Below are 121,896 nucleotides of genomic sequence, written 5' to 3' on the forward strand. Positions count from 1 at the left end.
TCTTTGCTTAACATGCTCCTGAGATTTTTATAGGTCCTGTGTGCAGTTTGTTTGTTGCTTTGAGCTGACTTGGAGCAGGCAGGACCACAGGGCAGGTGCCTCTCCCCTGCAGCCACAGTCCTCTGGCCACCTGGGGGCTGGAGGCACTGCCCATCACTATGGGAGGCACTTGACCTTTTGGCACTGAGTGCACTCTGCCTGTTCTTTAATGGAGAAATAAAAAGCACTTCTGCCTTTTCTGCATCCTTCTCCCTCTTGGGGGCCCAAATCAACTGATCTACAGCTTAAATACATTTTTACTTTTCCCAAGGAACTTCATTTTGGATTATATCCATGAGTCACTCCCTCCACTTCATTGCTCTGTGGGAAGATATTTGTTTTGTTCATTTATTTTAGATTTTTTTATTATAAACATTTTAAAATACATTCAATATTTGGAAAAGACAAGTATAATTAACCCCACATACCCATCATTCATTTTCAACTTTGCTGTTTTGTTTCATCTCTCCCCTCCACCTTTTCTTTTGTCCCCCTGAAGGCAGGGAGGTGGCACATTTTTACATAACATTGTTTTGTTTTCAGGCACTCATTTTAACAACAGGCTGTAGTCTCCATGGATCATCATGTATGAGTTATAGTACTAGCAAGGAAAAGTTCTTGCACCACTTCTTGTCCTTTTAACAACCCTCAAAGGTAAATCCCCTTTTAGTAGATGAGGACCTTGAGGTTCTGCCTTAATGTGTGGCTAGAACAAAGGCTACATGATGGTGTATTAGTTGGGAAACTCTGAAGGAAAAAGCAACAACATTGTTTTCTTCTTTCTACTCTCAGATCCCCACTCATCAGTCACTTTGGACAGCAGGTGTTAAGTCTCCCTACCAACAACCATTTCTTTGATGTAGGACACCAACTGGATGGCCTCTAGTTCAACCCAATATTGCTGCTCACTGCCTGGAGATAAAACCAGATCCTGAAGTTGGGCTCTGGGTCACGCAAGACTGCCCCCAGTTCAGATGCCCAGCTGCAAGTCCCAGGTTGTGGCCTATGCCTCTGACTATAGACCAGGGCTCCTATGGTCCTCCTGCATGTGCTCCATTAATTTGCTAGAGGAGCTTCCAGGGCCCAGAGAAACACTTGACTTCCACTTGCCCATTTATTGTAAAAGATAATACCAAGAATACAGATGAACAGCCAGATGACAGAGATGTGAAGAGGCACGAGAAAGGGGTGTGGACATTCTAGGCCCTCTTTGGGATGCCACCCTCCAGCACCTCTGTGTGTTCAACTACCTGGAGGCTCTCTGTCTTTTTGAGTGTTTAGGGAGCTTCCTAGGCATGATCAATTCCATCAACCAATTACAGCGGCCCTGGGTGATCACCTCAACTTTTCTCTCCTTTCCAGAGGCTGGGGGAGGGCACCCAATGTCCATCCCTCTATCCTGCCTCAGTCTTTCTGGATATAGCCCCCATCCTGCATTTATTTAGGGGCATCCTACCACTAGTTGTCTTGTTAGTAGACAAAAGACATTTATTACTTTGGAGATTCCAATGGTTTTAGGAGCTAAGAGCCAGGACCCCCTGGGGATGCCAAATATGTATTTTTTACTTCACAGTATCACAGATGCAGTTCTGGCTATATAACAAAAAGGTCTCAAATGTAGTACCCTGAGCACGTTAAATGTTTCTCTCCTGTAAAAGTTTGCCTAGGTCCAGATCGTGCCCAGGGAGACCATGTGGCTGGGTACGGACCCAGATCTCATCTCACATCACTCAGCCATTCTCAACATCATAGACCAAGATGGCTGCTCCAGGTTTTCTTGTCAGCTGGAGGTGGATAAGGGAATATTGGATGGTGTGCCCATTCCCTTGAAGGGCAGGATCCTTAGGTTGCATGCATAGTTTCTACTCACCAACCACTGTGATGGTGCATTTTATCACATGATCACACCTGTGAGGGAGACTGGGAAATGTAGTCCAGATTTGGGGTAGGCTGTGACCTAAAAAAAATTTAAAATTCAATTATTAAAGGGAAGGGAAAGAAAATGGATACTGGGTATTAGCAAGTAGTACTTTCATGATTGGGATAAAAGGGTTCTTTTCAAGTTCAGGATGTAGTTTTGAGTTCTTTATATTGGACTCAATTGTGGCCCATTTTAATAAACTCAGTGGTTTCTGGTTAAACTGGAGATAGACATTCCTTGATTTGGGACTTGAATCATTTTTTCCTTTGTCTCCATGAATATTTGCTTTGTGCTTTTTCTGTTCAGAATATTTATAACTATACTTTCCTTTTAGAATAAAATTTATTCTAATAGTAAATTTACATTATGTAAATTAAATTCTCTCACCCTCACTGAAGAGACTCCAGTTACATCGTAACAGCCCCTCCATTGATGGTTTTAGTTTAAGCTCTGCTCTTTCCTACTTTCATGGCCATGGACACATTTCCCTTCTCAAAGCCTCCTTTTCCTTTCTGCAAATAATTCCATCTACCTCATCTATGGTTGTAGAGGTCAACAGAGGATAAATGAAGGTTCTTGGCACACAGTGAACACTCAGTAAGTTTTATCTGTGTTCAGATATGTGTATAATCTCTCCCACTAACTCTATGCTTTTTAATTCCTATCATTTCTAAAAACAATAACTATAGCATTTTTTTAGCATTTTCACAGCTATCATTTAATTTGTGCTTTACAATACCTGTGAAACAGGTAGATGTGTTAGTAAGCTTCCCATCACTGTGACAGAATGCCTGAGAAAACAACTTAGAGGGGGGACGATTTATTTGGGCTCATGGTTTCAGAGGCTTCAGTCCATGGTCAGTTGGCTCCATTACTTTGGACCTGAAGTGAGGCAGAACATCATGGAAGGAGGGTGTATTGGGGGAAAGCTGCTCACCTCATGGCAGCTGGGAAGCACAGAAAGAGAGAAGGAGGGGACTGGAGACAAAAGTCCTCCTCCAAAGACCCACTCCTTCCATTTAGGTTCCACTTTTTACAGTTTCCACCACCTCCCAGCAGTCCCTTCAGCTAGGAATCCCTTAATGGATTAGAGCATTGATGAGATCCAGGCCCTCACAATCCAATCACTTCCCCAAACTTTCACCCCTGAAGATTGCTGCATTAGGGACCGAGCCTTCAACACAGGAGCCTTTGGGGGACACTTCATATCCAAACCATAATAGTAGAGCAGATAATACTATTCTTCTCATCTTCTAGATTAGTAAGTACAGTAGGGCCTCCCTTATCCAAGGAGGACATGTTCCAAGATCCCCGGAGGATGCCTGAAACCACATATAGTGCTAGACCCTATATAACTTTTCTTCCTATCCATACATATATGATACATATGTGAGAACTTTAATATATACATTAGTTAGGTGAGACATTAACAATAATAATAATAAATAGAATAATTATAACAACACTATAAGAAAAGCTATGAAGGAAAGACTTATGGTCTCTCAGAGTATCCAATCATATCCTACTCGTGCTTCTTTTATTGACAGTGGGTAACAAATTGGAAAGTGCAGATAAGGGGGGACACTGTGCACAGCTCAGAGATGGATTCAATTACTCAAGGTTGCAGCCTCTTCCCTCTTGCTGGGTCCTCCCCATGTGCACTATACCTGCTCCACTTGCTGTTACCTTAAACCAATCACAAAGCAGCCCACTCTCAAACCTCCCCTCAATTTCCCCATGACATCCAAGCTCTTCACAAGAGTTGCCAGCATGTGCTGTCTCCATGACCTCTTTCTAATTCTCATCAGCCTGCCCCATTTTATTTGTGCCTCTGCCTAATTGCTCCTGGATAAAGCCTGACTGGCCTCAAGCTCTCTGTTCCCTCTGACTCTTGCCCTCAACAATCTTATCCATTTCTGTGTTTCCAAATGCCATCCTCTAAGTTTGTCACCTGTGTAGGCTTCTCTGGTCTTGATGGTTCCCAGGTCAGGTGTGGGAGCAGGTCAGGAGAACCCTTTCACAGAAGTCCAGACAACAAGGAGGACCTGAGCCAGGGTGGGAATGATGGAATTAGAAAAAAATAAAAAAAAAAACAATGAATACAAAAGATGTTTGGAAAGATTCCCATGATGTGGAGACTACATGGCTTTTGGATTCCGAGGAAGTCACAGATTCTAACAGTGGGTACTTGGGAGACACTCAGGGATAGGACTGCAGGGGAAGCTAATGGGGCATGTCTGATGCAGGTTGTAGACCTGAGCCTGAAGCAAGAGAGGGACATCTAAACAGAAAGCCCAGTGGCTAGGGAATGTTTGCTCAGAATCCTTTTCCTTACACTTTCTCCGCCTAGTGATGCAGGCACCCTCCTCTCCCCACCAGGGCCTGCCACTTTGACAGCAGAGTGGATAGAAGGAAAAATGTTGCTTCTCCATGATGTAGGTCATTATCACATCTACAAGGAGCTATGGTAGTGTATTTTAGAGCATCGATATAAAATCATAGCATTCCTGACAGGTTGTCTAAAGAATAGGGGACAGGTGGAAATGTGTGACCTGTCACCTTCGAACCTTGTGGCTACACTGGACAGAACTAAGGAGACCTGAAGGCAGACCTGGTCATCTTGGGAGTTTCTCAAGATCTCTATATTTTAAAAAAACCCTATACTACTGTGCTTCTTGGAGCTAGGTTTGGAGTTAAAAAGAAGTTCTGAAGAATTGAACAACTACTGAAAGCAATCTGAAATCTCCCTGAATTAGGTCCAGTGGAGATGAAGTTGTAGTTAACCCACATGGCCACATAGGGGCAGCACGCACTTCATGAAGTGGTCCCATTGGCTTTGGTCTTAGTCCCACTGCACCATCTACCCTCCCACAGACTCTCAGAGCCTCACTCAGGGATCTAACTTTCTCAGCACCTGGCCTTCAACCCTCATTCCTGTATGCTAGGATGGGAGGGCCATCTACTTCTTGATGCCCTCTGGAGTCTCCGAGCCGTGTTGTCACTTACCACCTCAACGTCCCAGCACCTTCCTTCTTACTTTTGGCTTGTCCTATCCACCTGCCTTGTCTCTCCAAGTCCTAGTCATAGTCTCCAACCTGGCCAGCTTCTCACCACTGGAAGCCATAGCTTTATCTCTAAGACTGCAAGTGATTTCACAGAGTATGACAAATCTGTGAGCAGAATGACCAAGGAGAGGAATCCAGCAGCCTCACACGATGGGTTTTGAGTGCCATTATGGGGCACATTGTTCAGGCAACTGATATCTAGTTGATGCAGAGTAGCATCCAGGGAAAAGCCACTGATATGCCTTGAAAAAATGTTGACTTTCTGGTTTTGTTAACAATCAAGTCTGCCTTTTATTCTCAGAAAATGGGGAGAATTCAAGGCAATCATGTGGCATGAGTGCTTCTTTAGCACAGTGGTCTCATCCTGGACATGTTTGCAAAAAGCCACTTTTCCTTTTGCTTTTCTAGGAGGTCTGATCTACTTAGTTCAGGGAGGAAATGTCATTGAAGTAGCCATATATGCCTGGCTGTTACAGGTGGCTGAGCAGCATGACACAACTTCTGGAGTCATGGAGAAGGGACTCTGAAGAAGAACTCTGAGAATGTGGGTGACAATGAGTGCATGCCAGTATTTTGACCTTCTACAGAGACCAGTTCACCTCCTCCCAATCTGGAGAAAGTCTGGGATCTTTCCAGAGGAATGGAAGAAGTGTTGCACGTTGCCCTTGAATCCCTGCTTCAAATCCCACTGTCCTGAGTAACCAGGTGACCATACTCTTTCTTTAGTTATCCAAGTGAACTGATGTGGGGAGGGACCCAAGGAGAAAGCTGTCTGGCTTCTCTGACACTTTCACCTCCGGCCTCTGAGCCTGCTAGTCTCAGCTCAGGCACTTGGTCTTTAGCATTTAGGTAGGAACTGAATCAGTTTTGATAGCACCCTGTGTAGTATTCACCTGATGTCCTTCCTACAAGGGGGCTGAGCCTAGTGTGGATGCAGAGACTGGGACACAGGTGCTGAGAGCGTGACAGGTAACCCTCTTCCACTACAAAGCCAGCCAAACAAGTGTGGCCTCCAAAAGGCCACCAGAGGAGTGGGAGGAGGAGGGAGAGGAGGTAGGAACCGGGGGCTCCTGAGGAGCCCATTTGGGTCAGGGGGACGGCAGAGATGGCCCCAGGTCAGCCAGGCAGCTCAGGGAATTGGCGGCAGCGTCTATTTGAGAGTTTATGGTAAGAGGCTGGAGCAGGCACAGACTGCACATCCCACCCTTTAAGGAAGTGGGGAGGAAAGCAGCAGGGGTGTGGTTAACGACTGGGAGGAGGAGGGGGAAAACACCAACCTGTCAGCCCTCTTACTCAGCCACAGCCTCCAGAGCTGCCGCACCGTTCCTGTCGCAGACCCTGACTCACCTGAACCTGTGCAGCCCCCGACTCACCTGGCAGCGCCCTAGAAGCTGTTGTCAGAGTCCGCGCCTCGCTCTCGGTGAGCTTCCTCTCGCGATTCGGGAACCCCTGGCACAAGGGTTCCTGGCTTGACTGGGTGGAAGGGGCTAGAGCGGGCGGCAGTTCCGGCATCTGGGTACCTGGTACCAGGAACTAGGGGTTTCAGGAAAACGCGCGACTGACCCAGAAAGTGGGAGTCGCGGTGTTGTGCATGCCCTGAGCTCTCTGGCCTTCAACTGGGGGCCCAGAGGTTCTATTTTTGAGTCTCAAAGGTGTTTTCCCTTTTTGTGCTCTTGATATAGACAGGGGAGGCTGGGGCCACCGGCACGAAGGAACGGAAAACTTGTGCCTCTAAAAGTCAGAGTCAGAGCCATGAGCCAGTTGGTGGCTTGGGAATCCAACTTAAGCTCCTGCCTCCGACCTCAGCCCTTGCCCCGCCCTGCTCCATTCTCTAGGCCCTTCAGCACCCCCTGGGGTCACATTCTTCACCCACCCCATCCCACTCCACTCTTCCAGGTATTTCTTGTCTTCCTCCCAGTTTTCTGAACCCAGAGCTCTGACTGGAAGCAGGCTGGACACTGCAAGGGGGTCTCAAGCCTAACTCCTAACTCCGGATGTGTGTGCTTGGATCTTTCTGAAGCTGTCTTCCAAATACCCCTCAAGGGTTAAGCTCTGGGCTGCTTGCTCCTGCTGCCAGGCTGTGTGTGGGCAAAGCTTTGAGTGGGTGAATATGGAGCATATGGGTGATGTTCTGAAACCCACCAAACGCTGCCACTTGCCCTAACTCTGGGCCATATGACACAGAATGTCCCCACTCCCAAGGGGCAAGCTCAAACTGAGATCATTTAAGGAACCAAGTTGGGACCAAGGGGTGGCCTTAGCCAGCAGGACTTGGAAAACAGAGGCAGAAGAGGTTTAGGCAGACCTGCAGCTAGGCTGGCCTAATGAGGACATGAACAGCGTAAGGGGTGCCAGGAGTTTCCTCCATGTCTTAGCTGTTCTCTGCTCACCTGAAGGGCTGTTGCTGACCTAAGCACTGCTGAGGTTAGGAGGGCAGGGGAGAGCAGGATGCAGCAATGAAAAAGTGACTCAGGACAGAAGAGAGAAATGAAGCAGTCACTCAGAAGACCCAACTTTGGCAGGACACTCTGCATTCATTCATTCTCTTACTGGCTTCTCACCTGCAACCAGGTGCTGAAGCTAGGTACAGGAAGGCAAGGTGAGTCTGACATGTCCCTTGCTTGTCAGGACAGAGTGGGGAAGAGCAGGGCATGCCATGGGAAGGGGCAGAGTTCAATCAATCCAGTGCTTGGGTGGGAGAGCAGAGCCAGTCAGAGATGGCCAGAAAGGGTTCCTGGCACAAGTGGCTCTAAATCAGGACTGAAGGATCTATAGGAATTTGCCAGGAAAGAGGAAGAGGAGGAAGAAGACAGCACAGAGGAGGGAAGTGCAAATATCAGAAGCCAAAAGCAGCAAGTTAGAAGCAGCTTGACAAATGGTGGAACTGAAAGTAGCTTGGTTAGTTGGGAGCCTTGAGAGCGTAGGGGTGAGGGGAAGCTGTGAGGTAAATTGAGACAGCTCCTCAGAGCCTCTGAAGGCATGCTCAGGCTACTAAGGCAACTCTTGCTGGAGCAAAGCTTGGTACCTGGAGCCCAGCATGAGACTTCCCAGCATGCCTTCAACTCTGGGATGAAGGTGCCAGATTTAGCAAATAAAAACATGGGACACTCAGAATTTAATTTCAAATAAGCATATTTGAATATTTGTTTTCAGTATGTCAATTCAAAAATTTGGGACATACTTATACCCATACTTATGCTTATTCACCATTTTTTTGCAATTCAAATCTAACTGGGTGTCCCATGTCTGTCTGGCAATCTTTCTCTAAGTTGGAGTTCTTCTGGGAAGTCAAAACTGGGAACTGCCTTTCTGCCCTGAGACCGTTTCAGGATACATTTATCTTGTAACCAAATTCTCCCGGATTCCATTTTGGAGCTCCATCACTGAGTGACCTATGATGATAATGATGATAATGGTAGTGAAGAAATTCAGTTCCTTGGTCAGCTCATTTGTCTATAGAGCTGGAGGAGGGTGGTGCCTCAGAAAGAAACTGGGCTTCAGAGCCCTCTAGGGCTGGATTCAAATTCGTGAAAACCAGTTAACTTCTCTGAGCCTCAGCTCCTGCATATGGGGAGGATGGGTGATAGTGCACTATGGAAAAAGTGGTCCATATTAATTTTTATGACACATTCACAAAGGGTGACCAAAACAGCACCCACAAAGTGCTTGGAGCTCCCTGATTTTCATTCCCATCCATGAAGCCCTCAGATGTGTTTGGGGAATATGTGTGGGATTGTTCCTGATTGGGGGGATAGTCCCTGGGCAGGGAGGGGGCTGGTGTTATTTTCTCAGGGCTACCATACCCATATACATGGCCTGTTTCAAGAAGAGGAGATACCCAGGCTTGTCCTTGGAGGGTGGCAGGTAGGCCAAGTGGGTATGACTCAAAGCCCAGTTAGCTGAAGGGAACTGTGAATGAATTAAAGGAGAATCCACATCAGATGCCTAACAATGCCTGGTGCTGAAAAATTCTTCATAAAATGAGGCTTTGATTATTCATAGTTTTATAATGAGCTCCTTATTAGAAAAGTGGAACTCTGGGATGGAAGGAGGAAGGGTGCCTTGTAAACCAGGCTTTCACTTTAATAAGACCATTTGTAAGGACAAATTAGGGGCTTCCTGAAATTGATCCTGGAGGGTCTTAGAGTCTGTTAAGAGAAAGAGGAAATGGAAAGTGTGTCTACCTTGTGGGAACTGCTGGGTTATAAAGTGTCCCTCTTTCCAGTAGTAAATCTCCCTATCCCCCTGCCCAGTAATAAGTATTTTTGTCCCTAGTCCTTTAGAGCAGCATTTTCCAGGAGTGTTCAGAAAGAATCTATGCCATGAGATAGTTAGAGGTGCCCCATTGGCAAAACATTCAAATGAGGTGTGTCATTCATACTGGCATGGTCAAGGTTATGGTAAGTAATGCTGAGTAAAGTACGCATCACTGGTTTTATGCAAGCACTCATTGAATGCAGCCTAGAAACCTTGAAAATTTCTAAAGGATGTGGCATTAGGCATGTAGTGAGTGTGGATTGGGGCAAAGGGCAGGTGTCACACAGGACTTCTGAAGGTATTGTTCCTCCTCTACCCAGGACCTGCCTGTCTCATCCTGGAATTAGCTGTGTCCACCTTAGAAATCTTTGGGGAACAAGCTCTTGTGTGCAATGCTCCTGGCATCACCATCCTTACTTGAGAGACTCTGCCTGTGTTGTCCTAACCCTTCCCCTGCAGCTTATGCCCCTGTCCCTGATAACATTTTTTCCATATCCCTAAAGATGCTGATAAAGCTATATGGTGGTTCCCCCATGGACTCACGTGTAGGGTCTCTCAGATCTAGTTTTCCCCATGTGGGCCTGGCCTCCTGGATGAATGGTGGTTACACAGGGGAGATGGGAGCAGAGAAGCACAGGAGCAGAAGTCAGTTTTTTGAGGGTATGGTACTGAGCAGTCTGGTTTCATGACCATTCCTCGTAGAATGGACCAGTTGCAGGGCACAGGAGCGAGAGCAGGGGCACAGTCTCTACAAGCCTCATGTGTGCTTCCCTCCTAAGCAGGCCAGTGGTCAACAACCCAGGCTAGGAATCAGCATGGCTAGGTTCCAGGCCCAGCCCTGGGACTCTCTGTATTATGCTGGGCAGGTCGTTTAGCTGTAGTTTCCTCATCTATAAGATATCCCTATCTTATGGGGCTTTGGTAAAGCTGGGGTGAGATAGTATACACTGGGGGCACACACCAGAGATGACACTAGCATGACCCTAAGAAGATGGGACAGGCACTCCGCTGTTTCAGGATCACCCCAATAGTGCAAGATCAGGGGGACTATGGGAGTGGAAGAGGCAGGTCTTCAGGGGGCTGTGACATGTACCAATAAGTACAGACTATTATTTTAACATTTTGACACCCAGAGGGCCTATTCACAATTTAATTTCCTCAGCTGCACATGAAATATTGAGTCCAGTAACAGGCACATGGTGGGTGACAAGTGAATGTTAGCTATTCTGTTTTGGCTTGTAGCTGTATCTGAGCTTGTGGGAAGCACTTTATTTATTTATTTAGTTAGTTAGTTATTTAGTTCCTAAGGCTGTGGGCCACTTTCTTGGAGGCAAAGGCATCTTCCCTGGGAGCTGCCTAATGGGCACACATCAGACACTTAACAGTATTTACTCCTGCCCGTCCCCCTCCCAGTCCACTGCACCTTAGGAATAGCCAGGCCTAATTGACTCTTTAGCCAGCAAATACACTGTCCAGAGATGCCCATCAGGACCTGGAGCCCCAGTGATCATTGAAAGTATTCAGAGAGCTGACAGGAGAAAATGGTGACTGTCCTTTCTGGGCCTCTTCATACTGTGTGCAAAGCTCTGAGCTGGGTGAGGGGGTGGGTTGGGGGAGGGGACGGCTTTTGAGTCACTCTGCTGTTTCCCAAGGTATAATTATTACTCACGATGACAGTTTGATTAAGAGAGCAGACTCCAGGCTGCATATTCTGATGCACTTTTTACCTAGACACAATGGGCAGATGAAGAAATTGGCGTGGTTTTATTTTTAAGAGACTCTCCAGGTGGGCTGCAGGGATGGGCACTGCTCTAGGTTTTGGAGTCTTCTCCAGCTCTTACCTTTTCCCCATGTTAAGGACAGGATTGGAGCCAAAATCCACAGTCACTAACATCCATGGAAAGAAGAGGGTTCACTTTTTGCATCTTGGCTAGGGTCGCTAACATTTCCCTCCTCTCCAGTTGTCTCTTTCTTTAATGTTCTGAACCCCCACCCCTAGAATCTGGCAACAAGAAGATCACTCACTAACCACAGGACAGATCTCTCTCCACAATGGGCCAGCTCTTCCACCCAGGCTTAGGGCTCCCCATTTTCCATGCTCTATCTCTTGCAGAGGGTCTTCCACCTGACTCTCTGAGACTTCCCCAAGCTAGGGCAGTCCCTCTGGTACCCACAGGGTTCAGGAGGCTCCTCTCAGCCCCTCTGGGAATTGCACCCAGGGTGGTTTTGATCTTCAGGGGTTCCTGTCCCAGCTGTGTGGGAAAGGCCAGACTACAGTCCTGACCCCTTGAGGAGGTAGCACACTTGGTCCTGGTTTCTAGTTAATGTGCTTTGTTCTCCTGACACTTTCTCAGGCACCCAAAGCTCCTCTTTGTTCTGCAGGAGTGTGTAGCTCTAGAATCTTTCCATGGGGCCTCACCACCCACCACCCCAAGTGCCTGCTTCTTACAGTTTCCAAGAGAGCTGATTCTGCTGCACCTGCGCAGACATTCTTGGCAGCATCCGGTCTGTCCCCTTGCTGTGGCACAGGTGGTTGGTGCTGATGTACAGAGCTGTCAGTTGAGGCCTTTGCAAGGGACTCACCACAATTCCCGTTCCTGAGCCCCAGATTTCACTGAAGCCACAAGCGGGTCTTTCTTGGGAAGTGGAAGGAGGGTCCTGCTCACATCCTGGGCACTGGCTTCTTCTGCCAGTTTGTGACCTTGAGTGTCTCTACTCTTCTAAGCATCCCTTTCATGTTTGAAAATGAAGACTTTGTCCCACCTCTTTAATGGGGTCCTTGAGAGAAATACACTACTTGTGTGAGGATGCTCCCAAAAACTCAGGCTCAGGGAATTGAAAGAGTTTGGGGACAGAATGATGTGGGCCTGAGTCTTGACTGATTTTGCCAGGTAAAGGAACTGCTCTGAACTGTCCTTTCCTCTTGGAAACTCATTCTAGGCCTTCATTGAGTGTCCCTCCCCTGCACTCTCAGAGTTCCATCTTTTCATCCAAATTTGAAGGAGTCTGTCTGTCCTCACAGGTTTACAGTCTGGCATGGGAAGCACTGTGTGGAGGTGAAGTGAATAACTGGCAATATGTGAATTTGCAATCCATTACAGAGGCACAGGGTGCTATGAGATTAGACCACAGGAAGACTGGTTAAGAAATGTGACAGAGGCATTTGGAAAATCTCTGAAAGGACAGGAAGGATTCAGCTGTGGGAACTTGGGAGGGTGATGTAGTCAAAGAAGAGTGTAAATAAAAGCAGAGAGGTGGAAAGGCCTGGTCTCAGTGACTCATTTGGGGCAGAGCCCAGGGTGGCAAATGACAACAGAAAATAAGGGTGGAAGTGAGGTGGCCTGGATTTGGAAACGGAGGAGTGTGGGACACCATGGGATTTTATTGGGAAAGCAAAGCGGTGGAGAGCTATTGGAGCTGTTGCCTTGGGTGGAGGGGCCTCAGTCAGATTCAGGAAGTGGTGCGAAGTGGATTGGAGAGTGGATTGGAGCTTGCGCTTGCTGAATAAGGGACTTCGCAGTGGCTCAGGTCATGAGAGTGAATACATTGTGTGGTTTGGGTTGAACGTGGGGTCTGGATGGTTTCTGTGCATCAACTGGAAGCTTCTACTTTCTCAGAGCTGAAATTGGTTCTTTGACGACTTAGAAAACTATAGGCTTGTGGGAACATCAAGTAGTGTAGGCTCTATAGGTAATCTCCCAGTTCTCCTGAATTCTCTTTCTTCCATGTTCTCGATTCACACCTAAGTCCCTTTCCAGGGGCCTCACCTTGGAGATGCTGGGTGCTGATGACTCCCAGGTTCCGCCTCGCCCAGGCTCTCCACGGCCTCACTTGAGAAGCTCATCTTAAATGCTGTAGCTTGGAAATGAGACCTGTCTTTCTCTCTCCCCAAAGCATGTCCTCCTCCTGCAATCTGCCTTTCCCTCTGCAGTGCTTGTTTTCCCGCAGGCTGGGTTGGAAACTATGGCTGTCTCTCCCCTACCTCTCTGCCTTTGCTCTTCTCTGCTCATATCTTGCCCATCACTAAGTCCCACAGATTCTTTCTTCATGCCTCTCATTCCTTCCTTCCTTACTCAAGCTCAGGCCTTATTATCTCATGTTACTAAATAGTTCCTAAGGCCTTCTCTTCGGATCCCTTGAAAGTTCACCAGTGCCTCTAGTCAGATCTAGATTCCCTTAAATTTACCCTGACTTTAATATTCACTTCTAACCCAAAGTTCCTGTACTTTTCAAAGGAAGCCTTTCACCACAGCCAGCCTGCTGAGTTTACTGGTGACCATCAAACCTCTGCAGAGTCCTGGGTCCTGCCTGGAGCACCAGCCCTGTCTGGGTACCCCAGTCCCCAGTCCTGCATACTCATCCCTCAGGACTTGGTTGAAGGCCCACCCATTCAAACCTGAGCTCCACTGCAGCCTCCAGGCTTCTCTGTGTCCCCTGAACTCCCAACATGTATCAACTCAGCCTGCTGCTAAATTCCCCCAAGACAGGGAAACACTTTTCATGTTGTTCTCCTTCCTTCTGTCCTCAAATTGCCGGGCTAGGCAATTCCATTTCCCTGGGTCGAGAAGTAGGACCCCACCCCTGCTGCACACTCATGCCTGCTCACCTGCACAGACACCCGCAGCCTCTTCCTCATTCCCTGCACTGGGTGTCACAACAGCCAGTTGTGACATCCATATGGCAAGGATTGTATCCCAAGCCTCTTGAGTTCTCGCCCCAGGGACAGGATGCCCTCCAAACCCCTCTTGAAGGTGGAGACTTCCGGTAGCCCAGAGAAGAGTCATGGATCTGCCCCCAAGTCTCCCTATCTGTGAGGTCCTGCTGTCTCTTCTCTTTTGTCCTCTGGCTTTGAGCCCTTTTGGGCCCTGGTGAATGACAGGAGACAGGAATTGGGTGGGAGTAAAATTCTCCCCAACTGAGGGTGAAATTGCAGTGGGAAAACAGGAGAGAGATTCCTGGGGGTAGGGAAACAAGGTTTTAGTGACCTGGACTTTGACCTAGCAGTGTGCACAGACTTGCCATGGTCACTGGACTCTGAGCCCTCAGCTCCTCCATTCCAAAGAGGTGAAAACACTCCATGTACATTAACTTCCTTATCTATAGGGGAGGCTTCTATTGTCCTCAGTGTGACCGCTGAGCCCTCTACCTCCATCTTTACCTGACTCTCCTTCACCCATGTGCTGAACACTCAATCCCCACCCCCCACTGGGTTCTCACCCAGGACCCTTGGGGACATGAGTCAGAGATCTCTGGGTAAATGGCTGCTTCCTGGGCATCCTACCACAAGCTTCTGGATGGGTCACCTGAGAAAGCCTGAGTGAGCCTTAGGATTCTCATTTGTTTACATGAAAAGGGGGTTGAGGACTTTTTATCAAGAGGAAAGCTTTTTTCAAAGTAGATGGTAGGTGGAATCCCAGTATATAAACCAGGTGAGAATAGACCCATCCAGAGCTGAAGTGGGAGGGGAGATGCCCCAGCTCCTCTCTGTAGTGGCTCCTGGGGTCATCTTATGAGGTCTATGTTGAGGGGGGGTGTGTATACATTGTTAGGGGTTCCATTCATTATGGGGGGACTATAAATGTTGAAGTGGGGTTATATACATTGTTAGGAGTAGTATACATCATTGGAAGGTTGTATGTAATGTTTGGTGTGCTGTATGCATTGTTAAGAGATCGTATATTTCATTGGGGGTATACCATTATTGGAGGTTTGTATATATTGTTGGGAGACTGTATACATGAACCCTCTGAAAGTAAATACTTTTTACCTCGAGGCAAATGCAAAAGTTCATAGCTTTCATCTGACTCTCCAAGGAGCATGTGACCCATAAAGATTAGGAAAGCCTCTTATAAGATGTTATCAGCATTACAGGTCATTCATACCCATGGCCATAAACTTGGGCTCCTCTTTAATTCTAGCCTGAAAGCCCAGTGGACATCAGAACCACACTGTTCTGATGGCCATGATCGCCACCCCAGGATGCAGCCTGGTGCCAGACACATGGGCATCATTCAATGTATGCACATGCACCTGAGTGTTCTCCTCATAAGGAGGGCTTTTTTTAAAAAAGAAAAACATTAATTTGAAGACGTAAACTTTTTAGGATAATACTTTATATATTATTTTAGTGATGGACCTTTTAACTGACATACTATATAAAACAATACATTATCTTAAATATACTGCATTCCCCAATGCTCCCTGATATGGATGGCTTTGAACAGTTTGCCCATCTGTGATGCCAGCATCCATCTCAACACTAGGGTCTTCCTATATCAGCTCTTGGTTCTTCACATACCTCCATCCCCATAGTCTAGGGAGAATTGGCTATTTCTTATTAATCCAGAAGATGTTTATTTTTTAATAACAGCCTTTTTGAGAAATAATTCACATTCCACAAAATTTACCCTTTAAAAATGTACAATTCATTGGTTTTTCAGATTGTGCAATCATCACTATTACTAATTGCAAAATGTTTCATCACTCCTAAAGAAACTCTGTCCCATTAGCAGTCAGTCTCTCCAGCCGCTGGCAACACTAATCTACTTTCTAGTTTTATGGAAAAAGCTTTTCTGGTCATTCCATGTAAATTGCCTTTTGTGAATGGCTTCTTTTATGTAGCATGTCATAGTATTTATCAGCACCTCACTCTTTTTCATTGATGAATAATATTCCATTGTATGGATCTGCCACATTTTATTTACCTTTTCATTTACTGATGAACCTTTGTGTTGTTTCCTCTTTTTAACCATTATAAATAATACCTCTATGAACAATCATGTACAAGGTTTTTTGTTTTCATTTCTTTTAGTTATACACATAGTGGTGGAGTTGCTGGGTCACATAATAACTCTGTGCTTATCATTTTGAGTAATGACCTAACTATTTTCCACAGCATTTGCATTATCTTCTATCTCCACCAGCAGTGCATCGTGGGTCCAATTTCTCCACGTTTCTGCTGCGGCTTTTTGTTGTCTGTGATTTTTATTTTAGTCAAAAAGGGATCTTAGTGGGGATGAAGTGTATCCTACTATGATTTTCACTTGTGTTTCCCTGATCACTAATGATATTGAGTCTCTTTTTATGTGTTTGTATGTCTTTTTGGAAAGATGTCTATTACAATATTTTAGAAAGTTTTTATTTTTATCCCAATGCCCTCCAAAAAAGATGTTATTTATTTTTGATGCCCACAATCTAACCACTTATTGCATTGCTTTTACAAAATGCCTTTCTATAGGTTTGTTTATGACATATAGCATTGATTTTGATAAGTCACTGAATCTATATCATAGTAGTACCCCACCTGCTAGAAAAAAGTCAAACCATTCTATCAAATGACCTTTGTAAGCACCTCAAACTAGCAAAACTACTGAAGTGGTTCCAGGCTAATATTTGTCCCCAGTCTATTTTTGTTTAAAATAAGAAAGTTTAGAAAGCAACCCATAATATAAAGATCTGTAAGGATTTGACTATAGAATTCCTCATTTCTGACAGATAGTTAGGAAAGGAGAGGTTTACCTTATATTTTACCATATGTAACATTGAAACACAAATGGATGTTGGATAGAAGAATGTGGATGTGGATGGATGAAGGGATAGTGGGTAGATGGATGGATGGATGGTGGATGGATGGATGACACTCAGATGGATGATGGACAAGCAGACCAATGAATGAATAAACAAGAAAAGGGATGAGTGGAACAGCCATGGCAGTCTTTCCCTCTGTGGACTGGGGCTGTAGCTCAGTGGTAGAGCACTTGCCTAGCACAGGTGAGGCACTAGGTTCAATCCTAGCACCATCTAAAAATAAATAAATAAAATAAAGTTATAAAAAATGCTAAAAAAAGATTTTCTAATATCCACTTAGAAAACTGGCATTAGCCTTTAAATTACATTTCATAGAACTGTATATAAAAGAGTTTTAAAAACAGATTTGTGGTTACAGTTTAGAAGTAAGATGCATTTTCTGTTGCCTCATATATCTTGACTATGTTCCTTTAAAATGGGGGTACCTGAGGCTGCCCAGTTTCTGAATGTGGTCAAAACTCGGTGATCAAGTGATGTAGCTTCTGATTCTTTGTCACTGGAAAGGATCTTTGTGTCTGCGATTCACACAAGGATATTGGGTTTGCCTTATTCAGGTCCTGTCTACACTGAATCATCGCTCTTTCCCCAAGCACCTTTCCTTCTCTCGCCTCAGCATGGGACCGTCTGGTCATCTCAGGGACCAAACTCACCATGATTCACCACCAGTTTCCACAGAGAGATTCCCTTCCGTTCTTCCCAATTGGTCCTCCCCCAGAAGACATACGGGAGCTGGCAAAGGGAACTTGAAGTCTAGGGTGAGAGTGAGAGAAGCAAAGAGGAAGAATATCAGTTAAGAAGATAAGAAGGGAGCTGTGGCCAGACATGAAGAAGTGGCAGACATAGTCCCACTCTCCAGAGATGACTTTTAAAGGCTCAGACCCTGAGAGAGAAGAAGGGAAGACAATATTGCTCTCTGGGGAAAGCTTCACAGAAGCAACCTGAAGGGCAGGTTCCTGTGAAGTTGGTGCTGGGAGCCGTGGTGGGGGAGCAACTGCAAAGGGCAGCGTGGACAGGGCCAGGACCCCTTCCTGTTCCAGTGGGGTGCAGGGGTTGGAACTAGGGCTTCAGATCTGCATGGATCAGATGAGCATCCAGATCCTTTCCATAGGACTTTAGTCCACTTCTAGATAGAACTGAGTGTGTTCCAGTGGAGTGACAGCTAGTGCTTCCATGCTATGTCAGGAATGTCTGCCTGTCCTCCAGGTGGATGTTTCCCTGGATTTTTAACATCTGCAAGGAAAAAGCCCTTATTCTTCCCGAAAGTCATGCTTCCTTTTTCAGGGGTGTGGAGCTAGTGGCTTTGAAGCAGTGAGTCTGGAGACCACTGCATTCCAGTCAGCCCTCTGTTTAGGTGGGTTCCGCATCTGCCAGTTCATCCAACAGTGGATGTAACGGGGCCTATGATGTTCACATCTGTACAAAAGGTGTGCAGATTTGTTTTCTTGTCATTACTATTTTAACAATGCAGTGTAAGGACTATTTACCTAGCACAAACACTGTATTAGGTATTATAATATGCAGATGAGTTGAATGTACAGAAGGATGTATACAGGTATGCAAATATGGAAATACTGTGCCATTTTATATAAGACAGGGGACTTGTGCATCCATGGGGTTGTTATCTATGGTGTTGGGGGGGTCTCAGCACCAGTGTCCTGTGGACACCAATCATGACTGTATTTACTACAGATCAGGAGCTATGCTGAACACTGGGGATGCAGAGGGGAGCAGGAAATTACCCTCAAGATGAAATAGCCATGCACACAGTCATGTGAAAACCAATTGTGCTGCCAGATAGCGGTGAAAATGCCATGGAGCCACCAGGCCAGAGCTACCAGTGTCCCCAAGGCAAGGCTCAAAAGGCATCACAGATGAGGAAAGGTTGTGAAGAGTGGATAGAAGTGACCCAGACAGAAGAAGGTAGTGATGTGCTTTCTAGAATGAAAGCAAACATCCCACTGGAGATGCTGTGAACAGCCCAGGGGACTGGACCTAGCAGGATCATGGTGGGAATAATCCTGGTGGGATGCAGACAGGCCTTCTATCACAGTGGCTTGCCATTAACATTATTCTTCGGCATCAGGGAGCTGTGAGATATGTAGGATAGAATATGTAGTTGTATGAGTTTTCATGCAGAGGAGAGTCAGAGTTTTGTTTTGGAGAGGAGGACTCTGGCCCCAGATGAGTGCTTGTGTCAAGCACAGAGAAGCTCTAAGTGGAAGATCTGCAAAAAGGCATTCTGGGGTGTGGCCAAGAGCAGCAGGCAGGGCCGGGCCTGTGTACAGCCACAAGAAGTGCAAGCCCTCCAGGGGCATGATCAGGTCCACAGTGCCTGCTGCCTGCTGCCAGAGAGGCTGGTGATCAGGGCTGGTCCTTAGGAAAAGCCCACTTTCTGCTTTCTTCCCCTGTACTCCTGTTTGCAATAGGGACATAGAGAGAACAGCGGGCTTGGTCAGGTGAGCAAGATGAGACCTGCCTCCAGCAGGAGGCACGGAGGGTGAGACGTGCTTATTCCACAGGGTGGGGAACCCACAAAGAGGATACCTACATGGAAATCAAGGGGGTGGCCAGGCATGTGTTTTTGCCTGAGAATTGGAAGGACAATTGCATAGGAATGCTGGAGCAAGGAAGATGTCTAGGAAAAGGCTCTAGGGGAGGCTGAGGGCTTGGGCAAGGACAGAGGCTGGCATTCTGCCTCCTACTGCCCCCCTCCCAGAGCACTTGGCTGCTGCATCCAGTTGTGCCTGGCACATGTTTTCTTGAGATTAAAAATTATTTTTCACAAGTACACTCCTTGCTAAATGGAGTGGTGGGAAGGCAGGGGCCTTGCTTTGTGCCCTTTGCCTCCTAATCCAGAAAATGTAGAGATTCACAGCTTGCACTCAGGGAACATTCATCCAGATCTGAGGAAGTTTTAGGGAAAATACCTAAGGAAAAAGTACAAATGTGGAGATGGTTTCCAGTCCCTGTGGGAACAAAGGGGATCAGAGGGATTCAGATTCAAACAAGATGCACAAAGTCCCATCAGCTGGTGAGGAGAATGCAGGCACAAGGGAGCCCTGGCCCTGGGATGAGGCAACTCAGGTGGAGAATGTCCCAAGGGAAAGCATATGTGATGACCCAGGGGAGTAGGTGGCAGCGATGGCCACTTTACTGACCACACAGTGCCATAAGTTCCTCCAGTGTAGAATGGGGGTCATGCTTCTTCAAGATATCAGAATCACCTGGAGGATCTTTAAAACTCAAGTCCACAATTCCAGCTCCAGGGCTTCTGACAGCATGTGGAGGCTGGGGCATGAGAACTGCACTTCTGACAGGGTGGCAGGTGGCCTGGAGGTGACACGTTGAGAACCACCTGGGCACAGGCCCTGTAGGACAGCACCTCAAGTACCTTTCCACTTTCCTTCCTCAGGGGTGTACATGTGGGGCCCCTCTCCCTGGGGTGCTCTTCTCACATTCCTGTGCCTGTACATGGAAGGACTCAGATGGCCATTTCTCCCTCTCATTCAGGTTTGCTCCTAGAGTTCCAAAGATGGTTCTGACACCCATTCTGGTTGAAACACTCTGCCAACTGTCTGCCCGCGGTGCCCTGACCACCAGGGAAGCTGCCCTGGATAGCCTTTGTCCACAGTGTCATCTCAGTCAGGACCCCTCCCCTGGATTCCCACCTTCCCCCCTGAATGGGTTCCTGTCCCTGACTCTGCTGGGACTTTCCTTCTGCCTTACTGTACCCTGTATTATACGTATGACTTTCCCAGTTAGATGTGGAATCAGGGGGACAGGGTCAAAGGCCCCTGCCCCTCATGGGTCACAGTGGAGACTGTGTTCCACAAGAGTCAGCTGAACCATAGAGAGGAGCTGAAAGCAAACCAAAACCAGCCAAGAGCAATTTGCATTGGCCCTTGCTGGCCACCTTCTGGAGAGTGACCTACAGAGGCCTAGGTGATGGGGAAGAGGTGGCTATTGCAGAGCCCACCATGAGATGAGGTGGCCCAGAGCCAGAAGCGGTGGGCTCCTCAGTCTTAAAAATAATGCAATTACTAATCTTCTTAGGGAACTGCCACCCCCAGAGCTGTATTAGGAATGTTTTCCTCAGGCAAATAAATGTGCTGTCTTTGGTATCCAAGCCTGCCTCAGGAATTTCATTTTATGACTGATCCCTATTTTTTTAATTATTGGCTTTTTTTTCCCTACATTCCTGTACTTCTTACAGATCCTTTCCTTCCAGATCTCTCCATCAACACAGCCAAGCCTTCCCCTGCATTCCTTCAACTCTCACATGACTTCCAAACACAGTTGCTCTGCACCAGGCCTATCTTTATTTCTTGTTCCTTATTCCTCTCCAACAAAGCCACCATGTCACCCAGGTTCAATGGTTTCCCCTGACCTGAAGACCCCACATGAGTCCCAGAAATCTGAAAAATTACAGATGCATCTTTGGGACACCTGTCTAATAAAATGGCAGTGTCATCTTGGAGAGAATTCAATTCACATGACGTCCTTGAACTGGTTTCAGTTCAGTTTCTCCACAGAGGTGCTCTTGGAAACTGCCCTTCAACTTGTACCTAATTCATTAACCATTACCATTGTCCCCTGGTCTGGCCTTTCTCTTAAAACAAATCCCTCTGAGTACATGTCTCAGATTGAAGAAAGGACTCCTAGTCTTGGTTCTTGATCCTATCTTTCACTTTTCAGAAAAATGGCATGTGTGTCCCCTCAATTATTTGTGTGCCCGCTCTGCTATGTCCCCCCAGGCCTCCCTGCCACAGCACAAAGTTGAAGCTGATATTTTTGCTTTTTAAAATATGGATCAATAAGTCTTCCAGTTTGGGGTGGGGGACATTGGTTTGCACTTAAGCAGTTCTCCAGTCTATTAGGGAGGCAGGCCATAAGGCTGAGACAGGACTCAAGCTCAAGGTGTGACCCCTCTACTTCCCAACCATGTGACCCTAAGCACTTCTCAGCCTTTCTCAGCTCAGCTTTCCTACCTGCTAAATGCTCATGGTAATTGTGTTTTTCCTACAGCAATATTACAAAAATTAAAAGGAGATATTGGCATTCATAATGCATTATACAGAATAGGTACTCAATCCATCAGCTATTTTGTGTATTGGTGGCCACCACATCACTAGAGGACAGATGAAAGGTCAGTGGGGTGTGCCCCTTGCCTAGCTGACCACACCTGGTGCAAACCCCAGCTCCTCAGCTGGTGTCAGCCCCAGGGCCTCATAGGATCTCTGCTGGTCCTAGGGCACTCCCTGCTCACCATCTCTGTACTAATTGTTGTACCTCTTGTTTAGCCACATCACTCCAAGGTGCACAACTCAGCTCTTTCACCAGTGACCCAGGAAGTCGTAGACCAGACAGAACACTGATGATTTTGTGGGCTATGAAGGAGAAAAAGAGAGAGGAAAATGTGTGATGTGAAAGCATATAGCAGTCACCACTCTTCTGGCCTCCTCTCCTCCTGCCTTTCCTTTCTTTCACAGAGCAAGGCACTAATTACCCCCTCCTCCCATCCTGGCTCCTGGAGCCTCACCTTTTAGCTTTAATGGGGCAAATTTCTACACAAATACTTTTCTTCCTAGAGGGACTTCTGTCTCCATCTCCTCTTCATCTCTTACAAGTGTTTAAATAAAGATTCTGTGTCCTTGAGGCAGAGAAGCCCATGCTTACATCTGGGTGGACTTGAGAGGCAAGTGGAGGAGCTGCCCATCACTGGGATGGAGGCCTCTGTGGCCTGGAGAACAGCCACCATCTGGAACTGACATCCTGGACATTTTGGCAAAGTGAGCCAAAGTGGGGTGCAGATGGCTCCTGCTGTTTGTGAAGGGAAGGGCTGCTTTCCCCAAACTGCAGACCTGACATTCCGACTATGGGACTGGGTAACTTATTCATAAAGAATCGAAGCACTGACTTTATGGTGAATGACGAGATGAAGGAGAGGTAGGCTGGGAAACAAATGAGACCTCCAACAGGCCTGACACGTTCACGGGAGGGTGAGTCAAAGAAGAACTGCAGCAGGAGCTGCAGATACAACAGCTCTTCGGAACCCAGGGGCCCAGGCCCTGGAGTCCGCAGTGAGGGCTGCAGGCTGCATGGAGGAACTTAGGGATGCAGGAGATACGCCAGTCACTGGTTACAAAGTGACTGAGCCTGGCAGGATCCTCTGGTCCCCAGATGGTTTTCACCTCTCCTTCCTTTGCCGGAAGAGCTATCTCTTCTACCCAATCGTTCCTCATCCCCTCTTGCTTACTATTTCTTCATGTTCACCTTGAATTCCTCCCCAACTTTCCGCCATACCACATCTGTGAGGCTGCCTGGCCCCCCTCTTGCCTGGGTCAGATTTAGTGGCCACAGCAGGCACCCTCCTCCTTCAGTGTGTGAGTGAGCCTGCAGAAAGCTTTGCCTATCTTTAAATCCATTTTCAGCCCTGTCTAGTGATCTGGGCATTATCTGGCATGTAATCAGTTCTCCACATAGCTTTTAGAACTCCATTCAATACGTAATGAAGTGTGGTTCACTGTGATCCTGGCGTCGAGGACCTGATTCAGCTACATATCTGGTGCTCAAGGCCTTGGTGGGTGTTGGAAGCACTTCTCCACTTGTAGCTCCAGTGTTCCATTTGCAGATGGGAAAGAGCCCAAGAAAGAGGCTGTGTAGGTTCTCATGTTGAGTCTGTTCTCCTAGAATTCTTTGTTTTCTGCTCCATGCTGCCATAGTAGAAAGTAACATAGAGTCTCCTCTCGTCTCAGAGAAAGGGAGCATCACAAAGGACTGGAAATGTCCCCAATGAACAAAGCATTTGGGAGAAGAGGGTGGACTGCTCAAAGTCAGCTAGTGTGAACTCCTTCTTGGAGAGAGGTTTTATTTTCCTCCAGTGCCTGCTAGTTTTGTCCCATGTGTTCCATTATTGGATGCTTCTTACTGCTAGAAAGTTGTTCCTCTCACTGAACTGAAATCTCACATGCCCTGGTGCTAGACCTGCACTGTGCAATAGCCCAGGATGGTGGCTGCTCCTTAACACAGCCCTCAGAGATAAGAGGGCCACCTCCCACTCACTCTCTAACCTCGGCTTAACATAGAAAGTTGTTCCCATTTCTTTGCTTGCTGTAGTGGTCCAGATGCACTGCCTCTGTGGCCCTCCAGGGCTGGACAAATGATTTTGTTACCATCTTGAAAAGTCCTAGCCAGCGGTAGACATAACCACAAAAACAGAACCTCCCAGTTGGTGGTTTGCAGCCTCCTGCTGTTGTGAGCTCCTATCTTCTCCTCTATACATGAACTTTATGTTTTGCAATACTTTTTTTGCTAATTAAGTTTAATAAGTAACATGCATCTACAAATACCTTCATGTTTGAATTCCTCAGCCTGACATTTACAACCCCACAACTCCTCTGTGGTTCTCCATTCTCCCCACCTTGTTCCTCATCAGTCCTGTGTTAGTCAACTCAGGCTGCCATAGCAAAGCACCAGACCTGTGACTTCAACAGCAGACCTTTACTTTCTCCCAGTCCTGGAGGTTGGAAGTTCAAGGTCAAGTTGTCTGCAGGTCTGCTTTCTTGGAAGGCCACTTATCTTGGCTTGCAGATGGTTGTCTTCTCCTTGAATCTTTTCAGAGTCTCCCTCTGTGTGTGTGTGTGTGTCCTAATGCCCTCTTCTTCTAAAGTCACCAGTCAGATTGGACAAAGGACCACCCATATGAACTCATAGTATCCTAGTCATCTCTGTGAAGGCCCATCTTCAAATGAAGCTATATGCTGAGATCCTGGGGGTGGAACATATGAATTTTGTGGCTCATAATTCAGTCCAGAGCTCTATGTTCTACTTTCATCTAGTCATGCTGACCTCATCTCCTCTTTTCAGAGCACACCCTTTATTTCCATCTCTGTGCCTTTGTCTCTGCTACCCTCTTGTCTTCCCGGGATGCTCTTCCATTAATCTGTGATGCTAAGCATCATCCAGTCTGCTTAGATGCCTATGGAGATAGACAGACTATTTCTCCTGATGTATCCCATTCTGCTTGCTTCTAGAGACTCACATCAAAGCAAAGCTGTCTTGTTTCACAAACTGAAGGTGCTTTTCTATCCAATTTAGATAAAATGATCTCTAGATAAAATGAGATCTGAGTAGCATATAAAAAAAAAAATTCAAAGATCCCAGGAAGGTGAAATCTGATACCTGAAACCTGTCTATTGGAAGGTAATGCTCTTGGGGAGCAGATTTTTTTCTTTTGAATATTTTTCTAATTAGTTATACATGACAGTAGAATGCATTTTGACACATTGTACACAAATGGAGCACAAATTCTCAGTTCTCTGGCTGTACATGTTACAGAATTACAATAGTACTGTAATCATACATTATATAGGGTAATAATGTTGGTCTCATTCTACCATCCTTCCCATCCCCACAGCCCTACCCTTCTCCTCATTCCCCTCTGCACAATCCGAAGTTCCTTCATTCTTCCCCACCCACTCCCCTCCCCTTATGGATTAGCACCCACTTATCAGAGAAAATATTTGGCCTTTGGTTTGTTTGGATTTGCCTTATTTGGCTTAGCATGATAGTCTCCATCTCCATTCATTTACCTGCAAATACCATAATTTCATTCTTCTTTAGGGCTGGGTAATATTATGTTGTGTATATATACCACATTTTCTTTATCCATTCATCACTGAAGTTCAACTAGGTTGGTTCTATAGTTTAGCTATTGTGAATTGAGCTGCTCTAAACATTGATGTGGCTGTGTCACTGTAGTATGCTAATTTTAAGTCCTTCAGCTATAAACCAAGGAGTCGGATAGCTGCTCAAATGGTTGTTCCATTCCCAGTTTTCTGAGGAATCTCCATACTGCTTTCCAGAGTACATGTACCAATATGCAGTTCTTGGGGAGCAATTTTAAGCAAAATCTGGCCCTATTCCTATGCTGAAAATACTCAAATGGCTCTTCATTTGACCCTGATCATTCAGAAGTTCTGTGATCTCTACCTGTTTCCTCTGCAAGACAGAACACTCCTAAACAGCACTTGCCAAGACCTCTCAGTTGAAGCAAAATCAACAGAGCCTACTTTTTATATTTCAAAGTATAAATCTGTATTTTATTTTCAATTTTTATTTGTTCTAATTAGTTATAAATGACAGTAGAATGCATTTTGACACATCACACTTAAATGGAGTATAACTTCTCATTCTTCTGGTTGCACATGTTTAGAATCACACTGGTAGTGTAATCGTGTGTGTACACAGGGTAATAATGTCTGCCTACTTTTCTTACCACTTCACTTTCTAGCTCTTCCCCAGCCTGTGCACTCCAACATGCACACCTCCTAGAACTTCAGCCTTGTGCATCATCTCAATGCTGTTTCCTAGTAATAATATGCTTAGCAACCAGTAAGGAAAGTGTGATCACACCTCCCAGCATTGTACTTGGAGCACTGCAGACAATACAAACAGTTTCCTGGTTTCTCTCTGCAGCTAGAGGAAGGTAACTGTCAGAGGTGACCAGCATTATGCTCCAGAGATAGTGCTCATCATCTGGGGGCCTGAATTGATTGCTGTTTGGCTTTTACTTGGCATTGGGTAATATCTTTGTGGGGGCGGCTGGGTAGGTTGGTTCTTGAAGGGCTGGATCTCTCTGCTTGCACTTGTTCTCAGGATGCTTGCAATGTGGGCAGGGCAGCTAGCAGAACCCTCTCTGCTCCCACACAGCCCTGCCCTTCACCAAGCCTTTGTCCCACCATCCCCAGCCGCCTTGCTCCCCAATGAATCATCTACTTTCAGGGAGTCCTTCTGTGCTCTGGCACTGCCCTGGCCCCTGCCTGGTGACTCTCTTGCTCTTCCAGTGCCCTGTGTCTGCCTTTTGGATGCTTTTCTGTGATGCTGGACAGCACCAACTTCCTGGTTGAGGCATGTCCTTCCCCCTCCCTTTCCCTCAATTCATGTGCATCCCAGTGCCCAGTCTTTGGGCCAGACACCATACAAAGTGAGGTGAGGCCCCCCCACCTCCTGCTCTCATTGGCATTATGATTAAAAACTGGAGACTTCTCTGGGGATTCCTGGGTGTCCATGGTGTGACACAATATAGAAAGGCAGATGTCTGAGTCTGAGATATGTGTTTCATACTCAGATATTTTTCTTTACTGTCCCTTTGACTATGTAATTTAGGCCATGTTTCTTTAACCTAAGTCTAAATATTCTAAGGAAATAACTGTGCTGTTAATCTAGAAATTTCACAATGACCATGCTGGGCACTGGGCCAGAGTTGAGGGTAAGAATAATATGGTCTGGTCAGAGCGTTATACCCATATTCATTTCCTGGTTTTGATGTTATAGTCCAAAATGTCACCATTGGGGAAAGATGGATCATGAATACACAGGACTCTGTGTGCTATTCTGCAATTTCCTGTGTGTCTATAATTAACTCAAAATGAAAAGTAGAAAGAAATAGCTACAGGGTAAAAATCCTGAGAAGCTGCATGAATCGGACCATGGAGGTGGTTATTAATATAAACACTTCTCAGAAAAGGTGATGTTCTTGTTGAAGACCTGCAGTCAGTAGCAAATTTTTAAAAATGGAAGTAACCCTCATGACCTTCATTGGGTGACTGGTATATCCATTCAGTGAAATACTACTCAGCAATATAAAAGGATGGAATCACAGAAACACACAAACACCTAGATTAATATCAAGTGTGTTATGTGGAGTGGATAAAAGTCAATCTTGAAAGGTTATATGCTGTTTGATTCCATTTACTAGCATTCTTAAAAGGACAATATTGTGGAGACAGAGAACACAAGATAATGGCAGAGATGAGGGGCTGAATATGACTATAAGGGAGTCCTTTCATAGTGATGGAGCAGTTACGTGTCTTGATTGGGGTGGTAGTTACATGACTATGCACGTGAGATGAAATTTCACAGAACTACATGCACACACATACATGCACACAAACAACTCCCTGTGAAAAGTGGTGAAAATGGAAAAAGGTCTGTGGTCTGGTCAAAGTGTTATACCCATATTCATTTCCTGGTTTTGATGTTATAGTCCAAAATGTCACTATTAGGGGAAGATGGATCATGAGTACACAGGACTCTGCGTGCTATTTGTTCAATTTCCTGTGGATCTATAATTATTTCAAAATGAAAAATAGAAAGAAATAGCTACAGGGTAAAAATCCTGACATTTCTGTCCCCTGGGCTTTTCTTACCACCCAGATGGTTCCAAGGCCATCTGAATTGGGGTTTACCTCATCTTCTTCCCATCATGGCCAGTCATCTGCTCATGGACATGTGGAGAAGGAGGTGAAACCAGCCTCCCACCACAGAGGAGAAGGGAAAGCCCATATCCTCCCAGATCCTCAGTGCTTTGGGCCACCAACATCCAGGCACCATTTCCCAACCACCAGCCTAAAATTGGCTGTGTTTGTGAGACACCGGTGATGCTGTGCCATGTATCAGGAGCCAGGCTGTCTTTCTCTTTGCTGTCTCAGTGCCAGGCATCACTTTGCAGGTTGTATGAGCAGGCAAGGTAAAAATGGCAGCTGGTCTCATGGAGATTACATCAGGTGGTCTGGATGCAGACTTCCTGGCTCACCTCTCATATGACCTCGAAAATTTCTTATTATCTTTGAAGCTTAATGTTTTGTTTGTTTGTTTGTTTGTTGAGGGATGGGTTACTCATAGCAATTGGATTAACTAAACCAACCTCCTTGGATTCCTCTGTAGCCACATGAGAGGTTTCACCTACTACTTAGCACCGTGTCTTAAATAGGAGCTGCTCTGTGTTCTCTCTAGGTTTGCCCGTCCTCTGTGGACTCCACTCCCATATGCACTGCCCAGAACTGTCTGAATTCCAGCAGGTTATGCACAGGGCTAAGGACACAGCTCAGTATGGAAGGTTCCTTTGACTTGAACACTGCACAGTTCTGCTAAGCTCAGGCCAAATGAAGTTGTGAAGGAGAAAAGGAGGAATTCTTTTTGTCTTTCTGTTGATATTTGTGTCATATTCTTTTTAATTCTCTGTGTTTTGGTGCATATAAGTTTATGATTGTAACTTCTTGTAAATTTTTCTTTTTTAGCATCTTAATTTCTTATAACTGTGCTAAATGGTTATTTTATATGTTATCTTTCTTTCATTTAGTAATGGACTGATTTTATATTTTTCTACCTCTTTCTTTCAACTATTTTGTTTTAAGATTTTAGATTTAGTTCTTATAAGATTCATATTTAATTCACAATTAATCCAGATTTTTAAAAAAATACTAAATCTAAAGATCTTTACATTTTAATAGAAAATTTAAGCTATTTATTTTTAAAATTTATTTATTTTAAAATAGTTTTAATTTTATTTATTTATTTTAAAATTCTGATGCATTTGAATGTTTCTCCTTTATAATACACTTGTCACTAATGTGGCAGTACTAAGAGATGGTGCCTTTAAGAGGCATTGGGTTATGAGGTTTATTCCCTGGTTAAGGCCTTTTCAAAAGAGGCTTCAAGTAGCTGCTCCCATGCAGCTTGCCAACTTGCCCTCTGCCTTCTCCCACATGAAGTGTGCGCCCTTGACTTTGGACTTCCCAGCCTCCAGAACCAAGAGAACAAATCTGTTTTTTTATAATTTTCCCAGACTTAGGTGTTTTATTATAGCAGCACAGCATAGACCAAGACAACTTCTCATATATTTAGTACATTTCTACTGTATTATTTCACATTTTTCAATTATCTGTGTCTTATATTAGACCTTCCCATGCTCTTGCCTTTATTGGATCGATTGTTATTATTTCCTCCTTTATTGGTTCTACTCTCTTGGTGGTTTTATGATTTTGAACATGGACTTGAATTGAAAGTCTAAACATGGGATTGTTGCATTCTCCTCCTCCTCAAGGTGGAATGGCTTGGTGACACCTTGACTCTAGCCTTTATGCCCCTTTCTTCTAAGCTATTGTCAACTAGCGTTTGAGTGTCGCCTTCCTTTTAACATTCTCACTTCAGTTTAGCAAGTGTTCTACCTCTCAGCTGCCCTCCAGATCCTCTACTGATTTTTGGTCCTCAATGGCTCTGCTCACTGCAATTCTTGATTTTCAACTCTGGCTTGTGTCCCCTGTCCCTTCCTCAAGGTTGGCAGAGGATGCGTGTGGATCATAATTGTGAACCAGGAAGGGAGTGAACTTTTCACGTACTTTTGATTGTGGAAATGTCCTGCAGAGTGTTCCTTGTTCCTCTGCCTGAATCATTTGTCACCATTTATGGATTTGTTTCTGTTTTAATTACTTGGGTTTGAATTCCCACTGCACTAAGTAGAATAGCACAGACTTTGGTTATTATGTTTTTTCTTTCTTTTTTAACTGAGGCCTGGCCAGAGGTCAGGCTTCCCCGTGTGTGGGGAACTGGCAATCAGTGTGTCTAGAGCCCGTCTTTGAGTTAGGGCAGCTGTTTGTTCTCTGTGTTCTGTCCCTGCCTCACAGGGATCTGAAGTCTGATATCACCATTCTACATGAACATGAATCCTAGGCCCATTTCCTGGGGATGATCCTCTGATACCACTTGGGCCTCCTGAGCTTTATCACCCACCCACTGAATTTGAGTGTCATTTCAGATACCTGGAGATTTCCTTGGTGCCACTTGGTTGTGACTAAGGCTTTTTTGTTATATCTGCCCCCCACCCTGAGCATCTATGCATTTGGAGGGGAGAGGCCCAGTCTGCATAAGGTCCATCTGTCGGAGCCACTGTAACCCACACATGTCCACATGCCATGGGTGGAAGTTCATTTCATTTATTCAGGCAGCAAATGTCACTGAGGAAACTATATCCTAGGGCTACTGTGATGAGGCAAGAGACAGAATCCTCCCCACCCTCCCAGAACCCCTCAACTGGAGGGGCACACAGAGTTGACTCCAACAGCCTAAATAAATATAACTCTGCAGCTCTGGAAATGCTTCCAAGACAGTACCTGCTGTCAGGTAGGCCTGGTCTGGCCAGAGGTCAGGAAAGAGGCAGGGAGAGGTCACAGAGGCCAGCACAACTAAGGAGGGCCAAGCTACAGGGCCCTTCCTCCTCCCAGCTCTCCCACCTTTACCTGGGAGCTAACCTGCTCCCTGATCAGGTACAAGAAACCCAGAGTGATTAAGTCCCGAGGGGCAGGGTCAGTGAGGGGGCAGGCCTGGCCCAACACAAAGCCCAAATTCTGTGAAGCAATGACACAGCTCACACTGGGTTAAGAAACAGAAGCATGAGCAAACTCTGTGGGCGCTGAACCTGTCAAACCTTGACAACGGAGTGGGGTGTGGTGGTTAAGACTCCATTTCCCTTGTCCTATGGGTCTAGATTTCAGGATTTCTTCTTCCATATGATATCAGGAAGAAGGAATCATAGTTATTCTCTAAATACAATGTCTTGGTCTTTGAATTGTCAGGGAGGTGATGAAGGAAAGGTCAGGCAGGGTTTGAGATTTTAGAGGCAGGAGAGTCTTGGACTGGGAGGGGCAGATCTCACCCTCTGACTGTGATGGGACCATGAGTGGGGTTCATGGGCACCCACCTTCTCTGTAAAATTGGGAGGGTATACAAAGGCTGGAAGGACCCTCTATCTCAGCACCCTGCATTTCCAGGGCTCCCAGGGTTACCTCCTCCCTGGGCCTGGCACCTGGATTGACTGGCCTGGAGCTTGACAGCCCCCTGCTGCCTCACCCTCCCCATTGTGTCAAGAGAATGCAATCTTTGTTCTCTGAAGGCCCGTGCCAAGTGTGTTTATGGCTTCCTAACCTGGCCAGGTCTGCATGATGGGAGGGGAAGCCTGGATCTCACTTGGAACTTCCTTTTATGCATACAAATTGCTGAACAATCCCCAGCAGCCTGTCCTAATCCAGGTCTGGCCCTGAGCCTCTGATCATTTTGCTGACCCAGTTTGTCATCCTGGAGGCAGGGCCTTGAGTTGAAGTCAGAGCCTCTGGCAAGGCCAGGATCCTGCGCCACGTGTGTCTCCCTCTCCCCTCCCCTCTCCAGCCCTTCCCTGAGGCAACCTTCTCCCACTCCACTTCTGGGGTGTGACTCATAGGCAGCTCTCTATAAGCATGGCAGGTATGTGTCATTTCCTTATGCTAGAGAGATAGATGATGACAGACAGATGGCAGTGTTAACCATTCCTGCTACTTCCCTGGCCTGAGCAGGGCTGGAAAGTTGCATCCTCATAGGGATCTGTCCTGTCCTTGGCACCTGTTCCCACCTATCCCTCCTTCCCTGACACCTGGAGTCTTTGGCAAACCAAGACCCCACCCCACTCACTCCCAGCACTGTCTGTTTCCCAACCAATGCTCCCCTGCAACCCTTTGCCATTGCCCAAACACCATTGCAGCAGCCTGCCCATGCTGAAAGAGAAAAAGGACCAGTTTTCCAAGTACCCTACTGGCCATCTCTCAAAGGAACTTAGCAGACCAGAGTGAAAGTGTCAGATGTGGGCAGAGAGCCAGCCCCTCACAAGGCTTTGGAAGTGAGGTTCAGTAAGCTTTGTAGTGTCACAGATCAGGAGCATTGTCCCAATTCTTGGTGGCAAAGGACACCTGAGATCCTCAAATGGCCAGACTGGGCTGGGAATTCTTGTATTTCTCCTGCAATAGCATCAACTTCTGCCCTGCTCATGGTGGGAAGTGGGAGAAGGCTCAGTGCCTGCTGCTGGCTGAAGGCCCTGAGTCTGGGATGTAGGACGAGGGCCAGCTCCTTCTGTTAGGTTGTGGCACTTCTGTGCTTGGGCCCAGTTCTGAAGGATCCTCTTCAACCCGCTAGAAAGGCTTTGGGGCAAGAAAGGTGAAGGACCTGAAGAGGACATCTTGTGAGAACTCTTTGAGGGATTTGAGGCATCTCAGAATGAAAAAAAACTGGGAAAGCAGATGAGCGGCTTTCTCATAGCTTAGGTGGCCATGTTGGTCCCCATGGCAGACCCAGAAAGTTACAGAGAAGTACGTTGGGAATTTTTTAGCATATTTACTTTTTAGCTTTTTAAGTGGACACAATATCTTTATTTTACATTTATGTGGTGAGGAGGATCAAACTCAGTGCCTCAAGTATGCTAGGCAAGCCCCCTACCACTGAGCCACAACTCCAGTCCTCTACGTTGGGCTTTCTAAGGAAAGCTTCCTAAATCTTAGATCTTGGAGCCCATGGAAGAGGCTACAGAAATGCTGAGATACGGAGTCCCCTTTGTTACCAAAAGAATTCAAGCAGAAAGTGGCCAAGAGGGAATGCCGATCTGTGCTGGGCTCAAGTGAGGCCAGGGTGACCTCTGACAGCCCTCTCCACTCTGAGCCTCTGTGACTCTGATTGGGATCTAGCAGAGCCCTGTAGCCAATCCCTGCCTTTCCCATCACAGACTTCCTCTTCTGAGCAAGGCAGAGGCCAAGGTGTCACCAGGCCTATATCTGGGGTGGGTTATTATGTGATGACTCTTGGATGAAGCCCCAGGAATGTCTGCCCTGTGATGAGCTGGTATGGTCACTTAGCATCTCTGGGACATGGATGCGTAAATTCTAACCAGTCGTTTCACCATCCCCAGTCTTGTGGGTCACGATTACTCTCCCTTGCTCTGAAGAGGAGGAAGTAAGGATATAGCCAGGCTGCTGCAGAGCTAAGATTAGATAGCCTGGTGGTTATTGCTCCCAACATGCTCCTGCATGCAGAGCAGCCAGGTGCTTGCAAGCTGCCAAGCGTCCTAGAGCCTGGCACTCTCCATACGGCCCACATGCATCCAGCTGGCTTTCAATCCTCACAACTCCTAAACAGCTGCATTATTATTGCCTTGTTACAGGGGAGGAAGCCCAGCCTGAAACCGTTGGCAAAGGGCTTGTGACATGGCTGGCCAGGGGTGGAGCTGTGACCTGCCCCAAGGATGCTCTGTCTATGCTGCCAGCTGCCAACAGGAGCTGAAAGTGAGCATCCAAGGAGGGTCCCATGCACCTGAAGAGCACAGCCCAGGGTCTTGGGCAAGGCCCATTCAGCTCCACACTCACCAGTGAATGATAGACTCCTCTGGATGTTCCAGGTCCTATGCCAAATATGACTTAGAAGTATGTCCCATACTATTCCAATTTATGAGAAACTGGTAGCCCCAGAGTGAACGTATCTGCAAGTTGTACCATAAAGGGTGTAAGAGCTTATCCTACTGTGGGTGTGAAGAAAGATTTCAGGGAGGAGGTGGCACAGTTAGGTGGACTTGCAGAAAGGAGCACTGGACAGGCAAGAGATGGTGTGAGGGGAGCAAGCTTCTGCATTCAGGGCTAGAGGGACCAAAGAGAGTTTTGCCATGAATTCTTGAGCTAAGGGAGCACTATTGACTTCCCCACTTTCTCTGCCCTTCCATGGATGGCCCCAGCGCCAAACAGAACTTTCCAGACTAACTTCTCACCTGACTTGATGACTGGCCTAAACTTGGTCTCTCTTATTGGCTGATGCTTCTCCCCCAGTCAACTATGGATTCCTGTAGATTCCACCTTGGCAATCTCCCTTCACCTGTCCCTTATTTCTCTTCAGTGTTGTCCCCAATCTTGGTGAGACTCTATTCTTGCTAAAATCAATGCATGGGCCACCAAGATGCTGCCCCAAGGGTCTTTTCCTGCAAGTCCATTCCTTACTGTGAGTAGAGTCACCATAACCTTTGTAAACCCTGGCACTTTTGACAAAATTGTTAGCAAGTCCAGAATTTCCTGCTGCTTTGTCCCCATTCGCTCTGAGTTTTGCTAACAGCTTTTCCACCCTGCTCCTCTTCTTTACAAGACCATCTGCCCTGAAAGGCTGGGCTCAAGCAGTGCCACTCTCCATGAGGTAAGATTAACTGCTTGCACTTGCACAGCCCCCTGTGTAATCTGTATCTCTCTTGTACTTTCCACACTGTTGAGTGGCATTTTCTGGTGGAAAAGTCTGCCCACCTTGATGTTGGTTTCTGGGTCATTCTTTCCTGGTCTTTGTATTCTCTTTTGTCCACTCACTGGGTAGATACTCAAGAGTGTTTATTGAATTAATTGTAATCTAAATCTCCGCAGTTCAGCCCCAGTCCACCCGAGGGAAGGAAGGAGACAGGTCACTTAACCTTGGAAGCTTTTTGGTCATTGTTGTTGTTGTTGTTGGAAAAGGAACAATTAGCAAGAATAGGGACCTACCCAAGACCTGCTTGCTTTCCTCATGATCCAAGGTAGATGCCATATGTCTCCTTCAGAGATGGTATTGTGTGCCAGTTAAGGATAGAAGAGCCAGATCTGCCATTTCATAGCTCTGTGATGTTGAGAAAGTCCCTTTGATCTGTCCATGCCTCACTTTACCCATGTGCATCATGGCTGGAAAACAATAGTACCTATCTCTGTTTTGCTTTGAGAAATAAATATATTAATAATATTTGTCATTGGCACATTTAAAAAAGTATAAAATAAATGTTTATAACCATAAAGTTATTATTATCAATAGCCTGTGTCCACTCCTAGACACAACAGGCCCACAGCTTACAACTAGAAAGGCTTGAGATGACCCTGATGATGGGGACCACTTGGTTGGTAATCTGCCTTCCTTCCACCAACCAGAAGCTCAGGATTGGAATATGGAGGGACTTTAATGCTTACAGTCCTGGGGAAGGACACCAAATGACACGCATCATACTTTGTTCCTTTTTCTTTTTTTTCTTGGGGCCTGAACCAGAGTTACTTAACCACTGAGCCACATCCACAGCCCTTTTTATTTTTTATTTTGAAACAGGGTCTCACTAAGTTGCTTAGAACCTCACTAAGGCTTGTTGAGGCTGGCCTTGAATTTACAGTATTCCTGCCTTGGCCTCCAGAGTTCCTGGCACTCAGGCGTGCACCACCTTGCCTGGACATCATGCCTTGTTTCTGTGCATTTCCGTTGACGCCGAGACATTGGAACCTGGCTGGCCTGCATTTTGTGACTTCTCTCCTCTGCCACATACACCCTGGTCCAATCAAGCTTCTTTGTCAAATAGGACATGATCAATCTGATACTCTATTTTTCTTTGTCAAATAGGACACGACCCACCTGATACTCTACTTCCTGTGATTGGAAGGAAGTCTGAAAACCCAAGAGGTGACTCATAGCTCTCTGGCCTTCGAGTGGCACAGAGCTTGGAGTGACTCCATCCCATACCCAACCTGAGAGTTAGTTCAGCTCCCCTGGCTTCAGCCTCTTCAGCACCTCTCACACCCCCCTCCTCCATCTCTTTATCCCAGGGGTGGTGGCTCCTTCTGTGGGGCAGGGCTATGGATAGCTTTTCCATTTCCTTTTATGCTAACCTAGTTTGTCTCCTGTGTGGACAGCACAGTCTCCCCAGCAATGTCCAGCTTCCAGATTTGAGTGCTGGTGGTTCTTGTGGTGGTAGGCCAGCCTTCACCCAATCAAATCTGGGAAGTCTTTTCTCCAGCCAGATCCTGCTCTGCCCCAAATCCTACAGGGTCAGAGGCCAGGATCAGAGCAGGCATCTGGGCCTGGCAATAGCTTCTAGTGTACTGAGTTCTCCCCTACCAGCTAACCTTCCACTCCCAGGCAGATATTTCCTGAGAAGGGGTCCTGTGCAGGTCAGTCTTTGCGACATGCAAATTTCCTGGGACTGAACTATGTCCCCTGAGAATACAGGAAGTCTCATGTGAAACAGAGAGCACAGAGTAGAGGTTGGGAGAGGACCGGGCCTGAGGTTTCTGCTCCCAGTATGTCATGGATGTTCACGTTTGTGTGTGACAAGAGCAGGCACTAATGGGAAGGGATAGGGGTGGGATATGTACAAAGGGAAGCAGTCAGGCAGCCCGAGAAACAGATCAGAGAGGAGAGAACAGGAGAGAGGCCATCCTCTGCTTGCCTGGCATTTGCAAGCTCAATTTGAGAAGGTAGAGAGTGCTGAGAACAGAAAGTTCTGGAAAGGTCTGAACTACTTTCATTTTTAGATGCTCTCTGGATTATAAAAGAAGAAAAAGAAATGCCAAAAGTAGGGCAGCAGACTGTATGATGTATTTTAAATGTTGACTTTTACCAATTAATAATTTTATGCACACATGCACACACACAGGCACACAGGCACTCACGTACACAAATTGAGTTGAATAGATTCATGTAGAAAAAATGTTCATGCTCATCTATTCCATGAGCCAGAACCAGGTGGCTTTCTGGTTTGGGGAGTTGCCCAGCAGCCTCAGCCTGAGAGATTCTTTAACAGACTTAGGAAGGCAGGTTGTATCGACCATTAAAGGAAAAGTCCCAGGTGCTATGTCAGGATAGCTCCTGGACCCTCATGACCTGCTGGGGCCCAGGAGGGGCTGAACAATCTAGGTGTGGAAGTGTCTGGGCCTTCCCAGATAGGTCCAGCCAGTCAAGTATCCATTTCACCAGGGAGACAGGCTGTGGGCCCCCAAGAAGACACTCTCTCCCTCTAGGCACCCTAAGTCAGGCCTCTGCAAGTACAGAATGTGTTGCAGGGGAAACTCCTGTCAGGGTCTCGGATTCCTCATCGGGAGCCAGGAGACAAAGCAGCCCCTACAGAATAGAATGCTGAGGACTCAGGCCAGGCTGGGCCTGCTCTGGGCCCGGGTTGGCAAGCCTAGGCTGCCCTTGTTTTTACCTGCCACATAGCCTTGGGTCATTCTTTCCCTCAGCTGCAGGGTGACTGTATGACAGTTAGGGACTCATTAGAGCTGATGCTCATGTGGTGTGAGGAAGGGAAAGAGCTATGTCCCCAAACACACTGCTTTTTCTACTTTCCTTCCACTGATGAGGATGCCCTCCATGTCCTAACTTCCTCTTCTTGACCAGACCGCATCCTTGACCTGCTTAACCCTGTTCACCCTGCTATCATTGCTGCTTAACTAAGGTCCTCTTAGTAACTGTCCATCCTGGTTCCCCCTCCTTGCCCTTGGCTATAAGTCCCCAGCTGCTCCTCTGTGGTTGGAGTTCAATACCCCCGCCCAGCAAGTCTTGGCTTCTTAGTAATACTCTTGAAAAAGCCTCTCCTATTGAACTCCATCTGTTGTGATTTCTTGTGCACTCAACACACATAAACTATTAACTCAGGTGCTCCACAAACCATCTTCTCTCCTGCTCTCGGAAAAGTTGCTTGGGAAGGAGATTGAGGTCTGTGGAGACATCACCTGTCCTGCGTGGCCAAGGTGTCCCTGTGAGGTACCAGCTGGCCAGGCTCCCTGTGTTCTAGGAGTGACTTTGCTCCCTGGAGCTCTGGAAAGATAAACCAGGACTGCCTTGAGGAGAGAAAGTGGGAAAGGGCAGGTGGGAGTAGAAAGAACTCTCAGGAGCATCTCGCCTCTCCTGGCCCTTCTGTGCTCCTATCCCTTGGAAAGGGGTGTTCTGAGCTTGGTTCCTACAGAAGCATTCTCTGTCATTAGAGCCGTTTCTCAGCTTATCTATTTTGGAGTTGCAGCTGGTTGCTTCCCAGAATAAACAGAACTGTGATATGGGGATAAAAGAAGAAAGGAACCTCATCTCCTCTTTGTGTTTTTGCTCGTCTCAAAAGCTTCCCAACCTCCTCTTCCCTCTTCTTAATGGTCTTGCCCTAATACCCCTTCCTCCACACTCCCTGCCCTATAGCTCTTCTTCTACCCTCTTATAACCATAGAGGTTCTTAATAGGCATGTAGGGAACCCTGCTATGGCCAGGCTGTGTCCTGGGCTCAGAGGCTCCAGGCATGTCTACCTGCAAAGACCCCGTGTCAAGTGACACAAGGATTCATATACAGATTGAGTGGTCCCTTCTCTGAAATGCTTGGATGCCAAAAGTATTTCAGATTTTGGAATGTTTATATATAAATAAAAAGAGATCTTGAAAATGAGACCCAAGTCCACAGGTGAAATTTATTATGTTCCAGGTATACCTTATACTCATAGTCCGAGGGTAATCTTAGACAATGTTTGAGTGCATCTGCATTTTGACTGTGACCTGTCACATGGGATTGGACATAGAATTTTTCACTTGTGGTATCATGTCCATCCTCAAAAGGTTTTGGATTTTAGAGTATTTCAGATTTTGGGTTTTCAGACTGAGATGCTCATCTTGTACTAAGGACTTAAATGGAAGAATGTAAAAGCTGACACAGCCACTTCCTGCTGCATTGAGGCAACTGAGGTCCCCTCCTGGGACTGCTGTGCTCAGGTTCTCAGTGCTCCTGAGAGGTCAGATAGGGCCATAACACCTCACCACACAGGCTTTCCTTGGGCCTCCCTCTGTCTTTATCAGCACAGCTGTGTTGTAAAAGTCCTTAAAAAGGGAGCTGCAGGGGACAGAAAGATAAACCAGACTATTGTTTGTCTCAGACAAAGCTGTTTTGCTTACCCAGTGTATTTATGGAGTGAATTGGCTCCCAGGGAAATTAGGGATGCTTTCTTGAACCTGGAGTGAGAGGTTCTGGTCATGAACAAGCAAAGGAATAGACTTGTGTGTAGACACATCTGAAGCCAAGTCATTTGTCATCTTCTAGCACCTTCTACAGCAACTGGTCTGGCACCCTTTGGGGACATGTGAGCCTCTCACCTCTGCGTTGGTCTCAGGGTCCTTTGCCCCTGTGCTCAATGTATTTTTTCTTTGGTGAGTTGTGCCCAACTCCACTCACTCCCTGTCCCTTCTCTGCTATCCTGCCCTGTGGCTTTCCCCACAGGCAGCTTGAGAGCACAGGAGTTGGTAGTCCTGGACTCTGGACATGGGGTCTCAGATGCTTGTCCCTCCCTCGGAGTGATCAGCCTCTTCTTGCTCTGTGGTCTCACTTTTTGTCCTGAGCATCAGGTGGCCTGGCTTCTCTGATACCAAATGCAACTCTGAGTAAAGGAGGCAGCTTGGATTTGTGCAGTGGATTTTCTCTCGTGGTTTTGTTTAATTTTTAAAGATGAAAACTGTGGGTGGATTTCTAAATGAGCCTTTAGAAACCTCAGTGGATAGCTCATAGCAGAGCTGTCTGTCTAGAGGTGGCCATGGCTTCCTGAGTTGCAAAGGGCCACACACTCTGGGCATTTCCACCACCTAGGAGGGTCATAGGTGTAAATTTCAATGTTAGTGGAAACGAGACTGACTCTTGCATGTAGAGTGGGAGGAGAATGTCAAGACAAGAACGTGGCTCCTGCCAATCTGGAAGGCAGCATGGAGATTCCTCAAAAAACTAGGAATGGAACCACCATTTGACCCAGTTATCCCAATCCCCAGCATGTATCCAAAGGAATTAAAATCAGCATACTACAGTGACACAGCTACATCAAAGTTTATAAGAGCACAATTCACAATAGGTAAGCTATGAAGCCAAGCAAGGTTCCCTTCAACAGACGAATGGATAAAGAAAATGTGGCATATATAAACTATGGAGCATTACTCTGCCATAAAGAAAAATGACTATGACATTTGCTATTAAATGGATGGATCTGGAGACTATCATGCTAAGTGAAATAAGCCAATCCCCCAAAACCAAAGGTTGAATGTTTTCTCTGATATTTGGAAGCTAATCCATAATAAAATGGGGAGGAGAAAAATGGAACATCTGTGGATTAGATGAAGGGAAATGAAGGGAAGGGTGGGAGGAGGGAATCAGAAAAGGAAAGACAGTGGAATGAATCTGACATAACTTTCCTGTGTACATACATAAATACACCACAGTGGATTTCATCATTTTGTATATCCACAAGACTATAGAGTCCTGATTAGAATAAGATATTTTCCATACTTATAGAATTATATCAATGTGTACTCTACTGTGATTCATAACTAAAAGAAAGAAAGAAAGAAAGAAAGGAAAAAAGAAAGAAAGAAAGAAAGAAAGAAAGAAAGAAAGAAAGAAAGAAAGAAAGAAAGAAAGAAAGGTTCTAAATTCAAGTGAATTTGGGAGCATATCTCAGTTCCACCATTTCTGAGCCCTATGGCCTGAGACCTTACACTAGTTATTTAGTTTCTCTGGAAGTCCATTTCTACATATGTAATATGAGGATATTAACAGTTTTAAAGAACAGCACATTATTTAACTCGATGAATCACATTTCTGAGCACCTTTTCTGCACCATGTGGGTTACAGCTTGGGAAGGACTGTCACAGTTCTGTCCTGAGGAGGCTTGTAAGTTCTGATGTTACGTGGATTACACAAGAAAGCATATAGGCATTGATTAGTACCATGCCTAACACATAAAAGGTGCTTGATAATTGGGTGTCTTTTCAGGAACGGTGTCTTTAATTCTCCTTGAGATTAGAAGCAGGAGAGATGGGCCTTGGGATCAAATCTTCTAGAGCTATAGAATAGTGAAAATCATGCCACCTCACTTCTGAGCACCTCAGGGAACAGGGAGGGTGAGATGGGACAGAAAAAACCTCCAGAGAGCTCAAGGCTACAGCTTTTAAAGATCTGAAGAAATGTCACATTGAAAAGGGATCAGAGAGGACAGATGTCCACCCACCAGCTAAGAGAAGTCACGTTTGTGCTGGAGGGAGAAAGGCTGGGACAGAAGGCAGTGAAGGCCCAGGTTGATGGGCAGCAGGGGCTAGGGAGGGCTTCATTGTTAGCCTGCAGGCTGCTGGGGGGGGGCGTTCCAAATGTTTTTCATGCATGCATAAACTCTGAAAATTTTGCAGAGCACACAAGAGGTAAACTGGAAGGTATTTGGAAACCCAAAGTAGACTATGTAAAAGCCTAGAGTATCTAGGATTACTTTCAATCAAATGCTACAAGACTAGCATGTGCAGACACAATGTCATTAAGGAGGAAGTCTGTCCTCACAGATCCCTAGTAATAGGAGCCACACAGGTCATGCAGGGACCCTGTGCAAGTCAGGATGATGAAGGAGCATTTATTGTGGTTTCCATGGGAAGGAACAGGTACAGCAGGATGAGTAGGTTTAGGATTGGCTGGAGTGGGTGATTTCAGCAGGCTCTGGGGAACAGGGGTTTCCCCAGTTTTCTGATACTTAGCTGGGGTGCTTAGGGTAGGTGGATATTGAGCCAGAGGTGACCTGAGAGTCCAGACTTACTTCCTCTTCAAAGAGACCTGAGCCCAGGAGAGATTTGAACTACTCTGTTCAAAGTCTCATGGTTAATTAAACCAGGTACCTGGAACTCAAGGCTTTCCCACATTCCATGAGGTTGGAAGGCACTGGAGGGAGCAGGCATGGGGTCCTCAGTTGTGGGAGTGCATGGACACTGTGATATAGAGGCTCATAAATGCCTCCCACCAGCAGTATTGCAGTTCCCTGAGGCACTAGGAAGATGGGGGCAATAGGAAGGTAGGGGCTGTAGGGCAGACCCTGCCAGACTAGTGAGGCTGCCCTAACTCTAAACCTGGCATGGACACACAGGGAATTCTTAGAACCCAAGGTCTTAGAGCCTGGATGCAGCCTGGGATGAGACCTCAATCCAGTCACAGCTGTGCCCTGAGTCAACTGCTTCTGCTGAAATGAAGATCCTTTTCCCCCACCCATTCATTCTGACTGGTAGGTCTAGGGTAGTTATGTGTTTCTAATGATTTTAACCAAGAAGCATCTGAACTCTGGAAACCAACAGACCAGATGCTCTCTGAGACCCTTTGGTCTGGGCTAGTCTACATGGGTAAATCATCACCACTGAACCACAGAGAGGGCTGCACAGAGGAAGCTATGCTTGAAGGTCACAAGCTACTAGGCCCCATGGGCTGAGAAGCAGAAATCCTGCCCCTGGGGCATTGCTCTTCCTCTGCCCTGGAGCAGCCCCTTTCTCCCTGAGCAATGAACTGGGGATGCCCACTGTATGTAAGGTGTACCTATTCACATGGACATCTGGTGCAGCATTTGCCCACATGACCTTTTTTTTCCCAGAAGGGCAGTGGGCTGCAGTGGTGATCAGGGTAGCCTGTGCTCTGGATCCTCCTTACCCTCACCTGGCACACAGCCAGGCAATTAGACACTTGACAAATGATGGCGATGTTGACAGCCAAGAATAGAGCACAGAGTGGGAGGTTAGTCTGCTCAGCCAGTGCTGTGGGCATGAAGTGGATGTGGTTGCCACCACAGCTGGAGGATGAGCAGGGACCAGAATTCAGAGTGGACGGAGTGCCAGACAGGAGCCACACATATAGACTGCAAGGCCATGGGTAAGGATCAGGGTACTCAACCTTCAAGGCTGATTGTGCTCCCAAATCCCAAGACTCCAAGACCTAGGCCAAGAGAGGAGGAACTATAGGATAGGTTCAGGCTGGGCAAATATGGGCAGGGCCACCAGGCATAGCTGTCTTCCTAGTCCCTGCTGGGAGTGGCCTTTCAAAGCTTCTAGCTGCCATCACTGATGTCACCAGATCTCATCAAAACTGATGCCTACAGGTATCTTGAGGTTGGGACTAAAATGCATATGAATAGCAGATGGTCCTGGTACAGAAAGATCTGTGAACCCCAAACCCTTGTGCTTTCTATAGTTTTGTGTTAAGAAACAGAGACTACTGGCTGTGCAAAGCCAGAGCAGGGAGGGCCAGACTCAGACCCTGCACTCCAAGGTAGCCTGTGCTGGAAGTTGTGGAAAATTCCTTCAACGCATTGTCGTGAAGACCTCTCTGGCACTGAAAATGGCCCAGCAGTGGAATAGATGGCTGTTCTCAACAAGATGGATCCCTCTGTCCAAAGCATTTATGCAGATTCTTGAACGAACAAGAGGATCTGTGATTATTACCAGTAGCTGGCTTTGGAGACGTGTAGTTTACAATTAAGTGCTTTATATACATGAGTATTGCTAATCGTCACAACAGTTCTAGGACAGACAGTTTCACATGCCCAACCTCAGTGGACAAGCACACTGAGATTTGGGGAGGCACCAGGATTTGTCTCAGAGGAACTGACTGATGAGTTTCCTCCATACCCAGAACGGTGGAGCTTTCCCTTTCTAGAGTCCCTCCCTAAACAGACCCTGAGAGGCTTATTCTTGCTCAGTTTCTGGCTCCAGTTGAGTGTAGGTCTTAGTCCTTTCTGAGCCAGTGTCTCCTCCCTATAAAGGGCCAGCATCATCTCCAGAGAGGGGAGGGAGGAGGGAAGCTACCACAAGCAATGTGTGAGAGGGAGAGCATTTGTACTGAGGCCACCATTAGATGAAGACTCAGGGCCTGGGCAGGGAGCACATTGGCTCAGGCCAGAAGAAGCCTTTCCCTGAGGGCAGGGCAGGATAGAGAGATACTGGATGTGGTAGAGAAGCTTCTGGAAAACAGCCCTCTTCTGTTTAACTCTGTACCTAGGATCATCTGTATAGTCAGCCCTGAGGGCTCACATGGTCTCCAGCAGCCACCAGGGGCATACCTGAGAAGGTGGGCCTCCTGACAAGCTCAGAGGTCCTTGATCCTATGGCAGCAGAGGACCCCTACTCTGTTCCCTAAGGCCTCAGCTTTGTGCCTTTGGAAGTCACTTCTGCTTGCTCTGCCAACCTTGTCTGCCCCGGAAGGCGACCCACATGCAGTCCCCTGAGCCTCTGAGCTCTGTTCCCTCCCTCTGGCCTTCAGACTGTGGTGAGCTATGAAGTGGGCTTTTTTCTGACTTCCTGTGTTCTTCAGAAACTTTAATGAATGAGAGTTGAAGGAAGAAAGGCCAGGTACCGTTACACCAAACACCAGCTTTTATCTGATGTGAGCTGAATTCATGACTTTGACAGATAAAACCCATGATTCTGACTACTCTGCCCCCAGCTTGGCTACAGAGCAAATGCAACTGCTTGGGGTCTTGAAGTAGGGCCTAGGACCCTCATTATTTTCAGACTTGGGTCAAACTTATCTAAAAGAGAGCTAAAGTGATCCTTCACCACTGAAACCAAGCCAGCGTTGATGGGAAAAACTTAATTTCCTCTCTACTACAACTGCTTTAATTTCTCTATTTCCTCTTATTATAAAACTCAATGTAAATATGCATGTTATCAACTTTTTGTCACTGTGATAAGAACTTGAGAATAACAAGTGAAAGGAGGAAGAATTTATTTGGCTCACAGTTTCGGAGGTTTCAGTCTATGGTTGCTGGCTCCATTGCTCTAGGACTGAGGTGAACTAGAATATGATGGTGGAAGGCTGCAGCACAGGAAAGCTGCTCAGCTCATGGCAGCTGGGAAGCAGACAGAAATAGAAGAGAAGGGGTAAGACCAAGGGACGAGGTGTAGTCCCCAAGGACATGTCCCCAAGGACCCACTTCCTCCACCAGGTTCTACCTCCCACAGCCTCCTCCACCTCCCGGATCCATCCAGCTATCCATGGATTAATTCACTAATGAGATCATGTTCCAGTGACTTCTCAAAATATCCCACTTCTGAACATTACTGCACTGGGTTCCAAGCCCTCAACTCACAAGTCTTTGGGGGACGCTTGATATTTAAACCATAACACTATGGGAGTACATTTGTATAGTGACTGTGCATATAATATTTGGAGTTTGCATATTCCTTTAATTGAATATGAATTACTTTAATTGAACCATCTGCTTATTAATTAATTATGAATGAGGCTCTGTACCCAGGTGAGATGGTACTATGGCAAAAACATGATGTTGCTTCTATTTTTTTTTCTTTTTTTGGAATGCTAAGGTATCTGTCCACAAACTCCCATTCTCAGGGTCTTGCTACTCAAACTGTGGTCCACACTCAAGTCTAAGGGTTGGTTCTTTCCTGCCCAGTCCTCTCCCAGGTCTAAACTTTTATGCCTGGCTCTGGTTCCATGTGATCATTTTCTTCTATAACTCTTAAAACCCCAAGAGTTGTCTTTTTACTGTTCACGTTCAGGAGAATGTCAATGAGGTTTTCTCTTTTATTTAACTCTCTAATCAGGGAGGAAAACTACTAATCAGATTGAGCAGTGGTGGGGAAGTTGCTGGAGAAGAGCTTTGTGCTGGGGAGTTTCTTGGGACTACACCCAGACTCTCCACTTGGAACTTTCACAGCTGGAGTTTCAGAAGACCAAAGTTCCCCCAAATTTTGTAAGCTGTAAACAATTGAAACTGTTTTTTTTCTCTTTCTTCCCATTTCCCAATAAAGGGCTTTGATAACCAGAAGAAACTAAAATATAAACCAGCACTGTACTCTGAAATAAGAGGTCCAGAGACACATAGGCATTTACCATTGTAGATGCCATATGTGCTCTCTAGTCTAAAATAGAAACCAGCACTGTACTCTGAAATAAGAGGTCAAGAGACACATAGGCATTTACCAATTGTAACTCATTAAGATCTGTTGCAACACCAAGCTTGGCATGGACACCACCCTGAACACTGAACGTGTGGTTCGGAGGAAGGGATGCACAGTGGGGGGTCTGCCACCTGGGAACTGGGAGACCCCAGTTCCAGCTAAGAGACTGCACCACTTAATCTCTCAAACTCAGTTCTCACCAGTGAGTCAAGGACCAGAGCAGTAGCTCCTCATTCTCACTGGGCAGGCATTTATCATCACCCCCTGGAAAATGGGGAGATGGTTGTCAAAGGAGACAGAACTTCTAGGACACAAAATTTGAAAGCCCTAGAAGTCTAATGTCTTGTGATTTATCACACTGTATTATGTACTGGATATCTGCTGAGAGTGGATCTGACATGTTCTCACACACACACACACACACACACACACACACACACACACAGTAACTATATGGAGAGATGAATATATTAACAACCTTTATCACAATTATCACTTCATTATGTATATGTATATCAAAATATTACACATTGTACATACAATTGGACATACAATTTCAACTAAATTAAAAAAAATAATAAAGCTGGGCATGGTGGTGCATACCTGTAATCCCAGCTACTTGGGGGACTGAGGCAGGAGCAACTTAGCGAGATCCTGTCTCCAAATATAAAATAAAAAGGGCTGGGGAATGTAGTTCAGTGGTAGAGCACCCTTGGTTTCAATCTCCATTACCACAATTTTTTTAAAAAATTAACTAAAAACTATTAAAAATCAAAACCAGGCTTGATGGCACATGGCAATAGTCTCACCACGTGGGAGGCAGTAAGAATTGCTTGAATCTAGGGGTTTAAGGTCAGCCTGTGCAACATAGTGAGACTGTCAAAAATGTTTTTTTTTAATCACAAATAGAGAAGGCTGAGCCCATCCACACAGGTCTGCACTCTAGTATGGAGCTCAGGCCTGGGAGGTCCTAGCCTCACCTCCCCTGGTGACACACTGATCGACTGTTTAGGGGGAGGGATGCATAGTGCTTCTCCAGGTTATGTTTCTAACCTGGAAAGTTTAAAATCCAGAGCCCCCAGGGCACTTCTCTGGGTGTGCTTTGGGGTAAGCCCTCCTGGGTGGACAGGCCTGGACTCTGGCTTACTGCCAGGCTCTTCATTACTGTGGGTTGGGGTGGCAAAGTGCCCTCCTCTGGAGCCCTGTCCAACTCCATTGGAGTCCCATTTCTGCTCTCCACTTGCTGTGTGACCTTGGGAGTTTCCTGCTCAGCCTCAGTTGCCCCATGGATGAGACAGGGGATACCAGTACCTCCCTGTTGAGCTTTTATTAGGACAGAATGGACTCATGGTGTAGGTGAAGTGCTAGGCTGGGACAGGGTGAGGAAAGTGCTCTGTATAATTTCTCATAAATGAGCCCTTTGAAAGCAGGGAGGGGTGAAAAAAGGGCCCAGGTGGGGCTAAGGTATGAGGGCTGCAGAGTGACCCACAGTTGCAGTGTAGGAAGGAATCTTGAACCCTTGCAAGACACTCTGGGTTCATGACAGACTATTTAGAATCAGGGACAACTCCTGTGGTCTCAGTCTCTCCTGTCAAATTTCACTGAGATGTCTCTCTGCATTGTTTACCCCAAACCTAATTTTTTTTTGATAGGATCCAGAAATTTCCATTGTAGGTGCCATATGTGCTCTCTAGTCTAACTTTGTGGCAAAAACATTGGCCACCCTCTCCATGGGCTGCATAAAGAGCACAGGAAATCAGACCACAAGAAAAGGCTCTAGAGGCAGATGCACAGGAAATGGGGACAGCTTTATCCTTGGGGACAGACTGTACATATTTTTAAATATATTTAGCCAGTTTAACAGTAAGAGAACAAAGACCTTTTAATTGCATGTAACTTTAAATATAGATGTGTTTTTGTAGTTATAATAAGTATGTAAATTCCATTCTCTGTCACATTACATTTTTATATAAATCTTTTCATGTGCAACTATTCCCCATATTCTTTTCATAGTATATCATGATTGGTATTTCTTAGCTTTTCCTCTGAGAATTTCCCTGAGCACTTTGTCTGGGTTCTCATGATTTCACTATAATCAGTGTTACAGGTGTGAACATCTTCATGCAAATGACCCACACCCCCTGTGCGGTATGTTTCCCACAGGTGGAGGACCAGGTCAACATTTAAGTTATTTTATATTTAACTAAGTTTTTCTTCAGGAAGCCAGTGCTGAGTTCATTGGCAACTGTACCAGTTTCTTCATAAGATATAAATGTAGGTGTTTTTTAAAATATTATTTGTCTTCAGGTCTCTTGGCTTGTTTGATGAGTTTCTAGTGATTCCTTAAAGTATTTTTTTCATTTGCAGTTTTAACCACTGAGGGGTTTCCCATGTATTTTTCATCTTCCCACGTCTTTCACACACAGGTGGTGTCCTGTTCGCTTGACAGGGCATCTAAATTGGTGTTTTATCCAGCTCTTGTTAAAATGAAGGCTGACTGCTGCAGTGTACAGATGGGGGCATTGTCAAGTTGGATGTTTTTGGTGTTTGTTTACATGAAGCAAGTTTTGGGTGCAGACTGCATTTGCAATGAGTGGCAGATTGGAGGCTAGCAGGTGGAGATGCTTGTTCAAGGGATGTTTGTGTTGCTTCTACGGTGGTAATGGATGCACAGGACAACACCTGTGCTGTTAGACCTGTGTTTGTGTTTTTGGATTTTTTTAATAAAGAAAAGTACTGAATCTTCTTTTAACCACCAATTGTATGGGTTGTTTCTTTAATGTATCCTATGAGATGCCTTAAGAAAGCTCTATGCCTCTGACATTGCCACACCTATTAATAGTGTTGAAAGCTCACATTTATTCCAGGGCCACATGGCTAGATGCTGATGAGCTTACAGTGAGCAGTTTGGGTTCTATCAGAATTCTGGAAAGCAGGTTCCTTGGAGCACTTCTTGGGCACAGAGACAGAGGCGCGGGCAACCTGAAGACTTAGGTTCTGTATGAATGTGGGGTAAGACAGGAAATCTGAGTTCTGGTCCAGGCTCTGCCACTTAAGAAAGGAGGCCCTAGGCTGGCTGGGTTTATTGGGTCACTTTTTCTTATCCTCAAGCTGGGAGGGACATCTGCCTTGGGAGACATCGGCAAATTAGCAAGGGTACAAACACATTAATGGGCAACTGTCATTCAGTTGGCCTTCCATGTCTGAGGGTTCTGCATCCATGGGTCCAACCAACTGAGTATTGAAAATGTTTGAAAAAAGAAAAAACCCTCACCTGTACTGAACGTGTACAGAGTATTTTTAACTTGTAATTATTCCTCAAATAAAAGGGTAAAACGACTATTGACACAGCATTTACATTATATCAGGTATAAGTCATCCAGAGGATGTGCTTAGCTTAGATGCTAGTACTGTGCCGTTTTATATAAGGGACTTGAGAATCCTTAGATTTTGATTATCTGCAAAGTTCTGCAATCAGTAATCTGCAGATATTGAGGAATATTAGTAAATATATCTATATATCTATATATCTATCTATCTATCTATCTATATATATATATATATATATATATATATATATATATATATATATATATATCTCCTCCTCCCTTCTTTCCTCTGTGTGTTGCATTTTATTTTAAACCTTGACCTGGTTGAAGAAATCAGATTCACCTTTTTTTTTACATGGCAGCTCAACCATCATCGGAAATCTGTAATCCATCCTGCCTTTCCCAGACTCACTTCTCCCTTTGGTCTCGGCGGTCTGCATCCTGCACCAAGGTCCCTAGCTCCCAGGGATCCAATTTCCACACCTAGAACACAGACTCTTAAGCCTCTGGGCTCTTATTAGGCAGTGCTGAGCTGGGACAAAGTGTGCAAAGCCCAGGGGAATTACTGTTCTCCTTTTAGGGATTTTCTAGAAACCCCAAAACTGCATTAATGTTTTGTTTTGGGCAGCCACATCACAGTGACTAACAGTGAATTTACAGTTAGCTTTAACCCTGTTTTTTTTAAACCATACTGCTGCTCAAACCACATCTTCCTCATCAAAAACTGGGGAGAACTATATGTTGCTGTTTGCCTTTAAGAAGGCTACATTTATTCCATTTTCTAAGTTACATTTTGTTACATGGGAATGTCCTGACAGCTTGTGAGGACTTCAGGGATCCTTTATTTATTGATTTTTACTTGTAGATGGACAAACATCCTTATTTTGTTGATCCGTTTTTATGTGGTGCTGAGGATCCAACCCAGTACCTCCCACATGGCAGGCAAGCACTCTACCACTAAGCCACAATTCCAGTCCCTGGAATCCTTCTTGATCCAGGGCATGAGTCATAACCTCTCCCAATCCTTTTACTCAACTTGCTGCCTCTCATTGGATGACCACAAACTCCTTCATACCAAGTTAAAAGGTGCACACGAGGGGCGTTTAGAACAAAAGTCGGTCCTTAAGGTTAGCATGGATATTTGATCAGCAGTCTTGGAAGAAACCATTCCACCACTTATGAATTTTCCTGCTTATTATCTAGTCTTCTCCTTAACTTTTCAAGCAAATGGGGAAGAACTCAGTCAAAGATCCAGCCAAAGCATTGATTCATCATGGCACCAAATTTCCCTGCCTGATCACCAACTCTAAATCCTACTCTCAGAGGGAAATGATATTTTTTCTGGGTTTGGTGGCAAAAGCTGAAAGCATGATTCAAAATGGAGAGTATACTTTGGGGTTAGAGACGACAAAGAGTGTGGCTTTGAAAATTACAGCTTCTAGGAGATTGGACAGTAGCAAGTTCCTTGCAGAAGGGCCACCTCTTGAGTTGTGGAGCTTCTGTGTCTCCTGTACTTCACTGTCTTGCTGTGCTGGCTGATGATACCACTATAGGAACAAATGGACATCAAGGGTCAGATGCTGGCTGGAGACCAGTGACCCAGAAATCTGCACTCTTTGCCTGGGTTCTCTCACTGTCCTCGCAGTGGTGGGCTGTAACCACCTCTCATAAGTGGTTGGTGCCCATTTCTCTCCAATTCTGCTTTTAGTGAGGTTACTCTTGTAGCTTAAAATTGGCCAGAGAAACTTAGACCAGAGAAATTGTCCAATGCTACAAATTGAGGCCTCCCCTCTCTGGTTTGCCGGTGGCTAACATGCACCAACCTATACTAATGGCTTCACTATCTCCCAGCTCACCCTGGTGCTCATCTGTTGCCAGATTTATAATTTTAAGATGAAAATCTGCTTTTCAGCAGAAGGAAGCTCAAATTTCTTAACATACTGCCATCTTCTAGCCTTATTTCCCGGCAACTCCTCACCTATTCTCTTTCTCAGGCTGACATCAGGTCATTTGGTTTCCTCATCTTGCTTGGTCTCCAAGCCAGTCCTCAGCCCTGTCCTGAGGTCCTCTTGTGCCAGGCCACACTGTGGCTGGTGTGTGAGTGTGTCTTTTCCCTCTGTTCTGAATGAGAAGGGTCTGTCTGTTAGGCAGAGACCCTCTTCCCTCTTCTGCTTATCCTCATATTTCCAAGCTCTGGCATGACTCCTGAGACACAAGAGGGTAGATAGGGAGAGAAGGGAGGAGAGGGCACAGGGGAAGGAGGGGAAGAATGCAAGAGGAAGGAGAAAAGCCATTCGTGAACTGGCAGATAAAGAGCAAGGGGATTGTGAATTTTTTGAAGGGTCTGGAAAGCAGTGGAACACAGAGATCAAACAGGAGGAGAGCTGAATCTGTCCAGCTGAGGGCAAAGGCCTTGAACTGTCGAGGGAAGCAGAGGTCCCCTCAACAAGGAAGAACAGGGTAACGTATCTAATTGCACCCCTCCTGCCCTCCTGAGTTGGCTGACCCCTGGGTGGGCATGTGCTGGCAGCAGAACTACTCCTGGTGGATAATGGGCCCCGGGGTGGGAAGCCAAATACGTGGTAAAGTCTCAACAAATGCTTTTAAAATTATTCTGAATTATAGCTGGCAAAAATCACAACCTTTCTGGCTCCTTCTTTCACAAGGTAATGGGGAGGGATGCCTGGAGAGGAGGGAAGGGATTAGCCCAGTGCTGGGCTCAGGGGCTGGCTGCAGAATGCTGCCCTGCAGGAACTGGAGACTGAAAGGGCTTGGGCAGTGAGGGGGCACCACATGGAGCCAGCAGGGCCCAACCTTGCCCAGAGACACAGGAATGGCTCCCTGACACTGCAAGGCCACTCACAATGAGTTAAGTGGCTGCACCCAGCAGGCCTTTGTAATAGGAAAGACCCGTGTACCCCATCATGTTGATGGGGAAATGGCAAGAGAAGTGACTCAGATAGAGAGGAAATCAAGTATGCCTCTCGTGACACTCTGACTTCAAGGGACTGGTGCTCCATCTGTCTTCTGTGAGCTTCCTTCCACAGAACATGCTTCTGAGTGCTCAGGCCAGAGCAGTGACCTGCATGTGAGCAGAGCAGGAGGGAGGGTGACCTTCCTAGGTGGTGGGTGGAGAGAGGAAGGTGGGCTTTGAGGTGAAGGGCGCCTCTTAGCTCTGGAAGCTGAAGAGGCTGCGGTGACCACCTGGTCCCTCACTTTACAAGGCCAAGTGTTCTTTTAAGAAAGGGTCTCAGTAGTACATTTCCAGTTCTTTCTTCTGCCAATTTATAAGCATTTTTAAAACATATGAGCCAGGGACTTTACTGAAGTATCCTCTGATTCTCCAGAAAAAATTCTGAAGAATTCAGCCTTATGCCCCAAAAAAGGAAACCAAGGCCTAGAGGGGTCAGTCACCTTGTCCAGATGCACAGCTGGTAAGTGGCAGACATGTCCAGCCCAAATTACCAAAAACTATTTTTCTCCTTTCATCAATGAATGAGCATCATAAATACAGGAAAAGGTAGACAGTATAATGTTAGAATGGGATTGTCCTTCAAATTGAGCTTTATGATGAATTTTCTGCAGTGTCCTTATTTTTTCCATTTTTCCATGGATGCGTGAAAAAACATCAAGGCCACCATCAACCTACCAGCCACTGTTGGGGAGCCTTATGTTTCCAGGCGTCAGAGCCAGTAGTGGCAGAGCTGTGACATTACCCCATAACTGTGGTAGCAGGACATGACACCTGCTCCCAGCGTTTGGTAATTAGCATTAGTGAGAAGGGAGGTGTGACATCACAGAGAAGGCTGACACAGCTGATTCATTCAAACCTGGATTTAAAACCTATGTCCTCCAGGCCTCCATGACAAATCACTAGGACATTACTTACTGTGGACTTTGAAGTCAGGCAAAATTTCTGCCACTTACCACCTGAGTGATCTGGACAAGACTGTAGGCCTGTTTCTTCTCTCAGGCACGACACAAATATGACCTACCTGCAGAATTTTTCTGGAAAATCAGAGATTATTTATGTGAACTCCCTGGCACACAGTATATGTTCAATAAGGCGTAGCATTACCCTACAATGTCTTCAAGGGCATGGATTCTCTTTTTCTGTGATGTTTACCCCTGTAGCCCTAACATCTTCTTCAGGCCAGGAGCACCTGTGACATCTCCAAGGGATGTACACCCTGCCTCAGTCGCCCCTCCTTCAGGCAGGTAAACGTCTTGCCATTCAGGAAGAGCATAATTTATCTTCTTCCTGAAGCTTCTTGGACTTGAACAGCCTCTTTGAGTACCCATTGCAGGTTAGGGCCAACAAATTCTTATAGCCAGTCAAGACCTTTACTGTTTTAATCTGGGCCCATTTCCTTGTGTTTGTTATTCTTTGACTGTGACTAAGGCAGACCCGAGGGCTGAAAAGCAAGTTAGAGCCCAGCATGACTCAGGACCAGGGTTTTTGCTAATGCCACAGCATATAGGCACCTCTGACACCACTCAATGGGTTTGAGGCAGACCAGGACAAGGGAGGAGCAGGAGCCAGGGCTGGGAGAGCCAGGAAAGAGGTCTGGATAAAGGGGCAGGGCTTTTGTCTCACACATTGAGGGTCAGAAGACTGCAGTTATATAAAACCAGAGATGGGATATTGATGAGAAATTCAAATATTCAGGCAAAATTCAAAGGAACAAGCAAGTTTGCTTATCAGGAAGAGGAGCTAGAGCCTTCTAGAGGATTGTGCTTACCTTTACCTGACTCAACTTTCAATGATATATGTTAGTATCTTGAAATAAGCCATGGAGGGAATATTTACACCATGGAAATTGGCAAATGCTGGTAATCAGAACTCTTTTTTTGTTATAGAGAGCCATTGGCAGGAGGAACAATATATGGGAATTGTTTTAGTCAGCTTTTTCACTGTTTTGACTAAAAGACCTGACCAGAAAAATTGTAGAGGAGGAAAAGTTTATTTGGGGCTAATGGTGTCAGAAGTCTGAGCCCATAGACAGCCAGCTCCATTCTTAGGGGCTGGATGTGAGGCAGAACAACATGGCAGAAGACTGTGACAGAGGGAAGAGGCCCACATGGCGATCAGGAAGCAGAGAGAGACTCCACTCACCAGATACAAAATATATACCTCAAAGGCATGTCCCCAATGCCCACCTCCTCCAGCCACATCCTACCCATCTTCAGTTACCTCTTAGTTAATCCCTCTCAGGGGATTAATTTACTCATGGGTTAAGCTTCTCAAACCCCAATTATTTCTCCTCTGAACCTTCTTACATTGTCTCACACATACATTTTTTGGGGACATCTCACATCCAAACCATAACAGGAACACATGCAAGATTTTGGAAAATAGGCAACTAAGAACTGTGATGAGACTCACCATTGGATGCTGTTCATGAACATTAATTTATGTTTTCCACTTCATTATCACAACCTTTCCAAAAGGAAAACAGAGCAGGTAGCCCTGTCCCCATTTGATAGATGTGGAAAATGAGGCAGAGCGAGGTTAAGCTACTTGGGTTAGGTCCTGGAAGTAGTCAGAGAGTGAGGTGGAACCCAAACACAGGCAGAGTGAGCATGGGGAGTGTAGAGGGGTGAGTTCTCCAAGACCCCAAGGACAGGTAGCCTGGATCTTTCTTGTGTGACTCCTCTCAGGTACTCTACTTCAGAGAGTTTGGGGAGTTCATTACAGATCTGTATCTACTAGTGAGAGTTTGGGGCACCCTTGAAGAAGCAAAGTGCATAGTTTACACTAGGGCTCACTCCTGATGCTGTACTTCCTATTTCTTGGACAGAAGCATAAATACCTGTATTCACAATTACACTACCATAGTGAATAGTTTCACTGCTAAAAATTCTTCATTCTCCACCTATTCATCTCTCCCTTTCCCCCAACCCTGGAAACCATTGATCTTTTCACTGTCTTTATACTTTTACTTTTTCTGCAATGTCATACAGTTGGAATTCTACTTTGTAGCTTTTTCAGATTGACATTTTTACTTAAAAATAAATATTTAAGGTTCTTCCATGTACTTTGTGGCTCCACAACTCATTTGTTTTTAGCTCTTACATTTCATTGTATGGATGTAGCACAGTTTGTTTATTCATTCATTCACCTACTGAAGAGCATCTTGGTTACTTCCACCTTTTGGCAGTTAGGAGTAATACTATTACAATTATCCCTGTGTACATTTTTGTATGGACATGTGTTTTCAATCCCTTTGTGTAAATACCAAGTGGCGTGATTGCTACATCTTATCATAAGAGCATGTTTAGTTTTGTAGGAACCTGTGAGGCTATTTTCCAAAATGGCAGCATCATGCTGCATTCCCACCAGCAGTAAAGGGGAGTTCCTGTTGCTCCACATTTTTGTGTCCTGTTTTCTCTTGAGTTTAAAAGCACTATCTGCTTTTGTACCATCAGCTGTAGCAGCTTAGGCACAGAAGCACCTATAGGTCTAATACCGTCCCCTCAGACTTTGCCCTATTCCTGTCCTAGGCATGGAGTTCTAACTGTCCCATACCACTCTGCTTCCACACTCCACCTGCCAGTAGATACATATAACACTGAAGATGGAGTTTCCCCAGGTCCTACCAGTGAGATCTCTAAATCATATAGACATTTTACTCCTAAAATATTCTCTCTCATATTCTTACCAGGATATTTTAGGAAGTCACTGAAGTGTCTTGTGTGTGCTCACTGGAGCATCATCCTTTGGTAAGAATGCTGGCTGGGTTGAGGTGACACCTCTTAGGGATCCCAAAGCTTCAGAAACACCAATTCCCTTCATGGAGGCTATCTGGGAGAATGCAGTATAAGCAGCAGATATGGCTACAGTGCCCTTCTTTCCAGCTTTGAGAGCATGTTCTTACAAGCATGACATTTCAGCATTACAGGTGTCCAGGTTTCCCAGTGGCCATTGAGAAGCCAGGCTGTCAGCTTTTGTTTTACAGTCCTAGGAGTTCTGTCTTAGTTTGGGCCATTATACAAAGTACCATAGACTGGGTGACTGGAACAACAAGCATTTATTTCCCATAGTACTGGAGGCTGGAAGTCAAAGATCAGGTGTGAGCATGCTCAGGTTCTGGTGGGGGCCTTCTTCCTGCTGATACATGTGGCAGAAAGAGGGTGACAGAGTTCTGTTGGGTCCCTTGTAAAAAAGATCCTGACTGATCCTATCTATAAGGTCAAGCCACCAGCTCTGCATCTTTGTTAAGGAATTTCTCTGTTCTCCCTTGTATAGAACTGGCTGGAAATGCTGGGGACAATGGCTGTACAAAGCAGAGTCTTAATGTCCCAGGTCTCTCAAGGTCTGGGTGGGTGTGTTCTGTCAGGCTCCCGGGATTCCCAGCAGAATTATTTAAACTGTTCATGTGACCCCTCACCAGACAGCTCTTTTGTAGCTATCTTGCCTTCCCTTCACACATTCTGCACTTTCCGAGTAGTATTTCCTGGGGTCACCTCTCAAACGATCTCCCCTAGGTTTTTTGTGGCAGGTCAAGGGGAACTGAGATCCATCCCACTGCACAGCAGACAACTGGCACCTGGATGTGTTCAGTGATGTCTCTGGGAAGATGGAGTGGACATTTCCATGATGCTGGGTGGATGGTGTATAGATATGTATATAAAGATGTACATGTATATGTAGCTGCCCTGAGAACTCTGATCCTGGTGTGTCCCCTTGTCCATCTGCCCCTCAGCTGAGGGACAAGTCCTGCTCTTCCCCTCAGCATTACAATATTTCTTTAAACCTTCCTAGCACACATTTGCTTTTTAAAATAAATGGTTCCTCAAAGCTGCTGACTGTCTAAATCTTTTTTTTAACTAGTGCCCAGCATAGTATGTCTAATTTTCTTTTTAAATCATAGGCTGTAATTCCACTTTGTAAATATTTGACCAGACATTTGTTTTTTTAATATGGCCAACACCGACATGTTTCCCCCAATTTCTGGTTCAGAAATTTTCCCTCCATATCAGTATCTTTTGAGATCTTTTTCCATAAGGGTAGATTTCACCATGAGAGCTAAGCTAACTCCAGGTGAATGTTAGGACACTCCTAGAAATTTAAAATATACTAGTGTTCAGACCTCAGTGGCCCTTCTGTAGACAGAACCCAGAGTTAGTGTTTTTTAAAACTTCCCACGTAACCTCAATATGGAGCTTCAGTTGACACCATCAATCCAAAGCATTTCCATCACTTCTTTTGGACACACCCTTTTTAGACCTCTAAAAAGTAGGTCCTTGGAAGTCTTATTGGATCCAGAGGACAGGATCAGTTTGCTGAAATTTGGAGTGAACTACAGATTCATAGGATTCTTATTGCTTGATCTGCAACAAGCTAGGCTATCATGAGAACTGGATTAATCTTAGAGTCCAGCCCCTCCCACCCTACAGAATACACGTTCATACATACTGGAGAGAGGGTGGCAATTGTCCTTCGTGTGCTGAGATATGCTCTATTTGATAAGTCGCTGGGGGATCCAGGCTTCCTATCATGAAAGCTCTGGCTAGCAGCTGAGGCCATGGATGGTCAGGTCATCATTCAAAATTCAGGTTCACCATCTATCCCCTCTCTTTCCTTATCTGTTCCAGGTTCCTCAGAGCTGTCCATTCTCCAAATCTATGTCTTCTCTGTTTTCTCCCCCTTGTCCCTGTTTCTTTCCTGCTATTTTCTCCTGCCCCACTTTTTACTTTTCTGCTCCGCTGTGCCTTGGAACCAGGCTGTGGCTGGCTCCTCTCACAGGTGAATTTGCTCTGTGTGGTCTCCCTTTCATAGGAGCCATTGTGGGGGGAGAAACGGGAGGTAGAGGGGGCTTCCAGAGGAGAGGGCTGGCATGCTTGGAAGCTCCAAGTCCAGATTTTATAACTGAATGTTCATGTATCCTGCTTCCACCTGCTATAGCTTCACAACAACATCCAAGAACACTTGATGCCTTTAGGGGAGTTTTCAAGAAGAGGAGAATAGGTCATTTGGTTGGTGGTTGCACCCGGGGGGCTAAGGCATGAGGGCTTCTAGGCACTCATTTCAGTAATGTCTCTCTGTTGTCTCCACAGGACTGAGATGTGCTGGTCCCAGCTTCTGTCTGGGAGAATGTCTGGGGTGTCCGAGCCCCTGAGCCGAGTAAAGGTGGGCACATTATGCTGGCCTGAGGGTCCCCCAGAGCCCATGGTGGTGGTACCAGTTAACATGGAAAAGGCAGATGTGTTCATCCTCAAGGTTTGCTTCTAAAGCAAATGGAAAGAACTTCAAACTGGTCAAATGCACTGTGCAGACAGAGATCCAGGTAAGCTGGAGACCTGTGCACTCTGTTTGTCTGTTCCACCCTCTGCTTCCTGGACAGTTGAGCAACACTCCTTCAGCCCAGCAGGATCTCCTGTACTGCCTGGCAGAGGGAAGTTGGCATCAGGAGAGATGTTCTCAGCTGATGTGGCCAAACTCCTCTCCAGATGTGCAACTCCATTTCCCTAGGGGCTTGGGGGACAGATGCTACAACCTTGGTTTGAAACCCTGATTGTTTGTTTGGTCTTTGTTCAATTCATTTCAACTCGTTAAGTATTTATGACATTTAAGTCTCTGCAAAGGACTTAAAAGCCCCCTCAAATACTCTCCAATGTAATTGGAATTAGAGGCATATGCAAGTGATTACATTTTCAAAAAAAGCTATCTAAGATTTCTGCTGGACATTTAGAGGATGGAGCTGGTGGGGGATTTAGAGGATGGTAATGAGCTACAAATGCCCTGGGGTAGATGGGCGTCACCAGGCTCTTTTGCCAGAGCAACAGCTCAATGGGCTTATTCTTACTTAGGGTCCTAAAATCTGTTAACAGATCCAGGTATCCACCTCATCAAGGCGTCTAGATACCAGGAATTCAGTTCAACTTAACTAAGTCTAAATGAAATTGTCATTAAAAGCAGAGTTCCAATATACTGGCTGATTTCACCACCTACATGTATTGAACAATAGCTACATGGGAACAGTTAGGTGTGTCTTTCTATACTCATGATCTCATTAAATCCTCTAATGGCCCCAAGAGATGGATTCAGTGAGAATGCATCTTTCCTCTGCCCAGAACATTCCTTATTGTTAATGGAAGGGAAAGTCAAATGGGTTCTCAGAAGGCTGCTTGGAGGATTTGTGATTTGAACAAGGAAGCAGGGAACTTGGAGGAAAGGCACCAACTCTGGGACAGCTGCCTGAGTTCTTCTCCATGGCATTGCCAACCCTTCCTGTTTCCTGAAAACCTGTGCCTCTCAACTCTGTGAGTGGCTCTTGGCAGCTTGGCCACATCACCATCCCACCTGCTGTCTGTTACGGCATGCACCTGCCTCCGCACACCAGAGCAGAGTGTAATTGATTAGCTCACTATGTTGGCCAGTTACCATTGTTGATTCTGGCTCCATTGACTCCTTCTGTTTCCTGTAACTGATTCGATTAGGGCCTTGATTACTTGTCATATGGTTTCTGATATGGGATCATAAATGTGCCTGAATATAAGCCCTGGCCCCCTTCTTCCAGGGGACATTTTCCTATCTTCTTAACTGTTCATTTCATGAGTCTTCCTTCAGGTATGTCATTTTCATACATAGATGATGCCATCCACTGTGAGCCTCACTATCGTAATTTTCAGAAGTTAACCTGATCTTCAAGTTTGAGGAGCACTCATTGACCTTTTGTGCTGAGAAGCAGAGAACATCTGGTTGGTTCAGCTTGGGAAAGGTTTTATTGAGTTAACAGTGAGAAGGGCCCTAAAAGATGGGTGGGATTTAAAGCAGAGACTCTGGGGTAAGAAGGGAGCAACACAGATAGAGGCTGGGAGGCTGCTGGATGGTGGGTAGTCTGGCTTGATGGAAGCATTGGATTTATTTAGAAAAGCATCTCAAGTCAAGGCCAAGGTAGAAATTGAGGGCAGATAAAGAGGCCTAGAACATCAGGTTAGAAATTTGTAGTTGGGCAGGCACTGGGGAACAGCACCTAGTTTTTAGGAAGGGGGAGAGAGATTTTCTTAGAGTTGTGTGATGGCCTGGTGGGTGTCTAAGGGGAGGAAGAGCAGGAGGCCTATAGAAAGGTCAGTAAGGCCCAAGCTCAAGAATGGCTACTAGTTCTGGGGGCATCATCTGGAGGAGTGTGGGGACAAAGGTGAGGCAGCAGCAACAACAGAAGGATGGAATTGCCTTCTAGGAGTTTCTATCCACGTTTTGACTTTTTCTGCTTCCAGTGTCTCCTGCTGGCTAAAGGTCACCTTCTAATGTCACTGATTATTACAAACAGCTGTGGCCATAAAGCCACTTGGACTTCCAGCCATGAGCTGTCCTACCCTTAGTGGTGTGTGGCCTTGGGTCTAAATGCTTAATCTATCTGCACATCAGTCTGCCCCCTGGGGACCATGTCCATCTGCAGCCTTGCTGTAGGATTGGAGATGGCAGATGAAATGTACCTAGTGCACAACAGGGTCTCAAATAATTGGAAATATTGGTTGCATGGATGAGTATTAGGTGATTACCCTGCTCAAAAATCTCCGAGGATCACTAATTGCCCAGAGAATGAAGTTCAAGTTGTCTTCTTTGGGTATTTATCCATTCATCTTTCTTATTTTCAAACTGAGAATACAATCACATTAGTATTTTAAAATAGCACATGGTGTTCTGAAAGATGTTAATGAGGTTGCCCTGGAGAAAGGGTCTTATCTCAAGGAAGCTTAGAAGATAATTGGTTAAACAATTCTGAACAGATTCTTTTATAGCAAGCTTTCTCAGAACCTTTAATAAGCTAATATGCCCAGTGAGTCTTTGAGACAGGGGCACAGAAGTATTGTTTTCTACCTAGCTGTTTCTTATTGGCCTAAAGAAATGATCTAAATGCTCTTTTAAAAGTTGGTCCACTAGTCTTCTGAAAAATCATTTAGGGAACTTTTATCCCCAAACCCTGGCAGCAGAACACAAAGGGTTAGAGAAAGAAGCTGGCAAATGGGAAGTGGGTTAGGAAGTGGTGGCTGTTGTGTGGGAGGGAACTGATGAGGACCTGAACTAAGGGAGCGTCACTGGGAACAGATAAGTCAACCCATCTGAGTGTGTCTCTGGAGGCAGAGTCAACAGAATTTGATGATTAATTGGATGTAGGGAGGGAAAGAAAGGAAGGAGACAAGGATGACTCAAGCTCTTGCCTGGGCAGCTGAATGGGAGCTGGCACCATTCATTGAGATAGGAGCAGAGAAAGGAAGGGCCTTGAGATTCTAGCTCTACTTGTGGTGTGTTTGAAGTGTGTTAGAAGCACCTCCACAGCGAAATGTGGGCCTGGAGCTTAGGAGGAAGAAAGGACTTGGAGGTAAAGATTTGGCATTGTCATGTGATGGATGCCAAGCAAGAGGGCAGAATCATCCATGGAGGTTGAGTTGAGCAAGAGCAAGAGTTCCAGTTGGGAAACCTTGGGAAGTTAATTTCCAGAGGACTGATGAAGAAAGAGAAGCAAATGAAGGAAAAGAAGAGTCCAAAAAAAAAATGAAGAGAACTGAGAGAAGAAGACAGAGGGGCCAAAGGCCAAGGGGCTTTAAGGAAGGAGTGTTTAGCAATGTTAAGTGCTCAGAGAAGTCAAGTCAGGGGAGGGCAGAAATAGGGTCATTGCCTTCAGCCACAGGTGCCATGGTTGACTCTTTGCTGGGCAGTTCCAGTGGAGAGATGGGGGCAGGAATCATTGTACAATGATGGTTGAGTAGAGATGGTGAGAATAACTAGAATTTTACAGTTTTGACTATGAAGTGAAGGAAAGAGGAGAAAGCAAGAGAAACAAAGTCACCAGCCCAGACAATACCACATGTGGTAGCCCTTGAGTAGAAAGGTACATGGCAGGTTGGAGGCTGAGAGTTCCTTAAGATTGGCTTCTTAAAACATGTTAATAGTTTTGATCTTTACTCCATCCCTTGTGGGAAGATGCTGATGTAATTTAATTGATATCCAGAGACTGTAGGAGATGGAAGTGACAGGCTTTGGTGATGGATGGGAGGTGAAGGAATGAGGGATAGGGAGGTGTGAAGAGTGGCAGCTCTGGTTCAGGTGGACAGGGCCCCCTCCCTAAGATGATGAATACTGGAGGAGAGACTGGGTGGGGAGTGACGTGTTCCCCAGCGCAGTTAAAGATCTTTCAGTGCGATTGAGGTGCTTTAACACTTTCACATGGAAATGTTGAGTAACCGTTGGTGCATGTTCTGGAGGGGAGAACTAGTGTGGGCACAGACAGTCGAGTGTGGCCAGCCTCAAGGTGGTGATTGAAACCATGGCTGTGGATGAGGTCACTGGAAAGAGTCTTAAATAATTCCATCTTCCATTCCACAAACAGAGTTGGGTGCCCATGCCTGGCACCGCGCTGGCCATGGCCTGGGGCAGCAAAGTACCCCAAAACACAGGTATACTCTCTGCTTTCACTGGGTTTCCTGGCCAAGGGTGAGACCAAAATTGACTTAAACCAAAGAACAAATGATTACAAACTGAGGCAAAAGCTCTGACAGGAAGAAACAAGGCTTAGGAGAACAAATAACACAGAAGAGTTGGGTCTGAACATCAAGGACTAGCTTTGCTATTCAGAGCCCACTAGAGGTGTCCAGTAGGGAGTGTCCAATAGGGAACCCAGGCCTGGCATCCTTGACTGAGATTCTCCTGGAGAAATACCTCCCTCTATCTACTTCCTGACAGCCTCCTTTCCCTAACTTGGCTTTGACTTCAACCAATTTTTCATATCCAGCTCCATATCTTCTTTCACCATCCTCCGAGTACTCAAAATGATGCCAGCACTTCCAGATTTGCCAAGCACATGTCCTTCCATAAGAACACTCCTGAAATTCCAACACCCCCCACTTGGCTGCATCTGATCAAATAGAAGCAATGGAGATTCACCCTGGCACAGTCCCTGCCGGGGCATGTTTCCAAAACATGGTTACTCCAGGCGTACTTGCTGACTTCGTAGAGTTATCTTTATTCCCAACTTACTTCTATGCAAATACAATAGACTCATGATGCTTGCCACGTTCAAAACCACAAAAGTACTCCCTGGATTTGGTTCCTAGGACCCCTCAGAAATCAGGTAGGTGCTGGAGAGACTCAGCAATGTGACAAATGAAAACCATACTTGGCTCTTCTTGATTTTACACTTCCCTTTGGTTTGCTATTCAAAGGAAATTGTGTTTGTTTGGGAGCTTGGAATCTCTGTAGCAAGCAGAGGCTTATATCATTCTATTTTCTCCTAATGTGCTAATTTGCTTGTCTGGGAAAGAGGCTAAAATGGCATTCTGAAAACAACTTGCAGAGCATCACCCAGACGTGCCAACACGGGGTGTCTCCTTCATGATCGCGATTACGTGCATGCAGCCCCCATCCTCTCTCTCTCCTTCTCCCTCTCCTTTTCTTCCCATTCTCTTTTGGGTGGGAGGGCTTACTATATGTCCTGGTTTGTCTCAGTTCCAGCTTACACATAATGTCCAGAGATAACCATTAGGAATGTCCCTGCCAAGCCCCAAAGTATGATGCATGTGAGGTTGAATTGTTTGGTCACCTGCTTCTAAGTGCCATGTTCTGTCCTCCCCATGCCTGGCACACTGATTGCCTGTTTTGTGGTGTCTTCTCTCTCTGGCTGTCACCAGCAGACCCACTCTCTGTGTGTGTGCATCCCTATTATCAGACCATCTGTTTTTCTCTCTCAGGAGGGTAGTAAGAAAAAATGGGCATTCGTCCATGATATGGTGCAATGCAGAATTGCCAGCAGGACCCTCACTCCTAACCTATCTCTCAGCCAGCCTCCACTAGGCTGAAAAGCCACATTTGAGATACATCTTCATTTTTTTCCTGAAGTGTCACTGCACTGGGAATTCATATTTGCATCCCCAGGAGGGACAGGAACTAAAGCCATTTTGTGTCCTTCCTGTCCTTCCAGATGCATTCCGACCACCCACAGCAGAGTCTCTGCATTGCAGGTGTGGTCTCTGGGTGTGGCTTCCCTGGAACGGGATGAGGGCAGAGTCCAGTTTCCAAGTGTGCCCTATGCTTGTGTGACACCATCAAATTCCCATCCAACTTAGCTTCAAGCTTTAACCACTCACCTGATGTGGCACAGTGTGCTATGGACTGGATGTTTTTTGCTCCTCCCCAATTTACATGGTACAGTCCTGGCCCCTGATGTGGTGGCATTTTGGAGGAGGGGTCTTTGGGAGCTACTTGGTCAAAAGGCTACATTGGACCTAATACTGAGTGTGACAGCATCAAAAGCTGTGGCCCCATGAATGAGATTATTGCCCTTACAAAGAGGTTGAAGGAAGCACCCTCTTCAATTCTCTGCCGTGTGAGGATGCAGCAAGAAGGCACCATCTTGGAAAGACAGTGAATCTGGTGGTACCTTGATCTTGGACTTCACATCCTCAGGGTCTGTGAGCAGTAATTCTCTGTTGTTTATAATTATCCCTCTTAATGTATTTTGTTATAACAACAGAAACAGACTAAGATAGGAGGTAATTAGATTTAAATAAGACCTTGAGGGTGGGGCCCCCATTATAGGATTAGTGCCCTTATAAGATGAAGAGAGGCCAGAGCACACTCTGTCTTAGCCATGGGAGACACAGCAAGAAGGCAGCTGTCTGTAAGCCAGGAAGTGGACCCTCACAAAGAACTGGCACCTTGATCTTAGACTTCTCAGCCTCCAGAACTATAAGAAGTTTTGTTTAGGCTGCTCTGTCTGTGGTATGTTGTTTCAGCAGCCCAAGGGACAGAGACACCTGGCAAGCAGCTCCCTGAGTTTGGAGGAGCAGTCTGGCTTTCAGACCATTGGTCCAGGTTCTTGGTTTCCAGAGCATTCCTGCTGCCCTCATTCAGATGCAGCTAGGGCACAGCCTCAAGTTTGGGATGCAAGGTTAGGGTACAAGAGGAAAGGAGGGGAGGGCTACCTGTACTAAAAGAAAACCTACCCTAATAAGAATAGATGAAATTATAGAAGGCCAGCTTCCCGTGCATGAGAACGTCACTGGCATAGGAGAGGAAAGGCTCAGCCAGGAAGCCACAAGCTGGTACCACACAGACACTCAGAATAATATAGAAGAGGCACACTCACAGGCCTCCTCCTTTCTGCACCCTCCCCATTTCCTGTGAGTGCTCCTGGCCACCCACCCACACAGACACCTACTGAGGCAAGCGCAAGGCAAACATGCAGAGTTCTGAGCCCCTTTGTTTATCTGTATGCTTAGATTCATGACAACGACAAATTAGCAGTCAGGTGTGTATCTTTTTATTTTTAACCTGGTGGTTGCTTTGCTAAATGTCCTTGTTAGAGGCTTTTATCACCTCAAACTGAATGCTTTCAGAGTGAGAAGTTATGCTAACTTTTATTATTTTGTTCTTCTATCACTTTTTTGAAAATTATGCCTTATGTGTTGAGGACATGGAACTCAGATGGCCTTTGAATCTGTTTCCTATTTCAGTCATAATATATTACTACAAACCTGGGGCTTCAAAAACATAGGGATGGTTCCTTTGCAGTTCTGGAGGCTGGAAGTCCCAAATCAAGGTGTCAGTGGGGCCTTGGTCTCTCTGAGGGCTCTAGGACAGATCCTTCTCTGACTCTTCAGCTTCTGATAGTTCAGGTGTTCCTTGGCTAATGACAGCATTGCTCCAGTCTCTGCCTCTGTCTCCACACACCCTCCTTGTCTTTGTGTGTCTTTTATATGAACATTGCCATACAGGTTATGAGCCAGAATGACCACAGTCCAGAATGACCTCATCTTGAAATTCTTAACTCAGTTACATCTATATAGACCCATTTCCAAATGAGGTCACCTTGAGGTTCTGGAGGTTAGGACATAGGCATACTTTGGGGGACCCCATTCTTCTACTTTTGATAGCTGTCTCTCAGTATCACTGTGTTTGTCACTGGTTTCTGTATGTAGGCTAGCACAGACTAGGACATACAGATGTACAGACCTAAGTGTGAGCTTTCTGCACACACTCCACCCAGACGCACAACTGGCGTTGGAACTGACCTTTGAACTTGGCTGACACAAGTCTACCCCTCCTATTCACTTCCCAGAATTCTCAGCTGCTGGCCACCTGCAGGTTGTGTGCCCTAATGTGAGGCTTCCTGTGATGTTGCCAAGCATGTGACCCCCTAGGGTGTTGCCTTGTCATTCTTCAGGTGATCTCCTCCAGTTCCCCTACCTATGATTCTAACCTAAGTGGTGCCATATGTGTACTTCTGACTTCAGTCTCCCACGACTCCCAGTCTCTTCCCCACCTGCCAGGTTGCCATCTCCACTGACCATATGTGCAGAATCAAACATCACCACCAGTCTTCTCCTCAGTCTTTTTCATTACCTGGTGCTCCACTCTTTGCCAACCATGTCTCAGGCCTTAGAGCTGTCATGACTTCGTTCATTCTCTCAGACTCTATTCAGTCCACTAGGAAGTCCTGTCAGGCTCCACCATCACAAACACCCAGATTCTGACTCCCTTCAACCATCCATTGCCTCTTTCTTGGTCCAAGCCATCAGCATCTCTTGTCTGGAATAACTCATTTGCCTGCTAACTGCTCTGCCCTTAGCCCCACATGCTCCACCCTATAGGCAGCAGCTATGGTGAATTTTTAAAACACAGGTCAATTAGAGGAACATGTTTAAGGCATACCTTAGATCATATCATTGCTCGGCTTTAAACTCTCCAGAGGCTCCTTATCTCACTCAAATTCAACAGTCTCACCTTGGTTCACAACAGGGTTTACAAGCAATTATTGTTTTCAGGCCAAATACAGCCGGTTGCTCTCATTTTTGTAAATACAGTTTTATTGAACCACAACCACACTCATGTATTATCTATGGCTCTTTTGAGCTACAGTAACAGCGTTGGGAATTTACAACAGATATCCTATGGTCCACAAAGCCTCAGATATCTTCTACCTGACCCTTTACAGAAAACATTTGCTGACACCTGGCAGAGCCTCCCTGACCTTTCCTCCTATCAGTTCCCTCCATGCTGTCTCCACCCCAGCTCCTGTGGCACCAAGCACACTGAATTTTCACATCCTCCCACCCAGAGCCCTCCATAATTTCTGGACCCTTTGTCTGGAAGGCTCTTCTACCAAAAAGCAGCTCTGTTCCCCTCTCTCTTACTTCCTTCATTTCCCCAATTTGCTGAATTAATTAATGAGTCCTTATTTAATGATGGATGGACCAATGGGTTCCAGTTATAAAGCCCAAAGAGAATGGCCACAAATCCACATTGTCGTCACTGTCACCACAATTGGGGTCTGGGGCATGGCTGTCAGTGGGCTGTAGCTATGGGTTTAGAACGGACCCACATGACAAAGAAATTTCTTGCCTAAAATGTTAGTGGTGCCTGTTGAGACTCGTTGATGACAATTGTGGAGCATTATAGTAAAATGGGTGCCTGGGACCCATCACTGAACATGAGAAAAACCTGCATTACCTGCACCCTGAAGTAACCCATGTCACCCACCCCTCCTGCTGAGGCACAGGCTACATGTTGACTTCATAGTGAATTGGAAAGTCATTACTTTAACAGGCTGAAATTTTTGAAGAAATACACCACCTGGTACTTTCCTTCCTAATCTTTATTATCCATCATTATCCATCATTCCTCCAAAACTTAGCAAAAGGCCCAAACTGGTGGTATACTAGTAAATCTGAATATAGATAGAATGGTTATACCTTTAACAGAGTGTTTTTTTTGGGGCGGGGACGGGCACCTCTCATGCACTGTAAGTCAGCCACAGAGAAGCTCTTGTTCCTTCTTCATGGCTTCCTTGCGCCTACTTCTCGTCTCACTACAGAAGGGAAAAGGGAAGCTGCTGCTGGGCTGAGTGGGGTGCTGGGGCTGAGGCCCTTCATGGCTCTTGCTCTGAGCAGAAGAAAGTGGTTTTTTTTCATTCTTTCTTTCATCCAGGTGGCATGGCTGCATCAGCTGTGACCATGGCCTGATTGTCCCACAGGATCATTTATCATTTACCACCCTTCACCCACCTCTGCTGGTACTGGCTTCAGCTCGCCAACAGCCTTGGGTCCTTTTCTTTCTTTTTAATATTTATTTTTTAGTTATAGGTGGACACAATGTCTTTATTTTACTTTATGTGGTGCTTAGGATTGAACCCAGTGCTTCACTCATGCTAGGTGAGCACTCTACCTCTGGAGCCAGAACCCCAGCCCCCCTCAGGTCCCTTTCTAAAGACTGTTTTCTTCAACACTGAACCCCTTCCTTGGAGCTTGCAGGTATTGAGTGACTGCATCCCACAGCTCTGGGCCCACAGCTCTGGCCCCTTCCTTTGGCCCCTACCTACTGGGTTTCTGCCTAGGCACCAGCTCCCACTCACTCAGGCAAAGCCTGAGCCATTGGAGAGATGCTCCATCCCCAGGTCTCAGACTTCCTGGGCCAATCAGTTCAGCTCTTCAGGTTGACTTGACCTTTGGACCACATCAAGCACCTACTGTATGCAAACCACTACACTAAGCTCTTTATGTATCTGTGATCCACATAAGGCCGGCCAGTCTTAGTTCAGTGTCACACTGCAGAAAATGTTAGTCTGACATCTAAAAATAATTGGAAATACATTTAAATCTTTATTGTCATCACTTGGAAAGGTACACTGGAAGATCACTGTTAAGATAGGTAGCAAAATTTCTTAAAATTCTCATAACCATTTACCAATTAGAACTAAAATGACAGTTGGTGTTTGTCTTATCAAAAATCAGACCTAGACTGTGGTTTTAGTTCATATTGAAAAATGTCTTCATTAGTTTCCCAGGGCTGCTATAACAAGTCTCACCAAAAGGGTGGTTTAAAACAATGAAAATGGATCATCTCACATTTCTGGAGGCAGGAAAGCCAAGAGCAAGACCTCAGCAGGGCCACGCTCCCTCTAAAACCTTAAGGGAACCCTCTCTTGCCTCTTAGCATCTGACGACTTTTCAGCATGCTTTGGTGTTCCTTGGTTTGCAGATGTGTCACTCAAATCCCACATCTTCACCTGGCACTTCCACTGCGTGTGTTTTTCTCTACGTTTCCAAATTTCTCCCTTTTGGAGGATACTGACCATATTGGATTAGAGCCCATGCTAAAGTTTTCATTTGAGCTTGAGTAGTCTGCAAAGACCCTATTTCCAGATAAGGTCACATTCTAAGAACTAGAGTTTAGGACTCCAATGTGTCTTTTTGCGGGAACAAACTCAATCCATAACAGTTTCTTGCTGGATTCATAAGCAAAGTCCTTTGTTATCTCAGTGAGAAAACAAGAGCTCTGTCAAGGGCAGTCAGGAGGGGATTTCCAGAGGACTTAAGTGCAGACTGGGTCCTTAAAGGATACCTGGGATGACTGGGAGATCTCCAGGAGAAGTCAAGAGACAGAGGGAGCCAGGCAGGAAGAAGATGTAGTCAAGCACAGAGAAAAGCAATGGCATGCTGTGGTGAGGGTGGAAAGACCAGCCCTGGGGCTAGGCAATTTGTGGGTCAAGAGGGGAAGTCAGGACTGGGAAGAACATATGGAGGGACATTCCAAAGGGCCTTTTAATCCTAATGCTAAAGAAAGTTTGGTTCTTATTCTCTTATCATATAGAAAACAAGGAACCAATGGAAATTTTCAACTGAAGTCACTTGATTTAAATTTGTTCTCAATCTTAGAGTGACACCTTTTTGGACAAAGTTGAAGCAAGACTCTCTTGAACCAAGGCTTAAGTAGATCTTATTCATTAAAGGTTGAATTCTGTTATCTTTAAAAAGAGGATCATTTGGTCTTGGTAGGGCAATGAGTAAGGAGGGTGAACTGAATCAAGCCCAGAACATAGTCTACAAGCCAGAGTCCCAGTGGGACTCCCAGGAGGCAGACCCAGCTTGGTGGCCTGGGTGGAAAAAGTGTGGACGAGGACTCTCACAAGATGCACCTGGAACAGGAAATGCAGTACCGGCTGGGGAAAAGCTCGGCTGTGACACAGTCCATTCCACATGGAACTCTGGATCTCTGGAGCTAGGGCAGCTCAGTGACATTGACCCAATCAGGATAAAAGGACAGGCCTTGATGACTATCTGTTGACCAATCACTGTATGTGAGCCATCCCTCATCAGGGATGTGACCTTAGCCAAGGACCATTTTTTGCAAAAGAGTGGAGGATGATGGGGACCTCATTTATCACATTGTTTTGAAAAATCCAGCCACTGACATACAGTATGTCTATTAAGCTCAAGGAAAACAAAATGATTAGGTGTTGCCTAAAAACAGATGAGCCTGAGAAAATAGACCACAGAGATTACAGGGGAAGTACCTCAGTGTGATTGATGTAGTTAAAGACTGAGAAAGTAAATGGAGAAGATAAGTGCTTGGATGTCCCTTCTTTTTGGGAGCATAGTCGAGTGTCACTCAATGACAGGAGAAATACATCTCGAGGTGATTTCATCCTCATGTGAACCCTGTAAAGCACACTTACACACACAACTGATGTCACTAGATGGTATAATCAGTGTGACTGCTATCCTGTATGTGGTCCATTATTGACTATGTAGTGCATGACTGTAAGTTTTCCTGCTCTTAGAGACAAGACACCCAGTCATATTCTTTCTTTGTTTATGACCTACAAGAGGAAAAGCCAGAGAATGGGGAGATAGGAGAAGTCTTCTGGAGGAGGTTTTCACACAATTTGGTAAAGAAAGTAAATCATCATTAGCCAAATAGAAAGAGAAGCCCTGGAAATGCCAATGTTTGCAAGAAAGCACCAGAAGGCTTCTCACATCCAGGCTGTGCACCAAGGGCAGGCTGAGTGTCTGGAAGCTTCATCCAGGGCAAACAAGGCCTTCCTGCAGAAAACAAATCCTGGGCTTATCCAAAGAGCAACTGAGAGAACTAAGACCATTTAAAAAAAAAATCATGTTCCATATGGCAATTGAGCGAGTAGTATGCATCTTGTACTATCATTTTAAAGGAGTGATTTATGAATAGATAAAGAAATATTGACTCATTAGTGACAGGTGAGGACAGTGGGTAGAGCACCCATGTTGCTGCTTCCACCATTTGAGAAGCTGTGCAGGTACCAGAGAGCAGCAGGGAGCACAAAAGACAGGACCACTACAGAAGCCAACACAGGGAGGGTGGCCCCAAGGCCCCGAGCTTGATCTTCTCTGACTCCTCCCTGAAACTCAACCACTTTCTTCTACCTACAAAATCTAAGTTCCTCCACAGCTGAGGGCTCTGCATGCCAATGCTGGAGCCCCTAATTTGCTCTGCACGGTGTGAATGGGGTCGATTGTTGCTGATGGTTTGAAGGAAGACCCTTTCTGCAGCTCAATAGAGAACAACTGGGAGAGGACTGTCCTATCTTGCTAAAAGTGTGTCAGAATTGGATTCACACCCTGGTTTGAGAAACTCCAAAGTTACTGTTCTTGTTGTGTCACTTGTGGTCATCGATCTTCTTTTTTCTCCCTGCTATGCCTAATGGATCAGCCCATTTTGTAATGTAAATTCTGCAGTCCATATAGTCTTCACAGGTTGGGGGCATAGTCCACAGGACACCCCTCCCCTCAAACCCGAGATGCAGGCTCCAGCATTCCCAGACCACCAACACTTTTGATCAACTGACTATGGATGTGGGAGTTTCCTCTATTTGCTTAAGTTTCACCAAACCAACTCACAGAACTCAGGAAAGTGCCATACACATGAATGATTTTAGTTTTGACCAGTCAAAGGAAGAAATGCATAATGCAATGTCCAAGAGGATCTCAAATATGAAGTTTCCATGTCCTTAGGATGCATCACCAATCAGGAAGCTCACCTGAGCCCACAAGTTTCCAGGGTTTTCTCAGTGTTTATTATGGGGGCCTGTTTGGATGGTTGATTGAATCATTGGCCACACTGAACTTAATCTCCAGCTTTCTTCCCTCCTTCAAGGTAAGGCCATCATGTGGCTCAAAGCTCCAACACTCTAATCACAGAGTTGGTCTTTCCAACTTGAAAGCCTGAAACATGGTTAACCAGGACCCATCCTGAAGTCATCTAGGGTCCCTCTCCGTTCATTAGCATAGATTCAAGTGTGGTCCAGGTACCCATCATGAATTTCAAAGGCAATCCTATCACTTGGGAATTCCAAAGGTCTAGAGGCTCCTTCCCCAGAACGAAGGTCATAGAATAGCCAGATTCTTCACCATACAACCTCAGTGACTAGTGGTAGTCATGTTGGTAGTTTCCCTGGAGCATCAGGTTTGTCCCTGATAAGAATCTTCCCAGCACTGGACAGCCTCCCAGAGAGTGTGTTTGAGCTTAGAGAACTCCCAAGTTCTTCCTTTCCTGGGGCTGAAATCTATCTTTCTATGAGCATCTGTTAAGCAAGGAGTTATGAATTTCCACTCCAAGGATCTAGAGTTACCCCACTATCTTCTCTACAGAATCTTTCACTTACAAGAAAGAAACCTGGAAATTAATTGCCCAGAGCAGGTCCTGGAAAGTTTCACCAACCATGAAACAGAGAGCTGGACTCTGTCCAACCCCCCTCAGACACCTCGGAAAGCAACAAGGCTCTGTCTGGCCTGACAGAAGTTTTATTTATCCCCTTGATATAGTATTTTTCTTTCACATGTCCTAGGTCCTATAGGAGTCTCTCCTCTCTTTTTATTTTGTAATTATTTCAAATTTAACAAAAAGTTTGAAAAAGCAGTTCTAAGAATCCAAGTCACCTTCACTCTGGTTCCACAGTTTTTCAATGTCTTCTGCTTTATTTACTAGCTCTTTTTCTTCTTAAGCACATTCATTCAAGCATGCCCTTCATCTTTTTTTTAAAAACTTTTTGAGGGCAAGTTGTGGCAATGCTGCCCATTATTAAAATGCTCCAGTGTTTATTTTCCCCAAACAAGGGCACTCTCCTGCCAAGTTCCACTACAGCCATGTAAATTGGGAAGTCCGTGTTATTCTGATACCACCATACAACCCACACCCCTGACACCATCATTCAGCCCATATCCCTGATATCACTGTGCAACCCACAAACTCCATCTGACTGACCCAGCCATGTCCATGTCCCTCAGTCCAGGAGCATACATTGCTGTCATATTTCTTCTGTTTTCTCCAATGTGGAAGAGATCCTCAATCCTTTGTTCCACAGGGACTCTGGGGAGACCCCTCATTCTGGGTCTCATCACCAGACTTGGGCCTCAAACTCTTGGCAGGAACATCTCAGAAGTGAAGCTGTGCTTTTCTTGGCACATGGAGGCAGGAAGCGCACCAGACAACTGGACAACTGGGCCATTCATGCCTGCCAGGTTTTCTTTTGTATTTGGTTGACATCTGAGGAGCAATGCCCTGAGACTGTCAATCCTCTGCCCACCATCAGACCTCCACTCTCCAACTTCATCATCCTTTGATGAACCGTGCACTGATTAACCAACACTGAGCTTGTTGCCAAATGGTGATTTCTATTTCCATCCTTTTCTTTACATTTACTAATTGGCCTTCTACTAAGAAGAAAAGCATTCTCTTCTCCCCCATTTATTTATCTATTCAGAGTCTATTTTTTCCATTGGATGTAATTTCTATCATTATATGTTAATACTTAGGTTGTCCCAGATTTGGCCATTCTGGGTCCCTTCAAGCTCATTCTGTCTCATTGTCATATATTCCCAACATCCTCTAAACATTTTCTCTTTTCCTGGCAGAAAAATGATGTTTCAGGGTCATCTTATACTTTTCTCTTTTCTTCTGCCCCAGCTCTGGAATCACCCATTTCTCCAAGGAACCTTAGATAACTTTCAGTGAAGAAGGGTATTTATCTGTAAACTAAGACTTGGGTGGTTGGTTTGCAAATCACTAGGGAATGTCCTTGCCCCTAAGCCCTTTTGGTAAACAAAGCTCAGTCTCTTTCTCTCTCTTTGTCTTAAACTATGAGTCAAACACTATTTCTAATTCCAGTTCCTTATATGGGGACCTCTATAGCCTTCCCCTCTCCATAGTCTGTGTACTCCTTCCACCAGTAAAAGTTTCCCAGCATCCTCATAGATTTCTTCTTTGTTCATCCCCCTGTGTGGAGCCAATTTCCTAATCACTAGCTGACTCTGCAATGGGCCCTCAGCCTCACCACTTTGACCTTTGGCCATGCCACCACCTCCTAGGGAAGGAAAAGGAAAAGAAAAAGAGGAGTAAAACAGGAGGCTCCAAAATTTTGTTTTCCCAATCTAGTTTATGAAGCACCAGACTTTGCAAGAGGTTGTTGTTAAAACAATGTTTTATTTGTTTGTGTTTTTAGTGTTTACCGTGAGTCAAGTGATAGTCTAAAGAGTTCTAACTAATTTAATTCTCACAAAACCATTCCAAATACTGCCATTTTCCCCATGTTCTAGATTTAAAAACAAAAAATAAAGAAATAAACAAACAAAAACGGATTCCAGAGAGCATCAGTGTTGTCCAAGGACATCTAGCTGGGTACTGGTGAGTGGTTGGGCCCCGCTAGAGTGGCACCAGGGCTTGCTATTCCTGATATTTGCTATGTTGCTGTCTGGCTGTTAGTGCCTTGAAAGGAGCTCTCAGTTCCCCAGGCCTCTTCCATTTGCAGAGTACACAGATTTGTTCATAAAATAGCACAGAGATTTCAAAAACAGTGAAATAGCTTGGTTGGACTCATCTTCTTGCAGGTAACAATGATAAAACCAGGACAAAATTTTAAAGCCATCTCTAAGGACTGAAGAGTGTCTACAGCAAGCAGAGACTAAGAAGGACATCTGCTCTTGTGACATGGACTGTGATGAATGAGTGGGAGTGCCTGGCTTTTCTTTGGAGGATACTATCCAGTCTGGGAGGGGTACAGGCAGAAAGCAGCAGCCTTGCTAGCCCAAGGTGTAAGCGGTTAGAACCCAGGGCTGGCAGAGTAGCAAGAAGGGAGTCGCAGAAATGGTGAGCAAAATGAATAATCAACTTTTAAAAATCCCAGTTAAAAAAAGCATCAAAATACACCAGCCACTTAGGACTAAAGCCTATAACTGGAAACTATAAAGCATTACTTAAAGAAACTAAAGAAAATCTAAAGAAACAGAGAGATACCATGTTCAAAATTGGAAGACTCAGTACTGTTAAGAGATCCATCCCTGCGTCCCCAGCCCATTAAACTAGAGATTTAACACAGTCCCAATCATAATAATGCTACAAAGTTCTGGAAAAGAACAGGGAAAGCTGTTTTAAAAATCAATATGGACATGTGAAGATCTAAAAAACCAATAATCTTGGGGAGAAACAGAAGATTTATCCCATTTGACTTTAAGATCCCTAAAACTACAGTAATGTGTACATTTATGGTATCATCGAGGTGTGAAGAAAGATCAATAGAAAGGAATTCAAATTCAGAAATAGACCTAAACTTAGAAAGCCAACTGATCTTTTACAAAGACAGGAAAACCATTCACTTGGAAAGGAAAGTTAACAACCAATGCAAATGACTGTAGAACTATATGAACAAGTGTTTTATCCCTGCTTCACACCACACAGAAACATTCATTTAAAATGCATCAAAGACCTAAAAGTAAATATTAAATCTATGAATCTTTTTAAAAATATTTTTAGTTGTAGGTGAACACAATGCCTTTATTTTTATTTATTTATTTTTATGTGGTGCTGAGGATCAAACCCAGTGCCTCACCTATGCTAGGTGAGCACTCTACCACTGCTCCAAAACTATGACTCTTATAAAAGAAGACACAGTATATCTTCATGACCTGGAGGCAGGTGAAGATTTCTTAGGACACAGAAAGCACTAACCGTAAAAGGAATTTTTGATAAATTATAGATACTGAGACACTAATATGGAAATGATTACAGATCTGGAGAAGATATTAGTAAAACAGATCATACAAAGTACTTTTAGCTAAAATGTATAAAGATCTCCTAAAACTCAATGACAAAAACACAACATAGAAAAAAGGGCAGAAGACTTGAACAGACACTTGATAAAGAAGGAGTGTGAATGGCCAATACACACATAAAAATGTGATCAATGTCGTTAGCCATCGGAAGATGCAGATCAAGGCACAATAATATACTACTAGCCCTGCCCCTCAAGTGGTTCCCACACTGATCTGCTAATACATGCATGCCGTGCCTCAGTTTCCCTACTGAGATGACACATATTAGAAAGATGATAGCACCCAATGTTGGAGAAGGTGCAGGGTAACAGAAGCCCCGTGTCACGATGGAAACACAAAAGTGGAACAAGCATGGCAGTTTCTCATAAGGCCACACAATTCTACTCCTTGGTGTCTATTCAAAGGCCATAAGAGCATCTACACACAAAAATATTGTAAATTAGTTTTCACAGCAACTTAATTCATAATGGCCAAAATTAGAAATAGCCCCTATTTCCAAGAGTAGGGAGGCTAAATACACATATTGTTTTTTTTTTTTTATAAAGTAGTACATCACCATTAATAAAAAGAAACACATTACTGCTATATACAACAATGTGGGGAAATTTCAGATATTTTTCTCAGTGAAAAAATCTGTGCCAGACACAAAAGAATGGTACCTATAAAATGACCCCACTTATGTGAAGTTCTGGAGGGGGTGGTTCCTGGGAGGGAGAGGTGGGAGTGAGCCACGAGGGATGACTGAGGAGGGAGAAGAGAAAACTTTCCAGGGATCTGGAAAACTGCCTTTCTTAATTGGTGTGTGGGTTTCACAGGTGCATTCATGTGTCAAAATCATACAGTTAAAATTGTGCATTTTAATTTATATAAGTTTTACCTTAAAAGAAGAACCACAAAACAAATTAATAGTTGAGTCACAGTTGGAGAGTAGGGGGTTTACCTTACATATGTTAAAGATTTTCAATAATAAACAGCACAGGGGCCCAGCCCTAAGGAAATTAGACATTAGCCTAATGAGTTTTAACTTGGGAGAGGGAATGCTCTCAGTTTAAACACCTGAACTGGGAACTCCAGATGGGGCTCAGGAGGGAAAAGGGATTGGGTACCATATCATGAGGACCTTGTGGACAGAGTGGTAAAGATGAGTGGTATAAGTGGGTGGAGAGTGACGAAACTGTCTACTTCACATCCTTTTACCCACGTCCCTCTCCCAGTGGGTACCCTAGGTCATAGCCCTCTTCCACATCCTGAGCGTCAATTGATTCTCATGCTGATTTGTTACAACTGATGACATGTTCATGCTGTGCCTCAGTTTCCCCAGCTCTCTCACAGAGCAGTAGTCAACTTCTCTGCAGTAGTCAACTTTCTCTGAGGGGAAAGGGAGGTTTTAGGCTGAGGGTCTTCTAGCATCCTGGTAGGAGGTAGCTGTACCCAGACACATGTGTGCTTAGGCAGATGAACAACTGGGCATTCCTTCATAGTCATATTATTTTAATATAAGTTTAACATTCTCCTAGTGGAGATAGAAAGAAACAGATTTTCTTCTGAGAAAAAAGATGTCATATCTCCTTCTTTTTGTTCCAATTAAGAGATTAGCTGCATTTCATTTACTAAATTAGAGAATTTCTTGGAAGGCATGGTAAAAAATAACAACAAAAAATCATGAAACCTAAATAATAAACTGCCTCTGCTCTTCCTGGTCAGAACAGCAACTGCCTGGGCATCGATCCATCTGTCACACCACCAAGCCATCCAACAGGATAGGTCAGTGCCTGCGGGCTTCTAAGTTTGCATCTGAGCCATCTCTCTGCTGTCAAGAGTGGGCTCCAGTCACCCATTACGTGTGGAACCACATAAGAGGCTTGAGGAAAAATGTTGCAAAAGTGATGTCAGAACAAGGGAAGGCCTCAGAGGTTCACATCCAGGCAGCCAGCTGCCCAAGTGGCCCTCCTGTCAATCCAGCTCTGGCTCTGGCCAGGAAGCTAGAACATCAGGCTGTGGGCAAGTGGCCCAGTTAACTAGAGGCCACCTTTCTTGTCATATCTTCATTTCCAATGACTATCCTTCTTGTGTAGGGACTGTGCCACTTGCTCCCTTGAGGTGAGTCTTGTCCTTCTGTATTGACCTCTCCATCATCCCAGTGAATCAGCTTGGCCTAGTAGAAATCTAGAGTCCAGCAGGCCAGGGTTCAAAAATCCCAGCATAATGCCATGGCTTGTGTGACCTACATCAGTTTCCTCTTTGTCACACAAGGACAGTGACACCTGCTTATTTCCCCATGTTGTACAGATTCAGTGAAATCATGTGTGTAAAGTATCTAGCAGTGCCTGGTCCGGTACTCAGTAAGGATGGTGAACTTGGGAACCATTATGAAGGTGCTTTTCACATGGCAGGTGCTCAGTGAGTATTAACTGGTTCAACTGGAATACAGTGCAGAAGCACAGCACCTGTGTTGTCTCCTCAGTTCTGTCTCTGTCTCATTTTGGCTAAATGAACAGCATTTGTTCATTCACAACATACAGCTCACTGTGTACCACATCTTGCACTAAGTGCTAGGGAATCAGAAACAAGTACATCGTTAAGGCAGAATCCTACCCTAGAGAATCACACACCCTGGGGAACCCAGTAAGGAACACCCCTGAGTTGTGTCCCTCTCTTCTCTGCAGAAGATCATCACCTCCATCCTGCTAAGTGGGCAGATTTGGCCCAACATCCAGCTGCCTGAGTGCTATGGACTGAGGCTAAAGCACATGAAGTCAGATGAGATCCACTGGCTATACCCCCAGATGAAGGTGGGTGAGGTGCAGGACAAGTATGAATGTCTACACGTGGAGGATGAGTGGAGGTAGGAATGTGGGGTGGGGAAGCCCTGGAGGTCCTCCCCAAAGCACTCCCCATCCTCAGAATCTTCTAGAAAATCCAAGTGGCATCCTAGACTTAGACCTCCTACAATATCTAATGCATGCATTTTCAAAGCCTGACGTGGACTCACAGTAAATCTGTATCCAGAAATGTTCCCAGTTGGGATACTGTAGTGCTATGGTGAAGGGGAGCAAAGGATAGGGAGGATGGAGGGACCCACTTTCTCCTGGAGATTCGAGCTTCCCTGCATCACCCAGAGTCTGACCGCCTATCACAGGTATGACCTTCAAATCCGCTACTTGCCGGAAGACTTCATGGACAGCCTGAAAGAGAACAGGACCATGCTGCTTTATTTTTACCAACTGATAAAAAGTTCCTCCAGAGTCCCATTGCACCCTCCAGGCCAAGTGTATCCATAGGATGATGGAAAGACAAAGCCCAGGTTTGTCTTTTTTGCTATGCCTGAGGATCATTGTCAGTTGTTCCAACCTTGGTGCAGACCAACCTGTTCCATAAGCTCCCAGCTCCTCTAGGACTTCCTTGGCTTCCCAGGTGATTGGGCTGATGAAGCAGAAGCAGGTTAAAATACAGGCCCTGGGGTCTTTCATAACTGGTTTTTAGCCAGCTCTGCCATTTACTAACCTGGTATTCTCAGAGACTTCATTTACCTGCATGAAACTGTCTCCTTGTCTATAAAATACTAATACCTACTCAATGGGGGCTATTGTGAGGATCAAATGACATCATTGGCACTGTGCAGGTAAGCTGTCTCTGGGAAGATGAGACCCCTGGTTTAGAGCACCTGCCAATTCCCATGGTGTAAATGCTCCTTCTAAGACCTGATTCAAGCTACCAATGGGATATTCACCAGTTCACAAAACTTCTAAAGATGTGATAACTGGCTCTCTTGAACAATTGCCAAGCCTCTTTGACATGCCATAGCATTAAATAAGTGCCCAGCACCTGTGTGAAGATGTGCCAAGGAAGAGTGAGCTACTTCCATTATTTTCCAGCTGGTCTCAGCTGCATCTCCCCTCTGGTTTCCTGAACACTAATCCAGACAGGGCTTTGGAAAAATTAATGACTCCTCCCCAAATATGGGGGGGTCGGTTCTCTCCGAATTGGGATGGGGTGAAGACTCTGAAGCAGAAAGAGAATGTGTATGAAAGTTCACCTGTAAAGGGGCTCAGGGGCCCAGGGGCAGAGGCAGAGCTGAAAGGGAGCTCCCATCCTGCTCCCCATCCCTGCTCAGTGCTTGTCTGTGGTTGGGTGAGCATGAGACAGCTCGGAGGCAGAGGTGTGTCACCTCCTGGGGCCTCTGCTCAGGAAAGGGGACAATGAGGGTGTGAGTCTGAACTGTGATCCTTCTCTTTCCAGCTCCGGAGTGACTACATGCAGTGCTATGCCAGCAAGGTCAGCGAAGGCATGGCCCTGCAGCTGGGCTGTCTGGAGCTCAGGTAAGTAACCTCAAGGTCTCACCTTGGAGAGCTGGGCCAGAGGCTGGCCTGGACTTTCAAGCATCTAGGGTGGAAGTGGGAGTAGGCATGTGAGAGCTGAGAAGGGGAGGAGAGGAAACCAGCAGAGTGGGCCTCTGAAGTGCTCGTCATCTGGTCCTTGGAATAAATGGGAGAGAAGGACCAGCTCCCTCTGCTCAGTCCCCACCTCCTGCCCTGCCCTTGCCTCTGGGATGCCTGCTTCTCCCTCTGTCCTTTTCAAGTGTTTCTGTAAATGCTTCAGAGCACAAGGCCATGCCCTGGGGCTGTTGGAATGTAGGGGTACCCATCTTTGCTGCCCACTATAGCACCGCAGCTCCAGGAGGTACTCTGTGTGAAATTAGCACAGCATTCAGCAATGTCCTCGAGCTCACAGTGTTTAGGAGGTGACAGATTTGTACACAATTAATCATAATACAAGGCAGAACGAACATGTACCGCTTCCAAGTGAAGCCATTAACCTTGCCTGCAGGCAGCAGGGAGAGGGGATTTGAACTGCTCCTGGAAGGAAAAAATACCTCTTGGTTGGCAGATAATGGCACCCAGTGGGACATGCATTCTAGCCCGCCCAGGGATGGAGGAAGAAAGACATAGACTAGAGAATGGGGGTGGGGTGAACTTGGAGAGCGAAGATGGCTGGCATGTAAGAGGCCATGATAATGGCAGGCTAATGACATCATTAGGACAACAGATACCATGTGCCTTGTCCTGCCTTCCAGGAGTCCTGCAGTCCCTATTCCATGCATGGCATCCTATAGTCTTCCCCTCTGGAGTTAGACAGTCCTAAAGAATTTATCTTTTCCTTTTTGTTGGTGGATCTCACACTTAGGGCTGTGGTATCACTTGGAAACTCCAGTGAATCACCTGTCAGTCATCACTTAGTGAAAACAACCCACAGGGGGATCCATTTGCATTCTACTTCACATTTTTACATCCTCCAGTCATCCCCAAACTGTTATTGGTTGTGGCTTCAGTGCCAGGGCCTGTGCTAAGAGGCTGGAGGACGAGGCTCTGGAAGAGAGTGTGGTCAGGAATAGGTAGGCTAGAGAGGCTGCTCTCTGATCAGCCAGGATTGCTCCCAGGTCTGTTTCCTGAAAAGAAACAGCCTCATGTCTCCTGAGTTTCAGGAGCATCAGATAGAGGTTCCTATTCTTACCAGTGACCCCTGAGGTCAGGGGGTGTGCTGATGGGGAAAGGGCATGGGAAAAACCTACTTTGTAAAACTGATAGAAGATTTTTCAGGTCTGATCATTTTTAAATGAAAAGGGTAGATGGAATGTGGTTTTATGTGAAGTTGGGCTATTTTATATTGAAGTTTTGACTATTGTCATGAACAGAGTCAGATATGGTTCTGAAAATCATACCATGAAGTCAACTCTTCCAGGGATGTGACTCTTGCTTGAAAATCATGGGTAACAGTCTCTTGTCCTGTTAACATCACAGATTATACACTTTGCCTATGGCTACCGACATCACCAGGAAAAGAGTATGCATTGTTTCTTGGTGTAAAAAAGAAGTATGGTAGGTGCAGGAGACATGAGATTAGGGACATGAATCCTCTGTGGACTCAGATCAGATCCTATCTGGAGAATTAGATATAATAATGTACAACACAGGTCAGAAGCTGGGCTTTCTGGGCATGCATCCTGAGGCATTGACTCTGTTATTCTGGGCAAGTCGTCTGATCTCCCTGTGCCTCAGTTCCTTCATCTGTAAAATTGGAATGATGGAACAACTTCACAGGGTTGTTAGGAGGAATTAGTGAGTTACTATATTTCAAGTACTTACAACCATGACAGGGACTAAAGTGTTCTGTAACTGTGTATTTACTTGGCTGACATTTTTCTCTCAACCCTTATTTTATTTACTTTTTTGTCTATAATTGACTTTTGTTCAGAGAAGTTTTAGATTTGCAGCAAAACTGAGCAGATGGCACAGAGTTCTCTTGTGCCTCCTCTCCCATACCCGCACAGCGCTCCATCATCGCCACTCTGCGAGTGTGGAGCAATTGCTCCGATTGATGCATCATTATCACCCAAATGCCACAGTGCACATGAAGCTTCTCTCCTGGAGGTGCACATTCTCGGGATTTGGACAAATGCTTGCATCCACAACTATGATATCATACGGGCTAGTTTCACTGCCCCAAAAATGCTGCATGTCCCCCCTCTTCATCCCTCCCTCCCACTTACTCCCCGCAACTGCTGGGCTTTATATTGTCACCTTGTTTTGCCTTTTGCAGAATATCATATAGTTGAAGTGCAGCCTAACTGATGTTTTATTGATCTAGTGGAGATGCTTTACAAATGCCAACTATATTATTTAATCTAAATCTCCTGCTCTAAGTTAAAATGTGAAACTCATGGCCTATATGCTAGAAATAAGTTTGAGGAACCAAATGATTTGTCCCCCTGTGGCATCTTAAACAGACTCAGTTTTCCCCAGGTAGGAAGACCCCCTGTCTTACTGTGCCTGGAGTTCAGTGGCCTCCATTCACTGGGCAGCTCCATCCCTGTGTCTCCCAGCATGCTTATTTTCTTGTGAATGACAGCTACTTATGTTGCTTGACAATATATTCAAAGACACCATTTATTAAAAATTGTTCAGGACATAATATTGTATTTTTATGCTCCTATTGGGGTTTTTTTTTTCTATAATTTCATGCTTTAGATGTTCTTGACCCTGTGATATGAAAATATTTTCCTAGATTTCTTTTTCTAGCTTTATAATGGTTTTATTGCTTATATTTATCTATGTTTAATCTATATCTATATTTATCTATATTTAAAAAATAAATATTCTAGATAATAGTTTGAGGTGAGGATCCAACCTTCCTATTTTCTAAACAGGGTGAGCAGTCTGAGCTCATTGCTTTGGGGTCATAAGTTACTTGCTTCTCTCTGCTTATAGTATTAGTAGCACAAAACTGGTCCCAGATGTCTATAGGAAACCTGGCTTAAAGGATTACTGAGTTATTATTTTTTTCTTCTTGGTACTAGGGATTTAACCTAAGGGTGCTTTATCACTGAGCTACATCCTCAGCCCTTTTTATTTTTAATTTTGGATCTCACTAAGTTGCTGAGGCTGGCCTCTAACTTGAGGCTCCCCTGTCTCAGCCTCCCAAATCACTGGGATTGCAAGCATCAGTTACTTTAATGTAAGATTGGACAGTGTCTGCAATAGTCAGTGAAATGACTAGACACAACAATCCTGACAGGGAAGGGAGGCTGGCATATGCAGGGACATTGGCTATTTGGTCTCAGCTGAAACCACCATTGCTACAAATAAATATGTCAGTCATGCATCAGTTACTAATGGAGATACATTCTGAGAAATGCATCATTAGGTAACTTCATTGTCACACTAACACAACAGAGTCCATTTACACAAACAAAGACAGCTATGACTCTAGGTGATATAATCTTATGAGACCACCATGATATCTGTGGTCCATTGTTGACCAAAAGGTCATTATGTGGCATCTGACCATACATACAAGTTTTCATGAATGCATATATTTTTAGGAGAAATGAGACTTGAAGAAGATGTGTCATATATTAATAGATGCCACCTCTGGTGGTAGGATTATGGATTATTTATATTTTCTTTTACAAATTCAAAAATTTTAACATGTTTATTTAATAATTGTTTAGGTGAACACACAAACATATGCACACATCAGAGATAGCAAATAGGCAAAAAAGAAAGTGCCCAGGAACCCAGGACCTGAAGGTGCAGGTGGTGTTCCTGGCCTCCTGGGCTTGGCCGCCATCTTCTTCCTCAGCCTCAGAGCCCACAGCCCAGGAGCTGGGTCTCCCAGAGCACGAGGATGTTGCCTTTCTGGGAACAAAGTCTGGGGGATTTCCTTGTCCTCACTGTTTTCTGAAGATCCAATTTTACCCCCCTGCCACCTTGCTCCCTCTCCGCAAGTCCCACCTCTGGCAGGGGAAGGGCCTCCAGGCCAACTCCTGGGCATGAGTGCCCTTATATTTTATTTTATTTTATTTTATTTTATTTTATTTTATTTTATTTTATTTTATTTTACAGCCCTGATGGCCTTCTTCTCCAGTTACCGAGTCTCCCCTTCGTAACTCCTTTCTCTCCAGGCAGTTCTTCAAGGACATGCCCCACAACGCCCTTGACAAGAAGTCCAACTTCCAGCTCTTGGAGTAAGTGCAGGGCTGCCTCCTGACCTGCCTCCTTTCCTTCCCTCCAGAGCCTCCTTTCCCACTCAGCCCTGGACCAGAGCGGGGTAGTCAGGGCCTTTCTCCTTGTCCCCAAGCCCTGGTACCTCCTCCAGACTAGCCAGAAGTTCTGAGCTGGAGAGAAGGAGAATCAAATGCTGCTTCTATTTCCCTGTTTTCAGAAAGGAAGTGGGACTCGACCTGTTTTTCCCAAAGCAGATGCAGGAGAATTTAAAGGTGAGAAAATCAAAGGGTGAGGGGCCCAGAAAACCTTCTTTGTGCAGATCCCCTGGACTAGAACTACAAGGATTGGGCTGGGGATCCTCAAAGAAGCTGGGGCATCTGTGCTGTCTTAAGCCAGGACATTGGGCCACTTCTGTGGTGGAGAATCAGGATGGGCTGCACTTGGCTCCAGCCTCCCAAGAGGCAGCCTGAGCCCTGGGAGGCCGACTTCCCTGCCTCTCGCTCAGGGTTAGGGTGGGCCCCGCCTGAGACCACTGAGTGTGTTTTGAGGAACAGGTCAGTGTTGCTTTCACGGCAGGAGCCCTGGGGGCATATTCCAGCATGGGCATCCTCCCAGTGTGACCTAGTGGAAGGACAGGTGCCAGGAGGGGCAGGGCCTGGCTCATCACTGCCAACCTCTCCCCAGCCTAAGCAGTTCTGGAAGGTGATCTAGCAGACCTTCCAGCAGTATGCCTCACACCAGGAGGAGGAGTGTGTCATGAAGTTTTTCAATACCCTGGCGGGCTTTGCCAACATTGATCAGGAGACCTATCACTGTGAACTTGTTGTAATGACCACCCTCCTTATTCTCTCTGGGCCTGGGTTCTGGGCCTGGCAGGCTAGGGACCAGGGAGCCATTTGGGGCCAGGAACAGTGTTCAGACAGCAGGGCCTTGCTGTTACCTGCCTATGGCGGAACTCATGTTAATCCATGTGCCAAGCAGGGAGCTGAATGTTGGCCTCCAGCTGTGGGAGGTGGGCAGGTGGGCAGTTATCCAGAGGGGTGAGCTGTAGAGACAGTGGTCCCTGTCTAGCTTAATGAGCCTTTCTTAAAGTGTCAACACACCAGGTGGCAGAAGAGAGATAACAGTCTTCTCTCTCCTATATTCCAGCAAGGGTGGAACATTACAGTAGACCTGGTCATTGGCCCCAAAGGCATCCGCCAGCTGACAAGTCAAGATGCAAAGGTAGAGAGCACTGAGGCCACGCCAGCCCCTGGCTCAAGGTCTTAGATTTCTGACTCCTTCTCTGTCTTCCCAATCATTCATCTTCCCCCATTCCTGAGAGCAGAGAGCCACACCCTTGGCGTGAGCTCTGTGGACAGTGTTTGGGGATGGCAGCTTTGGCAGATGGCTCCTTATTGCAGACATAGGTGCAGAGAGAGAGAAAAGGACATGCTTGACATTCTCCTGATACAGAGAGAAGAGTAGCTCTGTAAGTGGCAAAGGGAGGCAGTTCTGGGTTCAGTTCTGATTCTACTGCCACCTTGACGTATAACCTTGGGCAAGTCCTGCCTTTCTCCACACCCCATTTTCTCTTCTGTAAGGTGAGGAGCTTGGACTTGATGATCCTTCCAGACTTTCTCCCTTCATCTGCAGAGAGACTCCCAGTCGCTCCTCCCTCCCCCTCCTGACTCATCTGTATTGCCTGATCCCAGCAATGGAATGCTCTTAAGGCCCCCTTCTTCTCCACAGCCTACCTGCCTGGCTGAGTTCAAGAAGATCAGGTCCATCAGGTGCCTCCCGCTGGAGGAGGGCCAGGCTGTCCTGCAGCTGGGTATTGAAGGCACACCCCAGGTAAGCCTCTCTGGACACCTGGAGTCTCTTCAGGGGTATCACTTTGGGTTAGGATGCCCTTGGGTCGACATGACTGTGACAAGCAGGAAGCCAGGGCTTCAGTGGCTTTGAGGATCTTGTTAAGAAAACTGCACCCATGCCCTAACAAGGTGCTGGGATGATGGTTTGTATTTTTATTTTAATGTCAGGAAAGAAGTAGGGTCTAATACTGACCAAGTGAAAATGACTTATAGGTCAAGATCCCAGGGATGGGGGGATTTCATGGTGGAAGAATCAGAGACCTCCAACTGCAGAGCATCTATCTCTGCTCTCACCAGTCTGTCCCTGCTCCACTCTGTTTTCCATTTTTCAGTTTCTGCTTTACATAGGGAGCACCCCACGTGGTACAAGGCATCCTGCTTTCTCACTAGTCTTCCCAGAACTCAAGGTGGTCAGTAGGAGGGAGCACAAGCACGCCCACTAGTGGCAACAGGGAAGGCCAGCAGAGATGGGAGGAAGTGTGGGTTGGGGTTGGGGGTCCTGCAGCAGGGTTGGAGATGAAGGCCCTGTAGCCTCTCAAGCAGCACTAAAGGGTAAAGTGTAGACAAGGCTTGAGGTCTCACCTTTGACTGGCTTTTTCTCTGCAGTCTTTGTCCATCAAAACCTCATCTCTGGCAGAGGCTGAGAACATGGCTGACCTCTAAGATGGTTATTGCCAGCTTCAGGGGAAACATAAAGGCTCTCTCATCATCCATCCAAAGAAAGGTTAGTTTCTCTAAAAGGCACAGTGGACAGCTGCACGCTGAGCCAAGCCTGCAGGGTGATGTGGAGGCATGGGGGCGTGGCGCCATTGGCCCTTGAACAAATGTGTTCTTCAGGGGTGTGAGGAGGCACTCAAGCAGCCCTGCAGGTGCTTTCTGTGGGGCCATCCTGGGTCACCAGCTACAGTCCCTGGTCCTGGACAGCCACCCCTGGTCCTGCTAGTCAGAGCTTCATAGAGGCCAGCTTCTGGAAGTGCTGTATTTGTAGTACCAGGGAGATCAGAGCCATTGCTAGGACATGGGTGGACCTTCCTCATTTTGGGACCAGGGTCAGCAAATAGGTCTGAGATGGATCATAGGGTGCTGGCAGGAGGAAGCCTACAAGGAGGATTCTGATTCTGGTCCAAGGCCTACATAGCTTCCACCCTGATGCTGAGAGGGGACAAAAGGTGGGGAGGGGTCTCCTTATGGAGCAGTGACAGGCCCTCCATCCATCCCGGACTCTGTGTCCCTGGCTCCAATCTTCCCTCCTGTCCTCTTTCTCCAGATGGTGAGATGCGGAACAGCCTGCCCCAGATTCCCACCCTGTGAGTACAGTGGGGATTTGGAAGGGCCCTGAGCTCAGCCAGTGTGTGCTGGGAGGAGGATGAACAAGCAGGGTGCCCCCACCCCCTCATTTTTGAAAGAACTCTAGACCCTGGCCTTTCCCACAGTGTGTTGCCCTCCATGCAGCCCCCTGGTGACATCCTGGGAGGATTGCTGCTGAGCCCCATCCCAGGCCCAGGCCATGCCCCAGCTTGTTGCAGCCAGGTGGGCTACTTCTGCTATCAGGCGGTGGATGAGGGGGACCAAAGCTCTGGGGGAGCTTTGCAAGCTCTGGGTTCATCTACTTCCTGCCCTCTCACCTCCTGCAGAAACCTAGAGGTGAGGTGGTCCCACCTCTCAGAAAGCTGCAGCATAGGTAAGCCTGCCCACCCTGCCCACGGCCTGTGCCCACCCTGCCCACGGCCTGTGCCCACCTCCCCATGTTTGGTCCCTCTGCCTGCTCTTCTGACCATTCCCTCCAAGTTACAGAAAACAACCTTTCCTATCCCTTCTCAGCGCTGGCTTTAAAATATCGCCAGTTGTAATAGCTAGCATATATTGAGTTGTCTGTACACATACTGAGTTTGTCGTAATGAGAGGTGGCTCCAAACAAAATCCACAGACCACATGACTACAGATAGACATTGATTTCTCACAGTTCCAGAGGCTGGCAAGTCCAGGGTCAAGGAACCAGCACATTCAGGTGACTGCCTTATCACTGTGTGCTCCTGTGGTGCAGAGAGAAGGAACTCTGGTGGCCATTCCTCCTCTTATAAGGACACTAATCTTGTAATGGGTCTCCACTCCCTGACCTCATCTAATTGCCCCTCCAAGCTGCATATCCTAAAACCATCAAATTTTGAGTCAGTGCTTTGAGACACAAGCACCCAGTTCATAATGGTTTTAAATGGGTGGTAAGTATGTTTGAAGGAGATGGATTTGCCCTAGATAACAAAACAGAGACTTGAGCCAAGATACCCCAGGCTCAGTGGCTGCCCCAAAGCCTGGGACAGGAGCCACAGACTTGCCCAGCTTCCCCTCCTGCAGCACCCTGACCTCTGACTGTGCTGGGCTCCAGGTGCGAGCCACACCCAGGTTCCTTGCCTGACGAGACATCTAACCCATATGCTGGGCATCCTCCTGTCATTCCAGAGTCAGACATCTATGCAGAGATTCCCAACGAGACCTTGAGATGTTCGGGAGGTAGGTCCTGGACCCCGCCAAGGTGACCAGTTAGGGGTCTGGGAAGTGACATGATGAGGATTCCTGGGACACCACCGTGGAGCTTCCTGCCCTCCCTTCCTCCTGCCCCAAGTGTGATGAGGAAGCAGCCAACCTGGGATCCTGTGGGTTGAAAGCTGAGGTCCTCCCCTGATGGATTGTGTGCTTTTGTGTGTCTGTGGGATATGGGGGTTCTTAGAACATGGACCTGGGACCCAGGAAATGGGTGATGGCTCCTCCATGGATCTGATGCAGTGGAACATTCTAGATCCCCTTTCCCAGCCCAGCCTGTGCCTTTTGGCTGAGGTATTATGGGGTTCTGGGGCACCAGGGGATGCCAGCTAGTCTGTGTGCCCAGAGGCTGTGTTCTCCATCTGTGCAGGTCCACAGTATGGCATTGCCTTCGAGGATGTGGTTCTCAACCGTATTCTAGGAGAAGGCTTCTTTGGGGAGGTCTATGAAGGGGTCCACACAAATCACGTGAGTCCCAGACTCTTCCTGACTCTTTGTCCACCTGTGTAGGGGTGAGGCTTTGGTAGGAGAATACACGGAGGGCAGGAGGGTGGACCCAGCCAAGTGGAAGTTCGTCTGGGGCACCTCTAGGTGGACAGGCTTCACCTCTGTGGCCATGCTCAGCAAGCCTGGGGAGGGCAGCGCTGGGGTGTGGGCAGGGAAGGAAGGAAGCACAGTTTGAAGCCAAGTTTAGAGAGAACAGGGCCAGCCAGCCCACATTTCATGAAGGCCTGGGGTCATCTGCTAACCAGGGCAGATCACGCGGCCCCTCATCTCAGCATCTTGGTCTGAACAGCTGAGCTTGAGCTCTTTGATCTCCAAACCTCATTCTGGGTCTAACCCATCCTGGTCCAGAAGAAAGGGGAAGAAGAGGAAGAGAAGGGGAAAGGGGAGAGAAATGGAAGAAAGGAAGGGGTGGTGTGTCCTGCAGAGGCCAGGTCGCCTTGCCCCTCAGCAGTTGGCAAAGTCCGTGGGAAGGACCTGCTGAGGCAAGGGCGGGAACGGTTTCCTTTGAGCACTAGGCTGGACCAAGCTTCCCTAAACCCTCTTGTTGCAGAAAAGGGATAAAATCAATGTGGCTGTCAAGACCTGCAAGAAGGACTGCACCCTGGACAATAAGGAAAAGTTCATGAGCGAGGCAAGTAGGCACACCTGGGTGGGGCCCAGACTCCCTGGCCTTCTAAGGAAGAGGAGAGGGGACGGTTCTCCTCCAGCTTTCCCCATTCCCCTGTGTGACCTCCTGCTCCCACTTCAGTGATCATGAAGAATCTCGACCACCCCCACATCGTGAAGCTGATTGCATCTTCGAAGAGGAGCCCACCTGGATCATCATGGAACTGTACTCCTATGGGGAGGTGAGCTGGAGGAAGCAGGTCAGGCACCCTGAAGATAGATGGGACACCAAGGGAGCAAAGGACACTTCTCCCAGTTTCCTGCCTTCCATACTCAGCAGAAGCAGAGGCCCTGTTGATAGAGGAAGTCGCCAGAACATCTTGCTGACTTGGGGTTTGCCCCAGAGAAAGGGGAGGGTCAGTGGCTGCCAGCAGCCCTGGTTCCATGCTGGGGTCCTAACAGCACCTCCCTTCCCACAGCTGGGCCACTATCTAGAGCGAAATAAGAACTCCCTGAAGGTGCCCACCCTTGTCCTGTATGTGCTGCAGATATGCAAAGCCATGGCCTACCTGGAAATCATCAGCTGTGTGCACAGGTGGGTACACGGAGACAGCAGAAAAGCGAAGCCCATCCCTGACCCCAGAGGAAACTGAGGATCAGGGCCAGAGCCCACAGGGAGGAGCTGGAGTCCCTGCCTGGGCCTGCAATAAGCAGCTTAGAGCACTTGAGCACCTCTACAAAGTGTTTTCTCACTAAAAAGCCAAAACAGTTGTGTGGGTCTCAGAGAACTGTCACTAGAAGTAGCTTCAGAGCAACTCCAAAGCTTAGTGTCTGACTGTAGCTGAGACCTTCTGCCCCTCCCCTGCAAAGCCAGGAAACCTCCTCCCACCCTCTCAGAGCTTCACCTCCTCCAGCCTGCCCACTTAGCTGCCAGGGGTCCAGGAAGAGGATCTAATAGAGCACCTGGAGATCCTGAGGTTGAGGCCCAGCACCACCCTCATTCCCCAGCCCCTGGGGCTGTGGAGCTGTCTCTTCCCCACCTGGCCTTGTTCCCATTCCCTAAGAGGAGGCTACTGCCATGGGAACATAGCCCCAGGAGACTACCTGGGCACTTACCAGGTGCTTCCCCACCACTGAGATGGCCTGTGTGGCCTTGTGCCTGACCCTATGCAAAGCCACACAGGAAGCATCCATTCATTCAGTGAGTACTATGGAGCTCCTCCTGGGTGCCAGGCACTGTCCTAGATTCTGGGACAAAGTTGTCACCAAAACAGACAAACCTTGTCTTTGTGAAGCTCATGTCCTAGCATGAACGTCAGGTAAACCCTGTCAGTGGCTGTAGGCTAAGGGAGTGGAATGATGGGTCGGGCCCCTTGGGGAACTTAAGCCTGCATGCTTTCATGTTAGCATTTTAACAACAGAAGCAGACTTTTTGGAGCAGAGCTGCCTGTGAGAAGGCCAACATGCCCACTGGTTTGGGGTGGGGAGCCATGCTAGGACCAAGGACATCAGTACCAGTAGCTCCTCTAGGAGGCTGGAGCTCACCTTGCAGGAAGCTAACTGTATACAACCTCTTCCTTCACTCACCTCCTTGGAACCTTCCTTCAGCTCTCCCACCTGCCCCAGGGTCCTAGGCAGTGCTCACCCTGGTATCTACATCCTTCTCTAGGGATATCACCATCTGGAACATCCTGGTGGCCTCCCCAGAGTGTGTGAAGCTGGGGAACTTTGGCCTTTCTTCATACATTGAGGATGACAGGTATTACAAGGATGAGGGAACTTCCAGCCCCTGCTTTGTCTCTGAAACCAAAATCTCAGGAGCCTACAACTGGGGAGCCCAGACCATGAGCTTCTGGACAGTAGGTTGTTTTTCTGGAAAGTTCTAGATCTTTCTTCCCTTAATAATGCCTGTAAACCTCTTTGCCCACCCCAAGCCTCTGGACTCGTCTCCCCATCAAATGGATGTCCCCCAAATCCATTAACTTCTGCCACTTCACGACAGCCAGTGACATCTGGATGTTTGGTATGAGGCAATTCAGGAGAGTGTGGAAATGGGCTCAAATTTTCTGTGCGGGTTGACCAAGAGGAGGATGATCCCTGGACCCAATTACCCCATTTCACTGTGGCCACTGAGAAGTCCCAGGGGTGGGGAGGTGGTGGTAGAGTCAGAGGTGACATGAGCCAAGGACTGGCCTAGAAAATCTGGGTTCATCCTCCTGTAAAAGGCTCTGATAAGCATGCACCCCACCAACCAGCTCCGAGGACAAATATGGGGATGCCTTGGAGGGGAACTTAAAACAAAAAAACTCAGGTGTTTCATGAAAAGAGAGGCAGGGAGTGGAGAGTGCCTAGCTGGGTGTGAATGGGCAACCTCACCAAACACAGCACTTCAGGTTACCTGCCAGTTCTCCCACAGCTGACTATAAACCTCATCATTGTTACCCCCATTTTCCAAATAAGGAAACTGAGGCTCAGACCATTAAGGGGCTTGCCCATGATCATACAGGCAGCAAGGGGTGTTGCCTGCCCTATTATTGTAGCTCCTAACCTTCCCAAAAAGGATCTGGTAGTTCCAACATGGGCCACCTCCTGAACCTACAGAATCCAGCCAGCTCCATGTTGAGAGAGTCAGGGAGGGGAAGCCCTGGTTCATGTACCACAGATGTAGGTCATTGGTCCCTTGAGTGGACCATCATGGTGGGTAAGACCCCAGTGGCCATACAGGAAGTTGCAAAATAACACAGACGCTCCCTGCTGGGACCAAGTGCTAATGGCCATAGTGTCCCCGGGGTGCTCACTTCCCAGCAGGGTGCCTGACCTTTCCCCTCTGCCCTCAGCTATGTGCATGTGGGAGATCCTAAGCTTTGGGAAGCAGCCTTTCTTATGGCTGGAAAACAAGGATGTCATTGGGGTGCTGGAGAAAGGGGACCGGCTGCCCAAACCTGACCTCTGTCCACCTGTTCTTTACACCCTCATGACTCGCTGCTGGGACTATGACCCCAGTGTCTGGACCCACTTCACGGAGCTCGTGTGCAGCCTCAGGTGAGCATGGGCTGGGGAGCTGGTGTGGGGGGCATTGGCTGGGTTGCCTCAGAGGCAAGCTGCTGCCAGTGGCACTGAGAGGCTTACAGCTAAGTCAGTGCACTCAGGGGCTCCTCAGGCTTATGCAGCAGGTGGCCCCATTCCCATCTGCTGAATGGAAGAGATCAGGTTCAAAGTCAGTGACTTGCCTAAGACAGTGACAGGAGGGCCAGGACGTGTACCCAGACCTCCCTTCTGATCATCTCTGAGCCACATGACCACACAGAATGAGTTGGTTCTTGGCAGAGGCATGATGAGCATTGGGCACTCGGTACAGAAGCAGCTCTGTCAGGGGCTGAAAGGCTGAGGCCAGGTTCACTGTCAGATACTAGTTCAGAGACAAGGTGAGCCTGGGGAGGCCTTGCTCATCAGGGCATCTCCAACCCAGCCCTGTGCCTTGCTCATGCTGTGCCTAGAAGGTATTTTCTCTATTGGAATAAAAAAATGTCTGGTGCATCCAGACATGGTGGCACACACCTGTATCCCAGCAGCTTGGGAGACTGAGGCAGGAGGAATACAAATTCAAAGCCAGACTCAGTAACTTAGCGAGGCTCTAAGCAACTTAGGTGAGACTCCATTTCAAAATAAAATATAAAAAAGGTCTGGGGATGTTGCTCATTGGTAAGCACCCCTTGGCTTCAATCCCTGGTACCAAAAAAAAAAAAAAAAAAAAGATGGCCCAGACACCTATGGTCTGCAGAGTTTGGCTGGAAAATACCTGTCTCCTGAGTGGGGTTAGGAGTCTGAAGCCTTATCTTTCTCAGTGCCAAGACACTTATTCCCCTGGTACTGGAAGGTCACAGGTAAAGGGTGTTTCCATTTCAGAGGTCCAGGAGTCCCCAATTTGCTTGATGGAATGCCTGCCATCAGTGCTCCCAAGGGTGGTCCCCTTCATTAGGCATACTTTAGTAAGGAAGTCAGCTGAGCTTCTCTGTAAAGGACCAGATAGTGATTCTTTGGGGCTTCTGTCCAGTCTTCTCATCTCTGCCTCCACAGCTTAAAAACAGCCATAGACAGTAGTGAATGAATGGGGGTAGCTGGGTTCAATAAAAATTTCAATACCATAATTTTCATGTGGCATACAATATCATTTTATTTTTATTTTTTTTCAATTATTAAAAAAAATGTGATAACCATTTTTAATTTGAAGCCATAGAAAAATAATTGGGAGACCACATGTGGCCTTTGACCATGGTTTGCTGACCTCTGTTTTAGGAGATCTCTTGCTTAGTTGACCTTTAACAACATTAACATGTTGTTAATACTACTCATTGATATCATATAAACATATTGGCAAATTTTAGTGAGGGCAAGAAAATTACCCCTACAAATTGGCTGGTTGAAGGCCACCAAGGAGGAGGCTGGGAATGCCCAGGCAGGGGGCAGCAGGGATGACCCTGCATTTATTTGAGGGGCAGGGTCCCCAACATAGTCTGCAAAACCTCTAGCTTAAAAAGCTTCTCTGGATGGGTGTGGTATTGCACATCTCTAATCCTCTCTCGCTGGGTGTGGTATTGCATGCCTGTAATCCCCGTGACTTGGGAGACTGAGGCAGGAGGATTGTAGGTTCAAGGACTGCCTCAGAAATTAGTGAGACTCTAAGCAACTTAGCAAGACTTGTCTCAAAATAAAAATTATTTTCCTCCTTCATTGGCTCTCCTGATTAATTCATCTGCATTGCCCCTCACAAGGAAGCCAGGGAGTTCTAGGAGAAATGTATTGAAAGCTCTACTTTGAGAGAGCAGAAGTTCTGAGTGAGGAGGGTGTGGTCTTAATCCATTATGGGATCTGGAGAACCAGGGGAGCATGATGGGGTGCCTAAGATGAGAGGTGTCTCCTTTGGAGGCAATGGGCCAGCCACCCCCCCCCCATGATGCAGTTTAATGCAGGCTTCTCTGATGCAAAGGAAGGATACTCAGAGACCCAAAGGACCCCAGCTGCCTCCCTCAGTTCACAGTCCCTTCTTTAGGGGAAATAAAGGTTTTGATTATTGTTTCCCAATCTTGTAGGGGTAGGAAGGGCTGTTTTAAAGGTCAAATTTGGAGAATTCTTCCATGTAATTGTAATTTTAGAATCCTTTGATTGGCAAAATACATTGTGTTTGAAAACACAGTACCAGGCAGTATTCAAAAGTACATAACACTCCGGGGCTGGGGATGTGGCTCAAGAGGTAGCACTCTCACCTGGCATGCGTGCGGCCCAGGTTCGACCCTCAGCACCACATACAAACAAAGATTTTGTGTCCGCCAAAAACTAAAATATATATATATATAAATTTTCTCTCTCTCTCTCTCTTTAAAAAAAATAAAACAAAAACAAAAGTACATAACACTCATACCCATTTGAAAGTGTGGATTGATGGAGCCTCTGCAGTAATTCCAGAGGCCCTGGGGTCTGTGATGCCCAGGTTGAGAAGCACTGAATTGGGGCAGAAAGGTGAGGGGCATTAGAATGGCTAACAGGTGAGGGTTGGGGTAGATGAATCCACAGCCCATTTGCTCACATCAGAAACCAGATGGTGAATTGTTTAATGACAAGTCAAACACAGGCCTTAATCATGAAGTTGACTGGGACTCTAGAAATCTAAACAGGGTTGGCACCAATAGCAGGCACAGAAAAGCAGGAAGTATGGGGAGCTGGGGATATAGCAGGCTTCTGCTGCCCGGTTGGGCTAAGTCTGGCTCTCCAGGGACCTCCTCCCACCTTGGACGCATCCCTGTGGTCCTCCCAACTTGGTGCAGGGTGCCCTCAGGATCCATACCCCAGCCTGTCTCAGAGGGGTCCCCCAGGTCACTCTTCAGAAAAAACATAAATGAAAATGGGATCAAGGCCCTTGTCTAGGCCTCTCCTAGTTTCAATGTCATAGAGAGGAGTGACTCACTTTGACCCTCTCACTCTGTCTGACCTGCTGCCTTGGCAGTGACATTTATCAGATGGAGAAGGACATTGCCATAGAGCAAGAACGGAATGCTCACCTAAAATACTGGAGCCCATTGTCTCCCAGGAACCCCCACCCAAGGTAAGTCACCCCTGGCCTTGCTATTAATCCCATGAGCCATGACAGAGCCAGTGCCTGTGTGACCCACTGCCTGCTCAATGGAAGCAGGATGCTTTCCTACAATCCTCTCTCAGTTCTGCAACTCAGCTACTTATCAATCACCCCTTGTCATCTTCATGCCCTGGCAGGTGTCATCTGAGACAGCAGACACCTTGTGGAAAAGTCATTTCTCAGAACTTTCCCTTGGGAACCTGGGCACTTTTCTTCTGAGAGTTTCCTAGGACTAAGTTAGCTCTCCCTGAGGATACAAAAATGGAGAGTATCCTGGGTCCCCAAAGTCCATTCTCTGTCCATGCTCTCCATGACAGCCTTGGGCTCAGGAGCCAGAGCCCAGCTGTTCCACCATCAGGTGGGGGAAGGGTCCAGAGACCATGCCTGTATTTGTCAGCTAGAGCTGCCCTAAAAAAATCCTACAGAATGAGTGGCTTAAATCATTCACTTATGTCTCTTCTGGAGGCTGGAAGTCCAAGGCCAGGCTCTAACAACTTTGGTATCTGGTGAGGGCCCCTTCCTAGCTTTCAGATAGCCACCTTCCTAATGTGTCCTCACCTGGTGGAAAGAGGGAGAAACCTCTGGTTTCTCTTCCTCTTCTTATAAGGGCAGTAATCCCTTTATGGGGCCCTATCCTCATGAACTCATTGAACACTAATCACCTCCCAAAATCTCTGCCTCCTAAACAATCACACTGGGGGACAGGACTTCAACATATGAACTGAGGGGAACACAAACATTCAGTCTATAATAATGCATAATGTGGACCAAGGTCTTTTCTCATTGTTCCTCCTGCCAGGCATGTGCTGCCCTTTCCCTAGGGCCCAATGCAGCTTTTATCTCCATGAAGTTTCTGTGAGTCCCTGAGCCCTCAGTGACCTCCTGCTCTGAATGTGGCTATCCATGGCTGTTTTTTCAGGCACTCCCACATACAGAGAGGCTGCACACACAGAGGTCATTAAACCCCCAATTAGCCGTAGCCCAGGTGGCAGAGGCCAGCCCCTGTGACTTCCCATCTCTCAGCATGTAACTGGTGCTCAGAAGTGGATGCAAAATTATTTTAATGATAACCTTGTCCACTATTGCTCCTTCATTGTGAATAAGGCTGAGCTACATTCAACCTGATGCTCCCCTTAGTGGGCCAATCGATTTATTAATGGGAGAAATGCAACTGACACTGCTCTATATCCTGTTTTCCAGCCCAGCCAGTCCAATGACCTCTTGCTGTTTAGACCCCCTCCACAAACCAACCTGCTCGCTCTCAAACTACAGTTCCAGGTAAGTGTGTAACCAGGGGACTTGGAATGGCCAGGCCCATCCTTTGTCAGGTGTTTCTTGAAATTCCATTCCTGTGCCATTAAGGAGTAGCAGCCATCTGCTCAGATGATAAAGATAGCTGGGTTGACTCTTCTTTGTTTCTTTGTTTGGCTCTTTGATGTGAACTTGAACTCACATCAAAAAAATAGCAACTCAGTCCTGCCAGACTGTCCTCAGCTAAGCAGACCTTCCTGTAGCCTAGTCTGTCTGTCTGCAGTGTCTGCTGCTTTGTGTACCTGCTTGTAGCTCCCTCCCCATGTCCAAGACTTCCCTGGCCTCCTACCCTGAGCAGAGCCTCTGAGAAGTAATCCCTAGGAACTGGGGATGGATGATGTCTCCAGAGAATAGAGTGGATCCCTGAGGCTCCCTGCAGAGGTCCTGGCCAGGACCTGGGTAGCCAGTGAAGGTAGAAGGGTTCCATCTGAGCCTTCTCCACCTCTGTCACCACCAACCATGTCTCTCACCAAGGCTGTAGGTCCCTGACTCAGAATGCCTCTGTCCTGAGTCCTTTTTTGTGTCTGGGTAAGAGGGAGCCCGGCTTCATCTCTGTCCTTCTCTTTCATCCCCCAATCAGTGTTGCCATTCAGAACTGGAATATCTCAACCAATAGCAACAATGTCAATTTACTGATGCTCCTTACAGGGGGCTGTTCCCCAGGTTTGTGTATCTCCTCCCAAGGAAATGCCCTATGCCTGAGTAAACCCAACCAAGAACCAACAGATAAATCCTTTTTTAAAAGAGAGAGAGAGAGAGAGAGAGAGAGAGAGAGAGAGAGAGAGAGAGAGAGAGAATTTTTTAATATTTATTTTCTAGTTTTTGGTGGATACAACATCTTTGTTTGTATGTGGTGCTGAGGATCGAACCCGGGCCACACGCATGCCAGGCAAGCGCGCCACCACTTGAGCCACATCTTCAGCCCCAGATAAATCCTTTATGTGAAAATAAAATGCTTTGATTCAGAAGGTGGAAGCAATGTCCTTAAAAACTAAACATAATTAAAATAGTGATGTTATTTAAATTTAAATTAAACTATATATAATTATTGAAAATTACACATACACACATACACACACACGCACACACACACACACACGGTTGGCTTTCCATATTCATGTGTTCTGTATCTATGGATTCAACCAACCAGGAATCAAAAATATTAACATAGGAAAATAAATCTCATTTATACTGGATATGTACAGACTTTTTTCTTGCCATTCCCCTAAAATTACTGTATGCCAGCTATTTGTGTAGTTACATTACATTAGATGGCAAAAGCAATCTAGAGATGATTTAAAGCATACTGGGAGATATATGTACATTACATGCAAATACCATGCCAGTTTGCTCAAGGAACTGGAGCATCTGCAGATTTGGGATATCTTCAGGGTGTCCTGAAATGAATCCCCCTTGAATATGGAAGGACAACTATGTGTGTGAGAATTTATTTATCAATGGACTAATCATATCTGTCAATTTGTAACATGACTATGAAACATAACTGTTTGGAAAAGGGCCCAAGGGAGGAGTCATGGTCTCAATAGCAGCCTGCATGGACCCTGTGTGTGCAGAATACCACTAGGGGAGTGTTAGGCAGATGAGAGGCCATGATGCTCCACCAGGTGTCTCCAACAGGGCCAAGGAAATGCCACACCACATTCTTCAGCAACTCTGAGAGAGCAAGTCTGTGTCCCCCATGATGCTCTTGTATCACTTCTTTGTGCTCCTGTTTGTAGCAGATGACTGTCCACCCCCTTGCCTTGTCCTGTGCCTAGTGCTTCTTTGCTTCTCCTTAATAGGTCCCTGAGGGTCTGTGTCCAGCTCCCCTACGCTCACCAGCCCTATAGGGTACCCATCTCCCATTAACTCGCTGCGTACCCCACCTCTCCACCAGCACAATGTCTTCAAGCGCCACAGCATGCGGGTAAGAGGGCACTGCATGCTGAGTCCCAGCCCGGACTGAGGAAGCTGCTGGAGGGAGGTGGCCTGGGATACTAGGAACCCCACATTCTCAGCCTCAGGGGGTGCCCTCCATGCTTCTGTGTGCCAGTCAAGTCATCAAGGTGTTCTGTGACTCTTCCCTTTGCAAATATATCAAAGTTGGGATGAAGTTAGGCTCTGCTCCTGGGGACACCAGTTGGACACCAGCTGGAACTACCCTTGTCCACACTGGAGCTGTGGCAAATGATGTAAAATTCCCTTCCTTTTCTGAGCCCCAGAGGCAGATGCAGTGCATTAGTGTGGAGGCTGGTGGGTGGAGTGCAGCCAGGCCTGGTGATGCTGGAGAATAAAAGACCCTGGATGTTCTGCCCCACTCTGCCATCCTGCCTGATTGCTAAATCTCTCCTCCATCAGAGGAAAGAAAGGCTTCCTGGCAGCTGCTTCTACTGCTGCTGCTTTTGTAAAGGTGTTGCTGGGTGGGAAGGAGCTTAGAGGGTATTGTGGTTACAGGCTCATGAACTGCTAGAGAGGCTAAGCCACCTCCCCATTGATCGCTATGTCATCAGCGACTGTGAGACACTGAGTGCTTTGTGGAATATCTGTTGATTGTCAGATCTTATGTAACAAAACCATCTTTGCTTGAAAGCAGATGCTCACTTGCCACCAATCATCTCCTTTAATGCAATGACCTCTTGCCATTTGTTGCCATGAAATCTTGACACATTTTACCAAACTGGGTTACAAAACAGGCTAAACTCACTATTTGAGCTCTAACTTGTATATATGTCTAATATTTCAGGCTCAACATATATGTCTCTAAAAATTTGGAGGCAAGGAAATATGTGTTTATCATAAGAGATTTGGAAATTTTGGGCAAGTATGTTGACATATATCTGTACTGTTATTTTTATTTAGTAAAAATTTGAATGCCCATGGTAGCTTCAAATTCCAGGCTGCGAGATCTATTGTGAAATAAATTCTCCCCAACCTACCTCGTTTTTCTCTCTCACATTAATTTAAACAATTTCTGTCTTTTCATATGCATAACAATAATAAAACTATGGTTCTAAGCATGTACTATAATTTAGGCAGTATGCAGTTTCTCTACCCTTCTGCCCTCGAATCTTTATCCATAATTAAGTTTTAGGGAGCTTTACTTTAAAAATTGTGCTTTTAGAAAGAAGCTGTTTTGTATACGTGAGGGGCTGCATGGCCTTTGTCTAAGCCCTGCTTCACTGGGAGGATTTTGTTCCATTCCATAAAGACAGACTGTGCCACAGAAAAAAAAGACCTTTTGTGTAAGAGGTTTAGAAGTAATTGCTAAGAAAAAAATCTGCCTGCAAGAACATAATGAGCACTTCTTTAACCAAACAAAAAAGATTAAAAATATAGATCAGAAACACTGAGAAAATTCTCCCCCAGGCGAAGCGCTGACGAGGTTCCCTGCAAGGCAACTGGAAACATTAAAGCAATGCTCAGAGATGGTAACAACAATTTTCCTCCTGACTGGCCCCATGGCCTGGCTCATCTGGGGGCCTGTGGGATGCCTCAGAGTCAGGATGGCAGCATCTCCTTTCCGGAGTCTTCACAAGTCAGTACTGAATTTCCACAGACCACAGTGGGCCTGTGCACTTGCGGGTGCTGTCCAGGATGCTGAAGGAGGAACACGTGGTTTTGCTTTCAAGGAGCTTACAGTCAGTCAGAAGGAGCAGGTCAAGTGCAGGTTCATTGGTAATGTGAGCCAGAAAGTTGTGGGGGACACGTAAAGGGTATTCAGAGGGGAGAGTGACTCCTGCCTGCTGCTGGCTTTCAGTGGGGCCCTGAAGGATGGAGAAAATTTGGAGTGGAAAAAACTGGAATGTAGGGATGGAAGAGGCAGGGGCAAGTGGTGTGGTGTTTGAGCAAGGAAGGGTAGGCGGCAGGGGTAACGAGGCTGGCAGGTGTTGTGGCTCATGAACATCATTTTAAAAGACAAAGGGAGTGTTAACTGTCCATGACCTGGGAAGAATACCTAGAGTGTATTTCAGAAAAACCAGCCTAGACATTCAAGGTTGTAAAGTCTCTCATTTTTTTTTCCTTTGGTCTTACTACGAAATTGAAAGACTCATTCTGTTGAGTCTTCTAATATTTGTTCGTTAAAGATTTGCTAAGATTAAGCTTGGAACACACAAAACATGAAAGTGGTGGCATTTGTAAAATTATACAGTATTTTCTGGACTCCAGTAACTCATATTTTCTGCATTGAATCTTTCTCAGTCTGTGTATTTTTTTTTTACACCTAGATATTCTTATCTCTGTATATAGAACCTCAGGCACTTAGTTCCTTTTTATCACTATTTGTCAATAGTATAAAATGGTATGGGGCAGCCATACCATTGTGTTTACAGGTATTGACACTTAACCAAGGATATTTGTGGCCTCAAAATTTGTTCATTTTGGAGTATCAGATCTAAGCTTCAATTGCTTAATGAGTACTTATTCCTTTTTGTGTGGCTATAACAAATGCCTGAGGCTGGATACTTTATAGAGAAGAGGGGTTTGTTTAGCTCATAGTTTCAGAGATCCAAGAATAAAACACTGACCTGTGCTTAGCTCTGGTGAAAGCCTTCTGGCTACATCACAGTCTGATGGATGGCATCACAGTGGGAGCACATATAGGAAGGAGAGATCACATGGCAATACAGAAAACAAGATCCCAAGAGGATACATTTTTCATAGCAGTCCCCTCTCTCAAGAATTAATGCACTCCTTCCACACACAGCTCACTCCCATGAGAGAGCATTAAACCATTTGTAAGAGTGGCACCCCTGCAGCCTAGTTATGTCCCACCTGGACCCATTTCTTTTGGAGGTTCCAACACCTTGGCACTGCCACATGGAACCCAGCCTTCATCCAGAACATGAACCTCTGGAGGGCAAACAATGCCCAAACCATAGCACTCTGTCTCTGTGAAGTAGATCATATATTCAGCACTCTCAGGGTTGTAAAATACCCTTACATTCTGAAATCTGTTTTCTTTTAAAAAGGTCTAGCTCAGTGATCCCCAGCTGAGGTGTTTTGCTTCTGTGGGGACACTTGGCAATGTCTGGAGACATGTTTGTCCCAATGGGGAGGGCTGCAGGTACCTAGAGGGTGGAGGCCAGAGGCTGCTTTGCATCCTACAAGGAAATTTCCTTGAAATAAAGGATTGACTGTCTGGCCCCAACACTGGCCTAACTATTGTTTACTGATCCCCATGAGAAAAGGAACATCTTCTATTTTAAAATTACTATTCTCCCAGCAGCCAGTTCTATGCCTGCTTCATAGCATTGCTTAATGAGTACATACTGAATAGATCATTGAATAAGGAATATTTTAGCAAAAAAGCTAACTTGTAGGGAAGGTATTATTAGAAATCAAGATTGGTAACTGAAGCTAAATGAACTCTAGGTAAACTGTCCCAATACAGCTGTTTTTAGACTATACTGTAATATTCAAGTTTATTTTATAGGGTGTACTGGGAAAACTATTTTGAGAAGCTTGGCAGGGATTGAAGCTTTCTAAAAGTATATAGAGTTTTTCTAGAATTTTCTTTACATAATTTGTGTGTGCACTGGCCACTTTGAAGGAAAGGAACTGTTTTAGTTCATTTTGTGGTGCTGTAACAGGACACTGGAGACTGGGTGATGTATGATGAACAGAGATCGCTCTTTTACAGTTCTGGAGGCTAGGAAGTTCAGCACCAAGGGACACAGCTGGTGAGGGTTCTCTTGCTGTGTCATAGCTTGGCAGAGGCATCACCCATGTGACAAAAACAGTATGGGAAAATGAGGGAAGGAGGCCTAACTCGTTATTCTGTCAGTCTCCCCTCTTGTGCTAACTAGCCCACCCCTGTGTTGGTGGCACTGACTCATTCATGAAGGCAGAGCCCTCGTGGCCTAGTGGTCTCTTAAAGTCCCCACCTCCCATGCTGTTGTGCAGGAGATTAAACATCCAACACATGAACTGTGAGGACCACGTTCAAATTATAGCAGGAGCTGGAGTGCCTGTAGACTTCCTTGTCATGGCTGAGTCCTGTCACTGGCAAAGGCTCCCTGGGGAGTACTCAAAAGGATGCCCCTGGCACTCTCCCTCCATCCCAGATGCTAAGCGGATCACTCTACAGCAGGGGAAAGGCAGAGTAGTTGGAGGGACTAAACAGATAATTACACAATTGAACCATAAAAAGGAGGGAAAATAGGAAAACACCACGCTTTCCATTCAGCAGCTCGGTCTGTAGGTCCACAGTCCCACAGGTGAGTGAAAACAGGGTGAGGTTAATAAAGCTGGGGAGATCTGCAGAGCTTTGCTTCTTTAAATTTTATTCTTCATCTTGACTCATAGCTCCTGCACTTCTGGCCTTTGGTTAGATAACCCTGGCGGCTACCTTAACAAAGCTGAGTGGGACTACATGCCAGAGAACTGGAGGCCGCACCTGTGTCCCATGAAGCTTCCAGGACTGCCACATGGCACTTAGATGGAGAAAAAAAACCCAAAGGACTTCCAGAAGCTGGCTTTGCATTTCTAAATCTATTAAATGACAGCAACATCACCAATGCCAACTGAGAAAATATAATGTTAAAATGTCATTGACAGTTCACGTCGCAGCTTGAGTACAGTGCATGTTTAGCAGTGTGTGCTGGGGTTTGTCATTCCTGCTGCCACCAGGGCCATGTGTGAGGCTGACACCTGATAATAACTGTCTGCATATAGGGCTGCCAGGCTAAGAACAAGCTAGAAAAAAGTGGCTGCAAGGCCGAGGCTTGTGGCTCCCCTGAGGCTCTTCTGGGGACCGTCCCTCCTCCAAGCCTGGGATGGGGCTCATTGCATCTCTCCTCTCTCTCTGCTGTCTTCCCAGGAGGAGGACTTCATCCGACCAGGCAGCAGAGAAGAGGCCCAGCAGCTGTGGGAGGCTGAGAAGATCAAGATGCGGAAGATCCTGGACAAGCAGCAGAAGCAGATGCTGGAAGATTCCCAGTGGCTGAGGCAGAAGTCCTTGGTGAGCCTGCGTGGAACACGGGAGGGGTTTCCCTGCTCTCCCCGTGCCCTCTTTGCCTCCCACTAGCTGGGACAAACGCATGCCGTGCATTCTGGTGTTCAGTTCCAGAATCCTAAGTTTTTGCCTTTGGTCTCCTCTGCAGGACCCTATGGTTTACATGAACGATAAGTCCCCATTGGTAAGTCACCTGGAGAGGCCTCTTTCTAGAGCCACAGCCTGAAAAGGCCTTGTTGCCCCAGGAATCACCAGTCCCTGGGCCTGCCTGTCTCCTCCTTGGGGCTGCCCATCTTGGGACCCTCCCACCCCATGGCCATAGTCTCTAATCACACTATGGATGAGGGAGGGGGAACAGTGGGTGGTCCCCAGAGCTGTAGAAGTGACTGTTCTCTTCCTTTCTTTCCTTGTAGACCCCAGAGAAGGAGGCTGGCTACAGTGAGTGTTCCTGCCCTTCCTTGGGGAGTCCCCACCTGGGTCTCTGTGGTACCCCATCTTTGTTTACTGCCTGTGCAGGGGGCAGCAGAGTATGTCTTCAATGTTAAGAACCGTCTATTTGCCTTGTTTTTAATGTGGCATATGCAAAGGGGATCAGCTTAGAGTGGAGAGCTGCTCCCTGCTCTGACCACCTCCTGGGTCCTCTTCTCAGTCCATCTCCTGCCTGCCTTTATTTGGCAGAGTGGGTGATTCTCGCCTTTCCACTCCTCACTCTGGTGGAGGAAGGTTAAGTAGTTCCACCCACCTCCAACTTCTCCAAGCCCAAGGAATGAACAACACCAAGCCTAGGAGATCTCTCCAGAATCTTGTGCTGAAGTCAGGGAAAGGAGGGGGTGGAGCTGATGATAATGATAAGAAGAGCAAGGACAATGGAAACAAAGAACTTAACACAAGCCAGGCACCAGCCCAAGTCACAAGTATTAACTCATTTGTATTGTAGCAACTCAGAGACAGGCAGTATGTCTCCATTTTACAAAGGATGCAACTGAGACACCAGCTGGTTGATAACTTGCCCAGTGTCACCAAGCTGCTAATTAGCATGGCTCAGGGGTGAGCCTAGGCTCTCTGGTTCCAGGTGACTTCAGAGCTAACCCTCTTATTCTGCAGATGAAAATTGAGACTGGGGGAATACAGATGTGCTGTCTTGGGTGGCAGGGCTCTTTGATGGCGGAGGTGTGAGCAGAACCAGGTGTTCTGATTTCCATCCTGTGCTTTCCCTTCCAGCAGCTGTGCAGGGCCTGTGTGTGTGTCTTTGTTCATCAGAGTGGGCATGAATAGCAAGGCTATACTGGTATTTCATTTACTTGAGCCCCAAATGCTCAAGGAAAATCATTATAGCATCCTCACAAATCTACCCATGAGCAGCTGATACACCAGGGTGGGGGCTCCATGGACCCCCATTGCCTGCAGAGAGTGAGGCTTCTTTTTCATGGGTGGTCAAGGCCAGAATGTTGCTATCCCTTGGGCCTGTGTCTATTAAGGAGGAAGCATGCCAGAGCTGGAACTCCCATGAGGTCACCCCATCTCTGCTGTGACTTTGATTTTTTTTTCTTTCTATAGAAAACCACAGAGGCCAGCATGCTCTTCCCCTGCCATCTTCCTGGGATTGGGAACTAATACCCCTGGAGTCTCCTGATTATGGAGGAGAGGGCTTTGCTTGATCATCAGCGGGTATAAAGGCAAAGGCCAGCTGCTGAGACACCTCTACCCACTTACTCACTCACTGTCCTTCCCGTTGCAGCAGAGTTCACAGGGCCCCCACAGAAGCCACCACGACTGGAGGCACAGATAGGTGTTGGCTCCCCCAAGGTTGGATATGAATTGGAATGGGGATTCCCAGGACTGAATAGTATGGTCTTTAAAGACAAGCACCTTGCCTCAGGCTACCTCAGTTGGTTCATGTAGAAGCAGGGGTAGAGCCAGGCTCCTGTCCCCACTGCCTGACCCAGAGGAAAGCTCATATGTGCAGCCCTGGGGGAGGACGAGTGGCCCATGTCTCTTTTGAGCCACCCTTAAGCTTTTGGCACCCCTCACCCCGTCCTTCCAGTAGCCTGGGTGGCCACTGGTATTCTTTGCTCTAGAACAGTGGTTCTCGATGTCGGCTGCCCATTAGAATGACCTGACGGGCACTGACCAACCTGGACCCCAAGGCTAGGTGATGGTCCCATGGGTCTGGTTAGGCAATCACCAGAATGTGATTAGGCTCTCTGGCTGGACAGCCATTGTCCTGGAGGCAGAAGGGAGGGATACAGGCCCAGGAAAGGTCACTATTTCTCCACAAAAGAGTCCTTCCTGGTGGGCTGGTGGCTGAGTTGCCTATCCACAAAAGAACAGCAGTGGTAGCAGTGTCCTCCCAGGTCCCCCAAGCCCCTTCTGCTTCTTGTCCTTAGTCCATCCAGTCCACAGCCAACCTGGACCAGACCGATGACCTAGTGTACCTCAATGTCATGGAGCTGGTGCGGGCAGTGCTGGATCTCAAGAAGGAGCTCTGCCAGTTGCCCCCGAGGGCTACGTGGTGGTGGTGAAGGTGAGAGCCCAGGCAGAAGGGACCCAAGGAGGTGGGGCTGTCACCCCTGAAGAAGGGGGTGGTTTCTCCACCCATGGTCAAAGGGAAGTTGGTTCCTGGAACCCCCAAGATGTGCTCTGGCCAAAGCAAACAGGGCTTTGTGGAAAAGAAAATAGCAGGCTCTAACAGCTGCCCTGTGCCTTCCTCCTTCCAGCCCCACATGGGGCTGACTCTGAGGAAGCTCATTGGGAGTGTGGATGATCTCTTGCCCTCCTTGCCATCATCTTCGAGGACAGAGGTAGGTGTCCTATCCTAGATGGTGTCGAATCTGTCCCTTCTCCCCATACCTCCACCTGTTCCTAGTTGCATTTCTAGCAGAGGTCCCTAAGCCACCTGGGCAGTCCCATTTCTGTCCATCAGGAGACTGCACAGCATGTCTGGGCAGCCACCATCAGAGGGCCAAGAGGCCCCCAGGAGCCTGGCCAGCTTCTGGGGTGAATTTCCTATCAGGTCTCAGATTGCCATAAATTTTTATTGAATGCGGATGTGCAAGAGGGCATGCCTGTCTCCTCTCCCCACCCTTTATCCTTTATCTACTCACTGGACCAAGGTCAAGGTGAATGTCTCATTGAAATCCTATCACTGAAGCCCTGGGAATCCCGGTGTTCTGCTGACACAGCCCTGTGATGGCCACCAGGGACCTAGCCTGATCCCTGGGACTTGTGAACGCATTATCTTACAAGGCTAAAGGGGTTTGGGGGATGTGATCAGTGTGAGGCTTTTGAGAGGGGGAGATTATGTGGATTACCCAAGTGAGCCTGTGTCCTTGTTAATGAGCAGCGGGAGGAAGGTCAGAGAAGGGCTGTGATGACAGAAACCAAAGTCAGAGGGACAATGCTGTTGGAAGGTGCAGTTTCAACCCAGGGAAAGACAGGGAACACCCTGCCCAGCTCTAGAAGGAATGCAATCCAGTCCGCACCCTGGTGTTAGCCTCATTGGGCCCGCTCAGAAGTCTGACCTGCAGAACTGTAAAGGAATGACCTGTGTTGCTCGGAGCTGCTAGGTTTGTGGTCATTTGTTACTGCAGCTGTAAGAAGCTGATCCAGGGCTACTGGACATTTGTCGGTTGTCTGTCTAGAAACCAAATGTGGACCTCCCATGGAGCCCTGGGATCCTCTGCCTCTCATGGTCAGCCATCTGCCACATGATCCATGTGGCATGTGGCCCATCCCATCACCACCCTAACCATCTGCCTGCTCAAGGCAAGACAGAGCAGGGACACTTGGGACATTTCTCAACCTGCCTCTGGGTGGCAGCAGTAGCCCACAGAGGCACCCCATCTAGACAGGTACCATCAGAGGGCTGAGATGGCCACCAGGGACCTAGACAGCTTTAGGGCAAATTTCCTGAGGAGAGGTCAGATGTGATGTGATAGCTCTGTATCCTAGGGATGACCATGTACTCACTTGCTCATTCAACAAACATCTCCTGTGTTTCATGTGCTCAGTGTGCTAGGCTCTGGGCATGTGGTGGTTAAAAAAAAAATCCCAGATCTCTTGATTTGATGGTAGACAGTTACAAAATGGCACAAGGACGTGGACCCTGACCGTTCACCTGAATTCTGGTGGTGTGAAGGGTTGTTGCGACTGGATGGCGTATGGGGTGGGGTCAGGCCTTGGGGATCCCCTGATGCACAGAGGGGCCAGGGAATGGCTTTATTTGGGGGGGGGGTCAGGAGGCTTGTAAGATGGGGGATGGGCTGGCTTTCTTGTACAGTGTATATTCAAATTTATTTAATGTGAGTTTGGTCTGGACTGACAGCTGGGTTTCCTCCTGATGGGGAATCTGGAACACAGTCCAAGAACAAACTGATTGGGAATTCTGGCACAGGACACTGTTGTTATCACACCAAGTATCCGGGGAAGGAGCAAAGAGACAGTGGCCAGGACTGAACTTTGGACTACAATCTGCTTTATCCCTGGCAACCTCCTCTCTTTCTTCCTTTACCTTCCCTGCCTTTTATTACTCCTCTTCTCCGTCCACCCCCTTTTCTCATCTGACCCCTTCCTTTCTCAAGTGTTTGTGTTGAGCCTTCTTTTGCCTCCTTTCTATCAGATTTGTGGTTGAATTAAACTCGTACCATTTTCTTTGTGGTTTGTTGGGCTGTGGTGTTGGTTTGATGTGCCCTTTGTGGGAGGAGGCTGGCCATGAACCACAGCCAGGCAAGAGATGGATGGTGTTCTTTTGGGTGCAGATCAAGGGCTGATGGATGCTGGGCCGTGGCCAAGGAAAGCACCTGGCAGTGGGACAGGTGTGCTCCAGCCCTTGGTCCCAACTGGTCAGTAGGGTACCTGACTCAGGGGCCGCTTTCCAGGAGGGACCCAGGGCAGTTTCGTCCATGTGGCATCTCTTTCAGCTGCACCCAGACCACTTGGGCTCTAGGGGGTCACACAGCTGAAGGAACAGCAGACTTGGCTTTATTTAACCACTTTACTCACATGCAAGATGGATGGACACGAAACATGAACAATACAGATCTCCATGCTGTCCCTGCAGCAGATCACCTTTGGGAGCCTCAGTTAGGCAGAGAGACAGGGGGTTTGAGGGCGGGGGCTACAGAATGAGGAGGAATGAGGCTAGAGGGCCATGGAGTGGGGGGGGGTCTCAGGAGAGAACTGAGGAGCAGGGCCTGGGCCAGGGTCACAGGTAGGTAGGTCTTTCCAGATGTGTGAAGGAGTGTTGTGTGCTGAGGAGGAGGAGGTTCAGAAGGACAGGACCCCAAGATGGAGGGGAGTCAGCAGTTTGCCCTACTCTGCTTCCTGCCTGGGGCTCCACACTGTCTGGACAGCCTGGTGTACACCTCTGGTGGCTACTGAGGTCCTGCCCTCAGGGGCTGGACAGAGCTCAGGAGAGGCTTGACCCACAGGCTCCGCATTCCTCAGAGCAAGAACAAGCTGCACAGAATGGCCCAGAGCAGGTCAGACATGGTGAAGCTCTGGGGAGGACAGGAAAGGCAGGCTGGAGGGTCACTGGCATCACCCAGCAGGCGTGGAGCCCAAAATGTTCAGTGTTTCCCCTCTACCACACACAACATAGAGTGCCGGTGCCCTTCACCCTGTGCTGTGCTAGGTCCTAGGGAGAGGAGAAACTAAAGGATCCCTGCCTGGGAGGAGTTCAGAACTGAAGGAGCTTGAAGCAGAGATCCCCAACTCCAGAGAGGTGTGCTGACCACAGACTACAGGGACCAAGGCACTGTGGAAGAACAGCCAGGGATGGCCTTCCCGGTTTGTTCACTGCAGGTTCATGGGTACAGGGCACCCACAGCAGCAGCTCGCAGTTCTGGCTACCTCTCTACAAGGAAGAGGGAGGCATGATGCCTCAGGAAAGCCCAGGGGGTGCTGAAGGTGCTTTGGGTGGAGGGGAAGGCCTTGCTCCACTGGCTCCCCCACACTTGCTCCCCGCTCCTTCTGTAAAGTCCCTTGTTCCTCAGCTGATACACCACACACCTCCAAGACCTGAAAACTCACACTGAACTACTTCCTCTGCCTGGTTTAAAGAGCCCAACCTGCACTACCAGCTTCCCCAACTCTGACCTGGGGGTTCCCCTGGGAACTTTGGGCTCATTCTTAAATCTAGACCATTGCTCATAGACCCTCCACCCCTGAGGCAGCCTCCCCTTCCCCCATGTGCCCCTCCCTCAAGGCCATAATTTTTCTCCTTGTGCTAGTCCCACCCCTCTGCAGGGCAGGGTCCTCCTTCTTTTCTAACTCCTCTGCTTGCTAAACCGGGATTTCTGTCCAGCAGATTCCCAGTACAGTAGCATCACAGTGAGTGCTCCAGGAAGATTTTCAGAGCTGGTTCTCTCTCCCCAGAAGCACCACAGGCAGATGGTGCTGTCTCCAGAGGGCACTCTAGAGGCAGCTGCAGTTAAAGGTGGTCATTGCTGGCTGGCAGGACTGCCTTGGAGCCAACATAAGGGACATGACATCAGATCATTGCTGCCAGGAACGGAGGCAGAAAGAGCCCCAGGGTTCCCAGGAAGCAGACAATGATAAAGAGCAAGAGGAAGATCCTGTCGATGACCATGGCAACACACTTCCAGTCTTCTCTCACCTGCGGGAGAAATGGGCTCACAGTGACAGAGGCCAGGTCTCAAGAAGTGTTCCTCTCATGCTCAGCCCCTGTAGGGACAACCACAGGGCAAAAGCAACTGTCCCCTGAGACCCAGGGGAAGCTAAGACTGGCACAGGTGCAGAGATAGGGTGGAGGGAGAAACAGAGCTGGCCCAAGCCCCATACCACCCTCTCCTGTGTCCCACCTATGTCACCCTCCACACTGCCGGGGCTCAGCAGATTTCAGGCAAAGGGACTAGAGGAACACAGAGAGGTGCTGGAACCATCTAAGGAGATGGACTCCCAGTGGCTGCAGTGATTTCAGTGCAGAGAAGGTAGTGGGTGGGGTAGGTGTGACTCAGGGCAGGTTAGTGGGTAGGCTTTATGCAGCCTGGATTCCCAGCCCAGGCCAGGGATGGATGCCTAGCTGCTCCCAAATTAATGATTAATTTTCTCATTCACTTATCAAGGCTATCCAATGATCCTTTCCAGCCTTTCACCCTTCCCTAAGTTGATAAGAAAATGCTGATGCTGAGTGCTAGATAAGGCAGAGGCTGCGGAGAGGACCAGTCTCGTACAACCAAGAATCTGCAGGGTTTGTGGTTGACTCATGAGCTTCACAGAGGGCCTCATGAGCAAAGAGGACAGGGGACCATCTAGCATAAAAGAGGAAGGCCACTACCACAGGGGGCTAGCCCACCAGGCTCTCCTAATGCCCCCTCCAATTCCCATCCCTGCCAACTCCTGGAGGTAGTGGCATAAGCATGGCAGAGTCCACATCTAAGCATGCCCTTCTCTGCTTGCTGTCTCCCAGTTAGGCTGAGCAGGAACATTCTTGACCTACTGCCATCAAGTGTCCCAAGAGCCAGCTAAATGTTCTCTCCCAATTGATTTCAGACTCTTTGGAGCCATGAATGAGTGAGGCCAGCCCACAGGGAGGGGTCAAGGTTGGTCTAGCTACCACCTTGAGGTGGAAGTTTTCCCTGCTAAGCTGGTAGGGTCACCCAGGGGAGGCCCTCACCCAGATCTCACTCACCGAAGAGTCAGCATCCTCAGACCACAGGTGGTCAGTAATATAGTGCACACCTTCCAGGGCTTTCTGTATGCAAGGCGACAGCAAGACCTCAGGCTCCCCAGAGTGAGCCTCGGCCCTGGGCCCTGAGGCCTGTGGGTTCAGGCATCTGCGGCCATAGATGATACCCATGGAGGGGGCTGGATGGCCTGCACACACCCATCTGCCTTTCTCCTCTTCCTCCTCTGCCTCCTCTCTCTCCTCTGCATCCATGTTGGTCTCCAACCAGTAACAAGATGGGCCAAGTTTCAGGCCTGAGGAGTCGTATGGCTCCAATGGAGGCCGGTTCATCAGCAGCCACCAGGGCACACGTCCCAGCAGGGCCACCCGCACCCAATGGGGCATGCTGTGGGTGCTGGGGAAGCCGTGGTGCATGTTGAGCACGAAGACGGTGATGACAATGGAGAGGGTGACGAAGATCATAGTGAAGAGCTGGTACTCGCTGGTCAGCAAGAGCAGCATGGAGATGCACAGCGTGATCTTCTCGCCGCAGTCGGAGGGCAGGTAGAAGACCAGCACGGTGAGGCAGGAGATTAGCAGGTGGGGGATGATGAGGTTGATGGTGTAGAAGAGAGGCAGCCGGCAGATGACAAAGGCGTAGGTGACGTCAGGGTAGATCTCGGGGTAGCAGTCATACTTCTTGCTGTTGTAGGTGCCCGTGGCATTGATGATGGCCCACTCGCCACTCTCCCAGTAGTCCTTCAGGTCCACCGTCTATTCCATCGGCTCCAGGTCGATCTTGGTCTTGTCATAGGTCCAGGAGCCAGACTTCATCTTACAATTCTGCTGGTGGAAGGGGAAGAAGGTGACGCCGATGCTGCAGGAGCTTTTGTAAATGTCGGGGGGCACCCAGTGCACAGTGCCCGTGGAGAAGAGGTGCGCTGTGGTCAGGTGGGTAACCACAAACTCCCCATCTGCACTGCAGAGAGAAGACCAGCTGGGGGCTCTGCACACCCACCTGACCCACCCAGACTGCTGCAGAGAACAACCTGAACAAGGCAGTTCTTAGCTGGCCAAGTGTCCCATCTTTTGCAAGAGTATAAAATTCCCCCAGAAGATGGATATACTTGAGTTTTCTTTTGATATACATTGTTTTAATTGCAAAAGTTGGAGTTTTGAAGAACACTGGAAAGTACCAAGAATTTTTAAAATACCCACTATTAACATTGTGATATTATACATGTCTATTCTACTGTCACGCAGACAATGATTCTGATGGTTTTGCATATTTGAGGTCACAGGGTGTATGCAGTTCCATTGCCTGTTTTATTCCTTTAATATTTTAGAGTGATAATTTTGAACTGTACTTTCCTAGTACACAGTGAGCAAGCAGCTTCTTAGGTAGAAGATCATGACTTTCCCACTTGGATCTTTTGTTCTTTGCTCAAGAGACCTAAGATTTTGGCTAGTGAGGAAACTTCCTGGAGCCCATGCATCTAACCTCAACCACTAGGCCCCCCCAAGAGGCAGCTTGGCACCAACAGGAGGCTGGCTGGAGTGCTCAGGGAGGACTCAGCCAAGGGAGGGGAGGGGGCACCACAGCAGAGGGCCCTGCAGGAACAAGAAATAGCTGTGGCCAAGGAAAACCTTAACAGTGCTCACTGGAGCCACCAGGTGGGCATCATAGTGACTGTGGTAGATGAGGTTGGGGACTTCGTGGGAATGAGAATCCAAAGACCCACAAGGACTATGGGGACACTGGAACAATGGTGACCAGTCAGATGGGACTTCATCAACTCCCCCTTAGCTTCCTACGGTCTGTCCTAAAGTCCAGGGAATCAGAATACAAGGGAGTTTCCCATGGAGTAGTTCCAGGGTAGAGAGACAGACTGGCTGGAAACAGGAATTTTGAAAGAGAGTAACAAATACATCAGGCAAAAAGTCAAAAAGAAAAAAAGAAAAAGAAATTAAAGGCATTTTGGTCATTTCACATAATTGCCACTAGATGGCAACATGCACCCATTTGGTTGAAGGAACAGTTCTATTGATTGGCCAGAGTGTAGTGCCTGGGTGGAACAGATGTTTCTTTATATGTCTACAGAAGTTTGACTGGGCTTTTCTTGTGAAAATCAAGTCTCAGTGGTCATGGCTTTATTGACAATCCTGAAATGTGAAGTTGGATTTGACCCTAGGACTTTGCTCATATCTCTGCCAAATGCTCAGGAAGTAGAAACTAGAATGTTCCTGGGTGCCAGCTCCTGGGTACAGAGCAATGGGGTGGGGGTGTGAGTCAGCAAACACAGGTACCTGCAGTGTCAGACCTGCCAGGTCACCCAGTGGCAAGTGTGTGTTTACCAAGACGGCTTAGGTGAGAGGGTGCTGGGCCTGCCCAGGACCAGACAGTGTAAGGAACTGGTGTAAGGAACCACTGACCTCTCTCGAGGTCTAGAAATGGACTCTCTCTCTATGTTTTATTGGTCAAAAATATCATTTCCAAGGTAGGGTCCAAGGGATTGGGAAGTGCTCAGTAAGCTGGTTTCTTTGCTGCAGGACTTAAAACAGCATTTAAAACGCTATTGTGCTCTGCTGGCTTCCAAAGCCCTTGGCAGGGGATGACAGACATACAGTGTGATCCAAAACCATGACCACAGAACCTTGTCATAGGTATTCATATCTTAAGGAAGCAGCAATCTGCTTTAGAAAATGGTTTTAGACAATTATAACACCTTCTTTTAAATTTGAACTTCTTAACTTCTCAATGAAGAATTGCCTGATACCAAACATACTAATAAAAATATAGATTTCTATTTCTCCTATCAAAAAGTATCTTAATTCATTGATTTTTGCCCACTGGGATCCTCTATATACTCCTCCCCCCCCCCCCACCCTCCAGCTTCTGTTAGATTCTAGTTGTTAGGGTGAGATTGATCCTTTGGGTCTTGAATCCAAGGCAAGTATAAGAAAACATGATTAAAGAAAAAACATACCCAGTGAATTTGTTCTTCAAAGGTGCTACTATAGGATGCCACTTACCTGGTCAGACAATATTGCCATCCTCTAAAATTTCAACTCTTAAGTGTTTTTAGAGAGCCTGAACCACATTTTCCAAAGGATACTCAGAGATGGCAAATCTGTCCCATATCACCGTGCTACAAATGAATACATCTTCAGTGCCCAGTAAATGGTGTGTAGGAGGAAGAGAACAGAATGAAAGGAATAAAAGAATACAGAGGAGGGGGTTCTCTGCTAAGCATTGAGAGGGAAAGGATGAAGCCCTCCAAGTCCCCTTTACTGTCCCTCCTGGTGATCTTCCCAGGGCTCCATGGCTTCCTACTTGTTGGAAAGGACAATGTCAGGGATCCAGATAATCTCTGAAGGGACCCAAAGGGAGGTGATGTTGCCAAAATCAGCGAGGTTTCAGCACAGCTTGTAGTCCCTCCACTCCTGCGCAGGGGAGGGGTCCCATCACTGCCATGCCAGGGAGGGGCCTCTGTCAACCTAGGCTGAGCTAGGGATTCAGGAGCCCCCAGAGCCCCACCCAGCCCCACAGAACAGAGAGGCTGCAATGCCAGAAAAGGGTTCTGACCAAGGAACCAGGCACACCCTCCCAGATAAACACCCTCCTCGCTTTGCCCCCACTTCAGTAGCTAACTCCCAGGCAGGTGGTGTCCCCATCAATGCCCCTGGTTCTCTTTTGCCTCCCTGGCTGACTCCAGTGAGGCACTGCAGGATCTGAGCTGAAGTCGCGTTTCAGCACATCACAGTTTACAGAAGTGGTTAGATTCTCCATCCAGGTAGAGGCTCCAGAGACAGCCGGCCAGGGCATGCTGAGCAGGTGGAAGTGAGGACCACAGAGGGGAAAAGCCACCTGCCAGAGGCATGCGGCTAAGGCTCGGAGCTATTTGTGACCTCCAGAATATGTTCCAGAGACCTCCCTACCCAGGGGCTGGCCCAGGAGGGAGCAAGAGTTGCTCTGGACTTCACTCCTGCTCCCCCCAAATCATGTCCAAGTGAACCTATGTTTCTTTCCTCCGATCAGTTTTTATTCTCTCTCCATTCCATTCATCATGTTTTCAGTTCCAATCAACATTTTGGGGAACCCACATCAAGTTGGGGCATATTACTGCCCTCGGGCATGTGGTAGTAGGTTGAATCACATTCATTTTACAGATGAGGAAAATGAGGCTCAGAGAAGCTGAATAACATGCTCAGCATCTCAGGCTAGTCAGCGGTGGTGATGGATTGATAGCCCAGGTCCCACAGCAGTGTATGTCCTCACCTCCTGCCCAGCCCCTGGCCCAGGTGACCAGACCATGGGGACAGCTGCAGTGACCTAGGTTCTAGGCCTACCTCAACTACACACACAGTACCTTCCTTGTTCTGTTCCCCAGTTGGCACATCTGTAAATATGAGCCTCCTCACGCTCCAACAGCTCTGGGATGTACAGTATACACTCAGAGTCTCTGGACCAAGGTCTAATTTAAACTAAGTAGCTGAAACACCACACCCCAACACCATCCGGGGCCTCCTGGGGGACAGGGATTACAGAAAGGGCACTGGAGGACCAGGCACCCATTCAAAGGACTCAAACAGAGATGCCAATCAACATTCTGGTGGGTGTGGCTCTCTGCATGTTTACCTCTGCCCAGGGACAGTCAGGTGCTGGTAGGGCAGGGCACCAGCTCCTCTTTCTCACATTCTACTGCCACCTCTATGTCAGAGGCCTTCAGAGCATCAGAGCAGATCAGGAGGGGTAAGAAGGGAGGGAACACACAGGGGTTCTCATGAGACCTGTGCTCTAATGAGTCTGCCCTAGGAGTGGCCCATCCAGGAGGGCCACATGCTCTTTGGCTGTCCTTCCACTGAGAGGTGGGGTCTATGGCCCCTCCATGAATCTAGCTGGACTCCTGTATTGCCCTGACCTACAGAATATGGCAAGATGGATGCTGAGCCCATTCAGGCCATCAGAGACCAGCAGGTTCTGCCTCTCTCTAGGGACCTTCCTTCTGGGAGCCCTGAGCCACAGGTGGGAATCTGACTTCCCTCCTGGAGACACTGCAGGGAAAGACCCCGAGAGGTCCTGGGCAGGGCTAGGAGGCCAGACAGGCCCACCCTTTCAGAACTTTCCAAACACCCCTGCTGTGAGTAAAGTTTGTCCTTAACCCTTCAGAACAGGACAGCCACCAGCCAGATGCTCCCAAGTAGTCACCATGCAAAGCAGAGGAAACACTCAAACTCCTGATCATAAAATTGAGATACGAAGCATCCAAGTGGCTCTAGTTGGCGAGATTCAGGTTTGTCAGGCAACACAAACAGGGAACTCAGTGTTCTTTGGTAGAAGGAGCAGAGCCAGGCACACCTGGGTGTCCCCTTTACTGTCCCAGCCACACCCTGCTTCTCATTTTCCTCAGCTGTAAAATGGGCAGAATGAGACCCCCCTGGGGTTTTGATGACAATGCAGCCTGTCCCTAAGCAGCAAGGACTATGAAATGTCCATTTCTAAGAAAGGCATCTCTGGCTCTCTGGTGACATGTCCAGGGAGTGGACTCAGAGCCTGGCCATGCAAGCAAAGTCCGCTGGAGAGGCCACTTGCAACCAGATGACCGAAGTGGCAGGTGTTCACCAACCTTGAATGCAGCAGCTTGCTCCTGTCAGGGAAAGGTACAGGGAGGGGTGGGGCAGGGTCTGGCGATGACTGTCCCCTCCCTGCTGGGAGAATCCTCACCTGCCTCAGCCAGACATTGGTGGTCATCATTTGGTTCTTCTCATCCTGGCTGGTAAGAGGGGGAGGGCAACAGAACCAGAGCACAGGATGAGTGAGGGGGCTGCAGTGATCCCCACCCACAGGAAGAGCCTCTGTGTGGCACCCAAGCCCAGCGTCCCTCCCAACATTCCCCTGGATTCAGATTCTTCAGGGTCACACAAGAAACCCCCCTGCTGCCCTCTGCTGCCCCGGAGGGGATCTGAGCGAGAGAGGGGAAGGGGCTGTGGCAGCCCAGGAGGAAAAGGCTGAGGTCCCCGCTGTAATGGAGATGGGCTGGGGGGCTGGGACTGCAGGGGGGACGCTGGGGAAGAGCCTGGGTTCTGGAGGTTGATTCTGAGGGGCCCAGGATTGGGAGACAGGCCCACCACATCAATGGGCTGGGCAATGGACAGTCCAAAGCCCACGATCACCACATCTGAGGTGTTGGGCACCAGCCGTGCCCAGCGCGGTTATAGCCCCTGAAGAGGTATTTGAAGAGACAGTCCTCAGGCTGGGTGTGAGGGCCTCGCTGAGTCAACACTGTGGGATGGGAGAGAAGAGGAGGGGTCTCCAGAAGCCAAGGAGGCAGCGGGCATCTGGCTTCCCATCAAAGAAGAGGCCACCATCTGTGTGAGCTTCAGCTTGCTCATCTGTCAAGTAGCATGTGAATCCAGATTCCACTTCAAACCCTGTGGAGGACTCACTGTGATAATGTTCACCAGAGCTGTGCAGAGCCCCGTAGCCACAGTGCACTTGCTCGTGCTGGTCGTCAGTACTGGACATCAGTACCTGTGTGATATTAGATAACAAAGCCAGAGTACTGCGGCAGGGAGGGGGGAGATCCAGCCCAGGTCCCAGTTAAGGTGCAGGGAGGGGACTTGCCCCATGACAGCAAGACTGGTAGTGAGCAGCATTAGTTCCCACCCAGTCATCAGAGGAACCAGCGGTGCCAGCCGTAGCCCTCGCCACTGAGGGCACCTCCCTGAGTTGTTTGTAAACCCCTGGCACTTGCCACCTCTCATCAACTAGGCCAACCACTGTCAATGGGTCTCTCAGGGGGTTTTCAGCACTCTGCCAATGGCTTTGGCACACCAAGGCTCTGCCACTGAGTGAGTGGACAGCTACTGCTCCAAACCCAGAACCGCAGCAGCTCCAGCTGGGACAGAAAGCCTGGCAAGGACAACAACCACCACATGTGTGTCCTGGGTGCCTTCTGTGACCCAGGTGCTAGGCACAGGCTTTCCTTTTGTCCCCACAATAGCTCTGGGAGGTCCGCAGCACTATTTGTGTTTTGCAGATGAGCAACACTGAAGCTGGGGACATTCAAGGTAACACAGCTGTTAATATCAGCGCTGTGACAGCCCCTCCACCTTCTCCCTGTGGAACCAGGCACCAGCCAACGACCTTTAACATCCTTGCAGCCTTGAGGACTGCAATGAGCCCACCTGCAGGATATTCCCCCACCTGGCACATGTACACACAGCGGTGAAGTCCCAGAGATAAGGCAGCCACTCACCTGCTGGGAGCAGAAGGGGCCACCACAGGCCAAACTTCATCCAGGGTGGCAGTGCAGAATGGGAGGGGTCCATGGTCTCAGAGGAGGGTCTGGCTTCCCATGCACATCCAAAAGAGGGCAGGTACAGCTTGCTGTGGTCTAATCTGGCAGGGTGTCACCAAGCTGGCATGGCAGGGGGCCACTGGATTCTGCAAGGCTCCTTCCATTGAACCTGATCAAAGCCAGAGAAGGACCCTTGAGTCATGCCTCCTCAACACTCCACAGAGGGGTGCAAGGCCTTCCAGGAGCACCGGGCTCCTGGACTATCCCCAGCTTGACTGAGGAATCCACGTCTCCCACTTTCCAGTGTCAGCCGGCTGCTCTCCCTAGACAAGGCTGACCTACCCGGGGGCACCCACGTTCCCATCACTCTGGCTTCAGCACCTCATCTGTAAAATGGGGATAATTTCACAAGCTAGTCAGCAGAAGAGCACAGGTACCAGTCACAGTAGCCTAAAGGTGGAAATGGTCCAACGTCCACCAACTTATAAACAGATGAAAAAAGCCATTGGATGGATGTGATGCAATGTGATTCAGCTACAACAAGGAATGAGGTGCTAACATGGGGCCACCACGCAGAGGAAGCTGGGAAACAGCCCAGACCCCAAGAGGCCAGTCACAGAAGCCCCTGTAGGATGAGGACAGGAAACTCCACAGAGACAGAAGGACAACCAGGAAGTGGATCTGGGGAGGGAGGGTGGCGAGGGATTGCTTTAACATCACTGGGGGGTTCCTTTTGGGGAAACAAAAAAGTTCTGAAAATACACAGTGGTGATGACTTCACAATTCTGGGAGCATTTCTAAAGGGGCACTTCTATGCTATGTGAAGTATACCTTGAAAATGCTGTCGTTAAAACATACACACCTTCTGGATTAATAAGAAGCAGCCACTCTCAGGCCATGAGGACGGTGGTGTGTGCAGAACACAGCAATGAGATGGAGGCAGCGTCAAGAACGGTGAACTGCTCGACTTCTCATGGCAGCAAGAGTTGGGGAATGCAGTATTTTAGGTGTATATATTATTGTATGTCCTATGTAATTTTAAACTTGTCACTAAGGTAACATGCTAAGTATTACCTTTAAAAGTGGGCCCATTCATGGGCTGGGATTGTGGCTTACGGTAGAGTGCTCCCCTAGCATGGGCAGGACCCGGGTTCGATCCTCAGCACCACATAAAAATAAAGGCATTATGTTGTGTCCATGTACACCAAAAAAAAAATGGCCCAATCAAATTAGTTTTTTTAAAGAGCTGTTTTTATTGGGAGAGAAGATGCCCTCTGCTTGGGTACACTCTGCATATGGGGTGCAGACATAACATTGGCTTTCTACACAAGCTGTGGGAGCAGGGTCTCCTTTGGGGATGGTAAGAATGTTCTAGAACTAGATAGTGGTGATGGGTGTAATGGTAAGTTTTATGTTAAGTGTATTTTAAACACAATTTCTAAAAACAAACAAACAAACAAGAACAAGGCTAAGCGAGTGCTTTAAAAATGTAAGCCACCTCGTGCATGACGGAATTAGAATAACCGTTAACGGAGGCACAAAGCCACATTCTCCTTCTCAGCCCTCCTTTTCCCAACATCTCAGCAGTGAGTCCACACATCACCCATGATTTTCTGCTTCTCCCCAAACCTGTCACACTGCTCGCTTCTGCCCTCTTGCCAGGAAAAGAGAACTGGCCTGGAGCTTGCAAATGTGGCTATGGGTCCTAGCCAAGTCACTAGGCTCTGCTGGGATTTTGGCTTATCCTTCTCCTGCCCTGCCTACCTCCAGGACAGGGGCAGGGAACAAGTAGGATGGTTGTGCTCCTGGAAGCTCCTGGCCCTGCAGTGGCTGGGCTGGGCACACTGCTACTGGGCTTGTCAAAGCACCAAGGCCCAGTGGCATCACACAGAGACAGTTCGTGCCAACTGGGGAAGAGAGGGTGTGGGAAGGGTTTGAGGAGAGTGTCAGTGTCCTGCAATTTCTGGGACTTATTTATTGCCACAGGCTCTTCCAGGGTGTATTTTGGGGCAAAAGGCCTCCCCACATCAGTTTTCCCAGGAGGTTTCAACCCAGAGACTCACTAGAAAGTGAGATTTACATTTGTCCCCTGTTCCTTGAGATAATACTGCCCCTTACCACCAGCTACTCTTACTCATCTGGTGCCACACTACCCCACTGCTACCCTGGGGTTTCCTGCTTCATTCTACCTCTCTTAGAGGTGACTCGTTCCTTCCAGTCCCCCAAATGGTTCCCAGACGTGGCTGTTCTGGAGAAGGGGTCCCCACATGGGAGGGACAGGGGTTCTTGGAACCTGCCTCCCACAACAGACCCAGGCTCAGACCCCTCAGGATTTGCTCTGTCCACACACCAGGTGCGGTGGCACAGCTGCCCAGGTTCC

The 121,896-nt window shown here is 47.1% G+C and overlaps 2 pseudogenes; one reads left to right on the top strand and one right to left on the bottom strand.

Moving 5' to 3' along the window:
* The first annotated feature begins 58,419 nt into the window (after positions 1 to 58,419).
* On the top strand, positions 58,420 to 107,589 carry LOC143388966 (protein-tyrosine kinase 2-beta-like; annotated as a pseudogene).
* A 3,489-nt stretch (positions 107,590 to 111,078) lies between these two features.
* LOC143388843 (neuronal acetylcholine receptor subunit alpha-2-like) lies at positions 111,079 to 118,023 on the bottom strand (annotated as a pseudogene).
* Positions 118,024 to 121,896: the final 3,873 nt, after the last annotated feature.

The sequence above is a fragment of the Callospermophilus lateralis genome, unplaced genomic scaffold, assembly GCF_048772815.1.
Source record: "Callospermophilus lateralis isolate mCalLat2 unplaced genomic scaffold, mCalLat2.hap1 Scaffold_45, whole genome shotgun sequence".
In the NCBI taxonomy this organism is placed as follows: domain Eukaryota; kingdom Metazoa; phylum Chordata; class Mammalia; order Rodentia; family Sciuridae; genus Callospermophilus; species Callospermophilus lateralis.